A 144,179-nucleotide genomic window follows, 5' to 3' on the forward strand; every position below is an offset into this window, starting at 1 on the left:
TTCTTTCACGCAGGCAACCGTGGTGCCGAGATACCGACTTAAATATGTATCATGGAATGGCATCCTTAATAGAGGCTTTACAGGAACAAAATGTATATGGGTGATCTGCAAAGGCTCGTTGCAACTGACAGCTTTGTTATTGCTCCGAAGATGTACGGTGGGCACCACGGGCCAGGAGCAGGAAGCAGCCACAGGAATGGACAGCTTTGATTCATGGCCCAGGAATGAGTCCTCAGCCCACCTAAATGGACTCAGGGGTAAAATCAGAAGCAACTCTGTAGGGAATCCTGAAAGGTATAATATTATTGCATGCATTGGGTTTGTGTGGCCAGGTTGGGGGTGGGGGATATGTGCTACAGGAGTGACCTCTGTGAGAAGCAGCAAGACATCTGTTTCCCTGATGTCCAACAGAACCTGTGCCAGTCAGCTCCAAGACCAACCCACTGCTGTTCAAGGCCAAGCCCATCAGTGATGATGGTAGCACCTCTGGGATAACAGATTTAGGAAGGCAGAAAAAGTTACTGCTCAAGGGCAACTGCAGCCAGAGGAAGGAATAAGAATACATGAGAGAAACAGCCCTACAGACACCAAGGTCAGTGACGAAGAAGGGGGAGGAGGTGCCCCAGGGCGTCAGAGCCCATCTAGGCCATGGTGAAGACCATGGTGAGGCAGCTGTGCCGCTGCAATCCATGGAGGTTCATGGTAGAGCAGATAATCACCTGCAGTCTGTGGAGGACACCATGCCAGAGCAGGTGGATGCTCAAAAGAGGCTGTGGTCTGCGGGCAGCCCACGCTGGACCAGGCACCTGGTAGGGACCTGCAGACCCATGTAAAGAAGAGCCCACAGTGGAGCAGGTTTGCTGCCAGGACCTGTGATTCCTCTGCTCCTGAATAACTGCACCCCATGGAAGAGACCCATGTTGGAGCAGTTCGTGAAGAACTCCAGCCTGGGAAAAGATGCATGCTGGAGAAGTTCATGGAAGACTGTCTCCTGTAAGAGGGACCCCATGCTGGAGCAGCTTCCTCCTCACCCTGAGGAGGAAGGAGCGGCAGAGACAACTGACCACAGTCCTGTCCCCCTGTGCCACTGGGGGTAGAAGATAGAGAACTGGGGGTAAAGTTAAGCCGAGGAAGGATGGAAGGTGGGGAAGATTTTTAAAGATTTAGTTTTTATTTTCATTATCCTACTCTGATTTCACTAAATTTTCCTCCCAGTTACATCTGTTTTGCCTATGATGGTAATCACTGAGTGATCTCCTCCTGTCCTTATCTCAACTTGTGAGCCTTTCAATATATTTCTCCTTCCCTGTCCAGATGTAGAGGGGCCTGATAGAACGGCTTTGATGGGCACCTGACATCCAGCTGTAGAGGAGTAGAGGAGAGTTTCTGGGAACCTGGAGCACTCTGGCTTGAAGAAAGGACCATGAGCCAGTTTCTTCTGCAAACACAAACAGAAGCGAGACTTCTACACAGCAAAGCTGTGCCAAATATAGAAGTCACCTAGTACGGACTGACATAAAAATGAATGATTTGCCTTTTTGCTTTTTTACTAAGAGGGAAACTGAACTCGAAAGCAAAGGCAGTTTGGATATGTGAATGTGCAGAAGTAGGTTTACGGCTCATTGCAGGTGAATGAGGTAGATCATCCTGGTACATGTTGAGAAGCTGATTTAAAGCATCTGAAAGCTTAAATGACTCTTAGTGCCTTCTGAAAACTACCTGAATCCCAGAGCAAGGGCAAGCTCTAAATTTTGACAACACTTCCAAGACGCGTGTCCAGTGCCCAGAGACATCTCCTCCCGCTGCACGGCTTCTCCTTCATAGTATTCCCTGTGCAAATGGAGGTAAAAAACAAACAAACAAACCGAAAACAACCCAAAACAGTAAAGGACTGGGCCCTGGAGGGATGCATTAGCCGGCGTTATTTTCTCGGTCGTCAAGTTTCAGCGATTCAGAACAAGTAGCGATGCCTCTCTGTATGGCTTTAATGACGTTTGCTGTCAGGGACGTGAGCCACAGGAAAGGACAGGGCTGTAACTTTATTTTAAGCTGGATAGGCTATAGCTAAATCTCCTGAATCCCTTTCAGCTTTGGAAATGGCTTTCCCCTATCTCTGCCTTCTACCTGGTGCCTTCACATTGTTTGTGCTAAAAGGGGAATGATACTTTTAATCTCAAAAATGCCTTTGGAGCTTTGGAGTGGATCATTTTAAAGTCAACAGGGTTTAAAGCACATTAATGAGGGTATTCACCATAGAACAGTTTTATTTCTGTACGTAACTGATAAACACAAACGTGACAGAATATAAGGGAAAAGAGGTGGGAAAGCAGTCGGGCTTGGAAAAGCAAACAAATTGTGGATCCAAGGTAAAAAGGTATCAGATTATTATAACACTAAAGCCGGCTGTGAATCTTCCAGTGAAACACTTTTTTTTTAAGTTTGGTTTTTTTTTTTTGTTTCCCCTGGGAGAATGCTCATTTGTCTCAACTGGAACCAAACATCCTCAAAGGTTTTAATGACATTTTGCTGGAAACCAGGCGAGCTTTTTGACAGAGCATCCACCTATATCTGGATTGATCTTCTGGGGCTGAGTGACAGCACCATCCTCTCGCTGGGATGCTGACTGCCCCCCTTCCACTTGCTACTCCTAGATTCCTGTTTCTCACTTTTAGGCAATGCCAGAGGAGAAGTAGAGAGAAAAGTTTGTAATAAATAGTGGTACTAGCATTTCTGTCTGGGTATAATTTAAAAATTTTCATTAAGTGGGGAAAACTGAAAGACAGTAGGGTTTAGATTAGATATTAGGAAGAAATTCTTGACTGTGGGGTGGTGAGACACCAGAACAGGTTGTCCAGAGACGTAGTGGATGCCCTATCCCTGTCAGTGTTCCATAAGAGGCTGGACAGGGCTCTGAGCAACCTGGTCCAGTGGAAACGTGTCCCTGCCCATGGCAGGAGAGTTGGAACTAGATGATCTTTAAGGTCCTTTCCAACGCAAACCACTCTGTGATTCTATGAGAAAACAAGGTTCTGCCTAGATCTCTATGGTGAGAATTTTGTGGCAGGTGGTATATGCTTTTTTTAAAATTATGTTTTCCTACCTAACAATTTTGGGTGTAAGTTCATGGCCCACCTCTTTATGTGGTGTTTGACGTCAGACTACACTGTAAGAATAACATTATCTTATTGCACAAATTTTTTAAAACAAAAATAGTAGCTGATGCTCATCATCATGGCTTATTCCTGTGGACACACAGATAGTGCAAAATAGATGAGGACAATAGCAAACAGGACTGGGGGGTTTTTTTAGCAGGTAGAAAAATTAAAGAAAAATATTAAAATTGTTTACAAATTTAGAAAAAAGCAAGTCAGATTTGTTCTCAGGCCCCCTTTGTTAAAACATACTGGACAGGAAAAAAAACCACAACAAAACAAATTAAGCCACTCATTTAAATTGGGCACTTGTTTGGCTCTTTAAGATGTACAATATGATTATCAAACAAATCAATAAGCTTTCAGACTTTCTGAATGTCATCACAAACAATTAGGTTACATGAATCGCTCTGAGCTCATCCCGCTCTGACCCCAGGGAAATCCAAAGTGCCACATTTGGACCAAATGGGGTGCACCTGGCTCAGAAATGTGAATTTTTGTCATCGTTGCTGTCCCCCAAAGGATGCTTATTAAGAGAAAAAGCAGGTAGAGCTGTAACACATATCACCATAGTGATGTTCTTCTTCCAACATGGGTAGAAATCAGATTCTAAGAGCACAAAGATGCACATGAAAATGTGTTGGCTCTAGTGGACATTTCTGTGGATTTTGGGGCTTGTGTAAATGGCATTCCACAGCAGGCACACGGCAAAAGGGAGGCCATGTTCACCCTTGCACCTGACTTCAGAAGTGCTTGTCATCCTTATGTAGATACTTAAGCCTTAAAGGCAATGTAGAGACACTCATCATGAGCAGCAGGACCTGACAAAAGTTGCTGTCTTCTTGTAGATCTGGCCTTGCTCATCTGAGTCTCCACCACCTGGGCCCATGGCAGCTACTCATGCCTGTGCAAGGCCACTTGTTTTTAGAGGGGAGAAAGCCCACTTCCCTCCATCCTGGTAGCTGCTCTGTCACAGGACAAAAGCAGAGATCACTCTTAGATGGGGATGAAGCACAACTCTGACCAAAAAGTAATTAGCATTAGCTAATTAATCAGACAGCCTGCATTTTTCTAGATCCCAGGCAAGGAGAGCCCACAGAAAAGCAAAGCCCAGTATGGACTTCCCAAAAGGGGAGAGGCACTGAGGCACCAAAGACAGTTCACCTTCACAATCATTTCAATTTGCCTTAGGATATCAGTGATGTAAACAACCTCCTTAGAGGAGTTACATGAAGTATACCAGAAAAATAAGTCCTAATTAAAGAAAAAGCAGTAGAAATAATTGCACGCCCTCAGAATGAGGGCAGAAAATTACTTCTTGCATCTTCCACTTACTTCCTTATAAAAAAAGTTCAGAATAAATTTGGCCACATTTTCTTATTTTCTGAAATCACAAGCACAGTATTGACCCATGGAGGATTTAGGGCTTCAAAACTTTACATTTAAACCTTTGCCTCTCAAAACATTTTGAGCCTTTTTTTTTTTTTTCTCCTCTCCTGAATCTATTTAGACTATACCTGTTCAAACAACAGGTTAGCAAAACCATCTGCTTTAATTTTCTTCTGAAAAAGAACACAGGAGCTATTTGGGTTGCAGTTCCTACAACAGTAAGGAAGAGCTGGATTCTGCAGTCTCTCCTCCACCAGCCTCCCCTAAAACACTGACAGGTCGCGTTGAACCCGACCCAACCAAACCTTGAACCCTAAAGTAAAGCACATCTGTGTGCACATGGCAGGGATTAATGATCCTCCCGTTGCAAACAGAGACAGGCCTGGTACCAGGCCAGTGTCAGTCACTACAAGGGCCAAGTGGAAGAGAAGAGACCCAATCCCAGCTGAGATCTGATCTTTTTTCACAGATCTCCAGACCAATATCATGTTTTGATGAGAAAGCACAAAGAGGTGAACTGGGTGAATGTGCCATCTTGTCTCTTTAAATAGAAAAGGCAAAACTTCTAATCAACATCACACAAAAAACCATACACCAAATAAACCTTGAGGGCATCAGGAATGAGTTGTACTTACTCAATAACGCCAGCAGAATGATGTCCTGGTGTCATTGAACTCAAAGTGCCTTTTGCTATTGACTGTGATGAGATCCTGAGCTTTCTTGTTATCATTTTAACCACAGTTTGCTGGGGCTGGCTTTGCAGAATAACTGAAATATTATAGTTAGGTGAAGAGCAAATTCTCGTGTATCTCCCTTGTGGAAAAAAAAATTGAAAGTTTAAAAAAAGAATATTCCACTTCAGCTCTCAAAACCAAAATGGAAACCAGTTTAAATTCAGGGGGTTTGCTGTGTATTTGTCAAAACCACTTTATATGGGGAAGGGGTGAGGGTGGGGGGGAATGAAAGAATCACCAACAGCTTCTACCAGACAAATTCTCATTTTTGATTAAATCTATTTCTGATGTGCTCAAGGATGAAACACATCAAGTCTAGGAAATAAGTGTGTGAGCAACTTCAAAGAGTAATCAGGATTTACAATGACCTTTTATTCTAGGCAAGCAATGGCAAGCGCTATGATGGATACAGGAAAAAAAAAATTAATGAGAAACAAGGAAATTTGCATCCAGGACCAGCAGGAGCAAAGGGGCCACTGAATCATACTCACTTTACACAGAAGGTTACAGTGCCCTGTTATTGCAGACAAATGAAGGGTTTGTATCAAAAATGCATAATTTAATCAAGAGAAAAACTACTAATCAGATCAAAATATGCAGACCCAATATTGGGGTTTTAATATTAGTGTTATTAAATTCTGCTGTAGTTCGTTACAGAAGCACCCAAATGTAAATTAATATAAAGAGAAACAGTTAACAAAATTACAGGCCCAGATCAAACGTTCCTGCTCATGTGCAAGCATCCTGCTGACTTGCAATACTGGGGATGGCATAAAAGGATTAGTATAAAATACTACCTGTGCTGATCTAATACTACTTTCCCACGCCAGAGCAGCTTGAAATGCACCCTAATGCAGTTGTTGGCTCTAGTTGAATGGGAGCTGAGGATTGGTGCCAGCCTAAGTCTCTGCCTCTGCCCAACACAGAGCTGCCACCTCCACATGTCCAGAGGGCTGCCAGCTTCACCCAAAATCAGCCCCTGCTATAAGGAGAGACCCTGGATATAATCAGCCTGTAGAATTAATACCTGCCCCAAGAAAATAGGGCTGAACATTCCTCTAATTAAACATATTGAAAAGCATTACAAATATCCTCCATTTGTGCACACACAGTGTTGTTGCCTCTGCTCGGTGTCTCTTGGACTTGTGGCACCTGCTGTTACCCAGGGCTCTTCCACCGGTGGTGCTGAAGTGTGAGTTTCACAAATTGCCCATTTTATGTGAGGGTGAAACAGCGGGGCACAAAGGTACTATCACTTACCAAGGGAAACAGCACCTTGGACTTTAAGCTAGGAGAATATCCCAAGCTCCTTTTCCTCATTTGAACATTTCTGATGTGGCAAACCTCAGCAGAGAGATGTGCGTGTTTCCAAACTGCGCCAAGGAACTGGGGGCTCACATTTCTGACTATGCGTCTTTGCTCTAGTTACAGCAAGGAAGCCACCCTGTAAGACCATTCTTCAGAAAATGAGAAATTATTAATATTAACTTTGTTTATAAGAGTGTCTAGAGGCCCTGGCCTCAATGTTTCAAGGAGTGTAGAAAAACCAGAAAAATTACGCTTATGATTTGTCCCCCCTGTCAATTAGAACATAAATACTGTAGAATACAGATTCTTTCTTTTTGTCTGCACAGCACCTTGTACCATAAGGTCCTAGTCTTTCAGGTACATCTGAACACAGACAAAGTAGCGTACCAATCCACTTCCATCATTTATCAGCCATCCTGGTTAACCAGGGAGGTCCTAGTTGACTGGAGGCTAGCAGGTGATATACCCGTCTACAGGAAGGGTGAGAAGGAGGATTTGGGGAACTACAGGCCTGTCAGCCTGACCTCAGTGCCAGGGAAGTTTATAGAGATCATCTTGAGAGCCATGACACAGCGCATACAGGACAGCCAGGGGATGTGGCTCAGTCAGTATGGGTTTATGAAAGGCAGGTCCTGCTCGACCCATCTTATCTTCTTCTGTGACAAGGTGACCTGCTTAGTGGGTGAGGAAAAGGCTGTGGATGTTGTCTACCTGGACTGCAGTAAAGCCTTTGACACCATTTCCCATAGCATTCTTCTGGAGAAACTGGCTGCTCATGACTTGGACAGGTGCACTGTTGTCTGGGTCTAAGATCATCAATGATCTTAGAGGTCTTTTCCAAACCTAACAATTTCATAATTCTGTTCTAAAATAGGTACTGAGCATTTAACATTAACACCGATTTCCACTGCACAGTAGGAAAGCCAGGGAAATTAAATAGCATGCGTGACCAGTAATACACAAAACTGCTCATTTTGCAAAAATAGCTGTAGACTTTTTTATACTGAAAGCTGATGTGTCAGTCTCACTTCCTACTTATTTTTCATTTTATGCTTTACACTGTATGAGTGTTTCTGACACTAGTCGCACCAGGGGATAAATAAAGCCAAGCTAGATTCCCTCTGCTTCCTTTTTTTCCCCCATTTTTGACAGCTGCTACCTCTCCCTGATCGTAGGTCCTGCGTGAACATAATACCATAGCATGGCACACACACACAGCCATCAGCAGCATCAGGTAACAGCCAGGAAGCTGCTGCTGCTCTCAATTCCCTGCTGTGTTACACCAGTGTTAATGAGGAGTAAATAATAATAATAAATCAGCTTTCTTCAGTTGACAGTAAGGTGTTCAATATTCACTGAAGCCACTGGTAACCCAGGGTTGGTTTTCAGAGGCCTCTGCCTAGCAAATGGTGCAACAGTGGAAATACCACTTATTTTGGAAGAGCCAGGTCCCATATCCTGTGGTATAAACTTCAAAGCAGCCCATCCTGACAGATTAGTAAATCCTTAGCAGATGGCAGCTGAATGAAGTTGGAGGGGACACACACCCTCACAGTGCCTAGGCTTGACCTCACCTCTCTAACCAAAGAAGTGGTGCAGCAGAGCCCTTCTGGCTCGCAGGGTGGATCAGGGGCTTGCAGATGCCCGGTAGATCTTTGGGGGCTCATGGATGTGTCCCAGCTCAAAGGGTTGCATTAAGCCATGACACCACGTGAGTAGAGCTGGCTCAGGCAACCTGCTGAGCTGCAATCCCACCTTAGTTTTGCTTCCTACCACAGCAACATATCCTTCAAAAGGAGAAGCCCAACTTCCTCTAAAGTCAGGTCTCCCACAACCCCCAGAGAAATCTCGCAGGTTCAGGAGCAGCAGCCAAAGCGCAGTGCTATAGCCAGGCCCAGCAGTGAAGCGTGGGGGGAGCTGCCATATACGTGCCACTCACATGAGACGCCTGTCAGGCAGCAGAATTCTAGACAATCTTCCAAGCTGATGCACCAAGCAGTGCCTCTGTCTTGCTGTAAACCTTTCTGGCTTTAACCAACATGTTAGGCAGCGTTATTCTTCACTGACTTGAACCAGAAAACAAGGTCTAGTTCCCAGGCCAACAAACACTATCCCAGATGGCTTCTCTTGTCTGTGATGCAGAGCTGGCACCACCATCCTCATAGTTAAGGACTTGTGCTGTTCTGGCCTTCCTAATATCTGTGTAATAGAGCAGTGCTATTACCCAGGATTGAGATATGACGGGAGGAGCCAGGAGGCAAAGGCACTCAGGCAGAGCAATGTCAGAGTGGGGACAGGACCCTGTCCCTCAGCTGGAATGGGATGTCATTGGCTTGGTCACCGGTAAGCACAAAATTTAGGAGGCTCCCAGTAAAATGTAGTAGCTGAAGACATATCATTTCCTGAGATTCTTAAAAGTCCAAAGCATTTGTATTACCCACTGTTTCCATTGCTTTTTTGACGTCTCCTTTATTCCATGGAGGCTGCTACATAGTTAACAGCTAGGAATTGAAAACGTGGATGGAATACATACCAGCAAATCAAGAGGACAATTCTTTACCTTCTTGAAGGTTTTGGAAAAAAACACTGGAAGGAAGACGGCAATTGAATTCCACTTCATTAGAGGGAGAACCATTTCTAAAAGAAGACATAATCATCGAGATGGAAATACAACAGTTCAGCAACAGGTCTGGAAGGGAAAAAAAAGATGGGGCTTTCTGCTGAAAACCTTGCAGCAGCCTTGTCCTGCACTTCATTGGCCTCTAGTGGAAAACAGAAGCTATGTCTTATGATCACAAAACTTCATTTACAGAGTATGGGGGAAATGTGCCACTCCCCACACAGAGCGTGAATAACGTACCTGATGAAGGAAAGCAAGGCATGCAACGAGAAAGGACGACTATTCTGCATAAGTGACATACAGAGACTTGGTTTTGCTGTTATTCAGAGAAGAGATTGAGTTAAATATTAATTCTTTCCTATATATGATCCCATTCAAGTGATCCTCTTAATTGGCAATCATAAAAGAAATAAAATTTCACCTGCAGAGGCAGTAAGTTTGTTGACATTTGGGCTAGAAGCTCAGCACCATTGTACATGCTCTACTAACCTTGCAGCACCCAGACTGCAGCAGTATATATCTTTGGCTATAAAGAAGACTCTCAAACAAAGATTTCAGTTGCTACCTTTTGTAAGCACAGGCTCTCAAAATAAAAAGATATGCCTGTGTGGAGCAGGCATTGCCTGCAATAGCAGTTCTGCCTAGGTATAAATTTAGCAATTCAAAACCCATGGTTCCAGTTTCCATGGATATAAACAACACCTCTCCTCAATTAATGAAAAATACAAACCATAATCAAAAGAAAGCACTATGCAGGATTACAGGAACAAACCTCTGAAAAGGTAAGTAAAAGGAGGGCAGTAGGCTCAGCACAGAGATACTGAATAACAAAAAAAGAGTAAAACATCTGTTGGGTATAACAGAGCCCCCAAAACCAGAGCCAGCTAAAAAGCAAACACTGCCCACAGCAGAACTGCGTGTACAAGCAACGAGCAGGTACCTCCTGAGCAGAGCAGGGATGCAGGGTGTCAGCAGATGCAGGCCTCCTCTGGCTGAGTACAAATCTCTGTGCATCCCTTCAACAACTGTAAGCTTGGCTTGGTTTCGTCCTTCCTCCAACACCTGCCTTCCAGAACCCAGTGTGACACAGCAAGGTTTGCTTCCTAGGAAACAGCATCCATCACATCGGCCTGGAGATGGTGGAAGGCAGATGACACCACCATCCTCGTAATGGGCCACTTGGCTGGCCTTACAGAGGCACAGTCCTGCAGCCAGCTCCAAGGATGTGCCTTCAATCCTCTGCAGAAGCTTGACCCTTGGGAGTGGTGGTATACCAGAAGAAGGAAAAGAGCAATAGGCATTCTTAAACCTGAGAAAAAACTTCTTCAAAACATACTTTCAGCGTATTTTGATTGGTTTTTTGTCCATTTGTTACTGCATTATTTTAGCAGTTTCTGTGCTAGTCAAGGAGTGCAGGGGCATGGCATTACAAGCTTCTTTGGAGGCTGAACCACCAACAAAAGTGTGAATAAACCTCATGCCAAAACAACACAGCATTCATTCATTCCGAACGAGGTGATGTCAGCTACATAACAAATCTTACAAAAAACAAGCCTGAAAGCCAAGTGCAGTCTTCTGACTTGTTTGTTTTGGTCAAATTTCCTGCATTCTCTTCAAGGAGAGAGGGGAAAAAACATCCATGTCCAAAAGCCACCATGTTAATACTTTTTTGAGTTAAGAAGTGTTCACACGCCCCACCCAGTGTGTCTGTGAGTGTGAGGGAGAAATGTGACCAACAGCAGGGAAACTCTAAGCAGTAAATAACAGGCTACCCCTCTGCTTGAGTTTCCTTGGCTCAGTGCTGGTCCACGTTCCTTCTTTTTTCTGCAACATTGAGCAGAGTAACCTAAGGCAGCCTGATTTTAATGCCATAAATGTAAAACAATCAAGCACAGGACTTCAAGCCCATGATTCTCAGGGTTGGTTGAACTCTTACCTGTAAATCCTACAGATTAGTTAGATTTACTTCATTTGGAAAGAAAAAAAAAAACAAAAAACCAAAAAACATTAAATAGAATCAGCCTGAGCTGGAAATGGGCTTCTCTCTGCCTCTTGCATAGATTGGGATCTTAGAGCAGTAGAAAGCAGATATGATGGCAGCAGGACTGGTGCATGGCAGAGCTCCACCAGGCTGGGGCAGCACCTGAAGCACAGTAAGGATACTGGGGCACAGGAAAGCTTTCCCCAGTGCAAAGAGAGGCAGCTGGGAGAGCTTTCTGCACCTCGTCCACTTTCATCTTATTTCCTTAGGCTGCAAACCATTTGGCACTGGTTTGATATATACTCTTTCAGTTAAGCACGTGTATGGATAACACCGAGTTCAAAACAAAAAAGCAGAAAAAAGTACTAAAAATCACACAATCCTTAACAGACAAGTTAAACCTGCTTATCTGCAGATAAAGTAAAGTCTTATTTTAGTAACAGCTTTCTCATCCCAAGAGAAAGCAGTCGCAGTTGTGCACCAGCAGACCACATACCAGTGTGACCAAGTGGCTTCCTGCAGGAGAGGAACTGTTTAACTCGAGATACTGAAAATACACAAGGTACTCCAATATTAAAACCAACGCTGAGCTGCCAAAGACATGTAATAAATGCGACTTTTAATAATCTCTTCTACCACCTGGACAATGTGAAGTGTCCCTGGCTGCTCTCAAGTCCCGGGTACAAGCATTTGCCTTAGTGTTGAATGCATCTCAAGGCGCAAATCAGCACAAGAGCTCAGGACTGGATTGGTAACCCCTGAGCAGCGATTCTCTGGCTTGTGGCACATGGCATGCTCACAACTGGGCTACAGTACAACCACCAGCACCTTTGCCTGGTCTAGGCTGTGGGATAACCTACCTCCTCCTGCTGTGCAGGGGAGAAAGCCAGATGACTTGGACAATTTTTAAGAGCACTTTTTATCCTCCAAGATAAAAAGATTTAAGTTGAATTTCTTCTACATGCAAGAAAAATTACATGCAAGCCTCAGCTTCTGTTGTGGCCCTTATGAACTGTGCACCTTGCTGGTTTATCACTTCTTACAGCTCCTCAAACTTTTTAGACCTTCCAGTGACATGACAAGCTTCAAAGAGTACAGCTATGTAACAGACAAAGCTCCTTGCTTCCGAAAAGTTAATACTGGGTCACTGTGCAGATTTTACTGGAACTGCCCTCCTTCTGTGAAGTTATGACTGAATCTAATTGGCATAGGAAGGGCAAATGTTCTGATTCTTCCAGGTTAAGGCAGGCAAAAGAAAAAGATGTATTAACAATCTTCCTGACTATAAAAATACAGCTCATGATCTATGTGACCATTCCTGTTTCTGTCCAATGCATTGGTTTGAGCCAATTAACAAGAAACTGTGACGGACTATTCCGGATGAAACACTGCAAAGAAGAAAAGCAGCAACCATTCCTGATTCCCCACGTCTGACCGTGAGCGCAAGAGAGCATGACCCTGTCTGAACAAGTCAGGATGAGGAAAAAGAGACCCCGGATCTGGGTCCTGCTCAAGGGACCCTACAAAGCAACCTACACAGCTGCTGACCAGAACAGAACAGTGCTCAAGGCTCGTTAGGTTTGGGCTCTATGGTCGACAGCACCTCCCTCCCCTTCCCATTTTGCACAGCTCAAGGACACAAGTAACACAGACACAAGGTGTGCACTTACCCACTGCTTACAAAAGGCCACAGGCAGCTGAGCTGCAGAGCCAGATTCTCCGCTGCTTTAAATAATGGTTCATACTTACTGGAATTGAGATAGGGCTTCAAGAGCCATGAGAACTGCAGGTGGAAATGCTGCCCTTCAGCAAGGCTATTGCCGGCAAAATGCTAACCAGTGCTCCTTGGGCATGGCTGACAGGATTGAATGTTATAAACAGAGCTCCCAGAACATTCCAGGAGTGGAAAACCCATCTAGCTCCCTTTCTCTGCAATGTTTACATAACTTAATATACTCTCATTCACAGCATAATACGCTGTTATTCAGGAGGACTTTTCCTCAACCTCTCCCTCCCAAGAACTGTTTTAATACTGATCCAGACTCCCAAGCTTTAAATGCTGGGCAACCCTACAACACTTACAACAAAAACAGGGATACTTGAGTTTAATTTGGATATTAAGGAATTCCTGGGGAGACCTACTTTTAGCTCCCACTGTAAAGGTTTTTGAGAAAATGAGCTCATTGCTGTGGAATTAATAATAAATCTATGCAGATTGATATTCCCAGGAGAAAGAGGAAAAGGGAAAAATATTAAAAACTGATGCTCCTGGCAAATGAAAAACTAATGGACCGTATTTTCCTGAAGGGATGGGAGGTGCTCTTATTTTATTTCACTCTGATGACTATGCAAGACCTGTTCTCAGGGAGCACTATCTTCAGCTAAATGGAAACACCTTGAAAATTTCACAGAAAATGTGGAGGAGAGAAGAAGTCATCACATACCAAGTATGAAGAGTACTGAATGAGTGCAATGCTGTAGCAGAATGTAGCTCTGTTTAGATTTACTTGAAAACCCAAAGAATTCTGCACCTACCAGAAGCTTCTGCATAAGTTTGGCAGGAACACCAGGGATTCAAACTGCAGCCAAAGCCCCCATCAACTAGGAACACTGGTTTTTTTCAAATCTCATCTGCACTGGTATCTGAGGTGCAACAAGGCCAAGTGCTCCAGGGAGACCACCTCGCTCTCTTCAACTACCAGAAAGGAGGCTGCAGCCAGGTGGTGCTTGGTCTCTTCTCCCAAGTAACAAGTGACAGCACAAGAGCAAACAGCCTCAACTCACATCAGGAGAGGTTTAGACTGGATATTAGGAAAAATTTGTTGACTGAAAGGGCTGTCAGACATTGGAACAGACCGGTCAGGAAAGTGGTGGAATTACCTTCCCTGAATTTATTTAAAAGACACATACATGAGGCACTTAAGGACATGGTTTAGCGATGGACTTGGTGGTGCTGGGTGAAATGGTTGGACTCGGTGGTCTTAAAGGTCTTTTCCAATCTTAATGATTTTATGATCCTTTCCTATAGAAACTATTTTACTTTCCAACCCCATTTTAAAGTTTAAACAACTCCAAAGAAACAGCTGAAAAATTTCAGTTGGTGGTATCTTTGAAGCCACTCAAGAAAACTCACATTATCTATAAATATTTACAAGTCAAACTCATACAAGTACCTGCATTTTCAAAACCACATGGAATGCTAGAAAATCAATTCTAAAATTATTTAAAATCAAAGAGATCAAAACTGATTTGCATTACTTAATATTTATTGATACAAAGGAAAAAATAATTCGCAACAAGCTAAGTATTTACTATTTACACAGAAGAAAGATCTTTAAGATCAATGAAACAATGTGCCCCTAAAAGTGGAGTGTCAGATGAAAACGTTCAGTGTTCTTTGCATCAGATGATCTTCAATTTGCAGGTAAAATTACGGAGAAGAGCTTTCCAACAACATATTTCTTGCTTTTGGTCTACATTATAAAAAGAACAGAAATCAGTTCAAATTAACACAGTTAAAAATAGGCCTATCTGTGGCATAATATTGGGGAATTACTAGACAGTAAAGTGGAACAACAGCAAATTGTACTCACAGGAGCAAGGACATCAGAGCATTCACCTACTCCGGTGGCAAATCAATAAAAATATTAGTATAATTTCAATTATGCTCAAAAGAGCACATTAGCCTAATTTAATTTAACTAACAGTGTTCTCTGACAAATGTGTTCATCTGTGCAAAATTTGAAGCTGTCAAAATCACACCTGGTTGTGGCACTTACACTTGCTCTGCATGTATTTTCTTATGCTATTTCTAATTCGAAATGCTGTATACTCTGTGAAGGACTAAGAGGCCTCAGTATTTAATGTGCATGTGAGTTTCATGTTGTTTTTATAGAAATCTTGTGTGTATTTTAATTCATTTTAACTCAGGTTTACACAAACGGTCCCCAACCTCTGGCCCACGGTCCCAAAGGTCACACAAAACTGCTTACAGTAGGGAAAGTATCCAAGAATTAAAACTGTTGCTGAGAGAAGAACGTCTGATGCAACTCACCACATCAAGTCACAGCTGAGGATTGTTACTCCACATGCAGAGTTATATGGGAAAAGCAGCCACGTGATAGCCTGGACTTCACAAGAAGCCAAATTTCAAGCTGGTTTAAAGCCCATACAGAATGAAGACTGCTGTTGAGACTTGTAAGTGAAAATAACACTATCAAAATGCGTTATTGTAAAACCTTACGTGCAGAAGATTGTTAGGTAATTCCCCCAAAGTGAGCAGTGGACTTCTCATCAAACCCAGGTATGTGTCTGCCTTAGAGGGACTCCTCAGACCAAAGACCAGAAAGGGGAAGTCAAAGCTGACAGCTGTAGCACAACTCAGTACGCATGTTTTGTCCTTTACCGTGGAGAAACAGACAGCAATGACCATTCACCAGCAGCCAAGCACTCTGGCACACCCCACGCTCCAGCTGCCACAAGGAGGGCCTTCTATGTGTCATGGAAAAGGCCACTTTCCATTTGAGGTGTACAGCATCAGGGTCTTCCCAACGCAAGCATGAAATATACTTCTTGAAGAGCAGCTTCCACAGCAGGGGAGTCTCCGACTTCATGGGATGCCTGAGACTGGAGAGAACTTCTGGAAGTCATTTGGTCCAACGCTTCTGCTCAAGCAGGACCACCTGGAGCCAGTTGCACTGGATACAGGTAAGCTCTCTTTCACCACGTACGAGCTTCTGCCTCCTGATCTCTTCCGTACCTCTTGACCTCTCCACAGCTACCACAGCAATGAGGATGCCAAACATGTACACAAATACTCTAACATGCTTCAGAAATACACATTCCCACCCATGGCACTGAGTAGGACAGAACAGAGAGAACAGGTTCTGAACTATGTGGACAGAGCAGTTTCACGTGGAAGGATATGTCAAATGAGCTTGGCAGGTCTCAGCTCCATCTCCAAGTGTATGAAGCTGACCCTGAGGGGTCACCCAAGCTTTACAGCTCATTCAGTCTAGACTCCCTCTTAGACACTGCAGAAACATAAAAGCCCAGGAAGATTACTTTCTCCTGGCATTTACCAGAAGAGTCAAGCAGCAACAGGGTGTGAGAGGGCACTTCACATCCACACCAACATCTGCAGCAGTGGGCATGTGCTGTCATGCTAGACCCCTGTGCCAAAACCAGCTGGCACCAAATGGCGTTCCCACCGGCAAGAGGAATGAAGATGTAAGAGCAGGTGAATGCCTGAACTAGCCTGCCAATACAAAATCAGGGTATGGCGTGGTGCCTAAGTGATGGCAGAGCCATGGCAAGACTGTGCCAAGGCAAAGGAAGTCACCAGCATGCTGAATTAGTGCTACAAGAGGAGCAAAAAGCACAGTGTTATGAGGCTCTGGGATAAGTCTGGCCACGGGGAACAGTGTTGAGATGGATTCTTTCAGCACTGCAGAGCCAGCCTCAACAGACAGATGAGGCTCAAGAGCAACCACGCAGGCCTGAAGCAGTCTCAGTTCTGCTTCTGCAGCCAGGAAAAGAGCAGATGATGACAACAGCAAACACCTTGCCAATGACATCCTAAGTTGACCTTCTAGGGATTAAAGTGACACTAAAGTCTTACAAAGAATGAAGGCCAAAGAAAGCTTTCCATCACTTCTCTGAGAGTGAAAATTGGGAGCTTCACCAGGCCCTGTACAAAACTTGTAGGAGGGGTAGGCAAAGGAACCTTCAGGTAGAAGAACACCTCTGAAATAATTTAAATACCTGAAACTGAGTTTAAAAAATTATTCAATCCCTGCAAGCAGCAAAAGGATAGAAAAGAAACCTTTGGCAGGGGAATGCATCCAAATAGGGCAAGAAATTAGTTTAGGCAGCAAGAAAAAAAATGAAGGAGCAGATTGAAACTTGATACAGCAGCTGAGCTGAAACAGTGGCAGATGAATGCCTTATTCCACAGCCTGTTCCAAGGGGAAGGAAGAAGGAAGAAGGAAAAAGGAGACAATAATGCACCTTGGGCAGATACTTCAAGTACACAACCGCCAACTTTTATAGAAGGATACAGTGTGTCACAGTGGCAGCATGTACACATGGAAATTCATGAAGAAAAGGAAATTACTATCAAAATTTTTATTAATATTTGAGGATACTCATTGGATCCTCATTGTATCATGAGGATATTCACTATAATTTCTGAAATAATTCAAGTTCCAGTTAAGTGTCAAATAAAAAAAAAAAAGGTGGACATTTAAGCAGATTTTTTAGCCCATGCTAAGTCAAATTGATTAAGAGAGGTATTGTACTACATTAGCATCACGGTTCAGTGGAAATGAGCAGGGAGGGACACAGGAGGTCTGGGGCATGCACCTCATTTACAACCCTCAGCATCTCACCACAGATTAGCTTTGCAAGCTTAAGCAGTCCTTCAGAAGAGAATCTAAATTATTTGCAGTCAAAACAGTTCTCCTGTTACACGTCCCTCCTCCTTTTTTCCATCAAAAACCACAAGTGTGTCAGGCAGCACTGGGTGCAGGACTGAGGTGGGTTGACCCTGGCTGAATGCCAGGTGCCCACCAAAGCTGCTCTATCACTCCCCTTCCTCAGATGGACAGGAGGGGAGAAAACACAACAAAAGGCTCCTGGGTTGAGATGAGGTCAGGGAGAGATCACTCACTCAGTTACAGTCACAGGATACAGGGGAATCACAGGCTCCAACACCGGGAGCACCTTCTCCCTCTCCTTCTGCACTGACCTGGGTGTCTGCAGGGCTGTTTCTCTCACATATTCTCGCTCCCCTCTTCTCTGTCCATAATTACTTCTGTACAGTAGCTTTTCTTCCTTCCTAAATGATATCACAGAGGCGCTACCACCATCTCTGACTGCCTTGGCCAGCGGCAGGCCCACACTGGGGATAGCTGGCATTGTCTCTGTTGGACATGAGGGCAGCTTCTGGCAGTTTCTCACAGGAGCCCCCTCCAAGTACTCCACCTCCACCACTACCAAACTACCTGGCTGTGCAAACCCAATATAAGGACATAAGCGACAGAGCCATTTCATCACAAGGTAATGAAATTTCTGCGAACTTCAGTGGTGTGAGCAGATGAACAAAATGAAGCTATTCTAAATTCTGATAGTTCACTCAGTGTAATTTGTTTGAAAATTGTGTTTGAAAAGTTAAACAGGATGCTAACGTGGACTTGGCATGCCACAAAATGAAAAGGCAAATAAAGAAAACATTTGAAGTAAGTTTGTCTTTAAAACACAGCGGGCCTTTTTCACTACCTAAAATACTGTTCAAGTATGGGAGCTGTGTTCTAATTCATTCCTGCAGCGACCTCTCTGCTTTACCTCTGCATTACCTTAAGAGTGCACAGTAAAGCTTAGTAGCTCATCAGGCAAATGTCTGCTTCTACTAATAAGAAAAATCAGCCACAATAAAAGGCAGACGGCATTTGCTGGATGCAAAAATTTCTCTGCAATTATCACTTAATTGTCCTTCATGGGCCAGTACTGGGAGTCTCATACTTTCCCCTTAAGGTTGCTCCCTTCTTCAGCACTTTTCTTAACTGTCTACTTAATTAGTCTTCCTTCCTGGGCTTAATTGTAAATTTGTTTTGATTAATTAGCCTCAGAGCTGACTTGGCACTAACTGAAATACAGGAGAACTACTCAGTTTCTTCAGTGTACAGGCTACTGCATCCTAGGGGAGTTCGCTCTTCGTCAGCAATAAAATTCCAAGTTCAGATTCTGTTTGAAAAAAGCTTTTTCATTACTAACTTTCATTTCTTGGAATTACTCCCACTGTATCACAACACAAAAATGTTGCTAACATAAAGAAATGATAAACTTCAGCAAGTTCAGGCCTCTTTTTCAGTGGATTATACATCATGCTCATTACCTGAATGCTGTAATTTCAGAGAAGACAACATAATTGATCTTAAACCCAACTAATTGTATCACTACTAGAATCCAAACCAAGAGTGTAGGTTACCAGTACAGACAGCTGCGTCCTCGTGGCACCAACACCAGAAACCCTTACCCATACCTATCTCTTTCCAAAGTTATTGAGTTTCATTGAAAACCCTTTGCATAACCAATCTGCAAGACCTTTGGACACTAATACAGCTCTTCGTTATATTTACACCTCTCATATCACTCCTTTCCTCTCCCTCTTTATGGTACGTTGATTCCAGTAGATACGCGCACAGCGTTATCATGCATCTGCCATCTTGATCAATTCTCATTTCAGTTACTGCTGCTGAAAACTCAGGAAAAGGCAACTTTAAACACCAGGACACTGAAAAAAACTAATAAGATGAATGAAATAATGTGTGTTGACAGCTATCGCACCTACTTAACAAACTTCCTAAATACTAGTCAAGACTAGTCTTCAGTTTTTCAAATTTAAGTCCTTAGCTATCAAGCTGCAAAGAGAAGTTAAAAGTCTTATTCTAGACATTAATATTCTTTCCTGTGAACACTTTCAGATTTGTATCTCAGCTGAACAGTCAGACTGACAAACATTTTGCTTCTTCCAGCTCCTTGTTTCAATCACTGTTCCTCTTGTGCTTCATACGAGAGACAACTGCAGAAGAAATGCAAAGTACATGTGGTTTTACAACCTTTTGTGTACATCTTTGCTTGGGCACAGAAGCTTAACTGAAGCATATCAGAACAGGAGCTTTGTGGGTGGGCTTAAGGACACAGGGCAGCTCTGGCGGCACATCTTTTCATGTATTCCTTCCCTAATAACCTGCAGCTGACTGTTTTGACTGATGATCAACCACCGCTTTCATTGTAGAATTGACCCATAGGAATCATTTTGGCTGTCAAATCCTAAATGAAGCTTGTCCACACAATCTGAGAAAAGTTTGGCTTTGAGATCTCTTCTGACTGCATTTGTGATCATCCATGAAGTGACAGGATATTCTGCAAAGGAAGTGTACGAGCTTGGAAAGATTAAGATATTCAGTTACAACAGCTGTCAATACCATTAAAGAGGCACGGTCCATGCTCTTCAGTTAGATGTATTATCCGCAATCAATCAGCACTTAAAGTAAAGCCTGCATTACAAAAGGCATCATGCAGAGTCTATACATCAGTAAAAATGTGAGAAATATTCCTTCATGCTGAAATGCCTTTTCAGCTGTTATGAAATGCGGAAATAGCTCTTTAGGTTTATTGTATTCCCCAAATGTTAATTTAAAATCATCTGCAGATAACCAATTTAGCTGTGCACTCGAAAAACAGAAGAAGCTGTATATGTGCCTCAACAGTTTGTTTTATTGGTCCTGTTTATTTTTTTCTGTAATTACTCAGCTCACAATCTCCTATTTTATGTTTACAGAGTTGTACAAATATGGATGTGCATACACATCTGACAGTTCTGCAATTATTCTTCTGCTTCTTTTACTAAGCTTTGCTTAGTAAAACAGGAACAGCTTTCTAACCAAACAAAACTACAAAGAGACAGATCTGCAGAAGAACCTACTAACCTGTAATTTTTTTCAAAGGGAGCCAAAGCCTTCAAAACTCTGATGTTTTATTGTGGTGGGACTTCTCAGCTAAGCTCCTTAAAACAAGTCTCTGGATGTTACCAGAGTACCTACTACAGAATACATGTACCTACTAACATGAAGCTGAAATATTTGACTTGGCTTTTGTTTCCAGCTCTCTCAATTACTGTTGACAGAAAGCAATGAATTAATACACTAAAACAGGGATATCCTGCAGGATATCACTATGCATCCTCCAGGAACAGTATGTATATCTCACAGTCAGCAGAAAAGGCCTTGTCTCTCACACAACAGTGCTCCCAGCTTCACTCCACCACAGGTAACACCGGCTAACCACTGTCAGCCTAGCTTAACAAAAACCTGGCTAAACTGCAGTAGCCAGTGGAACGAGACTACTCAGCAGAGTAGAAAATATCCTGGTAAAAAGAATCACACATATGCAGGAAGAAGACTGCAAACTTCTCACATTTTGGAAACGGTTTTTTTATTTGCAAAATCCAATTTGGCCTGATGTACACAAAAATGCAGCCAAAACAAGACCAGGCAGAGGTGAAACATCTGCTGCTGCTTCTGACCAGCGACTGATTACTGATTGACACGCTGCAGAGCTCAGCAGCCATGGAAGTCCTGGAACTCTGAAGATCCTCTTGCACCTCCCCACACTACATTCAGGCTAATGACACAGAAGTAAATTTCATACAAGTGTCCAGTTGAATTAAAAAAATTAAAATGTAATCCTGGCCAACAGTGAACAATCCAGCTCAACCCAACAACTCCTGCAGTGCACTGATGATTTAAAAAAACAATTTTGAGAAAGTGGCTGCAACTAGTACAACATCCATGCTAACAGAATGAACCTAGCAGCATTCAGGACCAAGTCCTACTGTTAATGGCAACTGATTTACACTTCCTTGCAACAGAATTCAACTGAATTTATCTCCACCTGAAACACACTTCTTGCTCCCTTTCAAAAACCAGACCCTGATGGAACACAGAGGCCAGCAAAGAACAAACAGCTGTGCTTGAAGCCCCATCTACTGGCAAACAGTAGAAGTGTTGCTAAGCTACAGCAATATTCCAGAGAACATCCCTTGGCACAACTGGTATTGCTTCTCAAAAAAAGAAGTAAAACACAAACATTTTGAGATGTAGTCCAACTACAAAATGTTCTCTTCGAATCACACAGGACATCTCTCCCAAGAAACCGACTAATCAGAAAGCAACAAACCCATCCAGACTAAAAAGCAACATACTTTACCAAATTCACCCTATTCTGTTGACACTCCCAGACACAGAATTAGGAAAATGCAAACAGGCATGCTGACCTCAAACCTGCATTTGAACACCTGCACTTTCCAGCCTGTGTCAGGAAAAGGCCTCCACGTTACTTCTGCCTAAGGAAGCATCCTGAAGGACATATTTCTCACCACTTACTCTTGACCCAAAAGAAAACCAACTCAAAACCTTGCTGCAGTGTGCCAGTACAGTGCAGTGGGGGAAGACACATCAGTGCCTGGTATGAGAAGGGTAACATATCACTTCTCATCTGAGTCAACATCAAACTCGTATCTAGTAACTAAATGACTTTTTCTCTTTAAAATTTTAACTCAAACTGCTCACGGAAGTTGAGGCTGGGAAAAAAAGTTCCTTCTGTGTAGTCTGAACTCTGATACAAATAGTTCGTATCAAGACAGAGGCAGAACTAAATGGCAAAAGGCATGTTCCTGTTTCATCTTCCCAGTTACATGTTACCCAGTCATGAACGAAAAGATGTCACATAACCTCTACCAAGTATTTCCAGTGCGTCAGTATGCACCAGGTATAGGAACTACTACTTGAAAGAGCATGACAAAAAGTAGTATCTCAACCCACTCCCCAGCCTAAAGGACCTTTCACAGAAGCGTGGCAATCTTGGTGTCCAAGCCCTTTCACAGATACACAAAGTTAGCTGGCATCTGAACGCCAATTCATTTTTCCTACTTTAATGTATACTCTAGATTTAGCATAAAGATCATGGCCAAAATCATTTACGAGGTCAACACTCAACCCTCAAATCCTTAAAAGTTCTCGATTCCAATTCAATTTCCCTTATCTCCTCCTCTTTGAGGATAGCAGTGACCAGAGAGAGAAAGCACCCTATCAGAATAGCTGTAGTTTATCTTCAGCCAGAAGGAACATTGAAGAGCTTGGGAGACAAATGCTATGGATACCATCTGCTGTCTAGACTTGGCTTCTGGAGTATGTAGTATAATTACAGCTTTCCCAAAGGTCCTCATTACTATCCAGGAACACAGCAAGGAAATCAAAAGGAGATATTAAAGTAATATATTTGGCAATGACCTATCGCTGTTATGCAAAATAAAGCTATCAACAATGTTCAGAGCTAATCAGGCCACAGCTTCCACACAAAAGACACAACTGATAAGCTCCTACTTAAAAGCTTCTGCTTTACTATTGGAACTGGAGGCACTAATCATACAGCTGCCAGACAAGGAACAAATGCCTGTCATTAACATATTTAGAAGGCGGCTGGACCCCAGCGCACAAACATTTCAGCAGCCCATCTCCCAGACAACAATTACTGGAATGCAAACAGCAGGTTCATCATTTAAACAGAGATTACTCTAAGCAGTTTGTACCAGGCAGTTGTTAAGACTATCTATCAGATAGCTGAAGATGTCAACATTTTTTCAAGTGCTAAGTATCTTTAGGGAGATTAAGCATATTGATACAATTTGGAACAATAAATATACCCACACATTTCATACTTGTATCTTTCTGTCACTGGATGGCACAAGAACAGTAGTTGATGCAGAGTGAGGCCCTTCAGTATCTCATTTTAGTTTGACAGCAAACTACTGAGGTTCTTTTGGTTTTGTTCTCAACTCTTCTTATGTTTGATTTCACCTGCTCTGTTTTAATTTGTAATGTTAAGGTGGGCACACTAAAACATTTTTTGTATGTAAAAAGAACTCCAGAACATACAAAAGCTTGAAAAGTGTTTCAGCAAACTTCTCTGCAGAAGGTTCTTCACCTGACTTTGAGTTGCGTGAAGAGAAGAATACTTTCTTCGTTCAGAAGATTACGTATGTTATATCCATTTCCTACAAATAAAAACACAGTAAGTTTTGGGTCTTTAGGAGCTAATAGCAATTTTTCTGCTATTCAAAAGTTCTGTCCTATCTTCAGACAAGTGTATTTTTATTTCATATATTTTAACAGAAGAAAAATTAGTTCCTAATCTAGGATGCCACTTTTACAGACAGGTGATTGAATTTCAAGGAGACAACAAGGAATACAGCTAGTGCCATCTATTTTAACCTGTGGTAAAAATAAAGTGCATCTTTGCTTAGAAAATTTTTACTGAAAAGAATGTAACAGGCTTGAGCTCTCAGCTCTCAAAATGCCCAATAAAACTTTAAGGTGACTGAATTTAATTTATTCCCATAGAAACTATCAAAAAAATCTGCACATGGAAACCTACCTGCAGATCTTCACTTGAGATTTGCTCATTAACATGACCACAAAACAGAATTATCTGATAGGCTTTGAACATCGTGAATGAGCAATACCCTAACATTCATATGGCCACACAATGATCTACAGAGATCGCCTGCCACAAACACTGCACTCATTGCCCATCCAGCTATACTAAGACCAGCCAGGAAGAAGCAGGGAGGAATGGAGATAAACTATAGATCCTTATGGTCCATTGAAACTTGCAGCATTTTATAGAATCCACTTTCCCAAAAAGCAAAAATTGCCTCTGCAGATGCCCTAAACTTTTAAAAAAAAAAAAAAAAAAAAAAAAAAAAAGCCTAAAAGCATCAAGCCTTAATTGAACAATGATCTATCAGGACATCGTTCTGTTAACTTTTTCTGTTAACAGAAAAAAAGTTCACAGAAAAAAAGGGCTAATTTGTAATTTTCTAAGACAACCTCTTCACAAGAAAGCTATACAAAAGCTTTCTACAGCTTCATGAACAGCCTGCTTTAGGCAAAATCTTCTGATTAGCATCTTAACCCACTGATGGACAGTTTCCCATATGGAATTCATGTTCCTTTTATATCAGAAGGACAAATCAGGTCTTTAAATGCTCAACAACTCATACGAATTTACAACCCATTCAACAGGACATTCTGCACCTTCTATATACCAAGCACAAAGCACAAAATATGGAGAACTGACCCAAATAGATTTTCATAATTTTACATGGAAGAAAACAGCAAGCAGATGATAACCAAACCAATTATATTAGCTACCACTATATTAAGCTGTCTGTGATGTTTCCCCAACATTATAGCTAGTGACAGAACCAGAAAACCAAGAGAAATTTACTCTTAGAACCTGGTAGTGTCATCAAAACTTTGAGGCCAACTCACACAAACAAGCAGTATGTGAATCACTGCATTCAACAATTAGATTATTGACCTATGTCCAGTGTTGTGTCACGTTCCATTCTCCATAACTCTATACTTTCCCATTCTCTATTCCATCTCTCTTTCAGTCATTCAGTTTGATTTTGATTCCTAGCATGCTAATTCAGTCTCAACCATCCCCAACACATTTGTTTTAGACACATGTACTCACCTGGTGGAACATAGAAGGAGTCCCCTGCAGTCAGATAATATGATGTCTTATGTAACGTAACAATAATTTTGCCACGGATAATATGGAAAGCCTTAATGAAAGCCAAAGGATTCTAATATTAGCAACATTTCCTTTGGAAACATTTAAGGAAGTTATCCCAGAAAACATTTGCACACATGTTGTAACAAAAATAAAAACCAAAATAAGCTGGCAGAACTGCAACCCTTTTTTTTACCCTCACACTGCTGAAAAATAAGATGCACAACTCAAAAGGGGGATGGGGTCATCTTATTTATTTGATACTTCTGTCTTGCCTGCAAGATCTAGACAGTAAGTGCCCATAGACATACAGATTTAGTATGACACAAAGGAGGGCAATGTGCATGCAAAGTACCTCAGGAAAATGATTCATTAATGTTTATGTGCATTATGAGAGGGAAAACCCCTGAAAAACCTGTCAGCTTCATATGCTGCTTCCAACCAAGCTAAGATCTCCTGTTTACACTGTCAGTTTTATAAAAATAAGAAAAAAGCACACTTACTATTGTATCCATGTGGACAAACTGGTGTCCCTTTTCTTTAAGTGGTTTCAAAATCAATTTACCAGTTGCAAAAACAGATGTATTCAAATTTTTGTATATTTCTACCGCTTCATCTTTGAAGGAGCAAGCGTGACTGCTTTCAGTGTTAACACATTCTACAAAAAAGTTCAAGAGATTAGCATTAATGCTATCATGTAATTAGTCTTGTTACTTGCTCAGTGCATTATATATTGTTTCAGTGCAACACCTGCAAAAGCTACACTCAATATTTAGCCAAAAAATCAAAACACTTTTTGTTTCCCTCAGAACTTTCTCCAGAAGAGCAATGAATATTTCAATAGCTCACCTTCTTTTGCCCAATGTGGCATGAACAATTTTTTTTCTTATCAGTCTAAACACAGCTTATTTAATTCACAAAGTCCCTTGCTCACATCCCTTCAACTCACCTAGAACTACCTCCTCATTTGTTACTGGGTCCAGCACAATGGTTGGCTTAGAAGTATCAGCTAGGTTGTGATCCAAACTTGCAGGTATCTCTCTTCTCTCTGGGGAAACAAAGAAACCAAAACTATGCATTTGAAAAACTTAATTATTTAACCGCAACTTTTCCACAGTTCCAATGTCACATGTTAAGTACTTAAACTTGTTTTAATAAGTGAACTAAACAGACTGAATACACTTCATTTAAATAAAAGGAAACCATCCATAACAGTTTCTTGAAAATGTAATTTTCATTGAAATAATTTCTGTGTGTAATAGATGAAGGCTATCTAAATCCTAAGAAATTTCCCAGTGGAATGCCAACTATTTATCCTGTGCTATTAATAACAGTATTTACTCAAAAGCATCTGTATTTTCAGAGAAGTGCTTTTCCAGCAACAGAGGCTGAGAGGATATAAAATACAGGATGAAGTATGAAGACCAAGTTTTTTTGCTTTTACCTACTGCTGACAAAGGAGACTTAAGAGATAAAGCATTCTAAAGACTAAGCACATGTCCAATTTTTATTTTCTCAAGAAAAACCATTACAGGAATCTCACCGTATGTTGTAAATGTGAGAACTATCTCTATAATAAAAAGGATATAATAAAAAGGATTTTTCCAGAGCAGGAAATATCCTAAGAATCGATGACAACTCTACACTTTTCAAACAGAAAAGGGATGCTGGAAAATGTTCACAACTGAATAAACATCCCAAAGCTCTCTTGCAGAATTCTCATAAGCAGACAATTTTAGCTCTACAGTACACAAGAAATTTCTTTAAACGCAATCAGAAGCAGCATATTACAGGCAAGCTGATGCACTTTGTAGGCAGTCTTAGCTGCTTAAATATCCTTACACCAAGACAGTCAGGGGTAGGAAGAAAGTTGCTGTGTTTGAACAGCTCTGTTCCAACATAACCATCTCTGGTATAAAAAGAAACAGCATCAGGTGTACCTCTATAGCTATAACCACAGAATATTTATTGTATCAATAAGATTTGAGAATTCGTGCTAGAAATTTTACTCAGCCAACAGTCCCTTATATGCATCACTAAAACTCAAGGATGTGAGCAAAAAGACTATCTCTGAGGGTGGATGTCTGTTCGAGAGGAAATCGATCGCTTCTTGAAGACAGTTCAAAGCAACCAACAGCTCTGGTAAGATACAGCACAAACAGTCACTGCCAGCTCAGGTTCACATGTGCTGCAAATTATTTATATTACAACATAAACTGTACTTAGGTTGATCTAGACCAGGATCCTGTCTCCCATCAGTGGCCAAAAGCAGGTAACAGAGTAACGGCACTTCCATGGAACACTTCCCACCTCTAACCTGGAGCTCACACACTTTATTTAGAGTTGTTAATAGTTAAGTCTCCTGTTAATGTATCTACATCTTGTCTTGAATCTACATAATTATTTTTATCCACAATATTATGGGGCAGGAAGCACATAGTGAGAATGGTCATCTTATTCTCCTAAAGAACCCAGCTTTCAGTATCTTCCTGCCACACCTTCTAGTTCTTGTGTTTAAAAACAAACATACAAAAAAGCCAATAAAACAATTTATTTCTATTTCCCTTCTCTACACCACTTGTGATTTTATAGGTCTTTCTCATGCCTCCACAAAACTCTCCTGAGGGCTGAGGAGTCTTCACTACGTGGTTGCTTCTCTACAGAAGTCCTTTCATGTTTCTGATGAGCTTTCCCTGAACTTTCTCTAGTCCTACCACTTTCTTCTTGAGTTCAGGAATAAAATTCACATGAAACACTCTGGAAAATCAAAAATATTTACCAACAGTGACTGTTCTCTTCCTTATTTCTCTGATTACTATTTTAGCCCTGATTTGTTTTAGAACTGTGTTGGGACCATATGGCATTTTCCATGCTTGTTAGCATTTGTTTTATTAGTTCTATAACTTCACAGAGAAATGTTTCAGTTTCAAACAACAGCTCTAGACAGTCCCCATAAAGAAAGGCTCTTCAGCATTGAAACTTCTTTCAGATTGCACAGCAAAAATAATTTGGCGTTTGAATTGTGACTCTCCTTTCTGCACACTACATAAATATTTATTATCTTCTGGCCACAGAGGCTCCAGCAAAGCTTCCTTTCCCTGTTTGTTTAAACACAGATTTATAGCCCACTTTGAACCATTTTATGTGCTGTTCTTAAAGCTCTCTCTTCACCTACCATGTTGTGGTTTTGTGTTTAACCTACAAAAGCTTGAGACTCTACTAATACCATATACTGCCTTTTTAGATGTGATATTACAGGTATCAGTAAAACGACCACAAGTTTTTATAACTTAACTGTGCACATTAGCATCCTGATCTGAGCACAAACAGAAGTACAGTTTATTTTTTTTTCCTGCCCCTGCTTTAAAGGCACTTCTGGATATATTCTGTATTTCTTCCTTTCTTCTGAAAAGTTAACATTTTTAAAACAAGAATATACAGCATTTATCTAAAGCAAAAACAAGTTTTTCCAAATCACATTAATAGATTTTGTTATAAAATTATTTTCACCCAGATAGAGAATCAATTGTTTACAGGAGGAAAATCTTACAGCAATAGAGTACTGGATTACAGATAACTTTTTTTTTAAGTATCAAAAGGAAAAAAAAGTCTGTGTTCATACTTGTTTTATTCGTTTTCTGCTTGTGACGATCTTTCTTCTGTTTATTCTTACTGCAAGGTTGTGTATCTGGATGCACTAATCCACTAATCACAAGCCCTCCTGAAACAAAAGGAAGTTAAACAAAGTTTGCTAACTCACAGTAGCTTTAAAGGAATGCAAACTTGCACAACCAACAAGCACTTTAATTGAGAATATACTTCCTTGATGTTGAAATTTTCAGACAGCTTTAGAAAGCCAGAACAAGCCAAAAAGCTTTTTATTATTAAGAATTTTGGAGTGCAATGCAACTTGAGATATTTTAAAAATAATTTTTATCAAATTTCAGTCACATGTCATTTCAGAAAACCATGATATGAAAGCAATTTTTTAAGACAAAATATCAATTTTAGGAACACAAAGAAATATGTTCTTAAGCAAATTAGTTAATTAAGAAAAGACCAAATACTAAGATGAATTGTCAGAAAAAATCCAAGAGAACAAGATATATTTGTTCACTTAGGGAATTTAACACTGAGACTGGATAAAATATTACAGTATCTGGTCTGGAAAACAATTCTTACACAAAGAGAAATGCTCCAATGAATGATCCAGCAGATTGTCTCTTTTTCCAGTATTATACACAATCTCTGATGTAATAAACCTAATAGTATAGAGAAACTATTCTGTTCTTCTCTAAACAGTGAAGGTAAGGTTACTTAACATACTCTCCTGATACTATTTTCAGCTGACATGGGAATATCAGGAGAGAAAAAGACTACATGGAAAGGTGACTAAATAGCTAGTGACCATAAACAATCTTCAAAAAAAAAAATAAATACCCAATAGTAAGCATTTCAAAGTCCTCATGGCACAAGATCAACCCATAGATTTCTCTTTACTGCTCCACCACAAGGAAACAATTAGGTATTTTGAAACTAATACCTGAAGAGTTCATAGAATAGTTTATGCGCTCGCCTCTCCAATAGTCCAGAGGTTTTAGCCGTATCCTTTTTGTTCGACGAACGTTAGGTGTGTTGGAAGGCATCACTAATTTGAAGGATGACATAATTCACATTAAGCATGAAAAGAAAATTCAGAGATGGAAAATATTAAGTATCCTTTCCTGTTCTGCTGTATCACAAAAGGGGTCAGCACTTCCCAGCTGATATTTATATCACATTGATGTCATGACAGGAAAACGGGATCCAAACATTGACAAAAGCCCTTTTTTGTGTACATCACTATTTCACTCTCCTTTTTCTTAAATAATCACCATACTGACTTCACATTACATTTAGTTCTATGTGTCTTAGTGAATCACTGAGACATGGACCTTAGGAGCTCGAGCACAGGGACAGAAAACATGCTACAACTGGGAAGACAAAGCTCTCGACAAAGATTAAGGACCCTGCCTAAATCTGAGGGATTTCATTAGCAACAGTGAAAAGGCCCTGCCTTAGTTATGGCAAGGGGAGAGTAAGAGACTGCATATGCAGCTCCTCCCCCCTTCCAGATTCACAAGTCCCATTTCTGAGGTCCAGAAGAACAGCACTTCTGCCAAAAGAAACTCCATGCATTTCCAAGATTTCTCAGATATTTATCTTCAGACGTACTTATTACATAGTCTCAACTTTCAAGTTGTCTAAGCTGCCATATATGAATACAGTAAGATATATTTTAGTATTTGTAAGGAAGAATAAAAGCCCTTAAAGAGCTAAGAGCAAATTAGTCAAGAATATTTAAATGTTAAAAATGGTAAATACAAAAAACTTGATGAAATAGTTTTTGAAGGTAGACAACTAAAGTGTTGTGCATAAAATAATAATGAAGGCAATAAAAAAACCCCAATACAAAATAGACAAGCATGGGACTGCAATCGACTGCACACCAATTGTTCCATCCTATCCAGACCCAGACCACCACAGAAGGCAGGTTATTTGCACCGTCAGTTATACTGCATAAAACTAATACAAACTCACTGAATTGTAGCTTTGTCTTGAGTCAACTGTTTACAAATACATTCAGTGCAGGTAGCTCAGTGTGCAGCTGCAGTGCCAGTCTCCTTCAGCAGAGTTTACATCACATTGGAAATACATTTGTATTTACACACTTACATTATGATATTTTAAAACAATCTTACCTATTTTATGCCTTGCTATGTTGTCTGACAACGGATCTGTTACTTTGTAATTCAAGTCATCAAAATTCTCTGTAAACACATTCAAAAAACCACCACCATAGGCATTTACTATTCCTGACTTTTATCCAATACACCTACTAAAAGCAACCAAGGGTAATACAAACTGCAGTCCCCATGATAGTGCTCCCTCTTAACACACTTTGCTATAAACATGTATGAAACCCCGTGTAGATAAACAGTATACGCAATCAGTAAAGCTTGAAAATTACATGAAAACTATACATTCAAGTAAATATTCCTCAGACCTATCCCTCTTGATAAAACAAGCATTGCCAAATTATGACAACAAAGTGCAAGGTCATTCAGCTTTATGTCACTCAAACCTAGCTTTAGGATAAACTTCTTACCAGAACACACACAAAACCAGGTCTCTGAAGAAAGCACTGATGAACTAATAACATTTGCATATTCAATTTTAGCTCTAGAACACTAACAAAAAGACTTTTTATTTCCAGGGCTCATGTTAATTATGACAACATGTGCAATTCGTGAAGTGAAACTTAAAATCCAAACCAAACAAATAAAAAAAACCCAAAACAAACCAGACACCACAAACCAAACTGATCAACAAAACATCCCAAACCAGAATATTCTTGGGTGAACAGGCCATCAGGCTGTACAATTTGGTCCAGGGTGGCCTGAATAGATTGCATATAGTACCATCACATGGCAACACACCAAACTGATACAAACAGAGCCTGAAAAATTTGTTCAAAATATTTTGGAGGGATAACTTTAGGTAGGTTTGATGCCAAACCATGGAGGGCTTGTCCTTCCAAAGCTACCACAATGTAAAGCTAGCATATCACATACTTGAACAGAAATGTAATAGCCAATGAAATCTGCACTTGTTCTGGATAAGCTGAATACAACAGAAATTACTGAACCATCAGTTACAGTTTATAAGAAGCTTATACATAAAATGCAGAAAACAACAACTTTAAACATTACCTGAAGATGAATCATAATGTTCACAAGACTTACTGCTGAAAGCAAATTTATCACAATGTTCTAGGACAGGCCCACTGCAAAAGAATAAAAAACAAACCTGATAAAAGATGTTAAATGTCAAAGGAACATTACAGCACTACTATGAATATAAAATTTAAGTTCTTTTCAGATCATGTGGTCTGGGTTTTGTTTTTCTTTTAAACACCTGCCTATAGTGATTACACACTAAAGCAAATGACTGCTAGTTAGAAATCACGGGTCTGAAATTCATCAACTGCTCCTCTACTCCGTCACCAGGCAGAAAAATTAGTCTTCACACCTCCTCTCTAAACAGGTTTCCTAAACTTTTTCTTTTCTTCTCCCTTCCAGAATAAAGAGATCTGCTTCTGTAGCATTACCTTTCAAACAATTTTCCATATACCGTGATTATGGAATTGCTTTAAAGAAATGTTTTGCATACTATAAGGAATGGACAGTAAAACAGTTTGTATTTGTAATGAGTATTCTGTCATGAAATCTCCCCACAACATGACAATTTATGTGTGACTCCACCAGAGATTGTTTAGCAATCAAATCACTTCTAATGGGACCTCTCTTACAGCCTTAGCACCAGTATCCTTAACCTTCCTCCTTCCTCCATCTGTGGCTGTGCTTCACTGCTTGTACCGTGACGATGAAGTTCAGCTGTTATCCACCTAAACTCCAAAAGATGCGTTCAAATTATCTAAATTAGCAAACCTACACTACAGATTTGTCCAAGTAAGTCTGTAGTAGTCTCCCTTATAATTAAAAACCCCCAAATTTTCTGCAGAATGACTGCTTAAGAATTCAATAAATTCACAGGCTGCCACTCCTGTTTGCTTTGTCACTAAGTTCTCAATGCAGTGAAGGGGAAGATACATGCCTATCTACATGTACAAAGTTTGGATTGTAGATACAGCTCTGTACCACACTTAACAACTGTACTAATAAAGTTGCTGTTATTAGTTCTAGGAGCTCTGGTATTTCTGTTCCAAAATCACACACTAATGTGTAAGCAAGCCTCAAAGGAAAAAAATCCAATAAGGTAAGAAACTTACTATGACCCCTTATTTATGACAGAAAGAAAAATTTTACTAGTTTATTAACTGTATTAGTGCAGTATTTAAAACCCTCAAGCCTGAATCAATTCTTTTCTACTAGGTGCTTCACTAGTAGAGCACAGAATGGGGTAGTAGTACCAAACTGTTCTGTCTCAGTGGGGCAGAAGTGAGATTAAATTCAAGGTTTTCAGACAACTCAAGAAATTACCTTTCATAGTTCACAGCCTTCTCAGCCACAAAGGAATCTCTAGAAGAGAAAAAATTATTCTTAGTACATTTTAGTGTAGAGTCAATTTTACTTAATGAGAGGATCCTGTAGGTCAATAAATTTATATCCTGAACAAAACCATAAAAAAGATTAAAAAAATTTAAAAACAATGCAAAGAACAACTACTATAAACTGGTTTGAGACTCCTTCAACTTCCATCTTTAGACTGCCAATGACTAGAAAGCTACTTCCACAAAAATATATACAATAGCTGAAGAATTAAATGCTGTATTTTCTAAATTTCATTTAAAAAAATAACAAACCTGACGGTGAAGTTACTCTGTGGTGGTGGAATTGTGTTAAACTGGATCTACTACACAAGTCTCATGAGAACAGTTTAACCAGCACAAGCTTCCTCATGTGAAAGACACTAGATTTGGCACCCACATTTGAGAACAGGGTGTTGACTACCCCACTTGGTTTCTCTATTAACTATTCAACCAGTCTCAAACTATCTCGTAGTTCAATCGGGCCATCACTGCTTAAAAGTTAACAAGGTGTGTTTAATTATCTACCAAATTATACCACACTTGTAAGGAATCACATAAAAAGCTTACTGCGGTCCATGTTGCCTGTTACGTTTTCTTTTGTTATTTTTTATTTTCACATCTGACAATTTCTGTTTTTTCCTCGCCACGTTCTGTACAGAAGAGCTGTCAGAATCTGTTTGAGACTCCGTGTCCTCAGGGTTTGAGTAAACAGCTTCATTGGTTCTGCAAGTAATCTTTTCGGGTATCTTCCCTGAATTCTTGGCTGGCAACTGTTTCTTTTCAGACTTCTTCACACTGTCCATGGGACGCTGCAGTGCTTTCACAGGAGTTCGTTTATTTGCACCGCCAGGTGACTCCAGTGTGTGCAACACATTTCTAGGCTTTTCAGACACAGCCAATTTCTGAGTCATGGGAGTCCCTAATTTCTGACGCAGGGGTGTGGTGCATACGTCTTTCAGATCTACAGGCTCTCTTTCATGCTCTTCTTCACTAGGTTCACTGTCAGAACTCTTCTCTCTTTGTAACTGAGGTTTTTTATTACTACTTTTTTGGACAGATTTTTTAAGCTCCTTCTTTGGACTTACTGCCACTTTCTTAGCTACTTTAACTTTTGGAAGTTTCTGCTTAGCAGTTTGTTTCCTCTTATCTAAATGCTGAGAAGCTTTTGAAGCTGACTGCGTATTCTTGGAAGACTTGAGAGACTTTTTTGGAGACACAGTCTGTTCTTGCTGATGCCCAGATGAGGGCATAGGCAAATCTTCACTTGGCAGCACCCTTGTTTTACATTTTTCTGCATCAGATGCTTCTGTTTCCAATCCAGACCATGACAACATCAGTTTTTCAGCTAGTGTTTTCCAGGATGCGTTCTTTTTCTGGTTTGGAGAGTCTTGTCTAAGTGCATCCTTTTTAGTCTTTCCTATCAATACACGAAACATTTGGACATTAATACCTTTTTACGTTGAACCTGACATCTGAATGCATAAAAATAAACCAAAAAATCAAAATGGAAAAACAAACAAACAAAAGCCATTGCAAAACCAGGTTTGCCCCCGAAGGCTAAAAGAAGGCCTTCTCTAAACTATAGTGTATAAAAAACATTTTAGTTTACTTCCAGTATTTCCTAACAGAAAAAAAGGGAGCAGAAATGTTACATTTAGCTTGCTTTCCAGTTTTCAGTGTTTCCTGTTACAAACCCCTTCACAAGTAATTCCTAAAACCCAATCCCCTTCAGTCTGAAGCACGTGTCTTAAACTCCTTTCTACAAATAGGAGCAAAAGTTTGCAGGTACCTACCTTCTACACCTGCTCATAAGAAAAGGTAACACTGCTAAATTAATTTTTAGCATCCTATAAGGAAGGGCAAAGAGGGTGGGAAAAGTGAAGACACTCTGTCTCACTGCCTCATACACACCCAAATTTAACTGTGCAACTGAAACATCAGAAAGGAGTCCATTAACGTCTCTCATCTACTTTATTATAATTTCCTAATAAACCACCACAAAATAATCCAGTAATATGACCTGGAAAGAAAAGTTTAAGGAGCTGTTAAAGAACTTACCTGTATGAGTACCCTTGAACTTACCTGTATGAGTACCCTTTTGGCTTTGAGATTTAAGGACCTCTCCTTCACTGTTAGAGACTGGATCTGACTTTGACGTTCTTTTGAAGTCAAATGCTCCAACATCCAGATTATTCGGTTTCTGTTTAGTAAGTGCTTCAACCTGCGCTTCCCTGTTCTTGCCTTTCTTACTCTGTGTCTTCTTCTTTTCAGAGGGCTGAGATTTAGAAGCAGGAGTTGCAGAGCCATCTTTTTTCAATTTTTTGTTCTTACTGGGTATTGAAATCCAAGAAGTAAAAGATGCACCACCTGATTCATCAATTAAAAATTCACATTCATTTTCGATTTCTATATCTTGATCTTTCATAGGAGGAGGTGATGGGGGTGATAGCGAGGCTGAATACCTACAGAAAGGAGGGACAGTGACAAATCATTTTGGGCAGTGGAGTAAATTGACTTTTAATCTTTCAGATCTAGTGGTGACTCCAGAACACCTAAACACAGTACAGAACGTTCTTCAGAATGCATTCATTCATTGCTCTTTAAGCTTCCAAAAAGAGCACCAAGGCCTGCTTCTTCTTGCTTTGGACAGACGCTGGACAGTCAACTTCCTATGTAACCTGTCAGATCCAGACTAGCTCTGAAAAGGACTCCTTGCTCACTGTAAACTTCAAAATCGCATAAGGCTTTCCTGAATCCTCTAGGCTACCTATCAAAACACCTCGGGCTCTATCTGAAACACTATTCAACAGACACTATTCAACACACTATTTTACTGGCAGACAAAACAATGAGCATTGTTAAATCCTACACAAAATTTTGACACAACCATTCAAACCCTTTCTCAAGTGGCATTTTTAATGTTGGACATTAAAATGTTACATAGTAATGCTGGACTATCCCAAAAAATGCTCCCAGGCTTTGATTATAGATAAAAGGATGTTGTTCCCATATTCAGACCAGAGTTATTTTAATAGCAATTAATGTTCCACATTAAGCCTCAAAACAAACCTCTGTCGAAGTGTTCCAGTTGCTACAGTTGCTAAGAGAGCTGAAGAGACAGTCTTCTCTTTCTGCATACAAGATGTAGCAACAGGTTCTGTTCCTTGCACAAGAACAACCTGCTCATCTCTCCCAGTCTGAGGTACTTCCAAATTTTCAACTTCTCCACAGCTCTTTGCTGCAGCAGGTGTATTCCAGCCATCAAAACACAATCTATGTATGAAAAACAGCATTCAGACATATTGCTATAAATCTTGTGAGTGCACAATAAAGTATTGTGAGGTAGAACAGATGCTCCTGCTGACATTGTCTCAATTGTTATGAATGAGCTTCCCTTTGGCAATTTGCTTGAACACAGCTTAGCTGGAGTACTTCCCAGCACAGTAGCAAGTGTCCAAAGCAACACAGGCCACTGGTGACTCTTGATCAAAGTAAAAGCTGCTCACTAAGACAAATTCCTAATTTGTCCTAAGGTGCTTCAGAAACTGCCAGGTTTCCTAGACCGTAGGTACACTGTCTTCCCAATCTCACTCCACCAATGGGAGTCAATGGGATCAGTGTCAGTCCATCTCTATGATCTACCCCAGAGGCTCAGTCCTCCAGGAAAGTAGAACTGTGGAAAGCACCACTGGCCAATATTGCAGCTGGGCTTCATATTATCCAGTGGGGAGATAAAGATCACAACTTAAGTTGTTCTATTTCGTATAAAACACTTGTCTATTCAGAGCGAGAGGAACGACGGCTGCTCATTTCTACTTTAACAAATTCTTGTTACCTTCTAAGGTCAACACTATCAATAGGATTCCCTGAAAAAGTTTGGACTACCTGAGAAGCTGATACTTTGGTGAATTTTTCTGCAAAGAAGAGTTCAAGTCTGTTCTGACAGGCCTCCTACACCTGGGTGCTGCACTTATCACCAGAACATTTAATAAAAAATAATTCTGCCCTTTCTAAAAACAGATATGGAAATTTTCTAAAAAGCCTGGAATTATTTTTTATGAGTTCACAATCTAAACTTATAACTGATTGAAACACTGCGTTGATTTACTCTAAGGTAGAGGGCACACAGGGGATATAACACCACAACCATGTTCAGCTCTACTTACTTAAGTACAGGAGAACTTCTCCCTTTCTCCACAGGAAAAGGTGATCCAACAGACCTGTGATCATCCTCAGGGTCCAAAAACAAGGTAGGACTTCGGCACAGCACTTCAACATCTTCTAATGTATTTTTTTTGCTTTTAGACACAGGAGACTCTGTTTTTTCAGAAACAGCTACACCATCATGTATTGCAGGCTTCAAGGGTGATTCACAAGACTGTCCTGCTATATATATAGAACAGGTTTAATTCCTCTACTCAAAACTTCACAAAAAAAACCTAAAAAACCTTAATTCAGTAATAGCAGGACCAACCTCTGCTGCTGACTGGTTTTAGCAGTGATGTAGATGAGGATTCTGGAGAATTACAGGCTTTTTTCACAGACTTGTTTGATCCTGCCTTTGGCTATCATAGTTGGTAAGAAATAATGAGACAAAGTAAAATATTTGATAAAGCAACAGTATTTTGACAGGACTACAAATTCCTACAGAACACGATATACTTTCCTTCTCTTAAATCATACTCATGTGAATCACAGTTCTATTTTAACTAAACACTTCAACTTTCTATCAAGTAAGACTTTCTAAAAGTAACTGTAATTTCAAATAACAGGAAAAACGGCAAAAATCTATATGCAGCTTTAAACAGGCATCCTGCTGGTCTCCAGGCAAGCTATTCTTTTCATTAGAATGAATTATTTTAAACAATTTAATTCACCCTTCTTAAGACAGGATGAAGTTTTGCAAGAAATTATTTGACATTATATGGTTTTATAACATCAAACTACAGTAAACAAACACCATTATAAAAGATGCCTGTTCTCAACCCCGCCATTAATGGAATATCCTATTTAAAAAAATAGAATCAAAGCATGAATACTAAATATACAAACTAGATTATTGGCATCATTCTCCCAGTACACTAACAAGGCCTTCAACTTATTTCCACTCTTCAAGATACATATATATAAAGTTATTATACAGATAACTATTTATCAGGAGTTAACAAGCTTTTATACAAGCATCACCTTTCAATTCTACTGTTCGCCATCCAGTTAAGAACTGTTTCCATATATATGGCAAAGTGGCCAAAACCAACTCCAACGGAGTCCCAGAGAGCCATACCCACCCATCAGTAACCAGGCAGCGTGCTCCAACCTATATAAGCTATTAAATAAATCTAATTATAGAATATAATTATAGAATATTTACTGTTTGAGCACAACAAACTAAGAAGAAAAAACATTATCAACAACTACTACAGATGGTTAAATTGTAGCCTATATACTGTTACAAGCAGCATATGGAGCTTCTTCAATGCTCATACAGAACTAAATTTGTACCCCAGTGAAACTGTACCCAAAGCTACACTGTGATGCTGCCATAACTAACTTACCTTCTGGCTCTGCGTTGAAGTCCTCTTCCCACTTTTGACAATAGGAGCTGGGCAAAGGGTTGCATTTGGAGAGTTTATTGTAAGATCACTGCTGCAACCTATGAAGAAAACACTTTAAGTATGGGGATCTTGGAATTGTCCAGGTCTCATTTATTTTAACGAGTTGCTATAGCTTGTTAAGGTCACGTAAATCCAAACAAGAAAGAATTGGCTACTCAGGAAAGATTACCTTTGTCAGACAGCTAAGACACAGTTTTAAGCAGCTAGGAAGAGGGTTCTTTTCAAGTCCCTGAGAAAAACTTTATTTTTATCCATTTTATCTCTAATTTTTATTTCTATCTACTTACCACTAAATATAATACAAAGAAGAAATTATTTCTTCTTTTACCAGCAAATTGAGTAAAACACTGAATAAGAACTTACTTTCAAAACAATCCTGAATGAGTTTCAGTACATTTTGACCCGGTTGTATATCAATCTTAGTTCTAGAAAGAAAAGGAAAAAATATTTTAAATCAAAAATATCAAATGTTCCTATCCCAGCAATATTAAAGCAGCAAAGTTGTTACTTCTCAGTATTTTAAATTATAATTTCCCTTAGTCTCAGCTTCAATATAGTTTTACCTATCATTTCCACACATAGATATCTGCAAAGAAACTTGTCTAAATAAGAATTCCAGGGAAAAAAGCCTCACTGCCACAGATTATGATGAGAATGAAGAATTCTCTCTACATAAAAGAAAACACACAACTACTTCCCTGAGGTAAAAGAGCTTTGGGATGAAGAGAGTCTCTCTTGAAATAAATATTTTTGGGAAAAAAGTGAGCGATTCACTAGCCAGTCAATGTTGATCAAAACCAAAATAACACTAGAAAAGCCATGGAGTATTACTCCCATAATAATCATTATACACCTTCAAAACCAGCTAATTTGGTAGATTGTAAACTCGTGAAACGCAAGTCTAAAAATGGATTCCAGTAACAAGAACTTCACAGGCTTCTGACATGCCTTTAAAGAACGTTACAGCACTGCAAATACTCCAGCTCATCTCCAGCATTTACCAGCAAGGTCCAAATATGCTGGAACTCTGTGTGGGCTTCATTTCTCTACTTCCTGAAAGGCAAAATGTCTGCACAGACTACTCCATCTGTACTCAGGCAGCCTAGTTAGGGGTACCTTAGGTATAGCTACACCACAGTTAGCTGCCTCAGCAAAAGGAAACAAAGGAAAACCTTGGGGCTTTGTCCCCCAGTACTATTTGCTCCTCTCACCACCAAGAAATTTGGGAAACATCGTATGATCAGTTTTACAGGATACACCATATAGCTTTGACATTACGCTCTCAGATGAAAATCCACATAAGTTTTCCAGAATCTAAGAATAAAATTTTAAATGCAAATTACCCTCCTCCATGGCAGAATCTTGCTCTGTAGTCTTTTTTTAAATGATCCTGTGAAGAAATAAGAATCAGTTTTTACTGAGCATAACGACAATTGACAGGAAAACAAGTAAGCAGATATCAAGAATTCTCAAGCCATTGTAAACTAGTGGGAGAGTGGAGTTACTGCAGCCCTGTTTTCCTTAGAATGCCACAGCAGCTACAACCCCTGTAACAACTGCCAGAAATTCAGCTTTCCACAAGAACCATCAAAGCACTTGTTGCATTCAAAGTCAGAGAGTCTTACAGGAGACTTAACGTGACAGAAATCACAGAGAATCTAAGGATCTGGTTACTATTTACACAACCGTAACGACTGATCTTTTAAGTAAGGAAGAGGAACGAACTACCACAAAGCAAGCCAGGACCTAACCTTACAACACATCGGCTGCTGTGTGTTAGCTGCTCACGTGATGATTCCTACCCTGTTTGCCACAGGCACGACCACGCTGACAGGCAGTGGGAGCGCATCGCTGTGCCACGGTGAAACTACGGCCTCAACCAAGTCCCAGTGCCGCCTCACACCACTTGAAACCCGAATATAATCAAAGTCATTCAAATAGAAAACATGACTCCGGTCGCCTACTACCACAGCTAGAGCAGTAACACTTCAAACGGCAGCATTTTATCAGCGTTACCTTCTGTGTAAACAAGCGAATTAAAGCCGCTGACCTGGAAACAGGCGAAGGCTATCGAGGATACAAGAGGGAAGAAAGGTCAAGCAAAATTCAAGAGCTAAGCAGAGTGCAGTTTTTCACAGATATGACAGGAAAACATCTCAAAAAAATGTAAATGTTTAGCCTAAAAACAACTATGACCTCTCATTCATTTGTGTAAATTTAAAAAGTACGTGCAGTATGGAGATTATCCAGTCATAGCACAACAGAATTCAGTTCATTTTTCTGAAGTTTGCCATGCTGACAGTACTTTACACTTCTTTGCGATCCCTCTTTGGATATTACTTCTGGTAACAAAAACAACGAACACCAAGTATGGATTGATTGCACTGCAAACTTTCAACATCGGCCTTCAGTGGCAGAAGGAAACTCTAGGTCACACGGGAAAACAACTGACCAAAAGCCATCCCTTCAGAAACTGTGCAGAACCACACTCCAGTCAATCTGACACTCGGTCTGAAACCTCTTCCCCTTGCAGCAGAGCGCAGCACAATCCCCTGGCATGAAGCCCTTCGCACTAAAGAGACTGCAAATCTCCTGTAACGGACCTAAAAGTGCTTTTAACAGTTCATTTATGAGCGTGTTCGCATCGCCCTGCACATGAAGAGTTTTAAAACTCACGATGAGCACCATTGTGGCGCGCCTGGACGAGAGTCCGGCTCCGTACGCGCTCACTCGCCCATGGAAGGCGGCTCTCCAGAGGCAGCGTGAGGGGAACGGGGCTCCCCACAGACCAGCCCTCGGAGCACAAGTGTCTGTGCCCGGGGCCCGTACTCCGAGCTCGCTGTGCGCCAACCCCGGCCCCGCTCTCCTCAGGGAAGAGCGGAAGACCCCAGGGTGAGGTGGAAGGGCGACCCCGCCCCTCCCCCGGGAGCGCGCCGGGGACCGCACCTCCGGCTCTCCGGAAGGACCGGCCGCTGACCTCAGCACAGCGCCCAGACAGACCGACAGGCAGGCAGGCAGGCAGACCGACAGGCAGGCAGACAGACCGACAGGCAGGCAGACAGACCGACCGACAGACCGACGTTCCCCGCTCTCTCTCACCAAGGCCTCCGCCATCCCGGGACGGGGCTCGCGCGCGCCCCGCGCGCCGCTTTCGAACCCGGGCGCCTTTCCCGCCGCGCGCGCGCCCACCGCCGGCGGGCACGGCGGCGCCCCGGCCACGCCCCCCCGCCCCCGCCTCATTGGTCGGCGGCCGCCGCGCGCCGGCCGGGGACGCTACTTTTGGCGCGCGCGCTGTGGCGCCTGCGCAGGGAGCGGCGGCTGCTCCGCCCTCAGCGGCTGCCCTGCGTTCCTTTGCCTGGAGGAGACCCGGCGGGCGGTGGGCGCCGGTCCTTTGTCCTCCCCTGGGAAACGACGGTTCAAATCCTCTATTAACTGTATCTGAAAGATTACTTTAAACCCTGAGGACAGTCATAGGGCATTCTAAAAATGTACTGGGACTCTACTATTTTTATGCGCTGCTGCTTTAAAAGCGTAAGCGTGATGTCAACACCACACTAACATACCAGAGTGTACTTACTCAAAGTTTCGTTTGTTTCTCAGTCTCCAAGCGTGAGAGGTGACAGTGCTTTCAACTTGATCTAAACCTTTAAGTGATGCTTAGCACTAAATAGTGACAGCAGTTGAGAGTTCAGATTCTAATACTGCCACCCTGAAACACATTTTACTTATTAAAAATGGAAACTTATTGTCTGATTGTGCTTCTTCTGCACTCTAAATCTAGCCACCTTGTCTCCTGTTTCAAAAAGTTTCCCTAAAAGAAGCTACACATAATCAGGTAGATTAAAAAGCGGTATTATTAATCTAGAAAATTATACCTATAAAGTAGACTGACTGTAAAATTATATACACTTTCCAGAAGACATCACACACATAAGAGTGAATCCAAAATACTGAAAGAATTACATTGATTTCAGATATTCAGTTCCATACATCTTGATGTACAAGTTCCAGTTTATAGGTTTATATTCTAACCTTGCCTTGCTCTACTATGGTGGGGAGAAAAAACTACCAGCTCAAGTATCTGGTGTTTAAATGATACAGTCAAGTGATGACATTTCTGTACCACACCTCTGCCTCACCGCAGCAGAAAATCTAGTCCCTAATGATTTCAAATCAAACAGGATCTTTATACTTCAATATTCCAGAAACTGACTGATGATGATATAAACCTGTGTTCAGTGCAAGTCATACTTGGGCTGTGGACATGTGTACAGCACAACCATCTGCTATAAGAAAATGGTACCAAAAGGAGCTTGGTATGACAAACATCCACAGAGACATTTGCCTTTTCCTCCCTTTAAAGCCACCATGTGCTATAGTGATTTTAATTCAGTGAGGGCAGAAAGGCTCAATCACATTTTCTCTTTCTTGAAGACAAAGTTTTATTGTTCAAAGTGCTAATTCAGCTCTCCGATAGGTTTTCACTTTCCCTATACTGCAGTATTCTGCAAAGAACAGTCTCAGTGCAGATAATCAACAATTCCAGCTCTCTGGACTTCAATGGAGTTTTGACAATTTACACCTGTTCCCTGTGTTTCCATGTTGAGACTGAAAAAAAGCAGCACAAAGCTGCTCTGGCCACAGCACCACTCAACAACCACACAATAAAGCAGTTCATCTGCTCTTAAGTGGGAGTCTAAGCCTTTTGGATGGATTAAATCTCATGTGTAGATAGCAAGAATTAAATTTTTCTTTAAGAATTAAGTAACATATGAAGTGTATTTAAGATGTTCTTAGAACACCAGAAGCATAAAATATTAGTTTCCCCATTTTTGCACTCTTCTCTAAGCAGTGCCTAATTTGCACATGGGGACTATTTGTTAGGTTCACCATTCTTCTTGCTTTCTTCAGCTCCCCACAAATCAATACAAATCTTGTCTTTAAGGTAAGGACTCTACTGGACATTCCATCTCACGGAGTGACCAATCCTCCTTTGAGCGAACGGGTTTGAAGAAAACAGAAGCAGAAGAAACACAAATCCAGTTTGTCTTCAGTGCAAAGCCACTGATTTTCACCATTTAATTAAGGCTTCACCAAAAAGAAATACATAGTACCATCTTTAACAGCTGAAAATAAGCACACTCCTTTGAGAACAAATGGTCCATGAGTGACTTCTGTGTCTCTACCGTCAATTGTCTTCCTGAACAAAGTAGTATCTCACTGGGGGCCCTGGCAAGTCTTCCTCTCCATCAGTCTCTGGAGCAAATGATACTGTCAAATCCACATACTTCTTATCAGGTGATGGTTTCACAAGTTTTTGCATCCTATAGAGAAATGAAGCAGAATATGTTAATATACCAGAGGAAGGACTGGCAGTGGGAATTCAGGGTCAGGCTAGGATGAATTTCACTGCCAGCAATACACACTGGTCCAACACACTGCAGGCCAAATTAAAACGGAGAATTGAGCAATTAAGCCACCTTTAAATTTTGACACAAAAGCTGTTTCTCCACCCAAGATCCAGCAAATTGTATTCCATTTTCTTGATAGATGGAGCCAATTAGTGAGCTACTGCATCATTCACCAACAAGGGATCATTACAAAAGAACATATGAACAGTTTTGGATGAGATTCCTCACAGATATAATTTTTGTTTGGCATCCTACAGAAGCACAAGGCAAAGTTAGACTTCTGTGTAGGATTTCAGTCAATGAGGAGGAATAAGTTCCCTATCTACCAATAAAGGCCTGTTTTAGTACATTAGGAAGAACCACTCTGGTACAAACACCAAATAATAAGTTCTGATGGAAAATAATTCTATTGGGGTTATGGCATTAAGTCATTGAATTTCAAAGGTGAATAGCGATGAGGGGGGAAAAACAGCCAAGATCTGGGACTTCTTCCTTCATGATCACAAAGTGAGTTTGAACTATGTAAGCATGTCACAAGCATGCAACTTCCCCCCTTTGCTCTCTGCAGTCTCAAAAAACTGCAGCCAATGCTTGGAAGTTGCACAGTAGAATACTGAAGTAGGTCAGCCAACTCACTTTCATCACGTATCTGTAGATGGCTCAGAATTATTTTCTTGTTAATCTAGAGCCCTTGTTCATGAAGCCAGCTCAAATGCCACGAGGCTGGGGGAATACAGTAAATCATTTCTATTCCTCACAAGTCACTTAGAGAGGGATTTCCCTTCTGGGTATACTTTATTATGCAGGTCAAAAAGCTGCTTTCCCCCAAGCACTTGTTTCCTTGCAAGAACATAAAGCATTAGCCTCTTCTCAGCAGATACTGAGATAACATTTATTTGCCTGAGGAAGACCCAAGCTACAGAGAGCAAGGCAGATAACTATTTCTAAAACTTGCTTTTAAGGAGTATGCCACCAGTTAATGCTGCAATTCTGAAACAAAGAAAGAGTCTGGTAATTCTTGTCATATTACAGCACAATTTTAAGCAACTTAAGAAAAATCAAACACACAAGATAGACCAGAGTTTGCTGTGCAAATATCTTTTGGGACTCTTTGTAACAGAACCCCAAGTTGCTGCTACAACATGGAAAGCTTGAACCAGGTCTCAGGGTAGTAAGAAATCCTGACATTCACAGGAAGTCAGCTTCACACCATACCTTTGACTTCATTACATACCTCACTCATTCAAAATTATTTATACAGCTATAAGAGAAGGCATATAAACAACTTCTTTTTAACAGGCTGCAAATTCTCATCTTAGTATGCCAGGGACTCTGAAGGTGTTGCAGCTTAGAGCTCTTCTCTCCCACAGAGTTTGAAGTAGCTTGCTCATACTACTTTGCCTGACATTACCTACTGGCAGACCTTCAAAACAGGTACTGATCAATGCACCAGCATTAGTTTTAAGCTTTAAGCCAGTTTCAAAAGGTTCTAAATTGTTCCACTTGAACCATAGTACATTCTCCCTCCCCCCCCCCAAAAAAAAAACCAATATTGTCAGACTTCTTCAGCTTTCTCATTCTGGTATTCATCAGTTAGAGCAGCATTTTGGAAGTCTCCTGCCCTCATCATAGAAGTTAATTCACTTTCTCTTTTTTATTTTCTTTTTGTTTTCCAAATGAAAGAAATTATCGTTTTTCTTTCCAAAATATTAACAACTAGCAACCACTTTGAGGGAAAACACTGCTGTCAGACACACATCCTTATGATACAACCAATGAGCATAATTTGTATGTGCATTTGCATCCCTGACCCTGTTATCCAGTTATACTCACGTGAACTTTAATCTTTTAATGTGGCCTGGCATCACAGGAACATAGAGCATTTTGACTCCTTGTACAACCATAGTTGGTTCAATTCCATATTTCTCCTGGAATTCGCAAATTAAAACTTATTAAAGGACTAGAACAGCTGCCCAAGATACAAGATACAGCAGATACCACTACTGCTAATGCTACAGCTAACTATTAAAATCCATAGGATCCCAATGAGAAAACTTGCTAATGTGTTTACTTAGAGACTTTCCCATTGACATTAATTATTATTAAAACTATTTTGATTTGAACAATAACTTCATGAAATAAAAACAAAACAAAACCCAAACCAATAACCCAAAATAAGAAATCCCTTTCCTCTTGTCTTGTACTAACCCAGTATAGTAGACAACTTACTCTAACAGCATTTATGAAGTCCAGCAGAGTAAAATCCTCTTTCCCATGAATTGTCCACCTGTCCCAGATGGTAAATGAGATCCCATTTCTGTTTTAAAAAATGAAAGATTGTTTGTTACTTTAGAATGTGAACTCAGGCACTTCCTTTAAATGTGTCTTGAAGAACTGCCATGTCTTCTAGGAGGTGCTGTTTTATCTTGAGCAAAAATCTCCTTCCTCTACTGCCATTTTTCCAGCCCTCTGATCTGGCTAAGCACAAGACACAGTAAGAGCTCTAAGTAAACAAGGTATCTAGCAATGAAGTTACTGAGCTTTCAGACTTACTGAAAAATAGCTCTTGTATTGAATAAGATGCAAAAGTGTGTCCAGGAGAACAATGCCACATATCTAACTTGTCTAGATTTTTAAAGCCTCATGAGTAACAGCTTCTACTGAAAACAAAACTAAGCCCTTAAACCCACTATATTTCAAATTAGGACAGATGAGTATGTGCTGTATTTTCCAAAGTTCTTGAGCAATGCAGTACTAAGAGGATCACTTACAGCTTTAGCAGTATATAGTAAATGGTTAATAGAGTGTGACAGCAAGCATGAAGTGATTCATCATTTTACAAGTTGATACAACAACAACAACAAAAACCTTTTAATATCTATAATGTTTAATCGAGTATGGCCATGAACTGTGGTTCCATCGTAGCTTTGCTATGTGAGCACATAAGGCCTTAATCTGGTTATCTGGATTTAATAACTATTCAAACTTCACACTCGTAATGCCTCAGCAAGTTCTCAGCATCAATTAGCAGGTTCCCAAATACCACCCTCCCCTTCTGCCATTGTCCTTCCTACCTGATTTCCGTCCTCCTTACTTCTGCAGTTTCTGTAAAGACCATTATAGGAATGGCTAGGTTCAGAAAACAGTTCTTGTATGCATCAGCTGGGTAGCCACCCACAACTTTGATGAGTTCCAGTGCAACCTGCAGTAAATGAGAATTTACTTATTAGGTTTTAGGTACTGTGTTATTGATACTAGTATAGTTACAAGGCCAGCAACTACACAGAAAGTTGTTAATGAGATGGGCCTTTGTACAATCGGCCGAACAAATAACACCTGGAAATGCAACCCACTATGCCACAGAAATAAATTCTGTTGCTGCCAAGAGAAATACTTAACACAGTGTTCCTAACATAGGACTCTTTCAAAAACTGTTTAATTCAAGAAACCTCTACAAAGTGTGAAGCTCTGTTGAGATACACGAATGTGAACTACTACAGAACAGATCCTCTCCGCTCTTGGCAATGGGACTCTGATGGAAGTTAGTATTAATGGCAGAAAACAAACCAGAATGCTGGTTTCCAATTCTTTGTGTACAGCAAATCAAATAGAAAAGCACCAAAGGCTTAGCATGTTAAGGAAACTTCCCTGTCTGACCATCCAGGAGCCACTCAGCAATCATATTACCAGAGACTTTAAGTGCTGGGGTTGAAGCCCCTTCACAGCAGGCAGTTTCTCAATGGGTGCCCTGCTTGACGCGCTACCCATCCCACTCACAGTCAGACAAGGTTTCCTCACTGGCTGGACCCTGGGTTTCCCACAGCAGAGTCTCAGACCTCTGGTTCCTTTAAGTAATTTTATCATGGTACAACAACAGAGTAACAGCTCTAGCTGGTGCCTCTGGAAAGGGACCCTAAACAAAAGACTACTTGGGCTTTTGTACCCTCACAGTGTGTGTGCTCAACAATCTGGGGTCTTCCAAATGAGTCCTCCAAGCTTCAGCTGTGTCTCTGAGTGTCCTTTCACCTGGCCATTTCTTTAAATGAGTTTCTGTCAGGGTAGCACTAACTGATACCCACACAACAGTGGTTTCAGGCAAGAAAGAGTAAGAGAAATAAATATGCATTTAAAAAGCATGCTCACCAGGCCTGATACTGCAGCAGTAGCTGTTGCGATGGCGGGAATAATCTTTCCTGCAATGCGCTTTGTTTTGAACCGATCTGCTGCTTCAATGTTGTACATCTTGGCTCGCAAGTTTGATGCGGCTGTTATGAAATCTATATGCCCATTACTATCATCATCTTTTTCAAAGGATATGGGCTTCATTTGCAAGTCAGCTGCTCATAAAAAAGGGAGAGAGAAGAAGTTATTAGAAAACTGAAGATGTCCTAAACATAGCTTATAGGAACTAGAATTTTAACAAACCAAAAATCTCACATCGCGGAGCTTGGTGCCTTACTTGTTTTCCTCTACTAGAAGCAGAAATGCCCCTATCAATACCACTTGTTAAAAGAGTGTAATGAAAGAAATATCAATAGAGCTCCATAATTTTATTTTCCTTGCAACACCAGGAATAAATTTTGGACAGACCTATGGATGTTTTTATACACTCCACCTCACTATAGCTCCATCCTGTGAGAATTCCCTCTATAAGCTTTGTTTATCTGCAACCATTTCACTATGGACCGAGTAGCATGGGAGTCCAGAGTTTTGGGTTTACACTCCAATGGATGGGTTAGAGATAAGGTAATCTCTCTCCTCTGTGTTCACAGGTTAAAAAAGCTGGCATGTAGTTTTTGCCCAATAATCCCTTCATCTGGGATCTAGCCATCACCCTTTCCCTCCTTACAGTTCAATTCCCTACTGCTGCCTGCTCACTGTCATCAGTGTTGTAATTACATACAAGAGTAACAGAGAGCCCCAAAGCTTGCAGGCATCTCAGAAATACAGAAGCATACGGTAATGTCAAGCAACAGGATAGATATCTGCATAGCACTTCAGAACGCTTTAGACACCAGCTCTGCTTCTTGCAGAATTGAAGACCTGAATGCCGCTACTGGCAGTGCAAATGCAAGACATTACTGAGCTATGAGGTTTCAGAAGTTTACACTACTCACCTTCCAGAGCTTCATTGGATAGTATAGACTTCTCCAGCTGGAAAATGGCATTTCTTTCATCCTCACTGCTGACTGGAATATGATCTGGTTTTCTTGCGGTTTCATCGGTCTGTACAACCTGCAAATGTGTGCAGTGCTTGAGTAATAAAGTACATAAACTTCATACAGCATGAGTGTCAAGTGTACTAAATTTCCTGTCTTCCCTGCAGTCATTCCTCCACAGTTCAAGAGAGACATGCATTTAACGGGGCAAGTCTAGCCAAGGCCACAAAGATCATTAAAGGACCCTCATATGAAGCTGTAAGAGATGGGATGATTCAGCATGGAAAACAGGAGGGTCAGTGGGATCTTATCAATGTGTGTAAATATCTAATGAGGGGAAAGTACAGAGAGCACAAACTCTTTTCAACTGGTGCCCAGTGGGGTGGTGCACAAGGTGGGTATGGGCACAAATTGAAGCAAATAAAATTCCTTAAGAAACATATAAAAATACTTTAAAGAAAAAAAAAAAGAAAAAAGAAAAACACCCCAAGCAAAACTGTGAGGATGGCTGAACCCTGGCAGAGGCAGCAGAGAGGGTGAGGAGTCTATTCTCAGAAATATTCAAAACCCAACAGGACACAGTCCTTGATGACCTGCTCTACCTGCCCCTGCTTGAGGCAAGGGGATTGAACTAGACAGTCTCTACAGATCCCTTCCAACCTCAACCATCTGTGATTCCAAGTCACAATACCAGATTGTCCTCATAAGGTAAGCACGAGACAAGTATTAACGCTGTGCAAGAAAATACGAAAACACCCTGGAATACTTGATAATTTTAAATGGTTACAAATGCTAGCCACTGCACAATAATGCTTAAGCTACTCTGAAATTAACACTTCAAAAAATAAACGTAACAGTAATGACACTTCCTTTATATTACCTAGAAAGAAATCACAAACTGACACTAGTCTTGGATTGTTTTAAAGTTGCTCATGAGTAAAATTTCACTACTTTTATTAAAATAGTATAGACTCATGTAATCTTAAAAAAACCTTGCAAAGTTACAATCACACTCATGCATGGAAAACAATGCTATAAAAAATCATTTGAAAAAGGCAACCGCCCTCCACCATTTTCTGTTTAGCATCTGGTACATAGATACCATAGGTGTAACAAGTTAAAGCAGTCCTGTATGCCACAGTTGTATTTCTCCAAAACACATTATAATTTGTGATTATTTCTCATTAGCATTGATGCAAAAAGTAGTTGAGGATGAGGGACACTGTTTGTGGAATATTTTATTTTTTTCTTTAAACTAAATATCACACTTACTTTGTTTGAAGGTCTAAACTCTGGTACCTTCACGGCTGAAATAATACTCAGAATAGTTTCCTCTGACAAATCCTGTTATGGTTTTGAAGAAAAACAATTTAAATTCACATCAACACAACAAGATTGTATATCCAGTAGCATTTCAAAGAACACCAAACCACCAAAAATTTCACAAATATTCAATGATGTTACAGTCAAACATCATCATTAAAACACCATTTCAGTTACTACACCCAGCCAACTGGTGGGAAGTGCCTAGCACTTGAAAACTGAATAGAAGTGTAAATGTGACTTACAGGAAGTTCCAATTAAAAATAAAAATGGGCAACAAGAAAAACAAAAGATAAGCAACACAGAGGCTGTGAGTGGTACAAAATAAAAACCACAGAGCACAGCTAAGACACTTAATTAAAAAATGCCTTATAGAGATCTTTTTTTCAGTTCAGCAGCTATATTGCACAGTAAATAGGTGCATTAGAATAATAATTCCCAAGTTCAGTGCTTACTGAAAATATTGAATACACTGCTCATTTCCTCTCCAGATTAAGGATTTCAATATAGATGAAGAAGTGTAAGCAGTTGCTGAACAGCCAGTGCTGAAGGATAGATTACTTTAAGAATCACTTTAATCACTTCTGGGAAAGAACTGGCAACCAGACATCAGGCCAAAGTTGAATACATACATCCAAGTTGGATGGGAACACTGTTAAAGTGTATGGATTACCTTTTCAGTGAATGGAACACAGTAAACTGTTGCAAAGAGTTTCGCTGCGCTCACAATGAAACCATAGTGCCTAAAGAAAAGAGAAAGATAATTATTTTTGGTTGGTTTGGGTTTTTTTTACTTCAGTTGCCCAAAAGTTTGCAATCATATTCAAAGAAATCTTCAACACACAGAGGAACAGAATTTCCATCTTTCAGTGCAGATAGTACAAAACAGATGGCATGTTTTGACTGACTCAGAAGTTGTCCCCAAAACTAAGCAAACTTTGATCACCAAAGAGTTATTTAATCAAAGCCATATTTAAACTTTGCAGTCAAGAAAACAATTGGTCTCATGACATCACTATGATAATAAAAGGCTTCACCTCAGAAATACTTTGATATTTGCCATTATCTCAGTTTTCACTCAAACTATAAAAGGCAATCCACACAGTTTCTCAAAGCAGGTGTACACATGCAGCAGATGCATGCTTTTCAGTCCTTCAACCTCATCAATTTTTTAAATTATCTGTAATACCCAAGCCATCTAGATCAGACCCAAGTTGTGATGATGAAGGGTCCCTCCAGTAGGTCATTTTAGGCAGGCAATTCAATTTGGCATATCTTGCATGTCTTGATGTGGGACAACAGAGGCAGGGAGGTATGACAGCAACAACTCAGTAAAATTCTAAATTCACAAAAGACATGAAACGGGTTGCCCTAAGCCATTTCACCTTAGATGTCACACCTTCACGTACCACCCTCCAGTCCCATACCAGTGAAAATTAAATTACCTGTAGTGAAAGTATGAGACAACTCACCAAAATTGCCACAGATTTTTAAGACTATGCACTAACACCCATTGATGCCAGTCCAACTTCTAGTGCTATAAAGCCACTGCCTTGCACTTTCTGCTGTAGATTGAATTTTATAGAAGCTATAAAACATCTAGAAAGCATCTGTGGCTATACTTACAAAGGATCATTAAATTCAAACTTCACTGGAAAAGGTGGCCTCTTTGGTGATTGCCAAAACAAACCTGGTAAGAAGAGAGACTTAAGGTGAAATCCTAAGGAACCAGGAACAGCAACACATGACGTATGCCATGAATTCACAACAGGCACAAAGGGGTATTTGTACTTACTTCCATCTTTTAATCGTGTATCAAGGGGAAAGGAATGAAGGAGCTGAAGAGCCTAGAGGAAAAGTCAGAGTAGCTTTAAGTTGTCATATACAGATTGACATGATCACACTAAATCAAACCTTTTTAGTAATGACATGAAATCTCGATACACTCCAATACACAGCTGAAGTAATTCAAAGAGTTAAGAAAATCTAAAGACAACTGTGTCAAGATGGACGGCTTAAAGACAAGTACTGATGGACAGACTTGCCCATTCATTCACTGAACAATGATGACAACGCCACCTCATCTGTACCAAGTCCAAACAAGACACTTAATCCAAGATGCAAAGCATTCCCCCACCCTATTGTCACTTTAAGATTATTTCATACAAATTCACAATGGGGAATGCAACATTTTGTCAATGTGACAATTACCACCAGAGCTTCCATAGGCACAGGTATGCTTATCAATAAGCAACATCATCATGATCTTTCCTACAAAATTACACACATACTTTAGGCAACAGTGTGGACCAGATTCTCAGAATGACTGGCTCTTATTTCAGACAACCTTGGAGAAAATCAGGTTTATGAAGTTGAGTTCAGTAATGGAAGTTTAGTGCAGGAAACAAAAATCTGTTGTCCTTTAGTGAAAGACATCTGATAATCTCACTATTTTGGAAAACACAGTACTTAGTAAGCTGGAAGTTTGCCAAGAAAACTGCTTGGAGACTAGTGAACAGAGCTACTAGAGTGAGTTAATAAACCAGACCTAGAAGTGCTACAGTAAAAAGGGATGCAGCATTTTTACATTTCAAGTACATCTCATTATTTATGAAGAAATAGAAGTGAGTGCATAAACTTGGACACCTAGTTATTAGAGCTACCAAGTTTTCTAAAATCCTCATCAGTCCAGTGTCACCTCATTTACAGGTCTTACGTACCTTATGGCTAAAATACTTCTCAAATTTTACTCTTGCTAGTTCTACACATTGAGTCCAACTTCGGGGTCTTCTACTGAGTGTTTTAATAACATGAAAACAGCCTTCTAAGCTCTCTCCTGATTTTATTCTCTAGATAAAGAAACATGAAAATGTTGAAACAAAACAAGATACCTTCAAATCCAGTCAAACAGCAAATATGTATTATTTATTTATTTTATATGTTTTATTTATTTTATTTATATATTTATGTCTGTAAGCAAAAGGAAACAGAGGGTCGATTTGTGAGATATTATCCTTTATGTGATCCTCTCCCCTGGGTTTTTTTGCCTAGGTGCTGTGGTCTACTTGATTTACTTCCACCCAACCCTATGGACCACAGTCCATGACAGTCACAAGAAAATACAGTAAACAACTGAATCTAATTTATTACATTGTTGAATTCACTTCAAACTCAATTCACTTCAAACTCAGTCTTCCTTTTGTTTTTTCCAGATAATTACACATCAGTATGACATACACTAATGACACGCTAGCAGTGCCTCAGTCTTTCTGATATACACCATGTACAGAGGATGTGAGCTAGAGAAGCTTTTAATTATGAGAGACACCATAAATACTGTTCATCTGATGATCAGCTAATGACTTGGCCAAATAAGTCTTTGGGTTTTCTGGAAAAAGTCAGAAACTAATCCAAATAAATTTAAATAGGAACAAACTCCATAAAGTTTAAACCCTGTATTTTACCCTGGCAACATTCCCTCACCTGTAAAACTTCTTCTGCCGTTGGATAGGTTTGCCAGAATTTGTTAAACAATGAAGGCTTGTGAGAAAATGAACTTTCAAACTGTAAAATAAAAAGAACAAATATGGCATTTGGCAAGAAATATATCAGATCCCCCACCTTTCCAAATACACATTTAGTTATGCTGAATCTCAGTGAGTTTATTCCATTACCTTATCTCTTGCCCACTGTATTGTATGCTCAATGGCAGCTGGGAAAGACTTCAAGGTGCAAAAAGGTATTTCTTCTTCTGGTGGATCCCGCTGTAATTAAGGAAGGTTGCATGTAAATGCAGACTTAATAAAGTTTATTGCTAATAATAGCCCCAAGAACTTCTAGACTATGTAAGTTTAAAACTCTGCTGTTGTAAAATACAAAATGGCTTATTTATGCTTAGAAATTTGCTTTAAGGACACTAATATTATCACTTCCTCTTTATCAAGAATAGTCCAAACTCAACCCCAGAAAGCAAAACTGAACTCTGAAACACAAACAACAGGTGAGATTGCCAGTCAGCTTTTCCAAGATGTGCAGTCCACATTGAGATACACTCTCAACATGAAACACACCCTTTCACTCAAGGCCAGAAAGACTTTTTTGTGGACCCCAGAAAGACTGTTAGGATGCTCAAAATCCGTCTCTGTGTCCACATGGCATCATTTCATAGAGTTCTCAAACAGTTAACTTCTACCTTATACAGGCAGTTTCATAAGAACTTAAACACAGCAATACTGCAAGAGCTTGAAGGTTCATTTTCCCCTGTCCTGTTCAAACAGAATTGCTCTGTATGCTTGTAAAGAACTGCTCAAATTTTATTTCCCTTTCTTCAGAAACCGAGGAAGTAATTTCCTTCCTAATAATACTGTTCTTCAGCAGCTCAAACAGGCCACTTATTTTAGACAGACACATAAGCGATTAAAATATCAGAGGGCATTACGGGACTAACTACAGAAGGTGCGCGATGATCTTAAAACACTTACATGGCTATTATAGGACTCTGTCAGATGGGGCACAATAACTTCTGTGTGTCCTTTCGTTCCCATAGTTCCAGAGTCTATAAGAGGACGCAGGTTTGCTACACAACGACTGACATGGAAAGACACAGACTATCAGCACGCAGTGTAATCACTACACTCTTGTCTTGCAGATGCTACCAGTGTAACCAGAGTTGTCTCTAGGCACTTTCAGAAGACTGGAAAGCTTCTACCAAACTCAGGAAGAAATTAAATAAGAAGAGCTATTCAAGTTAGATCAGGATACCATAAACTTGAGCCTATGTGGATTACAAGCATTAGAAATTATTTTTAAATGTAAACGTCCCTATTTTTAAATTTAAATACGTATTTTTGTGCATAAATAATTCAGCCTTCAGACCACCACAGTATTCTCCCACTCATAAGAACTTGAAAGCTGTTCAGTTTCAGGACCTCACTCCAAGGCTTTCTACTATGTGAACAGTAGCAGCTGCACAACAGCAGAATTGGCTTCCACCTTAAGTATAAAACTCTTCCTCCCCCCAGCCTGCAGCCCTATAGAGGAACAAGGTAAATAGGTGCAATTTGCTATCAGGTCTTATAAGCACTTCCAGGTCAGGAAGATTAACAACAGAAAAGCAGAGCTCGCATAGAGCATGAAAAGCAGCCCTTGCTTCCTTTCCACACCCTACCTATCAATGTATCTCCTTGCTTCAACATTGTCCAAAGCGGTTACAATCACATCTTGCTTGGTATAGAATTCATCGCTGTAAGTATTCTCAGTGGCTGGACAAACTTTATTAATATCTGAGTCAATCTTTACAGAAGGATTGATGTTCAGAGTCGCTTCTGCTGCAGTATAGCTCTTGGGTTTCTGAAAGTATGAATACATAGGTATATGTAACTATGACACTGAGACTGAAACAAAGAACAATACTGAGCTAAAGAACAACTGAGACACAGAAATATCATTTTCATTTGCTGATCACTGACAAAAACATTAGTATGCAAAACATAAAATACAGGAAATTTTTTAATCATATACCTGCCTCAATGATTTATCTCTTATTATTATAGGGGGTTTATTTTTAGTTTTATTTAAAGTAGTGTGTCAGAAACCACATGGTGTAAGTGCTTAAATGGTGCAGAAGTTGAGTAACTAAAACTGATGCCACATGCTGCCTCTCATGCTCTCAAAATACCCTAAGAAAGGAGCAGTTCATGACTGTCAGAGGATAAACCCATTAGTAACTGTGATCATGTCTATGCAGCATAGACATCAAACTCCTGCGAATAATCACATTACTGCAAGGTATTCCATACAAAGCCAATTTCAGAAGCTAAACTGAAAGAGAGTTCTTAACCTACCTGACACTTCTAGCCATACTACATTCAGTTATCTAGGGATCAGCACTCAGGACAGTGTGGCTTCTGAAAGTTTGCAGGATTCATTTCCATTTATCTATCCATCCAAAGTGTAATCTGTTCCCAGATTTGCTACACATAAACAGGAGGCAGAAAATTCAGCTGCTGGGTTTTGGGCAGGGGAACCTTTTTCCACATTGTTGTCAAGATCTGAGCCACCTTTTTTATTTTGTGCTGTGTTTGCAAGTACAAGGATGTTCTCTCTGCTTCTAAGGAATTAACAGCTGCATCATGCACTTACTGAATGTACTGGTTTTTTTTCAAAGCTATTTATTAGCTTAATGGAGACTGAATGAAGTCAGAAGATAGCAACTTTGGTGAAGTTGCATCAGCAGTAGCATTACTGAGCTCTAACGAGAACAATTCTGCCATCACTGTCTGTTTTTTGTTGTTTTATTCTCCCTAAATTTCAGTGGTAAAGCATTTCTGACATACTAACCCATGGCAACTTCTTATGCAACAAAGCACTCCCGATTGTCAAGTTTGAGGGATTTCGTTAGTCAAAGACACCAATACACATTAAGATTAGACGATCCAACTTAGCTCAACTGATACTAATGATAAGTAGGATGCCATTGCAGTTCTAGGTATTGGTTTTTTTTAAAAGCTTGGATTTCATTACAGCCTTTAAGTCTTTTCTAGACAGAAGTACAGACACTCACAGTTCAGCTCTCTGTGGGGACACAGGACAGGGAAACACAACAGTAGTCCAGAAAACGTACTGAATAAGAAAGCCTACCTGTATGTGATGAGGTCGAAAAAGAAACTGCCTGTTCAGGTTGGATTTCTCTATCAAGTCTGGATCTGTAATTGTAACCTAAGTCAGAAGGGGCAAAAGCAACAGCTGAAGTTACAACTTAAGTGTAGCACTGAGCAATGATACTGATGCAATCTCTACAGACACTCTTCAAAACAAAGCATTGCTGTTGGCATTGGCTCTGGCTAACACCTCTGCCTATCCTGATTGATTAAATTTTGGTTTAAAATCAAAATACAGCAAGACTTTATTTTGTGTGTTCTGTTTCTAATTGCACGCTTCTTCCACTGTATGCCAAGGCCATTGTACCCTCTGCGCAGATAACAACCTGAAATAAGACTCAGACTTTTAACATTTTTAGTTTAATTATTTAATTATTCCTTATCATATTATTTTTAATAGGAGAAGTGAGGTTAGCAGGTGACTTACCAATCCTTTGTCTTGCCCAGTACCAACACCAAGAAGTGCAAAGTTTTTTAGCATTTCACAGCCTATTGCTCCACAGCCAACCTAAAGAAAATTACAATTTTAGTCAGAAGCATAAGTGAAAACCATGAAAACAAGTATAATAGAGAAGTCTCATTAAAATTTTGGACCATTTATTTAACAATGGTACACATCAGGACTGCCCTCATTATTCTGAAGACACTGGACATTAGCTCTATCAACAAGGCATTTGCAAAAAGTGTAACAGTGTCAGCCATACTTACCAAGAAAACATTCAAATTGTGGAGTTTCTGGCACAGAGAGTCTCCAATACAGGCCCTCAAGGCATCATACCTATCTCCCCTGTGCAGGCATAGGAGACAAAAACAGGAGAACAGCAAGTTGCCATTTATCATGATAATACCAGTGATGCCAAACTGCACTTTGACATAACTAAAAAAGTCAGATGGAAGCTATCGTTCCTGTTCCTCCCATGCTCAAATAGGACATACATTCTTAACCCCAAACCCATTCAGTGCTGCAAACAGCACTGAATTAAGTTTAAAAGACATTTTCTGTGCCTGCTTGAGACTCAGATCTGTACATAAGCCAGTAGACTGTAGTTCTATTTACCGTGGGAGAAATTCTTCAGAGCCCACCTTCTCTAGAGGTGTTACAATGTCTAACACATCTATATATAGCTGTAAAAAAAAAAGAAAAAAAAACAATAAAAATCTGTGAAAAATAGTAATGTAATTTTAATTTTAAAAACTAACTTCTATGAACAACAGAGTCTAGAAATTTAGAAGCACTAAGTTTTTACTGTTGGTGGAAGACTATATAGCATTTGGTACCCTACAGCTTACTTCAGGAAAAAAGCAAGAGAAAGCAACTGGACACAGGGAAAAAAAGCTCACTCAAGCAGGTGGGCTGCAAGGACAGGCATGTTACTCCTCCAAAGGTAACAGTGAAGGTCTGTGATGTTTTTTAATCTAACTGTACTCTGATATTTATTCTTCAGAGTCTGAAAGGTACTGCTCTTATGTACAGCAGCTTAAGCTGGCATCTGCCCTATATCACACCTTTGCTGCCATGCACTAACAAGCCAGTGCTCTCTTTGCATGTGTGAAAAAATGTGCTGTGTGAACTCCAAATACAAAAAATTTAAATAAAATGGACTGTACTTTTATTGTATGCATAAAAACATTGTGTTTTTTGCTAAATTTAGTCTCAAGTCTTTTTTTTTTATTTCCCTTTTATAAAAGTTGTTCGAGTTATTTTGATCATACAGCATTTACACACAACTATCCATTCATAATATGTCAAAATAAACATCCAAAAACAAAGACAGTCTTACCCACTGCTGCAATGGAGAAAATTTTCCTGTTACTGCTTTCAAGACTTCCTGGCTAGCAACACCACCCACTGCTGCAGCCAGAGGAGGTAGAAATCCCTGAGCAGTCCGAGACAGCCATTTTACCACATCACCATTCACCTGAGGCTGAAAAGTAAGACATAATAACAAATTTATCCCCTCAATGAGAAAAGTCAGTTCTTGACAGTTTCACAGATTATTATTCTTTAGTAAAAGAAAAATTATTTCACTCTGACTAACAAAAAAGCTTCCAGCCAAGACAGATCCACCATATACCCTGCATTTGTCATATGCCTTTGTTTAAAAACTGGATTCACATAGCCACAGGATTTGGCCTTCAGGTCAGGTGAAAGTTCAGTTGAACTCATGATGAAACACCATTCTGTTCCCTCGCATGGCCTTCAGAAAGCCAGCTGATCCATCTAAAGATGGATACAGAGACCAGAACAAGGACCAACAATTGAAGCATGACCTTTAGGCAAGTAAACAAGAACACAAAAAAACTACTTAAAATGACAATGATTCTCTACTCACTTTGTTTTCCAGTGTTTCACTTATAGACATGGCTATTTTCAGCATTTCCTCAGCATCCTGAAGGCATCTAGACATCAAGGTAGAAACAATAATGATGAGCCCTTCTAGAAACATGATCAATGGAATTAAAAAGCAATGGATACAGTAGGAAGAGTCTGGATATTTACATTGTCTTTAACAGTGAGCAGTAAAGATGTACTTCTAAACGTTAGGGTTAGCTCAGGAACAAGAGTCTTAGGGTAAAAACCCATGTGCAAGTAGAGTTTTAAGACTTACACTTTGTAAGTAGTTTTGTCTCATTTAGCTCAAAATTATGCAAATCAAGAACTACGCCTGAATAAAAAATACTGAAATTGAAAACCAAATCCTTCAGATTTTTTTTTTTTTTAAACCCATAAACTACAAGATAATTTGGGATCACTGGAACAACTCTTCCATATTAATCACACGATGTGAAAAAACAAGAACAGAGAAGGGCCTTCCTGCAGAAGCCATTTCTGCCTGCCTGGGCCCAGAAAGTGTCATTGCTACATTAGGAAGTCCCTGTTACACACCCAGACACATAAAGTAGGTAACATTTTTCATCTGGATTTCAACTTTTCGTTTCTATGTGGTCTGTTAAGCACCATACAGACAAGGTACCCTTGCTGCACATCAAACCAGTAACTACAGTAAGAGGAGAGATCTGTCTGATTCAAGGCTTAGCAAAGACAAAGAACTGTTGCATTACCCAATGTTCGGTCCGCGACCAAAGTTCTCCTGGAAGTGGTTCAAGGCAAGCATGGCAATGTGGAGCTGCAAAGGAGTCTGTTAAGACAACAATAGTCATTGATCAGTTACAAACTAGAGAAAAATTAAAGAAATAAAAGCAACTATTTGAACTCTTCTGCTACTATTTCACTTCCTTGTCTCTTAAACACAATGCTCAAAAAAGTTTTTAAATAGCATTAAAAAGTGAATTTGAAATACCTTACAATAAAGTTTTTTACAAAAAGTATTACTCAGTGGTAATGTAACACCCTTCAAGCACATTCAGAAACCATTTCAACTAAGTCCAACTGAAGAGTCCCCAAAAGAATTTAGTGCTGAAATTGGAAAACAAAGTAATCTTCTTTTAACTAGACATTATAATGCATTGCATTTTGTCAAATATCAATAACAAAGCCCAGCATTAAGGGTGAAAAGCAGAAAATCTTAACAGGTAAGTCAGACCCTATATTATAATACAAACAAAAAAATCATCACATCAACATTGTTTAGTTTAAAATTTTAATAAGTCAGAGACTTACAAGCCTTGCATGTCCACAATATTTATCTAAAAGCGTGATAGAGGCAAATACTGCTAGTGTCCTCCCACAGATTTTAAAAAGATCTCTGAATCATTTTTTTCAAAGAAATAAAAAAAGCATTCTTACACTAATAATTCTATTTTCCAACCCACCTATGATCACCTTTTTATGATTATCCCAGCTTTTATATCAGTGTGATTTTTATCAATTAAATATCATTAAATATAGGAAAAAAAATCATTGTGTCACTTGCCAAATTTCTACTCCCTGAATTAAAGACTTATGAAAACCTGAGATTTTAAACAGCAAAGGTGGCTGAGCTGTGCATTTACAACATTTCTTGTTGCAAATCATGGATAACAAGCCTCTGTGGTGATCTAAACCATAATGTAAATTCTGTGTGACTACACAAACTGATAACTCACTCTTACTTCACACTTTAAATTGGTATTTAATTAATACAGAATAGTTAGGAAATTATATTATTCTAAACATAAAGCTACAGGTGACAACACATAGTTTTAATATTGGAGCACTTATGCCCATATCCCCACATTCTAATTACCTCAGGCTTGCTAAAATCTGCAACAAGGCATAATGGATTTGTTATCTGCTTCTCCAACCGTTCCTGGAAAAATAGAATTCATGAAAACAACACACTACTTAAGAACACAACAGTCACTGCTATCTGACAAAACAATACTCTTTCTGTAGAGACTAAGAAACAAATATTTTCTTACTAGCATTGCTATTACTCTCTATTATTAATCCATTAAAGATGCTTAAAATAATCATCTACTGCAAGTTCTGTCTATCAAAAAAGGTCAGAGACAGGTTTCACATCCTAGTGGCAAGACTCATCTTTAAATGGGCGTGATTTTTGGGGTTGTTCTGTACAGGTCCACAAGCTGGGACTTCATGATCCTTGTGGGTCCCTTCCAACAAAGGATATTCTGTGATTCTAGGAAACTGCTCTGAGGTCAGTTACCAGGGATTTTATTGGCAACTGGCTGTTTGCTTGCAGAACTTCCCCACTCAGGAGGAACAGGAAGCTACTGCTTAGCAGACATAAGATACAGTGCTGTGCATTCTCATATCAGAAGCAGGTGGTCCTCACTCCCAGCTTTTTAGAAGAATGTTTGAGGGCAGTCAGGATCTACTTTCTGCAGGCCCATAAGTGCACACAGCACCATGTGTATTGCCAGCCTTCTTACACAAATTCACCCAGTTGTCTCTTCTCAGAAGGCCACCAATAAACTACATATTTGTAGACCTTTCTGAAGCCTATCCCAGCAGTACAGAGCTAGGCTGCCCATAATTATTTTTTTTCCTACAATGATAGGTAACTTTGAAGTATTTCCTGTTCTCTGTGGTTTAATAAAAGAGTATCACTATTCTCATCCAATAAAATTAGTGTAAACCCAAATAACTGGTAATAAAATCATGTATCTGCTGAACTCTGCTTCCAGTGCTCAAACCATTAATGCTCCAGAACTCTGCTATGTCAAGCACACACTTACAAAGTAAAACATCTTGGGAGTCTTCACTTGCACAGCTATGCCTCCATGTAAGTAAGGCTCCATTTCTGACGTATCACCAATGCTGAAGGAATAAGGTGACACCACTGAAAAGGCAAGAGAATAAATAGCGACTGATAATTCAAAGTGTCACTGGATGCTACAATTCCGTATTCAACAAAGTGAGGTTTTGCCAGTGCTTTTTGTGCTGTAATTTTGTAGTGTGCAACCTTGCTTTGTAAGCATAAAACACAGCAGATCCTCCTAACAGGGTTGTCCCTCTGCCAGTTTCTGGGTTAAAGTATTAGTTTCACATGATCTGTTATGAAATAAGCTTTTTTAAGTGGCAGCAGATTTAAAAAGAATTCTGATGACTACAGCTCTGTAACAAAAATGAAATCACACTTAGTTTTATTTAAACTGTGCACAGCAGTGTCCAGAATACTGCTCAGAGTAGGATTTTAGCCTTGTGATGAGAAAAACAGGCAATCAAAAAGGGCAGCTGGAGCATTTTGTCACATCTTCCCCCTCATACACGTGAAGCATCTTTCAGACAAAAAAATATACAAAAAATGTTAATTCATTAACATTAACAAAACTGAAGACAAAATCTAGGCCATAATTAAGAAGAAGAAACTGGCCACAGCATCAGCACTTTTTGTACCAGAAAGCAATTTTTTTTCTGCAAGCTCACTGGAGGTCTGCATAATCCAGCATTCCTCTGGCTGCAGTAACTAACACTACAATGAGCTAAACCAGGCCGAAAAATAAATACCTTGCAAATGAGTCAGCAAGTTTACCTGTTATTTGGTGTGTAGATCCATTTAAGCATGACATTCCATTAACTTCCCGAAAGGTTAAGAACTGTCCTGTTTCAAGCCTGTGTGGATGATTTTCAAGGCAAGTGACAATACCAGGATTTGACTGAAATCAAGAATGGCAAAGTTGGCAAGGAGGAAAGTACCTTGTGCAAAGGGGTCATGTTTTATTGTAGGCACATAGCTTTTTGACTACTGAAACTGCAGATTAATACTTTTTACACCTCATTTCTGTCATAGCAAGTGAGCTACCTATGACATTTTCAGTCCTACTACTTTCAACTTGTTTCTATAACACAAACTTTCTTATTTTCACTGTTTACAGTTCTCAGCATATTTGCAAACTCCATTTGTTATTTCTTACCAAATTCATTGTTCTGTTCTGAAATAGCACCAAATTTATATCTGTTTTCCAAACCAAAAGTACACTACATGTATAAAGAAATTTTCACAGGCACTAAGAAATAAAGTCTTGTGAATGGTCCTTATTACTCCATGCTTCCTTTCTGTCTGATCTCCTTAAAAACAACAGCCCAAACTCATTCTTGAAAGTTAGGAAGCTTACAAAGCTGGACATCAGCATACAAGATACACAGCCTCAGCACATCACAAAAGACTGTATGTGCCACAGTTTCTTATAAAAAGAGCTATTTTCATGCCTATTTCAGGGCTTCCTTAGAAGATTTATCCTAATTCCACAGCTAAATTCTGTCCTGTTCTCTCTACATCTCATTTCTTTCTCTTTGTCTCTCTCCAATTAAAAAATAAATGATTCAATACTGTGATGTTACATAGTAAGTAACAACAAGGAGCCATCAGTATACTCTACAATGTTAGCCCAGTTTGGTTTTGATTAAGACACAAGAAAAATGTAACTTTGTTTGCCTCTGATATACTGCCAGTTTTAAACTGCTTTTTCAAATAGCCAATAACAAGACATTATTAAAAGGAAAGTAAAGTAGCACAATGACTTTCTTCCCTTACCTGTGTTATATTTGAAATGAAGATCTCTTTTGGCTCTTCTCCCGTTGTATCCAGCACTTCAAATTCATCACCAAAGTCACAAAACAAACGTGAACACACTCCATATACATCTGCACTGATAAACTACAAGAGAAAGTAAAAATCCTGAGTATCCCTAGAACAGCACAAGCCAAAGGAATGATGCCTCACATGCAACCTTGTTGAAGGCTAGCAGGTTTAACTTTTATGGTGGAAACCTGTCATGTATACTCAGGCCACTGACTACACAGCACAGCCTTCACAACAGACTTTGAACCTGCACAAGTATTTCTGAACTCATACACCAAAACCAGGAATCACACCAATACAGTGAAGTAGTGCCATTTCTATTACTGTTACATTCAATCTCAGCACATCCTTTCAAAACAATTAGGAGTTAACAGTGAAAACTATTTCTTTAACACTGTATTTTTTTTAATTAAGAACCAAGCTATGGTTATCTGTGCTGGTATTCAGATAATACCAGACACATGTACAGAGTAGAAGCATCATATTCTTGAAACTTCTACTGCTTCATCAACATGACATCTGCATAGAATATAAACCTCATAACCAGCTTTCTTCATTTTTGGAAAGAACATGCTGGAGGTTCATAATGTTCACTTGACAGATTATTCTTGTGTTTCATTTTTTTTTTATTACCTTAATAGGTGGCTGCTGAGCATGACAGAAGTCATTAATCTTCTTCTGCAGCAACAGACTTACTTCAGTCAATATGACACACTGTAAACAAGAACAGAAATACTTCTAAGACACTGAAAGCAATCCATATCTTCAGGCTATGGAAAAAGTAGTACTAAGAGTAAGTTACTCAGGTGTCCTGACTCCTATCCACAAAATGGAGCAGGAACAGCAAATTCTCTCTCTCTTTTTTTTTTTTCCCCCCACTGCAGCTGTGAAACTCAAAACCTAATTAAAATAATTACCAAAACAATTATGGATAATCTCAGCAAAAATGTAGATCTTAATTTTAAGATTAAAGCAAACAAAACAGACACAAATGATACTCATCAGTGCACACCAAGAAGTCTACATAAGCTTCAAGTACTGGTGCTCATAGAATTGCAGAGATACAATTTCTGCAAGCATTCTTTTAACATCTAGGATAGTACTGGGTTCCAGTTATACACAGTTTTTTGTAGCTGGGACATTCAGAAACTTGGTGTGCTTGTGTATAAATGCCAGCCACACTGCAAAGGTTCCCCACTGTTCTCCTGTACACAGGCAGGAGTTAACTGAGTGACCAACTAATGCATTTCACTAGATATATACATACATAAGTGATCTTTCTAATTATACAGCCTGAGTTTCTACTGCCTGGAACACAGCACACAGATTTTATGTAGAGCATCAGTGCTATGCAGCTGCAAAAGAAGGTCACAGTTTCACTTTCAAACAAAAAAAAATTGTATGGCAACCCCACTTAGCTATTTATTGTCATAGTAAATTCCATAATAAGTGTCATAAGAAAGTGCTAGGAACACAAAACCACTGCTTCTACCTCGGAAAAAACAAGCATAGCACTTTTACTGGTATAAATACAAGACCTACTTCTTTCTTTACAATCACCTCAATATGTACTTTAAAGTTTCTCATTTTATTTACTTCCATAAAAAAACCCAAGTCGTTTGCTCTGAGCCAAATACACATATAACTGCTTTACAAGTGACATACCTGGTACTGCTTCAGAAAAGACAGATCTGTGGTTTCATCTAGTGGCACAGTTGATGCTGCTACATGGACATATGGATTGAGTTCTGCAATATGATGAAGCGTGGCCTCAGCCCTGAAAGAATGGCAATTTTCAATTTTTTCATATAACTACAAAATATATTTTCAATACGGAATTTCATTCCACACATGCCCTATAAGAGTCCCTCATGAATTTCCCTGGCAATAGTCCTCAACTCTTATTCACATTCAAATTCCTAGCAGGTATGAGGAAAACAGCTCTGTCCAATATACGGCAGGACTCACTGATGGTCTGATGTCACGACTGCTGTACAGTCTTGTATGGGTGTCTGAGAAAGCCCAAGGAAGAAATGTACAGTGGTCCCCCGCATTAAATTCACATTACAAGCTCACAATAGCAAGAAGTGAGATGTGTGACTCAGAACCCCAGTCCCAATCTAGACTTCCTCTAATATCTACCTGGGCATTGCATTTGAAGACAGTGACTCCAGGCTAAGGGTTTAACAGGTATTTGATATGTATCAGCAGCTCTTGGATAATGAAATGTTACTTTTGACGTTGATGAAACTGTTACTCTAGTCAAGTTCAGTCCTCCCTCACTCCAAAGACTTCACCAACCTGTTCCTTTGATTGGTAACATCATCTTCATGGATGAAGAAGTTGATCCCCAAGTCCCATTTAGTGCAGTGCTTGGTGTCATGAACTGTAAGAGCCTAAGAAAGTTCAGCAAAAAGCATTTACTGGAAGAAGTGTACATGGACACAGCACCCAAAAGGATGGATTAAAGCCCTACATAAAATGCTAGAGGACCAGCAATACAGAAGATTTAGTTGCAGCATGTATAAGAACAACCTCTTCCAACCTCTTTACCAAGAAAACTCTTACTGTTTGAGAGACAGAAATACATACCCAATATGCACTTCATTAAGCATTTCCCTCACAGTTTGCTGTGATGACAGCATTTAAATATTAAGGATGATTTTTGCCAGACAGTGATACAGAGGCAACTGTGATCTGTAAATTAATGGACTCATAAGTTTTTTCTCTATTGGAAGAAAGAATTTTAAAAGGCTTCTCTAATAAAATTAATCCCAGCAGCACATGAGCAGATGATAGATTAAAACACTCAACCATTCTAACAATTACACAAAAGGATTCTGATGGATGACAAAATAGGGTAACATACTTTGAATAGCTTGGCTTTTGAGTTTATACCACACCATTTAGGAGAGGCCACTTTGTACAAAAGTATTCCATATCTGATCAGCAGCCACGTAAAATATTCTATGAGTTATTTCAGAGTGCAGGGGACATTAGCGTGAGAATCTGACCATATCAATAGAACATCTAGATTATTGAAAGTTTCCACCCCCAGGTTCTCAAATGCTTTGCAATTCTTCTACTAAAAAACAGATTCAGAAACTTAATATTAACTAGCTAGTGTTGTGCCTTTCTCTCATGGTCACCCAAGAATATCCAGCAACAGAACTGTTTTACATACCTTTACCCCAGCCAGAATAATATTTTTGGCTGAAACAAAACAAAAACAGAGTTAGGGACTGTTGCAGGTTTCTTGCAAATCTGTAATTGGATAGTTATGTAGGCGGACAATAACAGTATGTCATTGTTAAGAACGTCATGGCTTAACCTTTTTTTTCTCTTTTACATTTGGCCCAAGCATTATACAGCACCACTGAAAGCAAAATAACATGTGCAAGGTTAAACAAGCTCTCTACATTTGTCATTTGTCAGCTGTTCATCCCACAACTGTGTGATTACAGAGATACTAATGACAATAAACTGCAAAACCCCATGACTGTTTTGGCATCTGGTGCAGAGAACCATTACAGCCAACTGAAGAGGTAACACCCTCGGTACGAACCAGCCAAGACAAGTCTTCTTCATAAAGAGTAAGGGAAATTGTTAAGGAGTTTCTTGCACCAGGGCAGTATTTTTCACCAAATTGTACTGTTCTCCCACCTCCCACGCTCCCATTTCCTACATGGGGATAATTTGGGCTACAGCTGTTCTGTATTACATTCATTGATACTGATGCCTAAAGAAGTAACTTGGATTATCCACCTTAAACCTTCACCCGAGACACAAGATTTTGGGTAAAGCAATCTGGACCATGGAAGCACATTTTAAAGTAAAATTTGAAATGTTGTTCTAATAAAATGATACCTTAAGTCCAGGATCTTTCCTGCATCTGCTATGTTAGTCATATACAACATGCACATATAAATCCAACCAGATACTTCAGACATGTTTATTACATTTAAAATTAAGGTTTACAAGTATTCTGCAATGGTCTATTTATATACACTTGTGTCTCCTTAAATAAATGCTATCTAACTTACCAATCTCCACACCAAGACCACCTATACCACTCAGGAACACATGGGACTGGGCCATCTTCTGCATTGCTGTGTCTCCAAGAACATACCTCTGACGACTACAGCAAAGACAAATTTAGATCAAAACACGATAGAAACAAAGTCAAGAGCATATTAAAGTGAGCTGAGAATTCCAGTAATTTAAAAAAAAAAAAAAGTTCAAATGTTTTCAGTTATTCTATTATCCTAATTAAGTCTCTAATCTGCAATAGCAAGTTCTGCAGGTGAGTGTGCATCATCAGTGACACACGCACAGTTCTCTTTACCGGCCCTCCATCCAACACACAACTGAGGACATAAAATGTGTGTCTGAACTCTACAGTGCTTCAGGAAATAAATGCAGATTAAACATAATAATTGCACTCATAACCCATGTAGTGAAATGCATTTAGTACAGAGCTTGTCAGTACTAGGCTTTAGCGAATACAAATAACTTTTCATTTTAAATCAGTGCAAAACTTCTTCAGGATAATAGTTTCGTGGAATTAACTATTGATGACACAAGCAATCAAGCAAGCAAAAGAATTAGTTATCAGAAAACTTCAAACCAGAGAGTGCCTCGGCTGAACTCTGGAAGACTCCTAGCTTCCAACTGTACAATTAAACCATTCGAAACTCCACCTTTTTCAGCAAGGAATAGCATGACTTTCATGAGACTACTGCCAAAAAGTGAAGTGATACATAAAACACCAGAAGCATTGCACTGAATTAAAAAGAAGCCTCATTTGTTCAGCACACAAGTATTTTCAAATTTTTAATATACAAAGAAGCTTTTCATCTCACCACACTACCAGGGATACCATTTGTTCCAGTAGAGATTCCCTGAACTATTGCCATGCCAAGTATCTCAAGACACTCCCAGTTAACAAATGAAAATAATAACAAAATAAATAAATAATTTTTAAAAAAATCTACAAAAAATTCCCTCAAAATCCAACACTCTGAAGCCTGGAGGATAAGAGAGATACTTATGATGTTTATGAGGACCGAGAAGCATGGCAAAAACTGAGGAATGAATGAAATTATGAAAGAGATAAACTACATAATGTAGAAAAGGCAAAAAGAAGGTAGTGAAAGAAGACGGAGAACAAGAAAGAGAGGAATACATACTTTGTCAAAGAAGAAACAAGCTATAAGCAGAAATAAATCTATATTATAAATTGAAGATGTATTATTCCTGTTTTCCAAAAAGTACATATCATTGGTACTACTGAAACTCTGTACTACTCCATAATATTTACCTATGCTTTTTACTGGTCAAATACTAATAATGGTCAGAAAACACCTGTTATGAGCCCAATAAAGGAAAAATTTTAAGAAAGATAGATTGCATCTTCAATTCAAACAGTTCCTGCCACTTATTTAACAAGAGGTGGGTTCTGTTTCACTGCCTGAACACTTTGGGCTTTTTCCATTAGGAAAGGTGGGACACAGTAGCACAAGTATCCACACCTTTAACTAACTGGCAGTAGAGAGCGTTTTCAAGCCTTGCCTTCAACATTACTGCATGCAAACATAGGTGTTCCTGAAAATCAGGAGCAATGCTTAAAAATCGGATATTCTTACCTGTACAACGCATCATCAATTTCCATAGAGTCTGCTGCCATCATGCAATGTGATTTGTTTACACTAGAAGGACTACAACAAGAAATAAACTGGTTACATTGGATGCAATTTCACAGTTGGCACCCCCTCCCCTCCCCACTCTGTTCTTCATTAAAAGAACCGAAAAGCACGAAAGTGATGTTTACATAGGAATGACTTTGAACACTAGGAAGCCTGTATACCACCACAGCACCTGGGTAACGTAAACACACAGGAGCCAGAAGACGAGCACTCTAAATCTTTGATAAATGCTTTCAAAATACAAACAGATATATTAATTTCACCACTGAGGAAATGCAAGAATTTTTTTCTTGTATTTGCTACAGTTATATTTACTGAAAGTGCAACTTCACTTTATATTAACAGCTCCTAGCCGATTAACATGCATCTACCTGACCAGAGGGTTTTTCTGAAGACAGGAGACTCCTAACTTACGAGAAATAGGCATTTATGCTGCATTATTTCTATGCTAATTGAATATTCATAGGAAACAAGTTACTGTTTTAGCTAACTGGAGAAATCAACACCCAAAGATCTGAATTAATGCAACATTTAATTAAGACACGCAGTTAAACAATTCAATAGGATTTTAAGAAAAAAAACATAATCTGTGCTATTGAGGCCTTCAGCCACTAGCAAGGACTTTTTCATTATTAAATTGGTGATAACTAAGCACCAGGATTAGGAATAAACTGCCCTGGGCAGCTTGTTTCTTACTTATGCAGGCTGGGAATTGGTGCTTCCTGAACCTGGTAGGTGACTGACATCAAATGCAGGATGAGCAAAATGGACCCTCGGACACAACTGAGGTTCCAGGTCACACATTTTATTTAAAATCTCTACAAACTGCCTTGGAAACCAGACACAGCTGACAACCCTATCTCCTGAAAAGCACTGAAGCAGCACAGCGAGAGAGTTACATTGGACACAGGCCACAAATCTTATCAGTTAAACTCTTCTACGGTGTGGACAGTAACTCCTGCAGGTAAGCTAGCACACAAGATAATCAGCATGAGGTACTTCCATCACAGTTCACACCACCAGCCACTCCAGTGCAGCTCCTGTGCCCCTGTACAACAAGGGCTGAAGACAAGCTATGCCCTTGTTACTAGACCATCCTAGGACTCAGATCTCGAGCCAGAGCACAACACACCACATCTCACAGTCACAGGCTTCAGGCCCTGCTTAAACAAAAGCCTTCATTTCAGTCACTGCCTGGGACACAAGACTGGAAGTTCCCCTCAAAGCAAGCCAGCATCAGCTTGTAACATAGCAGAGCAACAATCCCAGAGCTGTTCTGCTCCTCCACAATCCCTCTCCACAAACAACATCTGACACTCTGGGACTATCCAACATAAAATGAGCATGGTACTAGGGTGGGGAAGGTGATCCATCCCTGGGCAAAAACTCTCAGCTTCCTCAGCTGTGGTTGCTGACTGCCATCTCAATGCACATGCCTTCCCAAACAGTCTTTTGCAAACAATTAGTCTGTGCAATCAACCAACAAGAGAACCTTCACCACCTACATCACACAGACTTGCCTGACAGTGGCTCTTCCCATGTATTTATTAATTCCCTATTCTCCTCCTGCATTCCCAGTTACAGCACTGAGATGCTGCCAGTGTATCCATCAGGTACAGCAAAACAGATCCTTTGATAAGAGGGACTTAATGATACTATTTGTCAAGTGACTCTAGGACAAACTTTGGTTAATGTATTCCCGCATCCAAGTTGTATTTCTCATTTCAGTTTAACCAGCATTGAATCTGTTTCAAATAAATGTATGTAAAAAAAGCCATTCTAACATTGTGTCCTAATTCTTAGCAGAGGTTCGACCTTTATACACTTGTATATTTCCTTTTAAAAGCCAATGCTACGAGTTTTTATGCCAGGCTTGTATTTAACTGTGTAATTAATTTGTTTAAGCCTCAGCTGCTTCTGTCACATAACCCAGGGACAAACTGAGAAGCTACGCATTACCCAGAAGGGCTAAGATGCTCTGAAGAGCAGCGAAGGCACAGGAGCAGTACTGGTGTGGTGGTTTCACAGTGTTCCTTACCTCCAATCAGGGCAGGTTGAAGCTGTGGTAACTACTTGTTGTTCAGCACGCTGGGATGGCAGGGAGGCCTGGACTCATTCCCACCTAACCAGGCTTTCCAGCGGTCGATTCCAACCGATGCAGGCTCCCTATTCAGTAGGTTGAGAGAGAGAGAACGCGAGAGAGGACGCTCAGACCCACAGCTACTGCCCAGCCGGGCTACTGGGGGAACACCTACACCTCGGATCTGCAGCGTGGAGCCCAGACAGAGTGCACTGGCTCTGCCGAAACCAACCCGACGCGGTTCCCAGCAGAGCCCGGCGGCTGCAGCCCCTACTGGACGCCCCGGCTCTCGGGGCGCTCCTGCGGCGCTGGGCACCGCCACCCGCCCCGCCGCACCAGCCCGGACGCGCCACGGCCACGGCCCCGCCACCGGCCCCGGCGCCGGCCCGCCCTCACCCCGCGGCGGCCTGGCGCGGCGATCCAGGCCCGAGCGCTGCCGGCGGCGGCGGGCAAGGAGGCAGGAAGGGGGTGGGAAGCGGCGGCACCGGTGCCGCGGCGCTTCCCCGCCTGCGCCGACATGAGGGGTGGTGCGGGGGGCCGGTCTCGGTGCCGCCCCGAGGGGCGGGTCTGGTGCGACATGGCGGTGGTGAGCGGCGCCTGGGGAAGAGCCCGAGCGGAGGTGCAGGAGCTGTTAATAAAACACGCTGTTTTCTGCCCAAAAAGTAACGCACTGTGCTGCTAACAATAAATAAATAAAATAAGTAAATCCCCTCTTTGGTGCAGGGCACGACCGCTTTATGCCACGAAGAGCGCTTCTGGGCCCTGCTCTTGAGTTACCTGCCTCGGCATCTTGCAGGAGAGCACCACCATGGTGTCACCTAACACAAAAATGGGCGAAATTTCATTCAGAGGGGGTCGGGAGCCAAACTGGGAATTTCTAGGGAGTATCTCCAAGGCCATAGAGGAGGTTTGGCAAACTTTTGGTCAAACCCAAAGTACATCCCATGCCAGCGTGGTGTGTAGGCTTGTGGAAACATTTTCTCTTTTGTTTTTGGTGGCAATTAACCAGGAGAGAGCAAGCTGCCACAGTCACCGTACTGCTGCCACCACCAACTCAACACCACTCCTAGAAATCCAGCATCATCTCCTGTAAACATTTTCTCTCCAAAGCTCTTACTAAGATCCCAGCACTGCTCGCCTTCTCATCTTGCAGTTTAATTTCCCTTCACCTTAAACCCTGACTTCCTTTTTGTCACCCCTGATCATTGGGGTAGGTGAGAGGAATTTAAATTGTTCTTGATATCATTAGCGTATGTTATCTAGAGTAGGGATTCATGCAGTGAAAAGTGTCCTTTCATACAGTGTATACAGAATAGTCACCTTGTATTTTAAAATATTTATAACTTCAGGGGAAAAAAAAAAAAGTCCAACCAAGTACCTGTATCCTACAGTACGCAAGGAAAAAAACACACACGCGTGCACACACACACAAATATCCAAACAAACAAACAAAAAACCCACAAGCTTTTTCTTTATCTTTTTCCTTTACTGTATCTAGGGGTTTGGGGAACTTCTAAGGACCAAATTGTGTTCTCTTTGTGAGCATCCAATGCATTATTTTGGCATTTACCTCTCTCTAACAGAATTCCAACAACCCTCAAGATTTACATCTCAGTCCAACAACGCACACAGTCTTTGTACTCAATTAGTAACAAAGACTAAGAGCAGCTGGACAACACAGTGTTCGTTCAAACTTGGGCTATGCTTTGGCAGGATCAGGGTGAAAATACTTGTCTGCTACACTGCTCTTTTGACAAGCAGATACAATTGGAGAACATGTGGGCAAATTTCAAAGAACCACTAGAGGCCACTAGAAGTCTGAAATGCCGGACTGAGAGACGGGAAAAGGGAGAAACCCGTTCAGGATGTCGAAAGCAATCCTTTCCGGTAAAGGAATTGATACTAAGGCTGATATTTGCCTTGTAGCTTTTTCACATAATGCATAAAAAATCAGAAAATCCAAGAATTAATTCCATTATTTCAATATGGTGATTTCAAAGAGTGCTTGTATCTAATGAAGAGAATTACCAGGAATCCCTGTGCCCATGGGGTTGGGATGGAGGGGGAAATGAAGGAGAGTTTAAAGACAGGAAAAAAAAAAAAAAAAAAAGTCAGCTTCAGGGGTTTTTGTGTCATTTGGCTAATTTTTAGTCCTGTCAGGGATTTTTGCCTTTATTTTTTTGTTTTCCTTCCTAAAAATGAACCTGTTAATTTTTTTTCTTTTTAAGGTTAAAATAACGATTCTTTTTTCATGAACTTACCCATCAAATATGTTCTGAAAAGTAATAATAAAAAAATGCTACCTACCATCTTTCTGTCGAGGTCATTAAATTTTTTTAAGATAACAGTCCATTTCCATATAGTCTGACATGAAACGGATTTTGCATAGTCATAGCAAATACTGACAAGCCTTTTACCTAAGTGGAGAAACAGCAACATCCAGTTAATTCTCACCTAAGTGTTTAACGGTAACAAATTAAAGACTAACCATAAATGCAACCATGAATATGGGCATTCTAAGATAAATTGCCAAATAAAAGTGGACAGATTCTGTTTACTCCAGAAGCCAAAGAAACTCGTTCCCAAATGCATCAATTAGTTGATGTACTCAGGAACCCTCTAGGTTGATGATACCAAATCAAAAAACATACAGGTTTTTCCCTACTTTTCCAAGACTGCAAAATTTGAAACATCTGGAGCCCTTTGACTTTTCTTTTTCTGCTTAACCTTCTTTTTAAAAAATACATATAGCATTAAAATCTTAGTAAATGACATTAAATAAATTAATTGTAAAGGGAATTTCTACTCCATGTTTGTATCATGTTAAAATCAGCTATAGCTCTTGATACTGGCAAAAGGTAGGAAGCAGTGCTGTCAGTTTACCAACTTGCTGAAGCAATGAGCAGCATGTGGCTGTGGCCAGGAGAAAACCACTGCCTCCAGTCTCAAGCCTACTCATGTCCCAGATCTCTGTAACTTCAGTTTATGTGCACCACTGTAGATCCACTGTAGATTCATTCTGCATGCAGGTATTTTCAGTACATCTTTAGAGCCAGTATTTTTAAAAGGAGCTGAAACTGAAATAGCTGTAAATCTCCTTTCCATCTGGTGGGAAAATCCAAGACACTGATTTTTTTTTCTTAGTCTTTTGATTTCCTGACTTCCATGCAAGATGACACGTTCTTCATGTGGACCCCAAAGTGAGGGTTGGGGGGGGGGGGAGTTGCATTTGTTTCCCTGATCGATATAGTTAGTAAGCAAATTAGCAAACAAAACTCTTGTAATTTTTTAACTGAAAATGTGTTATTTGAAAATACTAAGGCAAACACAATTCAGTTTAGCACACAGGCCAATTCAGAAATTACCATAAATCTACATCAGCATCCTTCAGTGGGTTTCCAAACCTCCTGCCATAGGCAATGGCTTGCCATCAGCTCTTGAAGGAGCTAGGCGCTGCCTGGCAAGGCTTTGTCTCCTCTTTTGGGCACAACATGAAGTGTAGGAGTGTTTTGATGGCATATTTAAAAGGGCTCCAGCTTCTCAGTGGGGTGGGCCAAAGGATCTTGCCACTTAAAGCTGCTCTAGCAAGTGACACCTTCCTAGAAACCATGTTAATAATGTTGATAAATCCAGATAAACAAGGGCACCAATTACATAAGCTGATTTCACATTGAGATGTGCTTGAATGTATTTCCAAAAGCAAGAACCAGCTTTTCCATGCCTGTGCATCTCTAACACAGGCTGAAAGTTGCCACATAAACATTCAGTGGGTTAAATAATGGCTTTTGGCTCTCAACTCTTCTAATTTGTTAACAGGAACAGCAGATACAGAATTGAGGTTTCTACAAGCTTTACTTACATAAGGCATCCTGATGACAGATTGATGTCATTCAACTAGACCTGCTCACATGATTAGGCCTTGTGCAATCAGCCTCTTCTTTCTTTCCTACTTCTGCTCCAAGCTGAAAATTAGCATTGAGCAAACCTCAAATAACTCAATTCAAATAATCAGAAGTTTGGAACACATTTCTTGGTGCTTTAAATCTACCTGGGAAATCTCAAGAGAATTGGTACCAGGCTCCCCACAGCGAGTTTCCAGAAATGCAGTATCACAAAGGTAAGGGGTTTTTCCAAGGGCAGAAGCAAGGTGGTGAATTCCTGGATGAAGCTTCAGATCCATTCTCAAATTTGCATAGTGCTATCTTAACTGAAATTCACCTCTGAGTATTTTAGAGAAGCAAATGTCCCACCTTGTCTTTGCTGAAACATCTGTGAAGCTCCAACCACTGTTAAAAACAAAACCATTCCTAGTACAGGAAATGAACAGAGTTTTAAAATAATTTTATAATGAAATAAGTAAGATTAATCTATCTTGTGTCATATTCAAATTTTAGCTTGGTTATTATTAAGCAAAAACAAAAGGACAGAAAAGGATCAGTTGCTTTTAAATACATTTAATGTTATGAAACATTGCCTCTGTATTGTCTAAATCCTAGATAAATCTAAACATCAACAATAAGAAAAATCTTTTCTTTAATCATACAATATTCTCTTTGTTTTATTGTAGGGCAGAAAACAAACAGAGTTATCATAAATAAAACACTGACACGGAGTATAAGACAAACCTAGGCCAGACAGTTTGATAACAGGTTTATGAAAAGTGCATCTGGCTGGCTCAGGACCCTGAGTAAGGTAGACATTCTCCCACACACCTCTTGGCTGTTTAGCCTTTCACAAGAAAATCTGAAATAAAGGCTGCCTTTCTCATTTTAAAGGTATTGCATATACACATCACTTACAGTGTGAGGTAGGAACCAGTTTCTCGGGGCTGTATCTAATCTGGGCCTCACGTCCCTATTGTTGCCCCTCCATTTGCTATGCAAAAAAATAGATTTAAGTGTAAAACAGAGCCCCAGCTATTGATAAAAGTGAACGACTGTATACTTTCTATCTCAGTTCATGAGTTTGTTCTAAGGAAGGGCACTTGTCATGATTTTCACTTCCAAAGCAATAAGAGGCAAAAAAACTAGATGTAATTTTCTTTCCAAAGGATGCTTTCAAAAAGAAGGGACTTGAACACTAGAAGAAAACAGTGTTTTCAGGTGACCTAATTTAAAACTCAATGAAGTTTCTATTTTGTAACTGAACCTGGCCTAGAGTAAATTCTTAGTTGAAAAATAGCAGCAACTCAAAAGTGCATAAATTACAAACTTCATCAATAAATTAAGGAAACTGATCTGCTGCATCTAACTATCCTCCTAACTGTCCCAAGATCCTTTTCATTTTATAATGACATGGAAAATCAGAATAAAGGTACTACTATTTCAAAACCAAGACCAATCTAAAACCTTCAGTAGATTTCTTTCTGAGATAAGGCATCTTGTCTTTTACCACAATTCAAAAGATATACAGAAAGACTGGAAGGAGCTCAGCAATAAGACAACCTCCTCCACCACCACCAAGGCTTAAACATAGGCTTTTCCATCCGTATGTAGACTTGTAATTCAGGGTGTGAATTTTCAAGAAATGCCAAACATCTCATTCCCAAGGATGCTGATTATTGGAGAGTTTGCACAGTAGGAAGGATGAGGAGAAATCCAGTCCTGAACAGCAGAAGAGGCAGGATGATTCAGTGAAATTTTCAGCTGTAGTAGGTGCAGCTGTGGGACTTGCAGTTTCATTCATGTCTCATGCAGACTCCTGTGAATCCTACATTTGCAGCCTAAGCAGTCCAGTGGCCATTCAAAGACTGCAGGTGACAGTACTGGAGTGACATTTTGGATCCTCATATTGAAAACCTGGGCTTTAGAGGACCCTCTTCCACCAGCAATCCGTAAGAGGTCATGCACAGAGGTAGGAAAAGTGCTTAGTCGGTGTATAAGGGTTGCATTTACTCTGATGTTCTTATCAGGACTGTTATTTCATATGAAATTACTCTTCATCCTCATAAGACATATTCATATTCAAAATCATATTCATTCATGGCAGAGCTGAATCCATCAGTGAAGCAAGACAGTATCACTAATTGCTTTCATTGCAGTGAGATGGTTTCCACTGGCTTCACGACCTTGGAAAAGCATGCTATTTCTTGAACAAAAAAGGTAGTTTCTGGTTTGTTTGTGGTGAATATTTATATCTCCTATAACACAAATTTAAATGCCCTCCTTCTTTCCAGGGAGACTGTTCATGAGGACACACTTTTTACTAATTTGGATAGAGCTTGTGTTTCTGCATCTTAAGCAGGTTGTGTGTTGTACGGTAGATCTAGAAGACAACAGGTACAGAGGTAGCAGCACAGCATTGTGATGAAGTACTTCCACCATAGTACCTTCAAGTAACCTGAACTTTACAGAAGCCACATAAAAATTTCCTGTTAAAAATGTGCTGTGAAATAAGAATGTCAAGCTTTTCTCTCTTCCCTTCCTACCTGCTCCAAGCAGAGAAATCCTACTTTTCCTTAGCTAGGACATACCCTCAGTCCTGCTGATCCACTGTTAGTTACCAAGGCCACCGAGCAGGGTGAGCATCCACGGTCTCAGCTGGAGTTGGTGTAGATGATAGTCTCTAACAAGAGTAATAGTCAAGGGTTTGCTTTGCTATAAACAGAGCTGTGACAGCATTTGCTTCACTGGAGGAAGAAGGTTCAGCTGCACACCTCGGCCATGGCTGAAGAAACAATTCTTTTTTTTTTTCCTTGGAAAATGTTTGCATTTATAAAGCAGGTAAATTGGTATCGCTTAAATGTTAGTTTAATGATGTCAGTTCATAATTTTTGGTAAGTGAAGAAGTTTCGCGGCTCAAAGATGAGGCAGACAATCTCTTATGTTTAACATGAATTCAGAAGGGGATAGGATCTCTGACAGCAAAGATAGCGCTTGCTGCGGGCTAAGGTTGCTTCAACCAAAACTATATAGGAATATATATACTAAAAAAGAACTTTTCAAAATTACAGATAAATATGAGTTACACGTAGACTGTGTAGTTAAATCCGTTTTTTACTTTTGAATTAGATGCCCGTTTTTGAGGTAATCCAGTCACGGAAATAAGTCACTCGTGTGTAAACTCCAGGTTTATTTGGTTTGGCACATTCGTCTCCCCAGCTCACTATTCCCACGAGGTACCACATCAGTCTAGAGTCTGGAGTAACCAGTGGTCCCCCAGAGTCCCCCTAGAGAAAGAGGAGAGGGAAAAATACTTAATTAACCAGAAGAGAAAACACAATTCTCTCCATAGACAGGAGGGCCTATCCAGTAAGAGAAGTAAGGAAGCAGTATTTCAAGAGCTGCCATTTGTGCAGAAGCCAGGCTGTTTCTGAAACTTGAGTCAGAAGTCTGTTGCATTTTTCTATTTGACATGGGACTAAAAAAAAGAAAGAAAAAAAAAAAGCTTCTCTTCTGTTTTGTGAAACACTGCTTCCCACCTGTCTTGTTTCCTTCCTCATACAAAGTAGGGAAACACAAACATAGAGAGCAATCTAAGCCATCAGGAATTTTTTTTTTTTTTTAAACAGTAACTGTATTTTAACAATATTCTTAAACTGTTTTAGTCACGTGCAGTAATAACATTTCAAAAAGGAGCTTGGAGCTCCTTTTCACTTGAAGCTTTCATCAGGAGCTCAGTCTCCTTAAGATGTTAACCTCTTTCAAAAGCTGAATTCAGGTACTCTTAATAGTGTGACACAGTAATAATAGATAAACCAGAATCCTTACAGGCTGAAAGGCAATCCTCACACAACAGACCAAATTCCCAACTTCCACTAAAATGATTTACTGAAATAAACAGCAGGTGCACCCTTCTGCATTGGTCTCTTCAATGCTGAGCTAGACAGGAACAGAGGAATAAGCTTCCCAGACTTATGCTACTGGTAAGCTTTTCTTTGGGCAAAGGTCTGTAGGACTGGGATTCAGGAAAGGGTCTGTTCTGAATCAGCATTTAAGAGTACAACTTTGAAAATAACTTATATAGAAATTAGGTTTTTAGAAGTGATCATTATAGAAACATTTTTCTTTGAACATAAGCATTTCCTTGCAGCACTTGCAAACCTGCACCAGACATTTCCTTCCCATTCTCTTACATTTAGCTTCCTTATAGTTCTCTTTGTTTCAGACAATTTTCCTTGCACTGAGCCAGGCATGTTACCAAAGATCACATCATAACAGATCTATTATGATATGATCCAGTCCAGAATTTAATTTCAGTGAGAATTCCAGTTCAGAATTTAATTTCAGTCAATTAATATTTGGTCAACTAGATACTGCAGTCAGGATTGAAATAGTTTTCCATTCTAATTTTCAGCTACAATTACCTGACAAGCATCTACTCCTCCTTCCAAGTATCCTGCACATAACATCCTGGGTGTTATGTCCCCATCATACACTTCTTTCCTGTTGCAAGTGTTTGAGTCAATAAGTTTCACTGTTGCTTCTTGAAGAGCATTTGGAGCTGGACCTAAGAGAAAATACAGTTTGAGCATTTATCAACAGGATTACTTCGCAGTAGTTAAGGTACAGGAGGAGTGTTTAATGTTCTCTTACGGAGGACCAGCTTGGCTTGGTTTACTGTGGAGGTTTTAGTTGTTAATCTGTTTAGGTTAGGCTCTTAAGGAAAATGTACACAGAATCACTTGGGAACCGTACCATTAAGACAGAAGTACAGATTGCATGGTACATAGTGCCTTAAGTGTAAAGCCATATATTTTATACATGTTCCATATAGTACCATGAAACACAAATTACCTAACAATTTGGGTAGATGATATGAAGACATCTTTTTTCTGTTACTAAATCTACTCTTAGCATGGCCTGGTAAGAGAGCGAGCTTGGTTAAGTCGTATCTCAATCTGCACATTTACCTGAAAGCCCACAGAGTTATCTGTAGCTTCCAACTAGTGCTGGGAAAACATTTTTAGGTTCTATATAAACACATGCACTGCTGGACTACGTGTCTTATGAATTTACAATATGAAATGGAAAGGCTGGGAAAACAGAACAGTCTTCTTCCTGTTTTCTACCTCAGTGGGTTGTAGCTCTGTCTTTGTCCACTCTAGTTTTAGATTAAGAAAGTGGTGCTTATGATTAAACATACCTATTGCTTATAGATAAAGCATTAGGATTGCTGCCATATAACATATGGCTACAGAAGTTATATCAATTCAGTAGCAGATCAGAGCCACTGTTTACATACCATTCAGGTCACCTGGCAGACTCAGGACTCACCGTCGTTGGTAAGTGCTCCCCAGCCTGTGATGACAGCGTAAATATTGTAGGGAAATGTCTGAGATGGCTCAGGCAGACAGACGCGGTGTATGCTACTTGTAAACTCGACTCGTGTAGAGAGCTGCACAAGTGCAATGTCATAATCGTGTTCTGGGTAGAGGTACTTTTCATGGATAATAATAGTCTTGACTGATCTCTTCAAGGCTGGTGGCTTCAAAAGAGCACCAAAAGTAGCAGTCCACTTCTGAGGGTGAGTCATGCTGAAAAAAGTAAGAGTTCTGTAAGTATTTTGCTGTAAATATATGTTTGGGACTTCAAATTTGTTGGGCACCTTTATTGTAAAGCTCCTTCAAGCCAGCTCCATGTTAGATTCTGACAGCATCCATCACTTTCCATGACAGTGCCTCCCACGGAACTGCGTGCTGCTGCTAGAAGAGGGCAATCCTCTGTTCCCTCTCCAACCATGGTCTTGTACTCCTCCCCTGCTCCTTGTCCCTGATCTAACCATTGTGTGGCCACAGGGTGTTCATCAAATTAAAAAGCTCTTCCGCTACAAAACTATTCACTCTCCTTTACTGTTTTTGCACGTTGATAATCTGTTCAATCAACTGTTTCACCTCACAATTGCAGCTTCACAGTTGCCATGCTTGAAAAAAGAAATGCTAGGCGTACATGGCTGAATGGAGAGGTAGGAACATGGGATGATAACTGCTGATAGCAGCTTGAAGTGGCAGAAACCTCATTGTAACAAAAAGGAGCACCTTTAAGAAATACGTAGTGCAACTTGAAACAAATACTGCCCTACAGTCATATTACCTTTTCTGGTCTTCTTTACTCAATATACCGAGTGGCTACTGATTTCCACCCATACCATTGCCAGTTGTACTCCAAAGCGTCAGTCTTTAATTTGTCACTGAAACATTCAAGTGATAGGTCTGCTTCATCCTGACTTTTCTCCTTCAAAATTGTTCCCTTGGGAAAGAGTCAGGAGAGTGGTGCAAATCTGGAAAGCCACATAACTTGATACACAAGGGGCACATTCTTCTGCAGATTCTAAGATGGGAACTTACTCTCTGAAGCAGTGAGCTGCAGATACAAGCCACGTGTTGCTGATGAGTGTTGCACCACAGCGATGGATGTTGTTGTACTGCAAACTAGCTTGCCATGGCCAGTCCCCAGTCTCAGCAGAAGACAATCCACCAACTATTCGCAACGATGATGATTTTGCCATTGACTTGACCGATCTATTCTGCCGTAACCCACAGACTGTCAAAAAGGAGAAAGAGTGTATTAGCTGTTCTTCTGTTTAGTAAATATTCCTGCTGATGTCTGTGGAAAACATATGTAAAGTTACATACCATCTAGGTTCTCTGACAGTATTGACATCAACAAGAAACCAATCCCCCCCCCCAGATCAGAGCTCCTCATGCACAACCCATTCTGTTAAAAGCCTGAATGAACAACTGACTATTATGGAAAGCCACGACAGTCAAACATTCAGGCTTAGCTGCATGAGCAGCCCAATTCAGGAGTCAAAACCTTCACCACTCACAAAGACAATTCCCAAATATAGGGATTGACAGCTTTAATGCCCCAGGTAATTTTCATTAGGATAAAACATTAAAAAGGGAAAATCTAAAATGGGAATGATCCAAGCCATGGGTTTTTACCACTGATGCACACAAATTACATCAGCAAGGTGTCACCTGGAAACAGTTAAGTGATCTCTAAAGTCTGCAAGTGGACCTGGAGAGGCATTTCAAGCAAAGAGCATCACACTACTCCAGTCAGAGATGAAAAAGTCATGGATAACTTCAGCATGGTGTGCATCCATGACACAGAAAAGTATGATCATCCAAACCCAGAGAGAAATGAAAATATCCATAGATTCAGCCATTAAACTCAGGAGCAGCTGAAGCTCCCATGTAGCTTTAGAAACTCCCTCAATGAACAGACCTCCTATCAAAACAGCATCAAATCCATCTTACCCGGACCAAGACCCACTAGTTTTCATCCCAGTCCCAATTTCAGCTAGAGATTAGGAAAGCTGACAGACAGGACTGTTGTGCCTGACATTAAAGCAGCCACCTAGCCCAGAATATTAAGTTTCTTTATTTGTTGGAAGTCATCCTTGCTCATTCAATTTTACTGTGTATACCTAGGAGTCATCTGAAATGTCTTCATTTTCATATAGAAACATGGCTTAGTCTCTGCATATCCAAATGCGCAATTGAACAGACACATCATCGAAGCTCTCACTGTTACCAGCAGCAACTGGATCAGACTAATAGATAAGCAAGTGTCCTGGACATTACAGTGCTCAGTCCTCACTGGCTAGGTCCTGTGATCCTTTATGGCAGGGTTTACATTTAAGATGGCATCTTCCACCTTCCAGACCAGCACTGCTGGAGGCAGAACCATGCCACAGGTACTTATGCAATAGAACTTGTGTGTCTCTTCTTTGCTCAACACTGGGAATTTCTGTAGAGCCCTCAACACTTGATCTTTTCTCATTGTTCTTTTCTCACAGAATTGCTGATATTTTTAACAGAAGGAACACCTTACTGAAAAAAAAAAATTACCAGGGAACTCTGCAGTGGGTGTAGACTTTTTCTGTAAGGGATTTTTACCTCATCACCTCTAGTTTCAAGCCAGTCTTCCTAAGTATCCCAGAAAACACTAATAAAACAGGCTTCCTTATAAACTGAGCAGCTTTTCTAAACACATGGTTCATCGTTGTCTACTACAAAGTCACGTTCATTAGACAGGAGGATAAGAAAAGGCTTTTAAGGGCCAGGAAAAGTGCTCAGAGACTCTTAATGCTAATTTTAAAACCTGGAAATTTTGGATGCTTAAAAAAACCTTACTTACTGTCATTGAAGAGGGCTTCTGCTCTTTTTGGCTCCACATCTGAAACAAACAAACAGTCAGGGTAAGGCCAGGATAGCACATACATGGTTTCCTATCTGCATGGTTGTCCCACCTGGCAGCTATTTGAGTATAGGGCACCACAGGAGTCATGGCTGAAGGAGCTGCTAGAGAAACCAGTGAAGCTCATATGTGATCACATTCTTGTGCTAGCTGTTGCACTCCCTGCAGTGCTGCTGCTTGTTCTCCAGCCAGTAAATATCCTCTGAGGAACAGGCTCTCATCCTGCCCATCCTGCTGGACCCTGATGTTTCTGGAGGGGAGTACAGACAAAACAAGTCCTGTATTACTCAAGATCCACAGTTTTCTTGGGGAGAAATTTTTGCAGTGGAAAGTTTTAAAGCTCCATTTTTTTGGTAAAAGAATCAAGTGGCTGCATTTTATACCAGTGTGAGGGCCAGAGGAGATCTGGTACTCTCACTCTGTGCCCTTCTCTGCAACAATGTGAGCTTACAATTGCAATGGCTCACTCTCCTTTCTCCTGTCTTATTCGTACACTGTTAATATTAAAATAGATAGTTAATAGCAATTTATTGCATGGCACTGCAGGTTCCAGCAATACAGTCCCTTCTTTAACATGCAGGTTGTATGCTTATTGACAATACAGTCTGCTCATGCTGACAATAACAAGCATTGGCTAAAGGTCTAAAACTATTTCTCTTCTTCCAGAATGTTGATTTTTACTGCAGCTACCATTGTAGTATTCAGCATTCAAAACTATTTTAAAAATAATACTAGTTAAAAACCCCACAGTTTCAATACATTTTTTAAATTACATAGGTTATAATTTTATTTAAATTACATAGATCCTTGTACAGCTTCAACAAGTTAATATTTTGTGGCTGGATAGCCTTTCTCAGCAGAACCCTCTCTTCCACTAACTTCATATCTCTTTGCTGCTATACAGAATAATATCCTATTTTTGATCCAAACCCACACCTAGTCAGGAGGAGTCTCTTTTGAATGCAAAGGGCTCTAGCTCACAGTTGTCGCCTGTTGGGTTTGTATCACGTGTGTTTTGCTTGCAGGCTTGACACTCCTTCAGGTATGCAGGGTGAATTGCCTGTTTGCAATCCACCAGCACTAGACGTGTACTCATTCATTTCTTAACGTAACCTTAAGCAGATTATGATAGGAAAAGAAAACAAGCAGAACTCCAGTACATGCACAGCTTGACTGCGAGGAATGTTACAAAGCAAAGGCAGTGCTAGGGCTGCCATATGTGCATGCAACCACTGCTTTATTTTGTAAGGATAGGAGATGAGGTAAAATTGGACATTTATATAGCAATACAGTCTTATTCACTATGGACAGGAACTGTTCACATAACAAAGATAATTGAGTTTTACTAGTGGGCAAGCAACAACTTGCAAGGTCCCCTTTCAAGTAAAAGTAAAAATTCTCACTTGTACTTTCACAACTCATATGAAGGAAGGAGGAAAAGACTAAAAGGGCAAGTACTTTTGCATCTCAGAAACTCTAGTTGTATTATGTGAATTTCCATAGATTTCCATAGGCTGGTGTCTCCAAGATCCCTTACATCAAAATGTAATTATACCAGAGAGTAAAAGCTAGGTCAGCAGAAGGATTCAGCAGTGGTATAAACACTATTGTTTGCTGAGCTATGCTAAGGATTTGGCTACTTCACCTGTGTGTTCATAGTGGCAAGAAGTGCTTTGAAAAATCTGTCCCTACTTTTTAATTTCAACTATGATGAGCATCCAGTGTTTTCCTAGAAATTCATACAACCTTCAAAACTAGCTCATCCTTTGAGTCACTAATACATTCTAGATGGAAACTGTTAAGAAACCAACAAAAGTACTTCACAATGAAAGAGGACCTTTTGCCAATAAGTGCAATATTGAAAACAATGTTTTTTAGCTTTTCTCTGGGTGGAGAGACATTTACCTCATAATACCTAATTATAAAGCCTGCAGTCAATTATTAACACTTATATTATGTTGCAAAGCTCATCGAGGAGACAAAGGAGCAACCAGCTTGTTCAAGTGCAGTGCCGGAAGCAATTCAATTGGCATGTTTGCACTGCACTGAGTTTTGCTGTGAGTCACACAGGTGTTCTGCAAGGCACCTGTCTATATCTCTATCTGTCTTCTTTATGAGGCACCTAGAAAAAAGTACAAACCTCACACAGGCAAATATTTTACCCGCTGCTTGCTAGTTGAACCGACTTCTGTGTAATTGGAGAAACGTGCCTTACACACACACGTTGCAAGTCTGTACACCTTTGAATTTCAGCATATTTTATAATAAATTCCTGCTGTGGAGCTGATGTACTATCCTATCCACCCATTGCTGAACGAAATAGGCCAGTGACACCTGTCAGTAAATTCAGTGCTATATTCACTTGGAGGGGGGCATTGCTTTGGTTTAAAGATTTACCATATAAAGCACCCTGACACTTTATCCCACACTGGGAGCTGGAACACAAGTACTAATGAAAACACCACAGCAATGGAGAAAATCTCAAAATAAAGGGAGTTTTTGAGAGGTGAAAGCAGGTCTGTCTGGCAGCAGACCTGGGAACCCATCATGCATGTTGGGACAGGTGAAATTAAGGGCACAATACCCAGGACTCAACACCAAGGTGCCAAACCCAGAGCACACACATATGTGTTTGGAAACCTCAATTAACTGACACTGTTTTCATATAAACCAAGCCCACAGTAGATCTCATCAAAAGCAGGGAGCACTTTACAGCTGAAAATCAGGTTTCTTACTGGCTTACCTTGCCAGGGGCTTGCCTGCATTCGTTAGTGGCTTCACATTTTGGCCTGGTCAAGAGCACAGCTGTTCACACTGTGCCAGCCAGCATGTTGCAAGCCCTGCCTTGAAGCAATCACTTGTAAGGCACGAGAGACAATTTCACAGCCCTGCTCATTTACTAGTTGCCCTAGTTGCTTGCACTACCGAGAAAAAGCATCAATTAGTAACAATTAAAGTGTCATTTCTTGTCCCAACCACATATGGCTGCAAAAATAGTTGTTTATGCCACATTTAGGAAAACAGTGTTCAGGCTTCTACTGTAAACAAGAACAAGTTCCACTTGAACATGCATTGCCTACCTGTAAAATGGAACTTGCTATTGAATTCAAGCTGGCTTAACATAAAAGAGAAAACTAACGTTTAAATTAAAATCACAGCAATCTATTGAAATACAGTTTAGAGATTGCATCTTTCAGAAGAAGGCTCTGTTCTCCAACTGGAGAAGCAATTTTGTTATTACAGTTATTTTGCATATTTAGTAAACAGAGTATCTCTAAAACACAAACTCACTTGTTTTTAATTTCTGACTAGTGAGAACAGTGACTTGCAGTTACTATTTAAGGTTAATAAACATAAAAAAGTAAATAACTTTCCTACTCCTCAACATATGTGCTTCAGCAAACATGGAAGGAAAAGGGGAGTAAGCAAGAACAGGAAAACATCTTTGTTTTGGTAACTGTTTGTATGTAATAACCAGTTAAGGCCCAAAGCCCGTGGATCTATTTGGCAATCATCTAAATGTTTGCATGTTCATAGCTACCTGCAGAGTGAATGTGACATTTTATCTCTGAAGGATTCAGAGATTCCTACAGAAAAATGTGCTCACTTTTCCATGTCTCTAAATAATATGTGTCACTGCATCAGAAGAATCAGTCTTGTGTCTGCTGCCTCATTTCGTTTTAGCCACAGAGTTCAGTTTTATATTGAAAAGAACAGAACAAGCGATATGAACTCTGTGATATGAGTGAATCAGACATTATATTGTATAGTGCAAGCAAGACAAGCAAATATAAGAAGATATTATGAATTTTCAGTGTAGAAAGGGCCAGAGATGGCTACAAAATTAAAGGTGATAAATTTTTTTAAAAATCTGATACAACTTTACCCAATTACATAATTTTTCACAGACGTTGATTCCCAAAAGACACTTGATTTTCTATAAAGGTTTCCACGTGTGATTTTCTATATGTGAGAACATAACTTCTAGTCTCAAAGGCAAACTGCGTGTTCCATCCTCTGTTACGTCAAGTTCCCACATCTTGCTTGTATAAACTGTGTTTTCACTCAGAGAAGGAAAGGTAGAGAGCATCTTTAAAGGAGAGGAGAGGGAGAAGGGCATTGTAAACATAAATAAGAAAAAGTATGTGCTTCAATACACATGACACATTCTTGGACATACATTTGAAGCACAGCTTTATGAAATGCACCAGGGAGCAGAGGAACCATTTTTCCTGCTTTCCTTTGCCACATTTTAATAATGACCACCTTAAAAGGAAAGAGAATTACAAAATTCTCAGGTGCATCATAAACAGGGGGCTCACCTAGTTCAGTGTTACGTAGGGTAACAACAGTGCATACAGGCAGAAAAAGGGATCCCTGGCGAGTTTCAGTAGGTCACCAATGTGGGCAGCTGAGAGGAATTGTCACAGAGCACATCTGTCCTGCAGTGTAGACAGAGTTGGGGATAATAGCTCTACTCTAATGCTCTTTAATTGCATTAAAGACTACAAAGATCTGAAGCAGTTCTTCTTCCCCCCCCACTTCTGGGAGTGAGAACAGGGAACAGCAAATTCCATTTATGTTCCGAAACCCAAAAGGAACTGCAGAAATTTCCTGAAAGATGGCAAAACACAAGCTTTGGGATCAGCAGGAAAGTCATGCTCTAGTGTGGTTATGTAGTGAACCCATCCTAAAATGTCTCCCCACTAACCTTCCGATATTCTCACTGCTCTCTCAATAGAAGTTACCTCCCCAGAGTTAGACACCCTTGTAAAAGTAGCAAAACACGGCTTAGACACAGGTGATGCAATTCTCATTCCTTCAGCAGGGTAGAGTAACCTGGTAGAGACAAGACAAATGCTTTGTGCCTGTAATTGTCCCTGTCACCCAGCCATTCCCTCCCTACTGATATTCACTGGACCTGTCCTCACATATGACTCCCTCACCATCTCCCATCAACCACATCTTAGTTCTGTCCATGTGGCAGACAGAGGTCCAACCTCACAGCATACTTACTACTCCATCCAGTTGTCCTGCAGCCCAAGAAGGGGTCTGCTATGTGCCATTTGTGTGGCATGAATCCAAACTGGTATGGTTTTTAGCATTATATTTCTTCCTGACCTACATTCATGCCCTGGCTGCAATCAAGGTCTCACTACATTAAGGGCAGCCCAAATCACTTGCAACTCTGCAGGCACAGCAAAGAAAGGGAAAACCAAGATTTGAGTTAGAAAATCAATTAAATTAAACTCTCTGGGTCATCTGAGTAAGTCAGGCCAGGATGACTTGCTGGTTAATTCCTTCATTACATCCATGTCCTTGCAAAATATTCTTTTTAAAATAAATTTCAGTCCCTCCCATTTCAATCATCCTCTCTAGACTCTTACTGAAATGTACCCCCTTGTGCCAAACTAAAGGCATCAAAGTGGAGGAATATCAGATCTCCACTACTTCTCAACATACAGATGCATGTCCAGTTCCACTCCCCCAAGTTGCTGTAGTGGCTGGTAAAATGCAAAAATCCAGACTTGCTATATACGTTATTTGACATCACACATTCCTCATCAACCCTGTCAGACACTCATCTGCATGTCACCCACAGAAGACTCCGTAAAGAAGTCTACCAGGTTCTGTGCTTTGTAGCTGTTAGGAGCTTTAGCAAGACCCAGATTCCAGATAAATAGAAACAATAACAGTTGACTTGTTGATCAAAACCAATTCATGACTCATTGTTCATGGTCAAAATCCTTGGCTGTGCAACAGGTGGGAATGCTTCCCACTCACTTTCGACAGTGCCGGTGATCTTGCAACCAGCTGCTTTCTGACGTCAGAAGTACATTCCCAAAAATACATTTTGGGATACTTCCAACCTACCTGACAAAGGGAAATAGTCTGGCAAGCTGCTCTACACTTTGTTTTGTAGGGATCCAGGCTGTCAGGTGACTCTACTTCTAACCAAGAAACCCTGGGGAAAATACATCAGCCTTGTAGGAGATCTCTTTGTTGCCAGAACTGTACTGAGCACAAACTGCAACACCTTCTTGCAGTGCCAGTGGAAGAGCAAGTCCTAACATGGGTGTTTCCAAGTCATCTGACACTTTGATATCTCAATTTGATGGCCCTTGTACTGCTGTTCAGAGAAAATAGGACTTAGTTTGCTTGATTCTTCACTGAAAAATATTTGGATTTCTGTGGGGTTTGTACACAAGTGCAGAGAATTCTATTGGTTCCTATTTTCTATCAAAGCCAGAAGGAATGTCTGGACATACACTGTCCCTGACCAGGGGACTATGATGTCTAGCTAAATAAGAAAACAGGAACTTCAGTAGTAATACATCTGATAGAAATGTGGTTTTGCAGCCCTATGTAAAGAACATCGACTGTTTAGTGAGAGACAAACCAGAGACAACACTGTTGTTTTCCTTTAAGTTTTGCTCATTTGCTGTTTTTTCACATATGTATTATAAAGCTCTCTTTTTGAAAAAAAAATGAACGCATAAAACATTGTCACCTCTTTATTCCCAATCCTCAGAAATAGAGAGGCAAAGCAAGTTGTACTCCTGATCTGACAGACTACTTAATGTTGTAGTGGTGTGCTGAACTGCAGCTGAAGGTCCCAAGTATTGCACCCAGTTTAGAGGAGTTTGTTGGAGCTGATTCTCAAAGCAAATACTTTTGACTGAAGCACAGGTTGAGACATGGTGTTGAACAAGGTGATTGTTTTGGGGAAGGAAGACTTAAGGAGGTTCCCTTTATCAGACTCCCCCTAGCATGCAATATAAATAAGTGCCTGACCTGGATTTGTTTACTAGTTAGCTATGCTTAGCTAAACTGAGCTACATCATGGCCCCTAAATCAGAATCTTTTGATAAGGTGATTACAATGAACAGGTTAATGATTTTTTACAAGTCATTATGAAAATATTCTGGGATTGCCTCAAGATAAACAAGGGTTAGATTTGGCAAAAAGGTACAGTGAAGCAAGACTTAAAAAGGTGCCTGCAGTGCAGGGAAAAAAATCTAGGGCTTCTTAGCTTTCCTTGGTTTAAATACTAAGGGTGGACAGGATATTTCAGGATGGAAGAAAAAAGTAGGAAATGCTAAACCTAGATTCTTCTCAGGACTTCTAGGACCTGTTGAAAATTGTCACTTCTCCCTGGTGTGAGGAATAAGACAAGTTTTATAAATTGAGACCTGCATGTCCTCAAAAAGCACAGGAGTTCTCCATTCTATACCCTTCACCTGAGTCAACCTGATTTTCTGAAAAGGCAACACCAACAGGACCTTGCCAAAGTCTCATAGCACTGCTGAAATCATGTTAGCAAAAAAAGATCAAAAAATTTTTGGACAACCTTTTATTGTTGTCTGTTAGAAATGTCAAGGTCTTGTTTATGTTCCTTTGTGTCACTCATAGCAGTTGCACAATGTAGTGAGTAGCTGACCTATGTAGTCAGTGTTTTATTGTTAGGCTGGGAAAGCCAAAAAAGCAATGTGATACAGCTTTGATAAAGTAGCACAGAGATGCCCTCTTTTACTGAGATTAAATATTTAATGAAAACTTTCAACTAGCTACTAGTTAGTCCAACAGCTCTGGTACAGTTCAAGGTCAAGTAAACCAGTTTTGAGTCACTTCCCACATTTACCAGACTGAATACAAGCTGCTAATCGGGTGACTCAATAAGATCACAGTCCTTTTCTAACAAGCGTTTTTGTACTCCTTCCAATTTTATCCTTTATGTAAGTACCAAATTAAACTGAAGGTTCAAAATTCAATAACCCATGGCCTGACTGTCTAAAAAAACCCCAAACTCTTTGAACCTCTCTGATGTTCATGCACTATTTCTATCTGGGAGAAATTACATGTGCACTTCGTTGAACAGGAGCTACTGGCATGTAAACAGCACTGCAGGGAAATGGTGATTCTTTGCCTGGAGGGATGTCATCTATTATCCTAAGCCATGCCAGTGAGAAAGACTGGTTGGCCCATCAAGAAACAGCAGATGTGTAACAACTCATATTTGAGTTTCATTGCATTACCATAATGCGATGTGCCCAGTTCAAGCACCGAGAGGCAGAACAAGAAGTTGCTCCTGCTTATTTCTGAGTGGGAGGAAGTCTGGATCCATCCAGCATGGAATCTGGCCCAGTTTTCTTGTTCTTTAAATACAGCTGTCTATCCTCTGCATATATCTTCTGAGTTAAGTAGTCTGGTGTGGAAAAGCAAGCAGCAAGTACCAACCTATGTACTGTACTGTCACCCTTGCACTTTGGAGTAAGCAGGTCTGCAAAAACAAATGGAGCAAGTATCTGACCCTTTCTGTCAACCAGCAACTCATTCTTGAAAAGTCTGACACCCAGAAAAATTGCTGACTACATATAACTGAACCCAAGGCAGAGACAAGAGTCTACACTTGCACAAAAATTCTGTAGCAGAACTGAAGTGGAGAAGATAGTGCAGTTAATTTTCATGTCCTGCAGGTGCATCTCTGCTTTGCAAATAAGGGTATAGAATCCCCAACCGAGAAGTCACTTTCTTTCCCTTTACCCTGGGGAATTTGCAAGGGTTTTGGTCCTCCCACCAAATATTACTTTTTCTGTGCACTGGCTGCTTCCCCACTATACTTCCTGCACTTTCAGACTCCTCAGAGAAGCAAAGGCCTAGGGAGCATGCTTATGTTGTTGTGTACTGAAGACCTGTGGTAAGGCTCCTACTCATTACCATGATAGTAGCAGAAAGCTGGTACTGCAGTTTGGAGGAGGGCTGAGGGTGTACTGAAAAGTCAAAAAGCTGCTCCCATTTATCCATTTAAGACATTTTTTAAAGACTTGGGGGGAGGCGGGTTATACGTTGCTGCTGGTTTTGTTCTAACTTAATTAGCAGGAAAGACTCAGACTCAGTAACAGCTATCATCAAAAATCAAGTCACACCAATCAGAAAATGACAATAAATACCTTTAAGAGAGATGCAAAATACTTACTTGAGATGGTAGAAGATCTGACATTTATTCGCAGAGGCCCTGTGTATTTTTTCAGCCCCCTCCGTAAGATCCTTTGAACTCTTTGCCGCAAGGCTTCTCTAGAATCCGTGGCGGAGAACCAGAATGTGAGCAAAGCCTCTGCCATCACGCCATCAGTATCTGGGCTGCAAACCAATGAAACGGTCTGGTTACCTTCAGCCCATTTCTGCGTTTCTTAGCTTTTATCTTAGCTCCGGTAGCAATGCCATTGTAACATAAAGGGTTAGATAAGTTTTCAAACATTTGTACATTTTTGAGAGAAGGAATCTCCAAAAGAAATCCAAGCAAATGCTGAATGTCAAACACACTATAGGCTAGAAGAAGATGTGAGGCTTTCTGTGAACAAATGGCCAGGCCCATTTTATAATGGAGTCTAAAAAGCAGTCACTGACTACATGCCTGGGACACGAGCAGGAAGGAATGAACCAATTTGATTGCAATGAAAAGCCGGATACACAGCACTTTAGAAACATCAGGTAGATGATTAATGGTATCTAGACCAACTTTTCCAGGGCCCTGTGCATACAAAGAATAAAAATTTCCAATCATCATGAAAAAAGTACTTGAACAAAGGGGAAAGACCACACAACCTACTTCCACTACTACAACTGCTGGGGAGAATGTTCCTAATAACCTCATGTTGTGCAACAATAAATGAAACTCGGCATCTTACCCACAATCTACTCATTATAGTCAAAGAGACAGATCACAGAAGGGGCCTTTAACACCTCACTGAAAAGTCCAAATGGCACCCACACTGAGACACACAATTTCACAGTTTCTATGTAAGATAACAGGAAAGAAAAGGGAGGAAAATCTTTAACAGGTTGAATACACCTGGTAGTAGTATTTCTTTTTCCTTAGAGCATCAGATACTGCAAGAGACGGAACGCTAGACTACAAACACCAAAGTGTCTAATCTGGCATTGTAAATCTTGCTCTGTGGTTGCAGATGGCTTATCCCTGGTCATTACACAGAGAAGATAAGAGCTTGCACCGAGAACCTTCTTTTCTGTGCCTCCTCCCACCTGAGCCAAGAAGCAATGACACAAGCCACAACAGGTGAAATCACAGTTACTTCATACAAGGGGAAAGGTACAAGCAGGTTGCTCTGTCTTTTGACGGGAAAGCAAAAGAGGAGATGTCCCAGTTACATCTCACTGTCTTGGAAATTTGTAATTATATAAAGGAAAAATACGTATAAGCAGAAGACAGGTAGCTTATACAGAAGTCATGGGATCAGGCTATGATGTTTGAAATGAGCATGTATCAGTGTGAAACAGACATTCCCAATATTGGCAGTGAAGGGAAGTAGAAGACCATGTGTTAATGAGCACGCCAAAGCATGCCAAGTGTTTTGTAGCTGACCAGAAGGACACACTCCTTGCCTCAAGGATCTCTTAATTGAGACTGAGTAGTCATACACGAACTTTCCAACAGACTGTTTTTTCCATTTGTGCCAACTTCAGCATGATTGCCACTCCATTTATTTTCCAGATATTATCTGATCCAACTGTGGGTGTTGCTCTGCATTTCTGAGGTGTTCCCTCACCTCTCCCCCCACTCCTCTTCCTGTGCTATGCCACACTGGAATTACCGTATCAACTCTTGCAAGCACACCACGCCTCTCGAAACCCTCAGGTAAGTACAGCCCACCTTGAATCACTTATTATATAGCAAAGATCAAGAGCCAAAGACACCTAGTCAAATTAGTATTGTCTTTCTCAGTGAAGAGTGGGCATTATTACTAATGCATTATTTATACCAAGCCAAAAAAATATTCACAGTACTTTCTAAGTAAACTCACAACAACGACCCTGTTCAAAGCACCTTGCAGTCTGAGCCCTAGAAGAGGCATTAGGCTCGTATATATGAAAAAGCAAACAAGCTTTGGAGCATACAAGTCTTGCATCCAACACAGCAAACATCACAGCAAGGACCTCAGTCTGTCCTTGGGAACAAGAAGTAATGAAAAATATTACTTATCCCTGCAAATTGGTCTCTCAGATCCTTAAATCACCCTGTCTACACTTGCAACACTCCAGTATCAAAAAATACCCCTAAAGCTACATTCAAATAATGACTTGTGTGTAACTGGGGATTAAATTAAGGTAGAGGAAGAGGCAGGATGTCACAAACCATGTAAGAGCAAGGAGAAATACTTTCACAAGAATTAGATCTTTAGATCTTATTAGATCTTAGCCTACACAGCTTTAGATCGCACAGCTTTAGCAGGTGATGGTGAAGACATTCAAGTTTTACATGCAAAGCAATGGGCACTGTCACTCAGGAGCAAGACCTTAGTATTACAATAGACAGTTCTATAAAAAGGTCATTTTCAGCATTCAACAGTGGTAAAAAAATCAAATTAAAAGTTAAGCTTTTGGCAGTTGAACAAAGAGTAAAAGAGGAAAAAAAGCCCCACATTGCTCAATGATAATCCCAACCATGGGTCTGACTCCTTCATCTCAAAAAGCAGGAACAGCAGACCTGAAAGAGATACAGAACAGGCAGTTCCTGCAAAGAATGGCTAAGTAATATGGGAATTTCAACTGAAAAAAAGAGTGAGTCTTATGGGATACAAGAGAGAGAAGAGATATGGTGGGAGTGTCCAGTATCATGGAGAGGAGGGTTAGTGATCAACTTTTCGTCACCTCTTCCAGCACAAGAACTAGGGACCATTGAATGATCCAAAGAATCACTGAATGATTCACAAGTCCTTACTAAAGGACTGAGGTGCATGGATTTAAAGAGTCCAGGAGACAGTGGACAAGCCCTTGGAAAATAACTACACCGAAGGCTGCTAAACAAACCACAACCACCTCAAGAAATCCCTAGTGGTAAATATGTGGAAGCAGGGAGCATACCAAGGAGCAGTTGTTGCAATCAGCACATGTCTGTTGTGCTGCTGCTATTCCCCAGGCAGCTACTTATGCCCATTCTTAAAGCCACAATGAGAAGTGGGACCGTCTGAATCAGTACAGCCCAATTTTACTTGACAAGCCCAGCAAAAGAGCAATACTAGAAGTGGCATCAGCATTACAGTGAAGGAAATAGTTTTGAAAGTGCTTTTTATTTTTAGATAGCTTTAGTTATGTTTGCTTTATTAGATAAAGCTTGCTCAAGATCTGAACACAAACTTGTATAGAATTTGAATTGACTGAAGTTTATCGTCACATCAAGATCCAAAAGGAGGGCAAGGTTCAAAACAAGATTATACTCAATTAGGGATTATGCTCTGGTGTTACATACAATACACTTTACTGAATCAGATTCAGCTAGGCTTGTTGTAAATTTCATTTTATCTCAGCTGCTTGCATTTATTATTATCTCACATACCTCACTCTGATTAAGCGTGAACGGATGTATTTTTTCCTTAAAATGGAATTGTAAAATGTCTTGTCGATCTGTTGAAAAAAGAAAAATATAAGATAACAAAAAAAAGGAGGGAAACAGACATATTGCTGGAAGGAGCATTCAGAAAACACTATTCAGTTACAAACTAACAGCTTACAGAGGCAAGAAATGTAATCCAGCCCAGCCTCTTGGTTACATTTGTTATAGACCTTTCCTAACCATCTCCCGTTTTACCTATGGCACATTATAAAAAGCAAGCCGATTTTTCTAAATGTCCTATTACTACATCAGTGTGCCACTACAGTGCTGCTTCATCCACTCCCAGACACAATGAGAAATATATAAATATCCTTGAGACACACTGCTACAGTCTCCCAAAGCAGATCCTCCTAAAGATGGCCTACAGAAAGGACAGAGTATGCTGTGCTCTGTAGAGTCTCTTATAGAGGTCCTTTCTGATACAACATTTATCCTTGATTCTGTAGAAATCTATAGCAAAGCTACTAGTGATCTCGAATTATATCCCTCTATCACTCTTGTGATCTTCCACACGCTGGAGGAATTGTCAAGCAATTCTCATCAGAAACTGGAAATCTAGGACTTGTAAGGAATCAATCTCCAGATGACATCTTTACTGGTGCCTGCTTAACCACATCCTGCTTTAGGCTGAATGTCGTCTTGAGATTGTGTGATCAGACTGAGACAGCACAGTGTGATATCACATGGCATGAAATTCTGCCAGGAATGGCTCAGGATCACTGAAGGATTGAGAAATAGCAAAGTCACCAGTGAGTTATGCAGCAACTCCTCCTATCAGCGAGACACAGTAAATTGAATATATCCTGTAAACATCAAATGCATTACAGGAAAAACTACATAGAAATGCTTTGCAACTTCATGCAAGTAGTCTTTTTTTGTAGTTTTTAGTCTATAAGGCAGTCTAATTTAGCCAAGTCTCAAGGTGTTCTGTCTTCCAAAGGAAAGGAAAAAACTAATGATTCTCAAACTTCTAGCACGTTGGAATCTTTCAGATATGGAAACGAGCATGTAGGCATGAAATATGGGGTTGATTCGTCCCAAGGAACACAAAGCACCTCTTTTCCAGCCTTGGCTGTCATAAGATGAAGCCTCATGTCATTACACAGTGATATTGAAGCAGAATAATTTCAAGATGAAAACTGCACATTTTATTTTTTTAAGGTTACTTTAAGCATACATTAGAAAGGAAAGACAATTTCTTAGTTGTCATACATTGAGCTGATGTTTTATCTTGCTGTTAGTGGTAGTTATCTGCAATTACTCTGGCATTTAGAACAGACTAAATTCTATGGAAAAATATATCACCTGCAACTAACTACTGTATATATGCAGAATGTGCTTTATCCTCGTTGCTTTGCAGATCGCCAGCTGCTTCCACTGCACTTTACAAGGCATACAGTTAGAAATGAAGTGTTTCATTTCCTGTAACTCTGCAGCCTGTTCCACCACAATCCCCCTTGGTTATTGGAAGCATTTGCCATTAGGCAAAAAGGGGGTTTGTTTTGCTTTGCTGTTTTTAATTATAACATTTGCTTATCATTCCTGTCACAGTGTTAACTGCTTACTGATGATTGTGTAAGCAGAAGCATGTAGCTAAGCAGCACTGCCAGCTTTGTGGCATGCAGTGGCATGTGCTATCTTTGACTGCACTGCCCTTGAGAACTTTTGAGATCTCAGGGGACAGGGACTTCTTTGCAGAGTGCTTTACAATCAAAGAGAGCCCTGAGCTGGGCTGAGGTACACCTCAGGCTTCTACATTGCTAACAAGTAAAGCGAAAGCAGAGTGACTTTCAGCTTGGGACCTAAGAGGGTAAGAATTCACAACCTCTTGCAAGGGAGAGTTAAGTCAGTATGACATTCCCAAATCCTTTACCTCCTCCTGACAACTGTGTTTTCAAGGTACCTGTCCTGTCTCAGATGGCAAGTGTTTTTCCTAAACTTTCCATCTGCATTTCTACAGCAGATACAGGGATCCTTACTTCTGTCACCCATTCTCTTGTGTGTCTTTGTTACATCCTAAGCAGCTCACTGTGACTGTGTTTTTTGCATTCCCAACATGTCCGGCTTTCTCCTTTTCTCCTCAGCCTGGACCACATCCAAGATGTTCCAGACAGTCTGATCAGGAACACCTTGTGTTGCAGTAGACAAAGACTTCCAGCGACATCTGACAAAACTTCACAGAGTACTTTTTACAAAAAGAATCTAGGGAGCCCAAATGTAACTGAACTATCTGCAACAGACACTGTTTTCAGAAAATTAATTCCAAAATAAATGGTAGGTAGTTCTGTGGAGGGAACAGGAAGCATATGATTTAAAATTATACCAAAATTACTAGATTTTTGTTACTTTCATTCTCTTTCATGCTTTCATATCTGATTGAGAAAGTAGACACTTTTCCCACTTGTCACTAGCTTTCTCATCCTTAAGAGCTACCCTAGTACTACATCACCAACAGATAAAGAAAGAACTGAAGAGTTTTTTTGTTTTCAGTTAGCTTTTCAGAGCCTTTAACACCTTCAAACTTAACCTAGCATTTTTCACTTTTGTGATCTGCTGTATCTTATCAGGAGAGGAAGTTTAGCCAAACCTCTGCATTGTGGCCCCTGTCTCACCTGCTGATGAATTTTTTGACAAATATGACACAAATTTCTTCTTTCTTTCAACAATGATTTTGGTAACTGAATTATTAAGAGTAATCTTTATATCCATACAGAATTTATACAAGAGGAAAAGATGTAGGAGGGTGACTTCAGATAGCAGCTTTCAAAGATTAATGTTCTATATCAGGTTTTTACTGCTCATCTTCTGATAAACATTTCTCTACAGCCTGCTTATAGCTTTCTTTTCAGCTTAAGTCACAATCCTGGATGCCAAAGCAACTAGAACTTTGTCAAGTAACGAGGTGGGACCTGGTCCTGCTTGACAGAAGCGTGTACACTCATTTTAAAGATTTTGATTTGATTACAACAGTCAAAAGTGACACTAGCATGACCAGATCCCTTAAATTCACCACTGATTAAGTGCATCTCATTTGTTTTCCTATTCCTTGTCTAGCAACAGCTCAGTGGTGACAGCTGCTGCTGCTGCTGTGGGCAAGGTCTATGAGCATTCTTAACCAAGTGCCAAGTCCTGTTCCTTTCAAGTGAGCAGCATTTTCCTGACAGCTTTTATTTTAGCATTTGTCCAAACAAGATTTTCTTTAAGCTAATGTTTGCTAGCTAGTTTAGCTTAATGACATCTGGTATTTCCTCAGTTTAATTTCATATCCTCTATCCTTTTTGCTAAACTTCTCTCTGTGCAGTATGATTTTCTAAGACAAACTGTACTTCACTCCTGAATGCTGGCCCATCCAATACAGTAACTATTAGTGGCTAGTACCAAAGATGCAGTAAGGGCAAAAAATTCCCTCCTATACAAACCTAACCACAAAAGAAATCCTTCCTTTCTCCTTTCAACCGTAAGTTGCTTTATACCTTGATGAACAAGCCTTCTTTTCCTATCCTGTCTCGAATAACTCCAGATCTTATCACTATGCACTTTTTCCTGTGTTGCACCATGCCTAACCCTCTGAGGCCTGTGAGTAACCTACTAAAATCTTTCTGATTTCAGTGTCACCCAATATGCTCTGTCTCGCTGGGACTCAAAAAACCCCTAAACTCTGGAAGTGGGTCACATGACAGGGATCCTGTTGCTCTGGTGTAGTATGGAACTGACACGAACTGGGCTTGCCCAGATGTGTAGCTGGGTCTAGAAGGTATCCAGCAAGGTGAGCTGTGTCAAGCCCTTGCTTTCTCCCACCACACACTGCTCTGCCACTGCACTCAGGGTAACAGGATTTACCAAGAAGTTTTCTTGAATCTAGTTTCCCTGAAGTATTCGCTGAACCCACTGAATTACTTCCATGGGATGCTCAAAAGCATCCAGTAGGTTTGGGAGCACGAATCATCTTGTTGCTCAACAGTATTGTGTTTTTGCCTGCTGCCAGTTAAATCCTTCAACAGCTATCATACTACATTCTTCCTCTTACTTCAGTAGCTACTTAGGATGTAAAGCCCATTATTAGTGATTTTTAAAGCTCTCTGACTGTAAATATTAATTGGAACATACCACTTGCTTCAGTGACTCTACTCAGTTTACAGAGTAACCTGCTGAGACCCCCAGAGCTGCCCATAATATAACTCCAGTAGCAGCTCCCTTGAGAACCTGATGTTTTTCCTGCCCTGATTGCAGCTAAAGGGTTGAGGAGGGACATGAGGAGAAAGAATGACAGGGTCAGCAAAAAAAAAAGAACCTGGCACTGTCCAAAACCAGGATGTGGACATCGCATTATCCTTGGAAACGGAGATATCAATTACTACACAACAGCCCTACAGCCACAGTCCTCACCCAAGGTGAAAAAAATGGACCTGAAGGAGAGCAAGTGTCATAGTCCATGTGCCTCCAGCAAAACAGAAGATCAGAAACGTTCCTGTCAGAAACCACACATTCACAAAGACAGCATGTGTCACAGCAGGTGAGAGCTGTGTGACCCCAAACATCTCCAAATGGTATCACAAACTCTTCACAGGGTTTAAGCTGGCCAGGCTCCTGAAGCTGAGGGGTGAGTAAGCACTGTCTGAGTGCACTGAGGTGCTCAGCTGGATGGTTCCTGGAGGTGTCAGCTGCAAAAGAGGAATAATTGTCCTTGTATAGTAGTTCCTAAAAAGATTGGTCTTTCGGATAAAAGAAATTAAGAGGACTAATACATGGCATTAATGTCAGGATTTAAAGTACCATGCTTATGCCTAGTGCAACCAATTTCAAAGGCATGTAATGACATGAGTGCTTCATTATAGCCATGTGTATTAGTGACAGCTGGAATTAAGGTCACCTAAGTATTCCCATTCTTACTCCCTGCTTTCAATTATCCATAATTAGTTTCCTAAAACTTTCACACTATTGAAATTTTGTCCACTTAGAGAAGAGATTTTTCCAACTTTTGGAGAGAAAAGCAAGTTTGGAGAGAAAATCACCTGTGCCAATACCCAGAGAAGGGCTTTGTGTTTTGTTCCCCCTGCCTTTCCCCCCCCATCCCCCTCCAAATAGTACACTTTTCCCATGAAAATTACTTTTTGCCCTCTGGGTCTTTTTAAGCAATACTTAGAGGTAAGGAGCTGAAATACAAGAGCAACTGCCTCTTAGGAAAAGAATAGTTTTTGGAAATCTAAGAAAGATAGTTGGTGGGGTATTCAGCTTGCAAGTGCCCAGATACCATCAATCACACAACTTCAGTACTGAATTTGGATTCTCACTTTTGACAATACCAGGTTCTGAGCAGCACCAGGTTCTCTCTAGACCAACCAGATTTTGATCAGCAGTTCACATCTTGAATCACTTCATTGATATAATTACCTGCAAACAAGGCAGTAATTCTGGATTGTGGATATATAATTAAGATAAGGTTCTACCCTTAATCACACACACTACCAATAGCTGCCCTTTACATCATTTTGAATTCCTTTTGCAGCTCAGGTTCACATCCATTTTCCTTGTGCACATTTTTTAGATTTTCATGACACACACTGGAACTGAATTAGAGTTACTTATTCATTGGCAGTGGGTTGGTTTATGATTTTCCTGGATTTGTATATGGTTATTAAACTTCTGATTTGATGAACAAAGAAAAAAAATGAAAAAGAAAAATCAGTTAGCATGCCTATTATTTGAGAAAATTGTATTTCATTAATAAGTGAAAGAATCAAGTAAGTTGAAGGATCGCTGAATTTAAGTGGGAGAAAAAATTGGATGTTAGTCACATTTTTGGTAACTAACCATTCATCCTGTAAATTCATGCAATTTAGGTGGAGCACACCAACAGTCTGAGATATTACAGGTGACGAAAAACACTAAGCTACAGCGTCATGCACTACACTGCATCAACTCACACCAGCATTTGAAAATGCTTCATATTTTCCTCAAAATTTTTTTGCTTTTCCTGTGCTACTGTGACCCATGGATACAGGAAAAACTGGAAATGAAATTTAAAGCAAGAAAACATCTCTGTTATTAAATCAATGCAGTATATATATATATATGCCAGTGGTCTTTTTCTTCTTTTAATTTCAATAGGATTTCTGAAAAAAAGCATCACAAGTGAGTTGCAGGTATCTTCTGTGAGTTATTTCCTCTCTCAGTGTACAGCACTTCACCTATCTCTTTAAGGCCACACCTGTATATATACATACTGACTGTCAAGTGTGCTGTCAGCCTCTAATTCCAGAGCTAAATAAACAAGTCATCAGTTTGTCATCTTGGCCACTGATCCATTGCCACTTTTTCCCAGTTGGCTGAATTACCATGGAAAATTCTTTCTGTACTGTTTCTAGCTCCTGTCACCCATAGAGGGCACCCAAATTGTATCATGATAGTCCAAGGACAAGGCTTCCTATTTGTGAGAACCACTGCCTTAAAATGAAGCTTATAAAGCAGAAGTCATCAAATGCCCTACATTTATGTGGTTGGGTTTTTTTTCTCGAAGTGTTCCTTAAATGTATTTTTTTAACACAGATAAAAGATTTTTTTTTTTCCATTTTACAATAGTTTTTCAGAATAAGAGAAAATGGAGACTCTTATATAAAAATCTCTAAAAAGTTTCATTTAAAAAGCTTCATTATTCTGGCTTTTGTACTATAGATGCAGTTGTAAATAAAATTGCTTTTGGTGATGTACAAGAAAATCTTTCAATAAAGGTTCAGTTCTTTACATCTTGTATCAATACTAAGTAAGTACTTGAGGGAGCACATACAGAGCCTGAGAATGCTTGGGTTTAAATAAGAACTTAGGTTTTAGATTTTGGGATCCTTATCTGAAAACACTACCAAATCTCTCTTGAAATTTATTACAACCAGGAACATTCTTACTCAGTTTGGTCTGGGTGCTGCAGGACAGAAAAGTCCTTGGAAAGACCTGGCTGCTGCAGATATCATAATTTCTGTGATCTGGCCAATTTATGTTAAATTTTCTTTTGTTTCAGGGGATGAGAGGGGAAAATAAGTGGTTTTTGGGGAAATAGGACACACAGCAAGTGAAGCTACATGATACCTGCAGATACTTGTACTTTTCCATTTGCTTTAAAAATGAGAGTCATGTTAGACTCCCTTGAACTTCGGTGTACTCCCATTTCTTGAGGCATGCTTAGCTATCATCACTAAAATAGTCCTCACAGTCTGGTCTCCCAGAGCAAATAGTCTTTAGGAGTATTTCAAAAACACTGCCTTGGGGATCTGCTCCAGTCCAAGGACCACAAGGCACAGATAGAGCAAGGAACAGGCTTCTGAGCTTTACCTTAACACCCACGTGGAAGGTGTGACAAACACACCTCATGCACAGTTTTAGCCAGATTTGCAGCTAGCTCTTGACTCCGAAGGAATTTGCATTTCACTTCCCTCTCTCTCCCAAATACACACACACTTCTGCTCCCCAGCCAGATTGAGGCATGTCTGACCCAAAAAGGCCAAGTGCCATAAAACAGTCTCATCTGCTCACTCACTGGTGTTGGTGGCTTTTTCAGCTAGGCTTCCTTTTGAGTTCAGCTCAGATGGAAACCCTAGTCAGGACCTTGACTGACCCTGTAACCCTGTAGATGTGACAGTAAGCTGTTCACAACTCACATGATACAAGATATTTCCCAATATTGGGATGACTACAAGCTTATCCCTGGGTATGAAGCAGAGAGTCTTTCTGATACAAGCATCCGGTTGAAGGCTAACTCTTCCACCACACAAGGCTATCAGATGTTAAAGCTATATTTTCCATGGAAGCATAGATACCTACATGGGAGTTCAGAGAGAACAAACACAAAGCAATTCAAGTACTATGATGAGGGTAAATGAAATCTAAGTGTGCCAAAGAAACTAAGCAGGTCCTTTCCTGATTACCCATAGGCACTTGAAAAATTCTTGTTTGTCTCCAGGGATCTCTTTCCAAATGCTGAAGTGGCTGTGTGGCTTTGGGCTTTCAACTGTCTCTCCAACTCTGTCTGCACAGAGGAGATATCAGTGCCCAGAGGCTGGCATACTGTTCCTTGGTCATAACTGAATTGTGCTGAACCAGATGAGAATCTGCACCACTGAAGATGCAGAAGACAAAATGAGCTCCCATTGCTCCACACTGGTGTCTTTTGAGGTGGTAGCCCTGAGGGCAGCTAAACAGAGGCATTGGATTCAGCTGACAAGCCCTCTTTGTGAACCACAAAGCAGCAGGGACAGTGCAGAGCTGTGGAGAACTGAGTACCAAATGCTGCACCTGGCAGTCCTTGGGATCCTCACCCACACTGCAGCACAAAGAACAGGAGGGGGATGTGGGGAGGGAGGTACATGACACCTGCCTGCTCCACTGTTTCTTCTCCATCCATCTGTAGTGAGAGAAGTGTGCTAGTGACCTCTAAAATCATCATCTGCCAGGGGAGAAAACTGCCTTCTTTCTCACCAGTTCCAGTACAGGGACTTGGCAGTGAGCCCTTCAGCTGACCAAGAACAGGCTGACCAAAAGTCATCAGGACTGTTCTGCAGCATTTTCTTGTGTTATCACAAGTGTCTCTGCAATACCTAGCAGAGACATTATTTCTGAATTAAGCCCATACTAGTTCAGCTCTGTCGGACAGGACAAACTTCAGGAGCTGTATTCATTAAAAACTTTCCTCTAACATCTGTACTTAAAGACTCAGAAGATTCACTTGTCACTTGATGTCAGTGAAGCAAGATGTCTGTTTCTAGAATAGGTGTCCTGACACACAATACTGACTCCTGAGGCGAGAATTACTTGATGAAATTCCATTAATTCAATAGAAATATTTGGATAGGCAGTATTTTCCCAAGGGGAAGTATCCAGGTATCATTTTAATATAATCCCCAACCACTCTACCCCGATCCAGCCAGTTACTTCTGTATTGGTTTCAGATGGTTAAAGGAAAGGATAGCCCAGGTGCCTTGTGGATTATGACACAACAGGGGAAATCCATGCCTGTCCATTTAATGGCTCAAGGCACTCAAGAAGGGAAGACAAATACTTTACCTCTCCCCTAGCCACCCAGCTAGCCAAGGAAGGAGCCACACTGCACTCATACCTGAGGAACATCCACCCGCCCAGCTCCAGCCTGGCTTACCATCACATGGGAGCAGGAGCAATAGGGGATAAAAGATAGGGCATAACTCCAAAAGCTGGAAAGAGTAAAGTGTCTAACACAGGATTTGACACAGACACGTGGAATAGGCAGGGAGAAGCAGCCTGACAGCAGGCCTGGGAAAGGAGAAGAGTTGCATAGACTGTCATCAAAGAGGAAAAAGCTCACAGCTTCCAGGAGAAAGTATCAGAAAGTTATTGTAGTGGCAAAAGAGACCCAACAGGTGCATTTACAAACCACTGGTGGGCAGGGTAAAGGCTGGTGTCTGGTTCTATTGAGCAACCAGAAATGCACTGAAGGGGTCACATGCTGTGATTGCTTGGTATCCGCCTCTCTCACAGCTAGAAACTTGCCAGCCTTCAGCTGAGACAATTCCCATCGAGATGGGCTTGATGTTTTACTCATTTCAAGCTCTCCTGATTGCACACCTCCTTCCCTTGGAGTCAAAGATGACTTTCCCTACTGGACACAATGCCCCTTCACCCTCCTTCCTGCACACAGGGCAGTTACTGCAGCTGCCCAGAGTAGGCAACTGGGATCATCCGGGTCACCCAGGTCTATCTGGCTGTCTCAGTTCTCACCACACCTACCAGAGAGGCTGAAGAAGCAAAGCTTAAAGCAGGGCCTTGAAAATCTCCCCCCAGGATGCTCTTTGCAAGAGAGTACTTAGGGTGTCCAAGGCATTTTTGGGAAATCCAAAAAAATGAATACATTTTATGGGAAGAGAAAAAAAAATCCAAGTCTGGTGCAGGAGTTGGAGAAAACTAGTGGGTAAAAGTTATGCAGATCAGCCACAAAATAAGTGAGCCCATATAAAATAGAGGCTCCTTGTCAAAGGAGTCATAAGGCTGTGACTGTACCTTTTTTAACCAGTGTAAGAGGGGACAGTCTGGCACAGCACACTTTAGCTTGGCAAGGGAAGAAGGACTGGTCCAGCTAGAAAAACAAGGAGGCTCTGGTGCGCTGGAATATCTCTTTCCCCAGTGGCATTCAATCAGGTCTGCTTTTTCAGGAGAGCACAAAGGAAACTCTCACAGCCACTTGCAGGAAGCCACTCAAGGAGCAAAGACCTTTCATCATCTGTTCCTCAGTTCCCCCAGCTCCACCCCAGAAGACATTTTCCAGACTTTCCAGTCAGTCCTGAGATGTTGACTGGTGCACCAGCTTCATCAGCTCTCTGGCATGATCTGGCTGCATTCCCTCCCACCTTCAATGAGATAAGAGTCAGGAATGTTGTTCACACAATGGGTGCTACTATTCAAATCTGGAAACCAAAGCAAACACCAAGACCTTTCCTACCAATCCCAAGGAAGGCATGGTAAACTTCCCTACGGAAACACATTTTTCCTGGTGAAACATCAACTCTGAAAAGAGCACCTTTCAGGGTTGTTCTGGAGACAAATGAAGGAGGCTTCATCAGGGAAGGGATCGGAGAAGGCAGCACTTGTCAGGGAGTTGCACTAACTCAAGTAATTTGAATGCTTCTGATTATCAGAGATGATTCACTTCTGTTCACTTTGCACCAGGTGTTGAGAAAGACATTGCATTTATCTTCATTGACTCACTGTTTCACAACGTGAGCTTAAGGTATCCTTAATACTATGACAATGGGAAGGCTTGGACATCCAAACCCTGACACCAGCCAGGGAAGGACTGCAAAGAGTTTTGGTAAATCCAGACAAATCAAAAAATGTGATAAAGAACTTCACTGGCTCCTCCTCTATTAAAGAGACAGTGTAAAAATGTGGAAAATAAAAATGCAGATGTTCTGAGACAAGAAATCAAGAGGATATGTGCGTGTCTGAAAAGATTGCTTTGATTTTTATCACCACAAGGTGAGTTTTGCTATTATAAAATTGGACTTACAAGGAATATACTGTTTCCTTACTATATGGAGTTGCTTTCAGTAAGGTTATGGACAACTGTCAATCTCACAAATCCTTATTAGATGGAACACTTGAGGCTAAAATCTCAAAAAGTCAAAGATTATGCCAGGGACCATTTATATAAGCTGACCTAAAATTAGAGCGAAGACTTGATAAAATTTGAGAGAGGAAGGTAGAATTTAATGGCTGAATTAAAGGTAGCTCTTAAGAAAAGTCATAGGAAAGGCAACACAGCTCTGTGTATGTTTGTTATGGTATTACCTATCAGGTACAATTAACATGCTCTGAAATAATGGTTCTCACTGCTCATGCAGCTTTGGTATTTACTGTTACTACTGTCAGAACTGCTCAACACCCAGAGAGGAGACAGGGTTTCTAAAGCATTGGCTTCCATTCAAGCATCTAAATTGATAGCCATGTTCAGAGGAAATCTGACTGCATTGGATACTGTCCTAAAGAACTTCTTAGCTAAAATAAGTGTTTCTTTGCCAAAGGAGCCATGTGTTTTAAAAAACGATGAGGGAATGAGGTGGGAGAAAGGGATCCAACTGTACTCAGTGAAGCATTATTCCTCAGACTTCTTCCCAATTCTTGCCTGCCTTCCTTCCACCTCAGCAACACACAATGTCTTCTTGGTCAGGGAGAACATTCCCTCTCCAAGGTCCTATATCACAAGGTTAAAAGCCTGCAATTATTAGGTAATAGTTGTAAAGCAGTAGCACCTAGGTGAAGACAGCTTGTGTAAGACTCTATACATGCAGATATGCACCAGAAGCTCATCTTGAGAAATATGGTACGTTCCCCAGTGGGCAAACAGGGCAGAAAGAAAACAAATGCATACAGACAAGAGGATAACTAAGATCTCTGAGGCCCTCAGTAGTGGATGTGTGCAGAGATGATAGCCCTACTTTTGCAGAGCAATGAACACCACAGCTCACATTTTGTTTTGGACAGGTGACACGGCCCTAAATTAAATGATAGTGGGAAGCAAAGCATCCTATGAACTGGGTATCTGTGCATGGTTGCCAAAAGGGAGGTAAGAGATATGCATCAGATTCTGATGAGTGAAACACAAAAAGATACAAGCACAACCACATGTTTATTGTTGTATAGAGATGAACTCTGTAATTAGCATCTGTGGGGTAGTGTCTCAAAGAGAAAACAAGAAAGGAAATCGCAATGTGTCTATTTATTTCCATAGCTACAGTATGACTGAGAGCCACTCAGCAGCCTCTGCTATTTGTGGGAGGGTTTCCCAACAAAACATACCAAAGGCGCAGGAAAAGAACTTGTGTGTTATTTTCTCAATATGGAGTCACATCCCAACAGGTAGAGTTCCCCACCCTGTAAAGGAGAGGGTGTAAAGGAATGCTTTCCTTAGAGACAATGGGACATAAATCACAAAGTCAGGCTCAGGGCAGGGAAACAGAACACGCACAAGCGATCGGTGATATAGGAGGAAGCTGGCATTATTGTCAATATCTACTTCACCACTGCAGGGATAGAGAGAGGTGACGCACTAGAACATGCAGAGGGGAAAGTGCCTGGTCTGCCAGGTGTGATCACAACTCTCATGCTACCCATTCTGCTCACCATGGGGGCCAAGGGTACACCAGACCCCTGTGGTCTGAGTGCTGTTCTCATGAGTGACTCTTGTACTATCACACAGTCCTTCGTGGAAAGGCACAACGGTCCAAACTTACCAGTCTCTCAACCCTCTCGCTCAGGTCTCTAAACCTTCCTGAGGACTGTCTGGAAAATTCATTATTGTACCGGATGTTGGTGAGTTTTACATTGGCACTGTAATAGAACAGCTTCTGATCTGTAAGGGAAAGAAGAGGAACAGGCAGTACTCGAAGCACCAAGATGAACGAACTTTAGAAAAACACCTGGGGCTGACTGATATCCAGACATCTAGGGAGCAGATGAGTCTTTACCTGTATCCAACCCATTCAAATACTTCCAAAAACTTCCAAAAGCTAGGAGCCCAGGAGCAAGCCCTCAGTTGAGTTAGGTGATCAAAGCCCAGTTTCCCCAGCAGTTACACTTGTGGTCAACCAACAGTAGGGGCTCACACAGGATCACAAGCTGCGTCTTCCTGCTCAGTTACCTTCCTTCCTGGCCTGCCAATTCAACACCAAGCCCTGACAGGCAGCTGCTGGTGATCAGGGAAAGGGAACAGCAAAACACCAGAGACAGACATGCAGAAGGCTCTGTTTGTCCCTCAAGTAAGGGAGACCAGAAGACTTATGTGTTGACTTCATCGCAGAAGTAGATCATGAGAAAAATGTGAAACAAGTGAAAGCGAGTGAAAGCCAACAGAAACCACAGCCCTGAACCACCCTGCACAGCAGGAAACGTTCCTAAGAGATCTGCAAAGATGCTAAATGAGGAAGGAAAGAGAGCTTTGGAGAAGCCAGTGTTTTTTCTGCAAGTGAGCTTTAGGCAGACTGGTGAAAATACCCAGCACAACAGGAATAAAGGAAATGCACTAAGTGTAGGAACAGTGATACATTATGTAAAACTTACCATATGCCAGAAAATAAACCAGGATACCAATGGTGATAGCTGCTGCCACTGCTGTGCCAATAACAATTAGAGCAATTTTCCGGGGCTCAAGATGCCTTATTTTAATAGCTGGCTGACGAATTCTGGGGAAAATTAGGAACAACAAAGCGAGAAGATTAATAAGATATTCTTTTCTATTTAACAAGACCCCCCTTCCAAAAAAAAAAAAAAAAGCAGATGCTAAAGTTTTCTCCCTTGATGAGTCAACATCAGTTGATTCTTCCAAGCAATATTAATTGACTTCTCATCCAACACCCTTGAAAATGAAATCGTGACTCAAGACTATTTTGAAATAGATGTTGGGATGTGCTAGAAGTCAAAGAACACAGACAGGTTTGAGGGTTTGTTTTTTTTATTATTAGGGCCAAATTAAATTGGAGCCCCACTTAGATTCTTATGTGACTCCCAACTATAAATATACAAGAATAAAACTTATTTTTCAGCTAGGTGAACTTTCATACAGCAATTGGTTAAAAGCACTCCATGATTTGTATAGTACATGTCTATACAGTGTTCAAGCTGCTCAATCCATCTCAGCCTTCAAAGCAGAGCTTTGGATAGATTTCAGAGGGCCAGCCTGTGTTTCCTGTTTTCCTTAGATTGAATCTAAAAGCAAAAAGAAAAGACTACTTTAAGCAGTATTTGCTGAAGTGATAGAATGACAGGGAAGGGCAAGGGCATGGGAGCAGACACAGGTAGGAAACCTCACCAGATACTTCTCTCTGCTGTGTTTTTAATTACAGGTGATAATCCGAATTAACTCAAGGAAAGTCAGTGGACAGCCAGTACTATAGTTAAACAAAAACTACCTCAAAAAAGTTGTTATGGCAAATTCTGCCTTTGTCTATAAACTCAAAGACACCTGAAGATCCTTTAAAGACATTTTTCTACTTTATTATGAGCCATTACAAAAAACCCAGAACAGGAAGCAACAATTTTTGGTAAAGAGTTCTCATTCTAGTCAGATACCTCACACATGCAAACATACGCATCCTCAGGTTAAAGTAGAGCCTACCATAGGAAAGCAGGCTGAAGGGATCCTCTCCTGAGACTGCAAGACACCTCAGTGAGTTCCCACATACAAAGTACACATAGCTCACTCCTAGAACACACATCTCATGATTCATAAGTTTAAATACATTAAAATAAGTTGAAATAATTGCAAGCAACCACTGCAACTATGTGCAGGAAAGAGGCAGCAAGTACAGTGTGCACACACATAAATACTGAAGCAGGTCCTGATATTTCATTCTAATTCCATTGCAACGCCTTACAGTTACAGCCTTATTACTTTGGCCTGGAAAACAACTGATTTAGGCCAAATATCATGATTGAATTTCATGAATATCATTTGATTGAATGAAAATGGCAATAATAATTTGTCACTCAGATCTGTTGAGACTTGTTCTGCTTCTATCTAGTGTTTCCTTCCCTCCTGCTACCCTGTAAAACACCTATTAACCTCTCATCGAGTTTGATTCAAAATGTGTCTGTGAATCCATTGCAGAACAAAAACAAACAAACAAAAAAAGCAAAATAAATAGTGCTGTTAAGAGTCCAGAGTAGAGCAGCTCCAAAGTTACTTCTCAGACTACTGTATGGAAGTTGCCTTAAAACTTTAACTGAAGAAATTAAAAATAAGCAGGAGTAAAAACAAGTAGTCAGGACTTACCTCATTAATAAGAATATTTCTAACTAGTAGCTTTTAGGTGAGACCATAAAGTCAGTGGTGAACCCAGCTTTAATTTTTCATGCGTTTGTTGTTTTGTACCTTTGTTGTTTTACGGTTTGTTGGGTTTTTTTCCCCTCCACTACAGCTAAGAGTCTTTTTTTCCCCCACCACTACAACTAATAGTCTTTTGCATGGCTTCTATGCTATGCAAATGTGTCTACTATGTTTGAAGTGAGACTAAGTTACAGGAAAAGCCAACAAAACAACCACAAAAACTGCATTTAACTTAAGACAACCTACTCTTGTATTCCTGTAGATAATGTCATTTAAAAGGCAGTTGTCTTGATTAAGCTGCACAGAAGGAAAACACTCAGAAGGTCTTTCAGCTATAATGATCCTGGCATAGCCCCAAACCAAAATGTTGGGTTGGAGAAGCCCATTTGAAAGGCTGAATGCCACCTCTGCACCGCGGTAGGTGAGCCTGAAGAAATTACTGCCTATCACTGCCTATCAGTGAAACAGCGGTTTCAGACCAGAAGTAACATGACTGGGACACAGTTAAATAGAGCACTATAAATTTGAAACCTTTTCAGCATTCTTTTTTACATAGTGTAACATTTTTTAAAAACTCTTCTTTATTTCCTCTTTCAAGTTCCACATTATCATTGGTCAAAGAGAAACTTCAGTCCACAACAGTTACTCACATGTGTAATTTTACTCATACATGTGACTTTCACTTAATTCATGAAACCTGTTTGGGAGCATCATTTCAAAGAGGTGCAGAGGGGTCTCAGCACCAGCTTCTAAACTGAATTTCCTCAAAAAAGCAGCTCTTTGATAAAAACATCTTAGAAAGCTACTGTTGGGGACTTGGATGTCTTTTTTCTTTTCGTTTTGTCTGAATAAACTTTCCTCCTTCCTTTTACATATAAAAATGAAACACCTGTTAAATTTTATTCTCCACTCCTAATTTCTTTTAAAAACAAAATTTGGTTTTAAAAACAAAAGATATTTTCAAGCAAAATATCCTTAATTAGGCTGTACCCTCTGGATGCTTCCCCATTTGAATAGACATGCTTCAGGTCAGGAGGATTTCAAATCCAAGTTTTCAAAGATATCCGTGAGACAAATCCATAAATATCATTGAACTGATGCTTTTCCATTCCCATTAACTTTGAGCTTCATTGCTGCTTTGCTGTAACTCCTGAGGTTCATTCCTCAAACATTAATTATTGTATGTGACATGTTGCACTGAGTAAAACTGAACATTACTTACAAGGGTTCAATACATATAAGAGAAGTAACCATGCCAGAACTGAAACATCTTCAATCCATGTGATGACCTGTCAGGGCTTGAATACTCTGCAGAGAGCTGATAAATTTCAACAGTGGGTATTTATTTTCTCAGATCAACAGTCTAGCAATCCTTGTTAACTCCTTTGGAACTGTCTGCCTCCAAGAGAGGGAACAGGGAGTGTAGCCTAGAAATGCAGGATTAAAAACACGTCATGTGGGGAGGTCACTGAAGTCCTCCAAACTAGAAATGGAAATGAAAATTTTAAGCCTGAACCAAATACCTAAAGCTGAAAGTTTCCCACTGACTTCAGAGGGCTTTCTGACAGGGCTTTTCTGCCTGCAGCTTAAGTGGTCCTTCCCTCTTCCACAGAAACTCTGCTCTTTCCCAGACAACCATGCCTGTGCAGTAATCTTAAATACACTGCAATCACAGACTGGATTTCATCTCTTGGCAGAAGACTACCAGGTCTCGAATTAAGAGATGTCCTATGAGGAAGAGGAGTGAAATATTTGCTGACAGAGAGAAACAACAAAAACTGATATAAAATTGCTCACACTGACATAACAATTTTCCTTGTTTGTCCTCTCTTTGTTTCCTAATAATTCCAAACACTGCCTTGGTTTTTCAACTGACTCATTTTCCTAGAAATACCCACTGAGACCTTTCCTGAACAGTGGTAGGTGATCTGGAGTCCTGCATTTCATACTTGTGTTTCTTCCCATCACATACAAGAAGACCTCCAGGAACTTTTTCCTCAACAAGGAGCTCACACCAATAAACACAGAGCCAGAGGGATCCCTCCTGTTATGCTTTTTACTAGGCAGACATAAGAAGGACAGAGTTAATTATATCTGTCAACATTCAGTAACAGAGGAGTATTAGGAGAAAAAAGTCAGTCTCAAAGAAAAATTAAAAATCTTACCTAATGTCCTAAGATAATTTTTAAGGGTACCATTCAATAAAAAAACAATAAACATTTCATTAAATAAATCATGCATGCACTTGCCTCACTCCAGCCTGAAACTCTTTGTTTACAAAAGAAATTAGTGTCTTTCACCTATTGGGATTTATATTCACTTCATGCAAAGAAACAGAATTACAACTGCTTTCTATGAGTCAAAATGCCTGCTTCAGAGGAAAAACCTCAAAGGTCTTAACCTCACAGGAGCTGAAAGCACACCTGGACACCTGTGGAACCCCTCCATTACCTGCAGTGAGCTTCATATCAGAGACCGTGTCTAGCTAAGTCAGCATGAACCAGGAAAGACAGCACAGGCTCTGCTTTGGCATGCATGCACTGACAGTGTCTGCTCAAGAAAGGTGCTGACAGGACAGACAGCTGAAAAGCCAAACCCAAAACAGTCACCTAGAGACGATCTCTTCTGGGCTATTATATGTCCTTTGTTTTTAGTCCTATAAGAGAGGCATGCTTAGATTGACAAATTTTCTCCACTGTTTTAGAATACACATAATGCCTCTCTCTTAAGGTGCTTTGAGAAGAAAAAAAAAATGATAAAACCCACTGTCAGCCTTAATAATATATAAATACACAAATAATAGGATAGTAATGTGGTTTAATTTGTTTACTTAAATCTGTTTACTGGTATACAAAAACTATACTGAACATCTCTACAAAGGAGTTCTGCAAGTCTGATACAACAGACCAGCCTTTCTGTGGTCATCATAGTTTGTGTGCAGCTGTGACAGCTTACGTCTACTCAGAATATGACCCAAAGTATCCAACATCCCCTATAGTTTAGAAGCTTACATTTCTGGATAATAATACGTTTTTCTGTATTTTATACTTTATGTCCTAATTTCAACTGGGATACAGCTAATTTTCTTCATAGTAGCTGGTGCAGTGCTGTTTTAGGCTTAGTGTGAGAATAATGATGATAGCACACTGATGATTTAGTTATTGCTCAGTAGTGCTTACTGTAAGTCAAGGACTTTTCATGCTCTGGCAGTGAGCAGGTGCAAATGGAGCTGAGAAGGAACATGGCCAGGACAGTTGACCTGAACTGGCCAAAGGAATATTCCATACCATAGAGCATCATGCTCAACACAGTCTTTTCCCCTGAATCTCCTTCCCATCCCACTGGGACAGGGGTTGGTGTGGGAGGGGTGTGAGTGGCTGCATGGTGCTTAGTTTCTGGTTGGGGTTAAAACAGGATATATAATAAACAATTGCTAGACTGGGTAGATAAACAGTGAGTGTGTAATCTAGCAATGTATTTTCACAAATTTCTTCATGGGAAAAATGCTGCTGAAATTGGAGAAAGATCCTTAGACAAGTGGCTCAGCTGATACTGAAACCCCAGGTAATTGTCCAGTGGCAGAGAAACTGGAAAATTTCCATGTTCAGTTCTGTATAAAATCGTTTCCCCTGTCATCACCAAGTTTGTCCACAGACCACCTGAAGCTTTCAGATTGTCAGAAGCATGTCAGATTGTCAGATTGTCAGAAGCATGTCAAACTAAACCATCCCAAGCTTTGTGTTAGTTTGGCTTCATTTAAAATGAAGATCTGTATGTAATCAGAAACACAAACACGGAAGGAGCATGTGGTGGAGGCAGAATGCCTTGATTTTGAAATCTTATACTGACACAAAATGCTCAATCATAAAACCACCAGTGAAAAAAATCAATAAATGAAGCACTGCTGAAACACTCTCTAAGAGGAACAGCAGGTGCCAGAAAAAGGCATCTTACATTGGGGCTTGCTCAGTGAATGAACATGACTAGATTTTAAGGCTCAGGAGAAGATCTTGTCTCATTTTAGTTTTCCTGTCCAAAATGGCCAGAAACTGAGCATATGTGGCAACAAAACACAAATGGAAGCAATTCTCTATGACTGAAATCAGTTGTGGAGTGTACCAGAATCAAACGTATTTCACTAGGGTTTCCTAAACTCAGGATGTGCTCTGGGGCAAACTGACAGGCAAACTGACAAACTGTTTGGCACCAGGCAGGAAACACATCTGCCTCCTGCAATAATCAAGGTTAACTCCCACTAATGCCAATGGCACATGAGTGTCCTTGCACCAGGGCTGGTATCTATTTCCTGCTACACCTCAGCAGTCTGTAATTTGCATTCATATTGCCCACCTGCTGCATGACAAATTGGTGCAAGTGGCACTGCATTTCCACATGCATATTCACTTTTAGACTACCACATATAACACCAGCTACTCTCTACCTCACCCTGCCAGGGCACAAGATCCTCACAAGGAAGTTGTAGACAGGACACTGCACTTACGTTCCAGACTGCAGGACACAGCACAACAGAGGGACAAGACCAGCAAGGCTGTCTGCTCCGCCCAGTTTTCCTTAGCAGCTTTGCTTCCTGAAGGCTTTTAGGGAGCACACATTCCAGCTTAGCTTGAAATGTTCTGAAAAGAGGCATCTCGGAACTGGATAAAGCTAATACCGAAACACCCCTCTTATAAGGGATTAAGAATCATAGAATCACAGAATCAGATGGATTGGAAAGGACCTCTGAGATCATCAAGTCCAACCCTTGATCCACTACCACCACAGTTACTAGACTATGGCACTAAGTACCACATCCAGTCTCTTCTTAAATACCTCCAGGGACGGAGAATCCACCACCTCCCTGGGAGGCAGAGGAAGATGAGCTCAAACAGCAAGGCTTACAGCTCCACACTCAGATCCACATCCCTGCCCAGCAAAGAACTCTGGGCATCTAACAGACTACAAAGGGGCTTTGATTAAGACCAGGCAGTTTCCACCCCTTCCCAAAGATGGAAATATTTAACTATCCAACACAGATTTTTCACTACTGTACTTTAGATTTTATAATAGTCTAAACAACCATTTAAACAATTAAATTCTTTCCTAACTAAGAGGTAAAGAAACTGTACTCAGATGTTGTTTAACTACCCTCTAGCACACTGTTATTAAAATTATTTACACCACTGTATATATCAGCAAGACCTGGCAACTGGATTTACATCTAACTAGAAAATAACATGGCTTTTCAGTTCTGTTAGGAACAGAACTCTCACTTAGTTTTCCCCCTTTATTTAACCCACACAAACTGGTATTCACAACTGATGGGGATTTCTTCGTCACCTGACAGTTAGAGCAGCATAACTTTTAATTTGTGGATATTAAACAGTGCAGAGGATCTTGGGGTATTGAACAGGGTACCACTAGGAAGCACAGAACAGAAAGCTGAAATCCACCTTCTCCTGGCAAAGTCAACACTGTATTGACTAAAATGATATTGTTCCCACAAAATGAGAAAAAAACACTAAATTGTGCATCAATAATAATTTTTGTCGATCCAGAAACAATGTTTCTATTTCAGCATGTCCAGAGATTATTTAGAAAACTTGATTTTTAAAAATACTGAGGATGGAAAAAATAAGTAGTACCTTGCAATCATCCACAGCCATTTGCCCAAAGCAATGCCAGAGAGGAGACTAATATTTTAGTCTTTAACAATTCACCCAAAAATTCAACCATCCAGCCATATCATTAGAATAGTAAAAAAATATTTCAAATTCTTTTGAATTTTGTTTCTGAAGTCAAACTTTCAAGCTTCATCAACTCCTGAGGCAACAACAAGGAAAAAAACTCATGGAAGACTGAGTATCCCCAATTGCCACGTGAATCCAGAACTCATTGTGTTGGACAGAAATAAATTCCAAGAGGTTTGCTGTACACTTTTGACACAGCCCCTGCTCTGACACAACAGAGCATAGTAGAGTGTTGCAGCTTATTTTTGTAAAAATACTCTGAACTTTTCAGAACTGCCTTAATTATTTTTACAGTAAAACAAAACTAAGAATATCCAGCATCTCTGACTGCACAAAATACTTTCAGAAACAAAACACCTTGTCATTCATTGCTCCCTAGAAGTATGGCTTCTTCCTTAAAATACAAGGGTCAAAACCAGAATGATGAACCCCTCTAAGGTTCCCCACATGTGGTTGTGCTGTCATCATACATTTGACTGGGATTTTTTGCAGGATTTGTGGGAAATAATTTTGAAACCAGACCTGACCAAAACCCGTAGTTTCCAAAAATCATGTCACTACATTTGATTTTGACACAAAAGAACTTCCTGGATTCTGCACTGTTGCAATAAAAACCTGCTGGAGGCAGGATGAGATGATCACAGGGAGGAAAGGTGAACGTCAGCCTGAGCCATCACATCATCTTTCTAAATGTACAGCAAATGGTAGTGCTCCTGGCCACGGTAGAGAAGGATTTCCCTTGGCATTTCTCACTCCAACCACGTTACCCTTTTCATCCAGTCCACAGTTTCCAAAACATCCAATTCAACCTGCAATTTACTGTTCAGCTTTCCCTCTATTGCCCCTTTTCAGGCTGAACATTTCAGACAGATCCCTGATGTAACCCTAGGTCTAAGAGGAAGAAAGAATCAGCGATAGAGCAATGAGCTTCAAAATCTCTTCTGTATCTATGTCCTCGAAAGCCTACAGCTTTCCCATGGACAGTATTCTTTACCACCACTACACCCTGAAGTTAGATTAGCTGGGTTAAAACATGCCACCTACTTTTGAAGATCCCATGGCAGGTCCCGGTAGGCCTGGTAGCCTTTCTGGCCGCCAACAAAGGCTTTACTGAAGTCTGGTCTGCGCAGCGAATGGTGATGGAAAATGCAGGAGTCGCATTGACTGGTGTGACGGGAAGGGAAAGGTGTTGAATGAAGATCCTTCATTGAGGCACGGCTGGCGCAACACCCAGCACCCTGTGGGTTATTGCAAAATGAGGGAACGAACTTCAGAATAAAAACAAACAGAGGTAAGCATGGAGTTGATAAGGAGACTGCAACCTTCGGATCAGCTCCGCATCAAAGAGCTCCCCAGGCAGGCAGAGATGGGCTGAGCAGATAAACCGGCCCAAGCAAGAAGACTTGTTCTTCACTACAGCGGAACAGGAAGTGTGTGAGGTCCCCCTTTTCCAGCAGTCCCTTTCTGTCCAACTTCTATCCCTACAGCATGCCTTCTCCTGAGCAACAGGACCTTCTACCATACAGTCACTGTAAAACCCGTGGGGAGAGGCACCACACTGACCGCAAGGCTAAGTCACTTGTCTTCTGAGATAGCCAACACAAAAACAAATATGGACGTAAATGGCTTGGTCAGCCAAGCCTGATCTACCTCGGTGCTCACTCATCCACAGCTGTTCTGGAGTCCCTTGGCATCAGGGACAAGACAACTATAAGTATCCAGCCTCCTAATTACATGTTAGTCATTTAATGGTTGGCATAACCCCGCCTGTGGAAAATGCTTACTCTGTGAAAAGGGCCACCAATCTCCTTGGAATTCCCTTCTCCCAGCAAAATGTGTTTCTTCAGAGTCGGCTGGAAAGGGAAAAAATAGATATTCACTAGTGAGAAAATCTGCACTTGCACCTAAAATCCCAAACCAGAAAGTAAAATTACCAGAAACCAAACCTCTGGTTTCTGTTTTTTGATGCACTTGTATTTGTGCCCCAAAATTTGAAGCATTTGGTTTTCCAATGAAATCTCAAGGTTTCAGTCATTTTTATGGGAACACTTACTATCTTCCAGAAACAACCTCATCAAAAAGGGAGGAAATTAATAAAAAAAAAAAAAGGTAAGGGGAAAATTTTACCTGATCATACCAAGTCCCTTTCCATCTTTCCCCAAAGATGCCCATTCACAGGCATTTCAATGCAATTTTATAAGCACCATTTTGAGGGCAGACCATTTTGAGGACAATGAGAAAAGCTGATCACTGTTCCACAGCATCTGCTGTTTCTCTAACACTGATTTCTTCCTTTGCTTTGATCAAATTAATTGGGTTTTTGGCTTCTCCTCACTCCCTGTAGAAAGGTCATTGTTGCAGTTACCTGCCTCAGCTAGGGCTTTACCAACTGAATATACAGATGCCTGTCAAGTACTAATATTCTCCCTGGGCCTACCCCCCACCCTGTTATTTTCTTTTTCAAAATTAGTAAAACTTAAAAAAGATTGTGCACCAAGGATTCCCTTCTCCACCCAGAAACACACACACCCCCACAGGAACTCCAGCACTTGATGGAGTGTTGGAGATTGATTGCAAACCGCTTCAGTGCAGGAGTCAAGAAAATACCTTAGAAATCTTTGAAGTTTTTTTCTTTTTTACACTGGAAAACACTGGGAAAAGATGGCTCTTCTCCAGTGTTTGCTCTGTGAGATGCAGAGAATTGTCCCTGGTGTGTGCAGAAGTTCAGTGGCCGACTCTAACCACCTGGGTCACCTGAAAAACATACTACAGGAGAAGTAGGTTTTACCAAACCTCTAGATTTTGAGACAACAGTTACCTGAAATCTTGAGCCCTGAAACAAGAATGAAAAGCATTCACCAGAATTACAAAGTGTCTCAGGAAGAAATCCTAGAGGAAAGGTCTTGGACGACAGAATAAACTGAATGAACTTCTGGTAACTTTCAGAGCACATTAGTACAGACCTTCCTATTACTACTTTAGGATATGAATAACTAAGATATTGCAAAGAAATTATTCCATTTTCTTACAATCAAGACTTTTTTTGCAATCTGCCTAATAAAACTTTAAGTAGGTTGCTTTTGTTTTCAAATTAATTAACCAGTAAAATGAGCTGTCCTGCAAAACAGTGTGAAACAAGGAAATACACTCAGCTGGGTCAGTGTTTTGCATCAATATGCAAAATCAATTTACACGTACCTGTCCCCCAGGAACAATGGTACAGACAGGCCAAGAAAAGACAATAATTAAGGAATAATTTTCCTAACAATAAATTATCAAGTTGCAAAGTGTTTGGTGTTAGGGTGTTATTCAGTAAGTTAGGCAATTACTAATCTTTTTGGTTAATACTAGGGAAGCAGTACGGAAACTAGCTATCAAAGTGTAGGGTGGAAATCCGAGAATGTGGGTGCACAGGATTTTGTGAATGAAAGTGTAAAAAGATGTAATGACCATTCTCTCAGTTTAACCCTGCAAAGTCAGCCCAGCCGGTCAGACAGACTGCTTGCCTAAGAATGGTAATAATAGATTACCTTGGTTTGTGTTTGCATACTTACACAGGCTCACAGGCTGTAAAGACAAAGAACACCTTTAGAGAAGACCATTGGCCAGCCCTGTAGCAATAACATCTTCGGAATTTACAAGCAAAGATGTTTTACATAATTGTCTACCAGTTACTCGAGCCAGGCCACGAATTTTAGACCAAAGACAAGTTAGTCGTTACTTTTACATTGAGAAGTGATTGTTCTTGCCAGTGATATTTTACAGAACTGACAGAAGTGTTGTTAAACAGCATGGCCTTAAACAACCTGAATTAATTAGAGCTGCTTTGAGCAGGGGGTTTGACAAGGTGACCTCTGCACATCCCTTCCAATCTAAATTACTTTGTGATTCTGTAAGCATCTGATAAGACGAAACTGGTACACTGCCATGAAATCCTTCCCTAGTCTGCTCATTTTTCCATCAGCACACCTTGACAGCTCAGTTATGGCTTCAGGGCCTCCCTCTCCTGAAAAACACAAACATGTCTTGCATTTGACCTTCAAAATTCAGGGGAAGATCTTAGTGAGCTACGTTTCTTCATACTTTTTAACTTCAGCTATGGACGTGCTGCACAACTGTACTCTTTTGACATAAAAAGTTCACCAGTTTATTATTCCATGCTATCCTTTGCTACATGAAATGCCTAGCCAAGGCTCTTGATAACTGATGGCAGTTAATAACTGATAAGTAGAAAAACAAAACCAGAATATCCACTGAAAGGATAGAATGATTCTCCGGAGCCAATGTAAGGGCTGGGAGAGAAGCCAAGTCCTTATGTTGAGCCTTGAAAAGTCACTTGGGGCCAGATTTTATTACATGCCCATGCAGCTTTGAGATACTGAACACGTGGAGGCTCTCAGATGCTATAGAAATGGCCTCAAGCTCTGAAGTATGCTAGATCCTGTCCTGACTGCTTTCCCAATAGTCCCTCTTTCCAGGCCCTGGTAACAGAAACTGCTACACCCGTCTGAGTTGCAACCAGGGATGCCAGCCCAAAATACCGGCAACACCCTTAGACAATAGAAGTCCCCCACTGCCAGAGTCATTAAAAAAGAATTCATAGCCTGTCACCCCATTTGAGGCAAAAAGGTGGCACACGTGTGCCTGTCCCCTGCGTGCGCCCTGCCAGAGCTGCTGCTTGGTACAGTGAAACAGGCCAGCCTGCATTTTCTTCCATCAGGCTAACTAGCCAGACTCTACATCCACCTCACGAATCCTCTGCTCCCTGTGAAGGCACACAGCATCTCCAAAGAGACAGTGTCTGAGATATTCACGTGACTTAGACTAGGCTACAGAGAACAAGGCCCATGAAAATAACAATAAATCCTTTACAAGGCACAGATCAAATTAAACAAAAGAAGAGCAGCATTGTTTCACACATCTGAAGTGCTAGAGGGACTGGCTGGGAACGCTTAGACAGATCTCTGTGGAAAGCGACATACACAAAACAAGGCTTTTCTTACATCTCTATGTCCCCAGAAGACAGATAGCTTGGATTTGATTTCATATTATTTCTTAGCAGCTAAGCTGCCTGATGGAAGCCAAATAGAGTCTGGCTCTTTGAGATACTTTCTGCCAGAGCTATTACCTGTTCTAGTTTACTCTGCAGCAGCGTACAAAATCCTACATATGATTCTTGTCAGTGGTCTCATGACTTGTCATAGACTGCATGAGCCTTCAAGACTTCATAGACTAAATTAGACATAGGAAAATCATGTTCAAGACCTCCATCCTGCAGCTGTTTTGACTCTGGCTGCCCTTTCAGACACAGCTCAGGAGATTGGTCACTGAAAAATGCAACATGCATCAGGCAGGACTGCACAGTACCAAATGAGGGTCCCGCTTGGTTTGCTGCCTCCCTGTGAGACCTCCTGGCTGAGCTCTCTCTCAGGTAACCTATTTTCTACCTAGGTAGCACAGAATAGGTTGTTTTCCCTTCCATGCCCTCCTGTTTCCATCGATTACACAAAGGCAACAGTGCCAGGTAATTTTGGGAAAAGTGCACTGGGTATGGCATCTAAGGGTCAAGCATGAAGATGACCTGATGTCAGGGTTCTTTGGATTGTCTCCTCCAGCTTAGGGTATGGTACAGTTTGTACCAAGATTCCCAACCTGACAGGAAAGGAACAAGAAGAAATCTGATCAGTGTCTTTGATCCACAGGAATCATCAGGAACTGTCAAATGGGGAAATCAAAGCAAGCAGCAGCTGCATGCCACTGCAAACCTTCTGTCCTATCAAATTCTCAAAATTACTGCTACTCTTTGCTATCCTGTTTGCAAGAAGGCTGACGAGCTCAGAAAACAGACCCATGATACCAACAATACCTGACAATTTACCTTTCCGGTCTGTTTTTCCACAGGACAAAGCTCTGGCTTTGGTGTTGCAGATAAGCAGACAAAACCTGCTCAGCCCCTTGCTCTCACAGCCATAGCCCACTGTACTTAAAGGAGAGCATCTGATGCCAGCGTCCTGATGGGAGAAAAGGCTGAAACTCACCCAGGGCTGCAGATGCCTATGCTTAGAACTGAATGGCTGTGGCCTCCCCAGACTTTGCAGGAATATTGTATGGCGTCTCTGCATCTTCAAGGCAGCAGGACACAGTGCCTTGTCCTCCTGCTCCTCTCTACTCAGCTGAGACAGAGCACCACCAGCAGCCAAGAGCTTTAAGGCTCTTTAATAATACGATTCACCCTCTAGTGGATGACATGGGACCTATTTACCTGCACATAAATTTGGGTAACCTCTGGCCAAGTGGGGAAATTCTGTCCAAGTCTGGATGACGTTTTGCTCTTTTAATAGTTATTTCTTCTCCCCGTTATACTCTTTGAACAAGTCAATAAAGCCAAATGATTAAGACTACATAAAAGCCAGCACATAAATCCGTGGTATAAGATCATAGTAACACTTTCTAAAGCAGAGGAGTCTCCAACTTACAGTAGCTTACTGTTATGCAGGAAATTATCAAGTACATGAAACAGAAGGTAAATTTAACAGGTTTTATTAAATTTACATATAAATTACATTCCTGTGCGTCATGCATGATTGTATAGTTAGATATATCCCATTCTGCCTTGAGTGAAAATGTTCATTCCTCACAAATAGGTGAGAATGCAGATTAAAATATACACAAATCTGCTAGACCACCTAAACCAGATAAGAAGTTTTGGCTCCAGGTTTCCATAACATCTCTCAGGAAAAGCCAAACAAGAATGACATCAGCATATTTTTGCCACAAGTAAGGGATTCAGACCTGTCACGTCCCTCCACACCAACATTCCCAGTGGATGAGGGAGGCTCTCTTAAGTGCTCTTCTTGATCGTCACCATTTGTAATGCTTCGCATCACCAAGAGGCCTCAGAACATGTAAACTACCTAGCTTCCAGAGGAATCTGGATCAGAATTTTCCAGCTGCTACAAGGAAAAACTCCACAAGGCAGTCCAAAATAAAGGCTCTCAAAACATACACACGTAGATGCCAGGTCCTCTTCATCCCCATCCTCCTGTCTGCACTGTGCTGGCACTTGGCTTTAAGGCGGATCAGGTACTGTATCTCTCCGAGTGGATGCTCAGAACTGGCAGCTCCTTAAGCAAATGACAGGTTTGCTTTTTCAGCCTTGTGTGCACCCCTTTGGAGAAGGAGATTTACTGCAGCACTTGATACAGGGCAAAATGCTTAAGGCTGTCATATATTGTACCCAGAATAAGCACAATCAGAAAGTTTGCAGATGCAAAAGTAATTTTTGGACATCTACTAACCTGTTTTGGGGAACCAGTGAGAAAGTTGGTATTTTCAGGACTAAAAACCCTAAGTGTCCAAGTTACAATGAAATTCAGCAGGATTGGGAAACTGAAAACCCAAGTCTAGAGTACTCTGAAAACTGGAAACCAATTGTATCTTGTAATTATGCTTTTCTTCATAAAGATCAAATTTCTTTCACCATCCTGGCAAGATAATTGCTACTGCCAAGAGAAAAAAAAAAATCATATATATTTGTCATACATCAGCTTTGAGCTTCCTTTAAGAGCAATATACTTCAAAGTCATGTTCTGCTGAAGGGACTAAAATGAGATTTGTTGAGTTCAGACTTATGGAACCAGTCTGACAGTTTTTATTCCCTATGTATAAATTAAGCCACCAAGTTTTGTTTCTGAAGCTCACAACATTCCACAAGAGAAGTTCCCTGAGAAAAACAACATTAAATGCCGGGTATACACAGCTGTAGGACACACAACAGCTGCAGACCTTCTCTGGGCATCCAAATATTCCAGTGCCTCCAGTGAGGCTCTAGGATCTCTGTACTGGCAAACAGTCAGATCACAGGATATGTAATCAAAATACTTCTGTTAGCTGGATGGATTGCTGCTCTGTTTGGCAGCATTTGCAGCAAGCTGCACAGTCAGAGAGGGTCCCTGAACTGCCATTGATTATGTCACTTGACTTGTGCTCAACTTGGACAACACTATGATCCTAACCTGTAACCACTGAGGGTCTTTCCCCCATTCCTGTTAAGTAAGAGCACTCCAAAAGCCTGTTGTTAGCCTTTTCTGGTGTAAGAGTCTTCCTTGCTTAGTACACTGGACCAGCTCCAGGTATTGGCAGTGTGGCCAGTATCTCCTCTGCAGAGTTCTTTCTCTTCTGACCACAGAGGGAGAAGAGAGCAGCTGAGTGGCTCATTATCTAGCAATTAAGTCCACAGCACATAAAGCATTGGAGAACCTGTGGACACACCAAGGAAAGCATCCTCACCAGGAACAGGCATGTTCTGCTGCTGAGGTGTAGAAAGTGTTTGAGACCTACCTGGCAGACAGAAACATGGGCTCCTGAAAACATCAAGTCAGAGAGGATATGAGGTTTGTGTGGTTGAGATCAAATGAGTTAGCTACAGTCTGGCAATATAACACAGGCAATTCCTACTTTCTGTCAGAAGAGAGAGATCTTTGCATAAGATTAGTGGGTCAGTTAGGAGTTCTGCCCTTCTCTGAAGGAGACGGGCATTTCCACTGTAATACAAAAGCTTTTTTTTTTTTCAAGATACAGATGAAGATGCACATAGTCAATTATAAACACTTGAGAACAGCATTCACAAGAATAAGCAGTTTGGGAGGGGTTTTTTAACAATGGTCATACTGATATTGTTACTACTGTCCATCCTGCACAAAAAGCAAAGGACTTTTATTCAGAAAAATGCAATCTGGATAGTTAAAAATGGAAATTAATTCAGCCAGCTACTCTGATATGACAGCAGACTGGTATGAACACAAAGTGGTTTTCGATCCTAAGTCCAGCAGTCACTCCCATGGCAAATGCTGTCATAGAGGCTGTTTATATGAAGTTATGAGTGGGCATGCATACACTTGGTCAAAGAAGGTGGAACACAAGCTGGTGTTTTCCACAAATTCCTTTTTCAGGACAACACAGCAAGGAAAAATTCTCTATTCACTAAAGTAACAGTCCAACATGATATTAAGAACCAGGACTTCTCTAAGCCATCTTCCATTCTTCATTATAGTACACTTCCCAGAATGATGCAGGAAAAAAATCAAGAATTCAGAGGTGCAGCAGCCTTGGAGTCAGGAACTGGATTGTAGCTTGTCTATTAATAGATAGGGTCCTGTGAGCACACAGCAAATGGGTGGGCCATGTTTCAGTTATAACTTGTCTTGGATGCTGGTAGATGGTTGTTTGGGCTCAAATGCTTTGCTTGACCACGGAGAAAAAAGGGTCAGTATATTGCATATAGATGAAGGTAGTTGTCCCTCTGACAGACTACTTTCTGAGCAAACAACAGTCACATGTATCAAGTCCATTCCTGTCTGGCTGTAGGCCAAACCAATTTCAAGTCCTAGACTACTCCAAGCTTGGATACATGACCACAAGCTAAGCCAGCAGCTCTTTAGACGGTGACCACAGAGCAGAATGTGTCAGAGGCATAGCTGTACACAGCCCACAAAACTCAACCTGCTCCAGGTTTCAGATGCCCGTTTTGGAGCGGATCCAGTTTCGATAGTAAGTCACTCGTGTGTACACTCCTGGTTTATTTCGCTTTCCACATTCATCTCCCCAGCTCACTATTCCCACAAGATACCAGATTCCTCTGGAGTTTGCATGCACCAGTGGCCCACCAGAGTCACCCTAAGGAGAAAAATGTCAACAGGCAGGAACAAAGTTAACAGTGTTCACCTCACTAATACAAGTCTTAAATTGTTGTGTTACAACTGACAGGTATTTTTCTCTAGACCTCAGTTTCACAAAGTTTATTGGCAAGACAGAAGCTGACAGCCTATATCTAATTCAGTCTCTCCCAGTCCACGCCCTTATATCTGTATTCTCTCATATGTGCATTATACATAAACCCCAAGCACTGAACTTCAGACTTCAACCCATGAGCCATGAAGCTCTTCGTTTGCATCTGTCAAGGTACCAAAACCCATAAACTTTAGACTCCCTGAAGTGTATTTTATTTCTAGAAAACATCACCTTCCACTCCACATAGTTTCTTTTTAATATTGCCTAGAAATAAACTTACCTGGCAAGCATCCACCTGCCCCTCCAAGTATCCAGCACACAACATTCCAGGTGTTATCGCTCCACCATATACTTGTCTACTATTACAGATCTCAGTACTTATAATTTTCACTTCCGCTTGTCGAAGCTGATTAACACTATAGCCTGGAAGGAGAAGTGGCATAACAATATGCAGGCAGAGTTCACAACATAAAACATGCAAAGATTAGGAGTAGACAGATTTTCCTACAGCTTTTCTGCCATCACAAGCTATCTGGACAATGTCTCAGAAATAAGAAAGTTCCCTCCTCCACCAAAATCCCTCATTTGCTTTCCCTTGCATAACTCTTCTCTGTCTTTCATCATCACTAGATACTCTTCAGCATAATGCACAAAGAGATTTTTGTACATATTTCTGTATTAAATTCAACTGCAGGCTACAAGATACATCCTTGATATCACTGGAAAGACAGGGCACATGAAGGAAAGAGACACTCACCATCATTCTCCAAAGCTCCCCAGCCTGTAACAAAACAGGAAATGTTGTCTGGGAAAACGTGAGATGCTTCAGGAAGACACACACTGTGCACATCACTTGTGAACTCAATAGGAGAGGCAAGTTCCACAACAGCCACATCATGTTCGTGATCAAGGATAACTTCACCATATCTTTCATGAACAATAATTCTTCGGACAAGTTTTTTCTGTTTTGGAGGTCTCAGCAGAATCCCAAAGCTGGCAGTCCACCTCCGAGGGTCAGTTCCCCTGTAAGATATTTGAGGTTATGTCACAGCCACACAAAACAAGATTCCCAAAGGAGCTTAGCTCCCCTTTTAAGCATCAAAAAGCATCGCTACCAGGTTTGCCTAAGGCAAACTTCACTACATTTCAGTAGATATAGACATTAAAGGGGCACAAAAGGTCAGAGCACCCAAGAGTCCTGAGGCCTGTAGGATCAGGAAGGCGCTGATGACTTACCCTCTAAAGCAGTGGGCTGCGGTCACCAGCCAGGTATTGCTGATGATTGATGCCCCGCAGCGGTGGGTCCCATCCAGCTGGATGCTGGCCTGCCATGGCCATTCTCCATCCCGCGCACGCTGACCGCCAATTATTCTCTCCACTCCTGTGAAGGAGAATGCCTCTCTTCGTAATCCACAGCCTGCCAAAGAAAAGACAGCTCTGCTCTAGCTGATTGAAGGCCCTCATGGCTGCACACACACATGTAACAGGGCAGGGTGTCTGTCAAGAGACGGCCTTCAACTAAAGCAGGGAAACCAAGTGCCATGGTCACAAGTGTCTCAGGACAGATGCAGGGCAAACAAGGAAGTTTGATAGAAGAGTCAGTACTTTTTCATTAAGCCAGTTTCCAGACACACCAGCCTATATGTTCCCCCATGGGAACTGAAAGCTGTGTATCTGAGACATTGAAAGAAAAGATTTTGTCAGGTCACCTCCAGATTAACCTTGACAGCAGCAACAAAAAAGTAGTGTCCTCTTCCTCCAGCAATTTACTTACAGCCACTGTGCCAACAGCACAATCATATGTTACCCATCTGAAAAAAGTTAAATCCAATTCTCAGAATCCATTTGAAAGTGGAAAGCTAACATGCAAAGACCATGCAGGGAACTGGTGCAGTCCCCTGGGAGGGTACTTATTCTGTCTCCCTTTTTCCAGAGGAGCTTTAAGACCTCAAGGGGGAGCACAGAACAAGAGAAGGACTGAGAATTTGCCAATCTCCAGGGCTGAGTCATTGCCTTGCTCTCACTGTGATCAGCTCTTCTCCCTCTCCCACCCCCTGCCCTTTCAGCTTAAATCTGACAGACATCTATTGTCAAACGTTTCTGCGTGGAGGAGGGGGCAGGAGAGAAAATGTTTCTTGAGGGATTCCAGCAAGAATCTTGGCCCACAGAAACTGTCAGTGCTTGTGCAAACTTGCTAACAGTAGCTTATCTATGTGCCCAACTTCCCATAACCAACATTAAACCAAGTGCTTCCCACCGCTAAGTCAGAATGCTTTATTCTACAAACAGCACAGAGCCAGCAAGACTACAAGAAAATTATCTAAAGTCTTCCATGTCTCATGCACTCTCTCCTGCTCTAATATCTGGAATAAATTCTTTTTTCAACTTGTATCATAAAAACATAAGGAATTTGTAAACACAGAACCTCTAGAACCATGTCCCTGAACCTTTACTATAAAGCATTTGTACTTACAGTTGTTTAAAAGGTTGTCTCCCTTTTTCTTATTCAACTCTGAAATGAAAAACAAACACCACAGTGAGTATATGCTCATATGCTCCATGATCTAGCACAGACTCCCTCCCTGTACCCAGCAAACACAAATTAAATGGCTTGCATTGCTGCATGCAGTGAAGTATGGTAAAAGGAGTAATTTACTGTAACTGGAGAAGTTCAGTGAAGCCTCTGTTCATCACTGAAAGTGCAAGGCCACAGGATACATCTTTCTTGCCTTAGTTCAAAGCTAACCAAAGCAGCATAAGACTGCAAGTAGGTCTAAGTTACATCTGCATGTATAACATTCACAGTCACCATCTAACATCCACAGGCATCTTTTCAGCTTTAGTGTGACAAGGTGGTCAAAACAGTCTTTATAAATCCTCAGTGATGAGGTTGACTGGAGCTAAACTGCAACATTTCAAATTTTTTCCTACAAAAACCCCTCTGCCAGATTGTGATGGTAACCAGCGACAGATTCATGGGACAGGATCACTGCCCAGGGAACCTCATGTTTTGTTACAAACACAGCAATCTGTCACAAAAGAAATGACAGAGGGTGAAGAAGGGAACCATCTCAGTCTTGCATTTTTTAATAGCTTGATGACTCTGCATTTCAGTGCCTGGTGATAGAGGTTCTTGTTCAATTCACTGTCTGCCTCAAAGTAGTTTGTGAACACATGGTCACAAAGTTGGTTTTTTTGATGAATTGAGGGGATCTGTCTCATTCAACACAACTAGGTCATACAGAGAAAGCCTCTGATGCACAGAGGAGAGCTCACACTCATAAGATCAGTGCCTGTGTGTTTTAGTGGTTTTCGTGCTACTTCTTCCAAGTTCCCAGGCTGTCAGCCTAACATACAGTTCTGAGAAGGGAAAAAAAAAAAAAAGAAAACAAGAATAGCCCATATTTGCATACTAAAGTGAAACTAATTACACTATGAACAGCAAATTATGAGGAACAAATTCCTAGGCACAAACCCAAGGCACTTACCTGTGAGTCTAATGGTAGACTGGTCAACATCCAAGTCCGTTGAGATTGTTTTCAGCCTTCTGCGTAACACACGGTTGATGTGACCCCAGGTCGTTGCTTCACTGTCAGCAGAGGCAAATTTAAATACCAGAACAACAGATGCAAGCACTCCACCAGGATCTGGGCTATAAACCAACACAAACAGAGTGGTGTTGTCCTCTTTGCCCACTAATGCCCTTGGTTCTGCTTTGTACTGTCTGCCTGTTTATATGAGAACTGGTCTGGTTTGCACAGACATCTAGAGCAAATAGCATAGCTGTGCACAAGTAAAGGAAGTTGGTTTTTTGGGTTTTGGGGTTTTTTTAGGTAGCAAAAGGTTCTCACTATGGCAATGATCAGAGGGAATTTTCTGGAAACTTTTATAAGCAATAGAGCTGGGAAGAAGAGAAGGGATTGCTCCCTTTGGCCTCCACACAGATCCTAGTCAGTAGGACACGAATGGCAGTGGTAATAACACAGTAAGTTACAACTCTTCAACAGATATCCAGTGTGCCATTCCTAACAGCCATTGAAAAGATCCAGTTTAGAGCCACAGAAGTTAAAAAGGTCTTTTGGCATTTCTTTCCATTTAAGTCACTTGTCCGTTTATTGGCCAGTTTGATCCACTGTATTTAGATACAACATGTTTAATAGCTTTGAAATCACTTACTATCACTATAAAATAATGAGCCCAATATTTAAAGCAACAGTCTAAAGGAAAACCAACCAAAGCCTTGAGGCAAAGACAAGGGAGATGCAGCTAAGCTGCTCCAGTGCCTAACTGCACAAAGTATCCCTAGTGAAAATAAGTGTGGAAGAGATACATTGTTAGATCAACTTAAAAAGCGTAAAGAGGTCACTTGGAGTATAGCTCCCAAATTCTGTGATTTCAGTTGATGTACACTATGGGAGGCTTTTGGAAGAAATCAGCATCAGACAAGAATTTAGAACATTTTAAGCAAACTACTCATTCCATATAGAGACAGGTAAAGGCAAGAAAGCCCAGAAGTGCTATGAAGACATTTGGGGGAATTTTGGCATTCTTTGCTGTCTAAGGAAAAATATTGCACAGCAGATCTGAGCCTTACAGAAATACAACTCCAAAATAAACTCCAAAAATCCTGGAGGAGAGGGAAGTAATGGCTCTTACCACTGAGAGTGATGCATAATTAATGCAGAGGAAAGACTTCAAAGCTCTCACAAAGGACCTTTATACCTGCATGTCCCACTTGCCTCCTTCCCTCTAGTGTATCTATGCCTATGTTCCCTTGTCTATATCCATGTATCTCACAGTGGACTCATTTATTCCTTCAGGCCTTTCCAGAGAGGGAGGAGAATAATCATCTCCTACTGTACACCATGCAGAGTGGTAAACACCAGCCCAAGCTTCCATGGGAAGCAATAAGTGTGACAAAGAGCTTACTTGGCATCTCTCCAGCTGTTAACTAGTAGTGGAGACAAGGATCACCCAGTAATCCAGTTACTGCATCACAGCCACAAACAACTGGTGCTCAGGAAATTAACCTGCAGAAGTATAAGGCCAAATTTCTCTTCCTTGCTGACCTCTGAAGGTAACTGAGCCCTCAGAGTACTGGAGGGGAGTGACAACCAGACAAGGCTTAGTCATCCCACTGATGTAGCCCAAGCATAAACAACCAGGAATGCTCCATATGGTCAAGTGGTAGGAAGAAAAGATATTTAACACATCCCTGCTTATTCCAGACCATCACATTACTTACCTTAGACTGACAACGTGGGACTTGACGTATCTTTTACTTAAAAAGGATTCCTTGAATACTTCAGACATCTGTTAAAAGAAAAGGATGTGTTAAAATACACCTGTAATAAATACATGCTTTCATGATATAACAGTCTCATGAGCCTCTGAAGCACAAGAAAATGCTTTCAGATTTCCACCTCTACACCAAAGCTACCATTAAATTTCCATCAGAGGATGCAGATCCAAAATAAATTGAATTGGCCAGTTTCACTGTCCATTCTGCTCTGTGGTTGCCTGTTTCACCACAGGGCTGCTGGAACAGACTGTGCTTACCATCTGCTTGCACACAGTCAGCAACACATCTTTAACCCACTACAGCAAGGTTTAGACAGGTAAGGGCCAGACACATAAGGATAAGGTAAAATCACCTCTGACTATTTCCAATCACACAATTGCAAGACTCCTCACCATAGCTCAGGCATGAACAGAGAAACATCTTAGTTTACCATGGTTTCAATCTCTTCACTCAGGTTCCTGAACTCTTCTGTGGTTTGCCTTTGGTACTGAGGGTCGTAGTTGACATTGCTGATCAGGAAAGATAAATTGTAATATCTGTCTTGATCTACAGGGGAGAAAAAATAAATAAAGGTAGCTGATCTCCTTTGATACAATTCAAAGATGAACAGTACCTCATAAAACATGGCACAAGTAGGGGTTCCAGGCTCTGGCTGTGATCCTATCAGTGGAATTATAGCTCTAGCAGCACCTTGGGAAAAGGGAGGTCTGGACCATGCTGATGCTCCATGAACCAGCTAGGGGCTAATTTCTTATTTGAGGACCATCCAAAGTAGCTGCAAATTACACCCACTACAACATTTCTCTGGAGCCCTTTTTCTAGTTGGCCTGAGGTGAGCACAGCACGAGACAAACCAGCCCACATATGTCCCTTCTGACTCAGTAGACAAACTCACTCCTCCCTGGCTGCACTCTGGCATGTCCCTGTCCCTCTGAAAGGCAGGAGACATGGAGCCGTTTGCATCCATTCAGCAGCTGGGTGATGTTTAAAATCTGGTCCTCTGGTGAATGGCAGAGGGGCCCCATAACACAGGGCTGGCAAAAACCAAAACTAAGATGTAGCTCTCCCACTGCTTCTTCTAGTGTCCTAATGCAAGCCATAAACTCACCAACTCCTGGTGAGCTGAGATGACAACATGATTAGTTCCATTCCAGCAGGAAGGCATTTCAAAACCACTCACACTTGTATCTCAGAGACTGGGAATGAAATGACTTGGCTTCATTCATGAGCCAAGTGACTGGGAATGGAATGACTTGGCTTCAAGTCATGAGTCAAGATGATAGGATTTGACAATCTTAAATTTCGTTTCCAACCTTAACGATTCTGTGATCTGCTACTGAAACTGAGTCCTTGGCAACCAGGACTGACTCCTGGGCTCTGAAAAGCCCTTTCTTTTTCTGTAATATTCTCATCTAGGGGTACCAGGTTAAGTTTCTGCAAAAACCCCAAGTTCAACACCAAGCTTATTATGTGTAGCCTGAGTACTGGACACACCTCTGGCTTGTACAGAAGACTGTTATCCTTTGGTTCACCATGGATACCAGTGAAGGCATCAGAGCAAAATGAGAAAAAGATAGAGGGTTAAAACTGAAATCCCTGATTCAAGTAAAGGGTAGTTCAAGCATTCTTGCAGGTTTTCAACCGGTTCAGATCTTGAATAGGGTTTAGAAAACTTTCTCATGTGGGTTCTATACCAGGGGTGAATTGTATGCCTAAACGATCAGACAAGACAACAGTAGCAGGTGAAACACAACAGACTCCTGAAGTTGTGACAACAAAAAGAGTGGTGCACTTACCATTACACAAAAAAAATGTAATCAAGCCAATGATGAGGGCTAAGCCTACTATCACCGACACAACAATGACTGCTATCTTCCATGGCTCTAAACGCCTCTTTGCTCTGTCCATCGGGATCAATATCTGCATTGAAGAAAACAACATGGAGAAATTCAGCTCTAACACAAAGACAATAGTACATCCTAGGAGGGCATAGCTTAGCTCAGCTGAAAAACTTCACAAAATGAGGCAGTTTGGGAAGGACCCTGGACTGCCTGTTTAAACCGGGTCCCTCTACAGCAGGTTGCTCCAGGTCTTGTCCAGCTGAGGTTTTATTATCTCCAAGGACAAAGATATCCCAGTCTCTCAGGATCCCTGGTCCAGTCTCTGCCCACTCTCATGGCAAAAGCTTTATATTTTGTGGGAATTTCCTGTGTTTTAAGTTGCCTCTGTTGCCTCACATACACCCTGAGAAAGAGTTTTGCAGGTTATTGCTTGTAGAGGCAATTTCCCATCAAGAAATATTATACAGATTTCAAGTGCAGCAGACTGCCCACACAGGTGCTTAAACTGAACGTAAATGTAATAATTCATGACTTATGAAATATCTTCTGCACCAAGGATACTCCAGGCTACCAGAGATGCCATATAACATACAGCTTTGGTTATTTTTAGTTGGTATGAGTAGTAATATTCACTGATACCCTACAGGGTTTGGGGTTTATTGCACCAAAATCACATATACATTGTAAGAGACCACATGCTCTGCCAGACAGTCTGTGAGAGAAAGAGCTACTCGTGTGTAAATGTGACATGGCAACAAGATCCAGATTTAGGGACTTGCTGAAAACCAACAGCAGATATGTAAAGGAGTAGAGAACTTGAGTCACACATGGAAAAAGGCACATAAACCCCTTTCCTCCACTTATGTCCTCCAGTGCAGCATTAAGCAAGAGAACATTCAGAAAACTGCATTTTTGCACACGTCCTCAGTAACTTTGTAGAAGGATGATGCAAAACCCTAAGCATAATTATTTAAGATCCCCAGTAATTCCACAGCACACTATGTAGTAATTGTCATGTCACACACTGAGTCTCCACATCATGGTCTGCATTAGTACAGGGTAACAGAAAAACACGTGAGATAATCTCTCAGACATGCCTGGAGTGACAAATGGCAGCAGCCAGCCCTGGGGAGGAAGGTTGAGCTGGCTAGTCACCTCTCTGTTTTACACCCACTGATCCATGTTTGTATTGCTGTGGATCAGACATACTAAATGCTGTTTTCCCCTTTTCAGACCTATGGCACAGCCATTTCTGAGCAACATCTGAGAAGCTGGGGGCAGGAGGAGGCAGAAAGGCAGGCAGACAAAATAAGTCTTTGCAGGTTTTTTGACTACAAGGTGTCAAAGAAAAAGTCACAGTAAAAACAGAGCAGGATACCAGCAGATGTTCTGTCTTAGTAAATGATCTGAGTGGGCAGATGAGCAGTGAAGGCAAAGGTATGGGGCACAAATCCAAAACAGCAAAAGACAATGAAGTGGTGAGAGAGTAGAATGGTGTTATACACTCTGCTCTGATGGCAAGAAAGCCAAGTAAAGGCACAAACAAGAGATGGCAAGCAAAGCAAACAAAAATCAAACCAAAAAGTAACAACAAGAACAAAAAAAGCAACAACAAAACAGACAGCACTACAGAGGAAGCAGCTGAGAGGTATGCAGACAGTCAGGGTGTGCTCAGCAAGTGACAGGGAAGTTGAAAGCAACTAAAAGTCTAATCTCCTCACATAAAACCTTGGGTTTGGCTAGTCAGAGTGCTGTCAGGTATCCCAGTCCAGTCCATTACTTAAGAAGGGAAGCAGGCTTTTACCTGCTGAAAGAGGTGGCATACTGGAAAGAAAAAGTTCAACAGGATAGCTTCAGCCAGCATCATGACTGCAGGTAGTCACAAGCAGTAGCTTAGTGTTACCAAAATACACAGGACAGGTGACCAGAAATAAGTCTTCTGCTTCAAAGTCACATACTACAGAGGAGCCCAGTATCTCTCCTTCTGTTGTTCCTACTTCACAAGGCACAGTTCTATTCTGGTAATGCACAGCCCAAGTTTTCTCCCCACTCAAGTGGCTCAGCTTTCTGATGGCAAGGCTCTGCAAAATAGACTGTAGGGCAGTTGACAGGAGCCTGAAATCCCAGGCTGGCCAAGGTTATTTTCTTTGCAAACTCCAAGTTGCAATAAAAGCACATAAATAACACACACTGGAACTCAACTGATTCCAGTGAGGCCTTGACTTCTCAACATCTAGACCTTCACTGTGTAAACTATCCACTAACCCTGAGGGTTTAACTGATGGAGAGATTCAGATAAAAACCCAAGACCAGTGGAACTGTTCTGCTTGTTTCTTTATTTCACTGTAGCCTCCCATGAAGCACTCCCATACTCATCTCACAGCTCACACTCTTTCACAGTGCCAGCTTATGGAATTGCAGCATACCTCACGGGCAGTGAATTATTACCCTCAAGGACAAGCCTCTTGGCTCATCAGAACAGCCCACTTCAGCAACATGCCTCTGCCCCTCCGTAGCTAGCCACCCCTCATGCTTGAAAGATGCTGCTTTAGCATCTGATTTTGCTCTCTTCACTGGAGAGCTTTTGCTTCCAGCCTGAGCCCCTACCAACCCTCTCAATCAAACTGGTTCCCTGTGCTGCAGCTGTCCTCACCCCAATGTGCTTCCACCTGAATGGCAGCTGGAGCACCATCCCCTCGTTGCTCTTGGCACAGAGAAAGCACAGCACAGTCCTCCTGGCAGCATGTGGCTGACTCTGCAGATATTGAGGCAACAGTACTCTGGTGTTACGACTGCTGTGTTTCTTGAAATGCATACAGGTTTCCTCAAGACATGGCTTTATGCCTCAGCTGCAAAAGCTTAAAATTCAGAAAACCAAGCATCTCACTGCCTGTGGGACTCAGGCTCTCACAGGCAGCACTGTCCTTCCAACAACCTGTCTCTATTTCCTTTGTGTGCAAATACAAGCTACAGCAACAAACACTGGCAGCACAGACCTGCTTCTCCTCCAGCATTTCAGAACTGCTTGTTCTCTACAGGTCACACAGGCTTGCAAGGGGAAACAGATACCTCACAAACTGCTCTAGTGCCAGGGGAAACGAAAACATGAGAGATGAGGAATAAAAGCCTATTCCACTTCTGATTCTAATTCATTTTGAATTTTTTTCAGAAAACAGTTTAAAAGAAACACTTCCATATATTTCTGCTTTCATATCAGAGAATCACAGAACAGTTTAGGTTGGAAAGGACCCAAATAATCATCCAGTTCCAACCCCCATACCATGGACAGGGACACCTTCCACTAGACCTGGTTGCTCAAAACCCCATCCAATCTGGCAGTTGAGTACTTTCAGGGATGGGGCATCCACAGATTCTCTGGGCAACCTGTTCCAGTGCCTCACCACTTTCGAAGTGAAGAGTGTCCTCCTAATATCTAATCTAAATCCCTCTGTCAGTTTAAAGCCATTTCCTTCTTATCCCTACATACTCTTGTAAAAAGTCCCTCCAACTCTCACGTGGCCCCTTTTAGGTACTGGAAGGTGCTATAAGGTCTCCCTGGAGCCTTCTCATCTCCAGGCTGAACAACCCCAACTCTCTCAGCCTGTCTTCATAGGAGAGGTGTTCCAGACATTTCATCATCTTCATGGCCCTCCTCTGGACTCAGTCCAATAGGTCCATGCCCTTCTTATGCTGGGAATCCCATGGAGAACTGGATGCAGTACTCCAGTACTCTGCAAGAGCAGAGCAGAGCGGCAGAATCACCTCCCTGGACCCACTGGCCACGCTTCTTTTGATGCAGTCCAGGACATGGTTGGCTTTCTGGGCTGCAAGTGCACCTTGCCTGCTCATGTTGAACTTCTCATCAACCAACACCCCCAAGGTGTCCACCAACATCCTCATACAGGTAAATAATTTGCATGTAGGGTATATATTTGTATATAGGATATACGAGTTAAAGTGGAAATATCTTTTCAAAACCAAAAAATTTTCCTCCCTTTAGCAGGATGTTTTTGACTTTCAACTTAATAAGATGAGTAACAGAACAGGTAAAAAATTTCTTTTGCAGTGGAAGCACCAAGTCTCACCAACTCCCACATTGTACAGTTGCCAGTATCCTTCAATTGTACTTTCTGTGTGCAGAACCCAGCTCAGCAACCCCTGTATTTTGGGGTTTTTTTGGCTATTTTATCTCACAACTAGGTTGGCCTAGCTCTGCTGAGACAGAGTCTAGGATGGTTAGTGAGAGCCAGTCCTTGTTCAGGTTATGCCCACTTAACACATTCATTATTCATACACATTACACCTCCAACTAGCTCTTTGCTCCCGTAGCCTTTTTGCTGTTGGGCCAGAGAGGGCAAGCTTGTCATGCTCTACCAGAATAACCACCTGACAGGGATTCCTGTGCTTGGGACATCCAGGTCCATAGTTAAATAGTTTAGTGGCAGGTGGGACCCCCTGTTTAGGAATCAGACATTGTCTTCTCTGCACTCTAGTAACCAAGCAAATTCTGTTCCATCAACACAGGCTGGCCAGAGAAGCACTGTTCCTCTGCAGTGCTGATGAGAGCAGAAGCAGAAATTATTTCATTGCCTTCAACCATGGATGCATACTTTCTTTCTTCTTGTGGAAAGAGGTAGTGCTTAATAGACAGGCATTTTCCTCAGAAGACCCCCAATACCACAGCTCTCTGTGTAGATGCCTTCCAGAGTCAGGTGTTTTCTACAGCCCCACATGTCTTGCTTCCTTATATCACAGGCTTTGACCTTTTTTATTGCCCAAACTCCAGTAAGCTGCAAACTAACTCTTAGTGGGGCAGATAGGGGAATTCAGGTAACACCAACCCATTCACCTTCTAGCATGAATGAGATAACTCTCATACTGCAGGAGCAAACCTTAGCAAGAGATCAGCATCCAAACTCCAATGGGACACCTGGAAAGCCAAATCCTCTCTCCTCTGAAAACCACCTCCTCACGGCCTATATCTGATGGCTGACAGTCTGCAGTGAATTAGTGAGAAGTTTCAAACCCAAGATCTTTTAGTTCAGTACAAAACTGCTTATCTTGGCAACACTATCAGTGAACAATCCCTGTTTTCATTGAAAACATGCACCATTCCCAAAGGGCCCAAGATAATCCATGGAGACAGCAGCATCTCTCCATTTCATATCACAGTTCACTTGGGCCCAGAAAAGCAAACTATTAAGTCTCCTAGTTTACACACCTTGGCTTTGAGCCAAACACTGTGGTTTGATCACCAAAAAATTATTCCATACTGAAAAATAAAAAAAAAAATCCAAAAGAATTATCTATGAAAATAGCTATGTTTTTATAGAATTAAGTATTTAAAATACACTAAAGTTATGTTTAGAGATATATTAAATCAAACCTCAATACAGGATATTTTAATAAGTGAAATACAGCAAGAAGTAAAGCTACATTAATAATTATTGGTCCATTAGGAAGAAAAGTTGTACTGAAATTTGACGGAGCTAAAATTGTCTGGTCTTCCTCATGAAACCAACTAGTAAACACATAGGATTTCAACTTTGACTCCTGATCAGCACCAAATGAATTTTTTACCTTTAATTTGGAACATTTGCCCAAAAAAAAAAGACAAGCACAATACACAGGTGACAAAGAGGTGTTTTTCCTCTCTCATCATGTACCAAAGTCCCTAAAAGGTTACTATATTCATTCACAACACAAGTAATGAATGTTCAGCTCCCACCTCTGCCTGACAGGATTTGATTCACTGTATTGAGCTTATCCATCTCTTCTGGTTGAGTTACTGTGAGTTATCAAAAGCCTCAGCAAGAGATACCAACAAACTGATCAGAAAATGTCTGCTCAGACAAGAAAAGGAAGTATAACTTTATCGTGTGTCCGTAGTCACTGAGCTACCGGATAAGGAGGGAACAGCTACCCTGTTCTGTTTTACAGATCTACCCTCGACATTTTTTTACTTCTTAAGATAATCCCTCATAGCACCCCAAACTAGATTTGCTTTTAGATTCATGTTTTCTGGTACCAGCTGTTTACTGAAGTGTTTTGCCACACTCTGCAGAGATGAAAACATGCAATCTCTTCTATGTGATCTGCTGTTGCCTTCCTATAATGAATTTATTATTGAACTTTTTATTATTATACACCTGCTAACTGATAATCCAATGCTCTCAGAAGAGCCAGTGGTAGAGGCTGGGTGGCACATCTGCTGAGGAGGATCTCTCCACATTTATGGCCATGTCCAGTTTTTCCAATCAATGTTGGATTCAGGCACACGTCTACAATCGCTCTTACTAGACACTCTTCACAGGACAACTGAAAAGGTTAATCTGCTGTCCTGGTGGGTGAGATTGGAAAATCCAGGCTAGATCCCTGAAGCTATCTGCCTTGGCAGGGTGGTTGGGAATGGCAGCAACTGAAATACATCTGGCTTAGTGCAGGAGGCCTAAGCAAAAACACAGGGCCACAAAGCAAGATAGGCTGATTTCACCCCCACCTTTACCACAAGCAACCACACCAACCTAACACATCTCCTGTGCTCTTTTGTGGCATACTCAGGACACACACACTTAAAAGAATGGGACAACAACCTCTACTTTTGAGCACTGAAAGCTAGTGCCTGCTGAAGTACTGCGAGACCCTTGTTTGGATGAGGTCAGTTACCTACCAGTCTCAGTTACTCAATGTTTAGTTTCTCCTAAAGCAATTCTGATACAGTGGAAGACTTCCAAACATTGAAGGGATCTGCTGAGAGAAACGAAATGTGTGTTCTTCTATGCGTCACACTGAATCAGCTTGATCTCCCCACACCCTTGAACATCCCACAAAAATAGTAGGTGCTGCATGCCACCCCTCTGCAGTCAGATAAAGCATCGGGATTGTATTTGCCACTTACTAATTGAGCTCCTCCTCTTAACTCTCCTGTTTTACCAAGGTCTTGCTGCTTCCCAAGAGCACACTTCAGGTGGGTAAAGACAACAGCTCCAAATACTGTTCTTGTTACTTGCATCAAGATTCTAGGGCAGCATTTCAATCTCTGGGATGTCTTACCCACAACTATATCCATGATGGGAAAATGGTGCTTATACAGGCTTCCCTGATTATTGGATCACCTTTGCAATCAGCACAAAAGGTTTGTTGTTCCTTACTCTCTCATCCATTTTGCATACAACTGTTTGGAAGTTAGGAGTTCTTTAACTGTTGGAGTAGAGCTAGGCTCCTGTACCACTTCAACGGACTGTGGGACGTAACTGTAATGTCAACAACTGAAATATCCTTGATCAATAATGTATCTTTCTACAGTTGACTGCCACAGCCAACATCTAAAGACTCCCATATTCTGAAATCAGCTTTAATAGAAGTAGAAGGGCTGCTCACTGCATAAGGACTTTACAGTCTGCATCAACATGTCAAAGGCCATATCAGTGTGAAGAAAATATTAAGTACAAGTCACTGATTATAGTTGGTTTAGGATAAGGTTCTGTAACTTCTACATCATCTTAACCACTCCAATTTCCACTTCCAGTTGTGTTGGTCATAGAAAAGTATCTTGTTCTGTTAGTTTGGCAGTCACAGATTATGGCAGTAGATTTCTACTTTTCAGCCTTCAAAAATAGCTCTGCCTACCTCCCTTTGTCCTTCTCTGACTGGTTGAAATCTACTCCAAAAATGAGGCACCACACCAGCAGCTGTAGTCTTTGTGGGTTTTCAGTTTGATTTTCATTCCAAGACAGGGTGGATGAAATGGTCAGGTGCCAGATTTGGTGTGTTCCCAAGCTGATTCTGCACAGATTAACACTTTGCTGGCTGCATACAAAGTCCATGAAAATAAGAGCACAAGAAGCTAGTTTTACCAACTGTACTCTACTCATCCTCTAGTTCAGCGGTTGAGACTGCAATGCATTCTAACTGCACCAGCACAGACAGTAGATCAGAGTCAGGGCACAGTGAGATGACTCTCACCTACTCTCCACATAGGCCACCTCAGTTTGTCACACCATGCTGCAGAGGAGCTGGGGAATTCTCAGAAAACAAACGCATTTTAGTTGAGGAGAAAGGCTGAAATATCAGAAGGATTACTGATGGATGAAAGGCAGATCAAACCAGAAGCAAGTTCAGAACTGGTACCATTCTCCCCACACTCTCAGTCAAAGTTCAAACTGCCCTATAAATCTGCACGTGATATAGCCATGCTGCCCAAAGTACCAAGGAGCAAGACAGAAGCCTGTGGCACTCACCTCTGGGTACCACTGAGAGGTTGGCAAGAAGCTCTTCTGTCCGGAAGATGCACTGTCCTGAACGCCACAACACACTGTGCAGCATCTCAGCATAGACTTGAGGCTTTATCTCCTGAATTAAGAAAGAAAGGAGTCATAGGCAAGTCAGAACAAACAAGTCCAGCAAGTCTCAGTGACAGAGGCTTACCCAGTAGTATGATTCCTCCCCTAAAACAATAACAATACACTTCTTTCATCACACCCTTCATCCAGGAATCCCGAAGCCTTTTCAGAGCATTAGCTACACCCTGCAACACCCCAAATCAGAAGAGCCATGAAAATTTTGCAAGGACGCGGAGTGTATTTCCTTCTTTGGTATAATTAAGAACAAATCAGAAATTATGGGCAGGACCAATGCAGAAAATTTGCATGTTCAAAAGAGACAATGTTCAGTCCTAGGCCAGGTACAGAGTTGACATAAACAGATGGAGAATCAGTGGCATGTGCCTCTTAACTCCCTTGAACTTCCTTGAAATCGGTCGTTTGACCAGACAAGAATTTGCCTGCATAGCAACAGCTAAATTCAAGTTTTTCATTCTTCTTTAACTCCTTAGGTGCTAATTTTAATTTTGTTCACCTAGTCACACATACATTTCTGTCCTGGAAAAATTCTTCCATGTCATAAACATTTCTGATTTAAATATTTGCAGGTTGTCTAAGTAAGAACTTCTGCTAGTGACAACAAGTTAGCTGGCAATCAATTAACACAAGCACAAACTCTAACCTAAAGTTAACCTAAAGTAACATTTCTCTGTCTTTTCTTGGGAACCCTTTTTACAATTTAAAGTTTTCTCAGTAGCACCAAACTCACTAGAAGATATATGTGACCACATAGCCCTACACACAGATTTGTTTCAGAAGGCAAGTAAAGAACAAGATAGATGTGAGGCACATATTTTCTTTGCTCTGCTGCAATAAACTTTTTAACCTCTAGGGACTCTTTTCCTCCACCTTAATGACCTTC

The 144,179-nt window shown here is 40.8% G+C and overlaps 4 protein-coding genes across 6 annotated transcripts; all 4 read right to left on the bottom strand.

Moving 5' to 3' along the window:
* Window positions 1-16,359: 16,359 nt before the first annotated feature.
* Window positions 16,360-42,176, bottom strand: CENPC (centromere protein C). Of its 3 annotated transcripts, none has more exons than XM_050338621.1 (18): window positions 42,133-42,176; window positions 40,377-40,423; window positions 39,397-39,458; window positions 38,974-39,071; window positions 37,893-37,983; window positions 37,585-37,801; window positions 36,488-36,691; window positions 35,501-35,880; window positions 33,986-34,835; window positions 33,369-33,407; window positions 32,079-32,152; window positions 31,068-31,136; window positions 29,870-29,974; window positions 28,949-29,047; window positions 26,276-26,374; window positions 25,830-25,984; window positions 25,288-25,378; window positions 16,360-23,800 (listed from the first exon to the last, which is right to left on the bottom strand). In XM_050338621.1, the coding sequence occupies exons 1-18, from the start codon at window positions 42,145-42,147 to the stop codon at window positions 23,727-23,729; spliced, it is 2,769 nt and encodes a 922-aa protein (XP_050194578.1). In that variant the 5' UTR covers window positions 42,148-42,176; the 3' UTR covers window positions 16,360-23,726. The 3 variants fall into 3 exon arrangements, with proteins under 3 accessions (XP_050194578.1, XP_050194577.1, XP_050194579.1); XM_050338620.1 differs by having other exon boundaries at window positions 37,585-37,804; XM_050338622.1 differs by lacking the exon at window positions 31,068-31,136 and having other exon boundaries at window positions 37,585-37,804.
* A 1,900-nt stretch (window positions 42,177-44,076) lies between these two features.
* On the bottom strand, window positions 44,077-72,860 carry UBA6 (ubiquitin like modifier activating enzyme 6). Its single transcript, XM_050338357.1, has 34 exons — window positions 72,756-72,860; window positions 72,318-72,445; window positions 70,220-70,291; window positions 68,618-68,712; window positions 67,759-67,787; window positions 66,876-66,970; window positions 66,240-66,351; window positions 65,208-65,288; window positions 64,527-64,649; window positions 63,525-63,648; window positions 62,728-62,831; window positions 61,773-61,835; window positions 60,649-60,725; window positions 59,919-59,985; window positions 59,367-59,510; window positions 58,643-58,710; window positions 58,294-58,372; window positions 58,013-58,093; window positions 57,566-57,643; window positions 56,094-56,275; window positions 55,408-55,513; window positions 54,601-54,690; window positions 54,410-54,490; window positions 53,647-53,775; window positions 52,722-52,773; window positions 52,553-52,616; window positions 51,600-51,669; window positions 50,876-50,947; window positions 49,562-49,679; window positions 48,588-48,781; window positions 47,519-47,646; window positions 46,674-46,761; window positions 46,278-46,372; window positions 44,077-44,357 (listed from the first exon to the last, which is right to left on the bottom strand). The coding sequence occupies exons 3-34, from the start codon at window positions 70,261-70,263 to the stop codon at window positions 44,222-44,224; spliced, it is 3,069 nt and encodes a 1,022-aa protein (XP_050194314.1). The 5' UTR covers window positions 70,264-70,291; window positions 72,318-72,445; window positions 72,756-72,860; the 3' UTR covers window positions 44,077-44,221.
* A 6,505-nt stretch (window positions 72,861-79,365) lies between these two features.
* On the bottom strand, window positions 79,366-119,212 carry LOC126651911 (transmembrane protease serine 11E-like). The gene is made up of 10 exons (XM_050338358.1): window positions 119,049-119,212; window positions 110,493-110,614; window positions 109,667-109,785; window positions 96,861-96,928; window positions 93,483-93,646; window positions 84,446-84,484; window positions 82,645-82,840; window positions 81,575-81,834; window positions 80,665-80,807; window positions 79,366-79,527 (listed from the first exon to the last, which is right to left on the bottom strand). Exons 1-10 carry the CDS (start codon window positions 119,210-119,212, stop codon window positions 79,366-79,368), a joined length of 1,437 nt encoding a protein of 478 aa, XP_050194315.1.
* Window positions 119,213-124,584: 5,372 nt separating this feature from the next.
* On the bottom strand, window positions 124,585-135,003 carry LOC126652169 (transmembrane protease serine 11E-like). Its single transcript, XM_050338793.1, has 9 exons — window positions 134,892-135,003; window positions 133,526-133,641; window positions 133,039-133,106; window positions 131,282-131,445; window positions 130,267-130,305; window positions 129,030-129,210; window positions 128,551-128,816; window positions 128,074-128,216; window positions 124,585-127,679 (listed from the first exon to the last, which is right to left on the bottom strand). Exons 1-9 carry the CDS (start codon window positions 135,001-135,003, stop codon window positions 127,518-127,520), a joined length of 1,251 nt encoding a protein of 416 aa, XP_050194750.1. The 3' UTR covers window positions 124,585-127,517.
* Between the last annotated feature and the right edge of the window lie 9,176 nt (window positions 135,004-144,179).

Source organism: Myiozetetes cayanensis, unplaced genomic scaffold (assembly GCF_022539395.1).
Source record: "Myiozetetes cayanensis isolate MyiCay16 unplaced genomic scaffold, myiCay2020 scf7, whole genome shotgun sequence".
Taxonomy (NCBI): Eukaryota; Metazoa; Chordata; class Aves; order Passeriformes; family Tyrannidae; genus Myiozetetes; species Myiozetetes cayanensis.

What these genes read in the sequence shown, in the direction of transcription:
- LOC126651911 (XM_050338358.1), bottom strand. Translation starts at nt 119,212, where the DNA reads ATGAAGGATCTTCATTCAACACCTTTCCCTTCCCGTCACACCAGTCAA. An exon ending in GGTTTATTTTCTGGCATATG is followed by an intron (nt 109,786 to 110,492) that starts GTAAGTTTTACA and finishes TTTCCCTTACAG; the next exon opens with ATCAGAAGCTGTTCTATTAC. An exon ending in GCAGCTCACTGCTTCAGAGA is followed by an intron (nt 81,835 to 82,644) that starts GTAAGTTCCCAT and finishes TACTTTTTTCAG; the next exon opens with CATGACTCACCCTCAGAAGT.
- LOC126652169 (XM_050338793.1), bottom strand. Translation starts at nt 135,003, where the DNA reads ATGGACAGAGCAAAGAGGCGTTTAGAGCCATGGAAGATAGCAGTCATT. An exon ending in GTGAAGAGATTGAAACCATG is followed by an intron (nt 133,107 to 133,525) that starts GTAAACTAAGAT and finishes TTCTTTTAACAG; the next exon opens with ATGTCTGAAGTATTCAAGGA. An exon ending in AGACAACCTTTTAAACAACT is followed by an intron (nt 129,211 to 130,266) that starts GTAAGTACAAAT and finishes TTTCTTTGGCAG; the next exon opens with GCTGTGGATTACGAAGAGAG.
- UBA6 (XM_050338357.1), bottom strand. Translation starts at nt 70,263, where the DNA reads ATGATGGCAGCAGACTCTATGGAAATTGATGATGCGTTGTACAG. An exon ending in TGGTCTTGGTGTGGAGATTG is followed by an intron (nt 67,788 to 68,617) that starts GTAAGTTAGATA and finishes GTTTTGTTTCAG; the next exon opens with CCAAAAATATTATTCTGGCT. An exon ending in ACAATTTGAATGTTTTCTTG is followed by an intron (nt 58,094 to 58,293) that starts GTAAGTATGGCT and finishes AATTTTCTTTAG; the next exon opens with GTTGGCTGTGGAGCAATAGG.
- CENPC (XM_050338620.1), bottom strand. An exon ending in CCAAAAGGGTACTCATACAG is followed by an intron (nt 34,836 to 35,500) that starts GTAAGTTCAAGG and finishes GTGTATTGATAG; the next exon opens with GAAAGACTAAAAAGGATGCA. An exon ending in GCAGAAAACGAATAAAACAA is followed by an intron (nt 26,375 to 28,948) that starts GTATGAACACAG and finishes TTGTTTCCCCAG; the next exon opens with AGAGAAGAGAGATACCTGCA.